General features: G+C 38.6%; 11 protein-coding genes across 15 annotated transcripts; 10 read left to right on the forward strand and 1 right to left on the reverse strand.

Annotated features, from left to right (window-relative positions):
• Positions 1 to 2906: 2906 nt before the first annotated feature.
• LOC103706497 (protein TPR3-like) lies at positions 2907 to 21866 on the forward strand. Of its 3 annotated transcripts, XM_039128189.1 has the most exons (26): positions 2907 to 3282; positions 3401 to 3580; positions 3657 to 3770; positions 3930 to 4088; positions 4206 to 4228; positions 4319 to 4383; positions 4501 to 4624; positions 5377 to 5492; positions 5717 to 5894; positions 6002 to 6111; positions 6192 to 6261; positions 6410 to 6483; positions 6641 to 6736; positions 6806 to 6901; positions 7054 to 7181; positions 7307 to 7541; positions 7631 to 7792; positions 7885 to 7995; positions 8180 to 8326; positions 18028 to 18138; positions 18223 to 18402; positions 18498 to 18626; positions 18732 to 18827; positions 20541 to 20729; positions 20925 to 21082; positions 21169 to 21866. In XM_039128189.1, exons 1-26 carry the CDS (start codon positions 3203 to 3205, stop codon positions 21377 to 21379), a joined length of 3342 nt encoding a protein of 1113 aa, XP_038984117.1. In that variant the 5' UTR covers positions 2907 to 3202; the 3' UTR covers positions 21380 to 21866. The 3 variants fall into 3 exon arrangements, with proteins under 3 accessions (XP_038984117.1, XP_038984115.1, XP_038984116.1); XM_039128187.1 differs by having other exon boundaries at positions 4206 to 4383; XM_039128188.1 differs by having other exon boundaries at positions 3203 to 3282; positions 4206 to 4383; positions 7897 to 7995.
• A 1530-nt stretch (positions 21867 to 23396) lies between these two features.
• Positions 23397 to 25600, forward strand: LOC103706499. Of its 2 annotated transcripts, none has more exons than XM_026804442.2 (3): positions 23397 to 23894; positions 23981 to 24117; positions 24234 to 25600. In XM_026804442.2, exons 1-3 carry the CDS (start codon positions 23857 to 23859, stop codon positions 25208 to 25210), a joined length of 1152 nt encoding a protein of 383 aa, XP_026660243.2. In that variant the 5' UTR covers positions 23397 to 23856; the 3' UTR covers positions 25211 to 25600. The 2 variants fall into 2 exon arrangements, with proteins under 2 accessions (XP_026660243.2, XP_008788839.2); XM_008790617.4 differs by having other exon boundaries at positions 23400 to 23894; positions 23978 to 24117.
• Positions 25601 to 25818: 218 nt separating this feature from the next.
• On the reverse strand, positions 25819 to 32065 carry LOC103706498 (eukaryotic translation initiation factor 4E-1-like). The gene is made up of 5 exons (XM_008790615.4): positions 31694 to 32065; positions 27486 to 27651; positions 27247 to 27372; positions 26234 to 26299; positions 25819 to 26130 (listed from the first exon to the last, which is right to left on the reverse strand). Exons 1-5 carry the CDS (start codon positions 31978 to 31980, stop codon positions 26080 to 26082), a joined length of 696 nt encoding a protein of 231 aa, XP_008788837.2. The 5' UTR covers positions 31981 to 32065; the 3' UTR covers positions 25819 to 26079.
• A 3953-nt stretch (positions 32066 to 36018) lies between these two features.
• On the forward strand, positions 36019 to 45995 carry LOC103706500 (probable E3 ubiquitin-protein ligase HIP1). 2 transcript variants are annotated; one of them, XM_008790618.3, is made up of 6 exons: positions 36019 to 36404; positions 40086 to 41988; positions 43701 to 43751; positions 45005 to 45103; positions 45184 to 45327; positions 45614 to 45995. In XM_008790618.3, exons 2-6 carry the CDS (start codon positions 40198 to 40200, stop codon positions 45743 to 45745), a joined length of 2217 nt encoding a protein of 738 aa, XP_008788840.2. In that variant the 5' UTR covers positions 36019 to 36404; positions 40086 to 40197; the 3' UTR covers positions 45746 to 45995. The 2 variants fall into 2 exon arrangements, with proteins under 2 accessions (XP_008788840.2, XP_008788841.2); XM_008790619.4 differs by having other exon boundaries at positions 36070 to 36404; positions 40075 to 41988.
• Positions 45996 to 48373: 2378 nt separating this feature from the next.
• On the forward strand, positions 48374 to 49252 carry LOC103706501 (40S ribosomal protein S16-like). Its single transcript, XM_008790620.4, has one exon. The coding sequence runs from the start codon at positions 48521 to 48523 to the stop codon at positions 48947 to 48949; it is 429 nt and encodes a 142-aa protein (XP_008788842.1). The 5' UTR covers positions 48374 to 48520; the 3' UTR covers positions 48950 to 49252.
• Positions 49253 to 54148: 4896 nt separating this feature from the next.
• LOC103706502 (PI-PLC X domain-containing protein At5g67130) lies at positions 54149 to 60772 on the forward strand. Its single transcript, XM_008790621.4, has 8 exons — positions 54149 to 54352; positions 54492 to 54614; positions 54705 to 54842; positions 54941 to 55039; positions 55163 to 55466; positions 59848 to 60071; positions 60155 to 60241; positions 60438 to 60772. The coding sequence occupies exons 1-8, from the start codon at positions 54266 to 54268 to the stop codon at positions 60615 to 60617; spliced, it is 1242 nt and encodes a 413-aa protein (XP_008788843.1). The 5' UTR covers positions 54149 to 54265; the 3' UTR covers positions 60618 to 60772.
• A 6859-nt stretch (positions 60773 to 67631) lies between these two features.
• LOC103706504 (ethylene-responsive transcription factor ERF011) lies at positions 67632 to 68671 on the forward strand. The gene has a single exon (XM_008790622.4). The coding sequence runs from the start codon at positions 67729 to 67731 to the stop codon at positions 68179 to 68181; it is 453 nt and encodes a 150-aa protein (XP_008788844.2). The 5' UTR covers positions 67632 to 67728; the 3' UTR covers positions 68182 to 68671.
• A 4041-nt stretch (positions 68672 to 72712) lies between these two features.
• On the forward strand, positions 72713 to 87061 carry LOC103699759 (CBS domain-containing protein CBSX1, chloroplastic-like). Its single transcript, XM_039128190.1, has 8 exons — positions 72713 to 73142; positions 75369 to 75456; positions 75536 to 75600; positions 81811 to 81859; positions 83425 to 83477; positions 86335 to 86450; positions 86536 to 86593; positions 86668 to 87061. Exons 1-8 carry the CDS (start codon positions 72942 to 72944, stop codon positions 86746 to 86748), a joined length of 711 nt encoding a protein of 236 aa, XP_038984118.1. The 5' UTR covers positions 72713 to 72941; the 3' UTR covers positions 86749 to 87061.
• A 14916-nt stretch (positions 87062 to 101977) lies between these two features.
• Positions 101978 to 105801, forward strand: LOC103706506 (floral homeotic protein APETALA 2-like). The gene is made up of 10 exons (XM_008790623.4): positions 101978 to 102946; positions 103086 to 103111; positions 103269 to 103299; positions 103428 to 103515; positions 103625 to 103770; positions 103941 to 103985; positions 104067 to 104158; positions 104260 to 104411; positions 104501 to 104689; positions 104772 to 105801. Exons 1-10 carry the CDS (start codon positions 102393 to 102395, stop codon positions 105012 to 105014), a joined length of 1566 nt encoding a protein of 521 aa, XP_008788845.2. The 5' UTR covers positions 101978 to 102392; the 3' UTR covers positions 105015 to 105801.
• Positions 105802 to 111543: 5742 nt separating this feature from the next.
• LOC103706507 (polyadenylate-binding protein 2-like) lies at positions 111544 to 121723 on the forward strand. The gene is made up of 9 exons (XM_008790624.4): positions 111544 to 112151; positions 114750 to 114868; positions 115010 to 115666; positions 115762 to 115839; positions 115935 to 116024; positions 118835 to 118972; positions 120583 to 120765; positions 120917 to 121123; positions 121248 to 121723. Exons 1-9 carry the CDS (start codon positions 111875 to 111877, stop codon positions 121494 to 121496), a joined length of 1998 nt encoding a protein of 665 aa, XP_008788846.1. The 5' UTR covers positions 111544 to 111874; the 3' UTR covers positions 121497 to 121723.
• Positions 121724 to 124885: 3162 nt separating this feature from the next.
• Positions 124886 to 135385, forward strand: LOC103706508 (probable E3 ubiquitin ligase SUD1). Its single transcript, XM_039128191.1, has 9 exons — positions 124886 to 125266; positions 127232 to 127927; positions 129883 to 130661; positions 130760 to 130972; positions 131097 to 131471; positions 133388 to 133545; positions 133660 to 133823; positions 133936 to 134082; positions 134340 to 135385. The coding sequence occupies exons 1-9, from the start codon at positions 124979 to 124981 to the stop codon at positions 134862 to 134864; spliced, it is 3345 nt and encodes a 1114-aa protein (XP_038984119.1). The 5' UTR covers positions 124886 to 124978; the 3' UTR covers positions 134865 to 135385.
• The last annotated feature ends 6759 nt before the right edge of the window (positions 135386 to 142144 follow it).

Below are 142144 nucleotides of genomic sequence, written 5' to 3' on the forward strand. Positions count from 1 at the left end.
AATGTTAATACATCCATATCTATATTCTTTCACCAAATACGAATATGAATGTTAAATGGATACTGATACAAGTTTGATATTAGTTATATCCATATTTTCTCTATCTAGAATATGGATATAAGTCGGATATCATTCGGATATAAATTGGATGTTGAGTAGAATTTAATAATGAAAACTAAATAAATAACATAATCATAAAAGATTGAAACAAAATCTACTACTAAATATTGCAAAAGTGATGCAACAATGATCCAAAATATAGTTATTAAACTTGCATAAAGACTAATCATTGATACAACTAAATTTATATTAAAATATCTCAAAAATTAAAAATTAATTAAACAAATATAATATTATAAAGTATTAAAGATTTTCTATATCAAAAGCTTTTATTACTTCTTAATGTAGCATCAATAAAAAGGATCATGAATCATTTATTTTTAAAGAATTCCTAAGAAAAATTATATATGAATATAGGAATATGTTGAAATTATTGATATTTTAAATATTTTAGATAAAAAGAATTTGAAAAATACTATAAAAATTAAAATAAAATTATTCATTTTTATCAAAAGTAAGAGGATTGATTTTTTTATATAAAAATAATTATTAAATATAGAATACGACAACATATTTGAAATGATCATATTTTATAATGTGAATAAGTATAATAAACCATAATACAATAAAAGTGAATGCTGCCATGGTGGCTGAGTAGTGGGCAATGACCTAAAAGATCATAGTTTCAATTCTTTATATAGATCTGCATGAAAGCTTTAACCTGATAGGTCATGAAGTTGACTTAAGTCTTTTCATAATCATTTTGTATGCCAATTATTTAATTCATGAATATGAGAGGAGTTCAATTTCTGACCATGGATGGCAAAAGCTAAGACATGAGTTTAGGGTAAATAGGGAAACATGAGGGTTTATAAGAATATTAATCCTGAATTGCTCCAACTTTACAATAATGCAGAATTTCTCTAGACATTCCCTAATGTTAGTAACAATGTTGCCCTCACTTTATTTGATAAGACAAAGGGAGTTGAAGTCTACACTAGTTTGACTATCTATTAGCTTGTGTGAATAATATTAAAGAAAAATATATAGGAAATAAGCTCTATTAAGCAGAGGTTGTAGATAATTTTGCAAGCCCATATGTCAGTCATGGATATTCCACCTCACATAGAAACAAAACCTCAATCAAAAGCCTTGAATGCAGGGCATGATTTCCCCAAACAATTGATACCCCTTGTTACCATTATTAATTGCTATGCCCAAAATTAATAGCCATTATTTGTCTAGATTGGCTTCACCGTTGCAAAATTAATTGCCATTACAACAAAAACAAACACAATTAAATACACTTTTTATCTGATTAAACTAATCAACGAATAAAAACATATCCAGCCAAAATATTGTATAATGACGTCATAACAAAACAGTAGCCTGGAGGAATAGCTGCAAAAGCGAAAAATTAGGGTCCCCAAGCTAGGAATCCAAAGGTTCCTAATCCAATGTGGTGTCCGATAGATAGTCCAAACCTAGGAAATCACCAATGGCCTCATGCCACGTCAAATAGGTGCCGTGTTTGTAACGGATTCGGGCCGCAAAGTGAACGTTGCTAAATCTAGACGTGGAACAAAAACCTCCGTTCCACATCGGCCCGCTGCCGGGGGACTAAGGGCTCTTCTCGGGTCTTTTCCGCGGGTCCCACCACGCTCCATAGAACCTAATCCAATCCGTACACCATCTCGTTTCGCGCAGCTGTCCGGTACAAGCACCACGAGAAGGAAACATCAAAAAAAACCAACCCGTGAAACCGCGTCGCTCGTACGTTGCCGATCCATGCCTCTCTGCGGGACCCAGGTCCTCCTTCGACTTCTCTCCCGCACTCCCCCCCTCTCTTTTTTTGATTAAAAAAAAACATCAGAGCTTCATGCTGCTGATCGTGTGGATGGCACGAAACACCGTATGAGAAAAGAAAATTTTCTGGGAACCACGGTTGGGACGCGTAGCAGCAGTATTTTTTTTTTTTTTTTTTACATCAAGGGACTCACGTACAATGAGTATGAGGTGGTGCCTAAAAAAATTGAAAATTACCAAAAAAACTGTAAGAGAGATCGGACAGGTCTGCATACTCTTTTTTTTTTTTTTGTTTTTCCCCGACAGGCCCTCAAATCCCCATTGAGATCGGCTGACGTCGGCCCTACGACGGCTTCCGTCCCACGAGTCTAGGTGCAAAGAACAGCGATAAATATACGTTGTTTTCTAAAGATACGCTATTATCAACTTCGGATCTCCTAAAAATAAGTTTTAGGTAACGGACGCGCCGGATCCACCGCGTTACTCGCATAGGGGGGGTGTACCTGTCCAAATTCGCGTTTTCCTTCCAATTTCTCACCACGAGATGAGGAGAAATTAATTAGATCCCTGAAAGAGAGAGAGCAAACGGAAGGCTTTTATTCTAAGTCGTCGGTCACCTCCCCGCGACTTCCTTTGGTTGGACAGAATCCCGAGACCTCCTTCCGACAATCCCAAGCGCACCATCACCAGAACCCACCGACCGACACCCAGCGTTTCGTGCTCTATAGTCGTACATGTGGGACCCGCGGCAGTAGGATTTTTTTTCTTTTTTGGCTGTTTGAGGTGTCATGGTGCTGACTCGTCCGGAGAAGGGTGCCGGTGCGGGGGCCATCCTTTTTTGGGTCCTCACGAGAATTACTCCATGCCCCGAAACATCCCGAATCCTTCAACCCTACGCCAACCTTTTGATACGGCAATGTGCTTTTCAAGATAAATAAGCCCGAAAGTGATAAGCAAGGGAACATATCAAGAAATCAGCGGTCCATATCAAGGCTTCTACTTAAGAGCAGCCCCCACCCAACCCTCGCCTTCCCCCCCATCTCACCCCCCGTTAACCTTTTTTCTGCCCTTCATCTCTCTTTTCGTCCTCGTCTTTGTTTGTTAGCCTCCAATCCATCTCAACACCCCCTGCCCCCCAAAACAACCCCCTTCGGTCCGCTCCTCGACGGAGACTTTTCGCCCCATCGATCCGTGGAGATCGAGGAATCCGCCCCCGTCCCGATCCGATTCGTGGCCACCGGAGGCGGTCCTGGGCACACGATCTGCCTCCCATCGCCGCCGAGGGCTCCCCGACGACCCCGCAGCGCTGCCGTGAACGGAGGCGCCGCCGGACGCCATGTCGTCTCTCAGCCGTGAGCTCGTCTTCCTCATCCTCCAGTTCTTGGATGAGGAGAAGTTCAAGGATACCGTCTCCAAGTATGGAATCCAAGAATCCTCCTTCCCTTTTTCTTTACCCTTCTTCTTTCGGTTTCATTCCCTTTTTTTTTTTTTTTCCCCTTTTTGTTGATCGGTTTTCTTGTTTGGATTGCGAAAGATTGGAGCAGGAGTCGGGTGTTTTTTTTAATACAAGGCACTTTGAGGAGGCGGTGCTTGCCGGGGACTGGGATGAGGTGGAGAGGTACTTGTCGGGGTTTACAAAGTTGGATGACAACCGGTACTCGATGAAGATCTTCTTTGAGATCCGAAAGCAGAAGTATCTTGAAGCCCTTGACAAGTAACCCTCTTTTCCATCGTTATTTCTGTTGCAATGGTTTTCCTTTTTATGTACTATTTTTTTTTTGTGTTTCTAGGCATGATAAGGGCAAGGCAGTAGAAATCCTGGTCAAGGATCTTAAGGTATTCTCAACATTCAATGAAGACCTTTATAAAGAAATTACCCTACTCCTTACCTTGGAGAACTTCAGGTATTGTGACTGAATCCAAGTATTGGGCATACCGATCTTTAAGTTATAGACAACATCTTAATTTTTTTCTTTTTGATATTGAGTGAGAATTTAACTATTGGAGGTACCCAATCTTGATGCCATGAGCTATATCATAATTTGTATTTTTGTTAATTTAAGGGAGAACGATCAGCTATCTAAATATGGAGATACCAAGTCGGCCAGGGCAGTGATGCTGACAGAGCTCAAGAAGCTGATTGAGGCGAATCCCCTATTCCGTGACAAGCTGCAGTTTCCTACCCTCAAGACGTCAAGACTTCGCACTCTCATCAATCAAAGGCATGATTTTTTGTCTGGGGAAAAAGAAAGAATCTTTAGTTTTATGTGTTTTCCTTGTTTTTGGTATCTCCTGGGATTTCTGATGGTCTCTCTGGTGATATTGTGTTGTTTTGGCAGTTTAAACTGGCAACATCAGCTCTGTAAGAACCCAAGGCCTAACCCTGATATTAAGACCCTTTTCTTTGACCATTCTTGTTCCCAACCAAATGGTGCTCGTGTGCCTTCTCCAGCCCCCCCACTCACGAATGTAATGCCAAAACCAGGAGCATTTCCCCAACTGGGGCCACCACATGCGGTAAGTGGTAAAAGCTGACGTAGCCATTCAAAAACCGTATGCGTGCATTCTTGTTTCAAGTTGAATGCACTGACTTAGCCATTCAAAAACTTGATGTAATTGTTCATTTTTATTCAGCCATTTCAGCCAGCTGCAGCAGCTATGCCAACATCTCTCACAGGTTGGATGGGTAATGCTGCCCAAATGCCCCACCCTGCGGTCTCTGGTGCCCCACTCGGTGGCCTAGCAACTCCTAGTGCAGGTTCTTGTTTAGTACCCTTTTTTTTCGCTTTTTAAGAAGATCTACTCCAGTAGTTCATCTTTGTAGGCCTGTCATGGTCAAATGCTCAAAATACCACGCGTCTTTTGGTATGCAGGCATTGGGTCAACTCGTATAAATCATATTAAACTACTATTCTCTCTGTGCTTTAAGATGATCAGATCCCTTACTTTTGTATTGTGTTAATTGTTTTATGCAAGATACGCCATACGGGCCCAAACCGGGCGGTACGGAGTGTACTGTAACATATCGGTTCAGTACCAGTATCCGGTACAGATGGCGTACCGAGTATGCCAAAAAAATATTGTACCGTACCGACACTATGTTAGTGTGGCACCGGTACGTGGTCCGGTATCGAGACAACGAACTATGGTTGTATGCATCTACGATGGTTACAATGATAAATAACGACAATGTTTTCTATCTGTCTCTTAAATGCAATTCTTAGTATCACTATGATGCCCATTTGCACTTATCAAATTGTATTCAATTTGCCAAGTTGGCCATGTGTTGTTGATCTGATGGTTTTAGTTAGCAGTTTGGCGCTGTCATTTGGTGTTGTTTTACCCTCTATCTTGTATATGTTTGTAGATCAGTTTTTCTGAAGTGTCAGGCCCATATGTTATTGGTCTGTTTTATTTAAGTGATGCATGCATACACTTGCATACCACTTTCTTTTTGCCATATTATCGAGTATATGTATTAATTTTTTTTTAAAAAAATCATGTTGGTAGCTGCTCTCTTGAAGCGTCCTATGACTCCCCCAAACAGCAATCCTACCATGGATTATCACACAGCAGATTCAGAACATGTGATAAAGAGACCACGTCCTATGGGAATCTCCGAGGAGGTATTGCCACCCCCCCCCCGAATTTGTTTTGACTTTGATTCCCTTTTCCATGAAATGTTTCTGATTGTGAGAATGCTGGCCTCTTGCGGTGTCTTTGGCATATATGATTGATAAATTTATTCTTTCTTTTCTGTGTTATAAATTAGCAAAATTTTTAGATACATTGTCAGTTTTTGCACTTCTTCAGGACACATGAAATGTTTCTATTGCATTTACCTTTGCAGGTTGGCATGCCTACTGCTCTAAATCAGGGTACTCTGGCATTGCCTGTTGGATACTCTGGCATTGCACGGGGCCAGCATTCTTTTGATGAGTTGCCCAGGAATGTTGCAATGACTCTAAATCAGGGTTCTGCTGTCACGAGCATGGATTTCCATCCTGTTCAATTAACTATCCTTTTAGGTTAGAAAACTAGTGTCCATATTATCTTTCCTTTTTTCACTAAGGAAGGTTTTCTTCAGGGTTTGGATAGGTTCAGCTTTGAGTTGACTGTGAACTTTTGTTTCCAGTCGGAACAACTACTGGTGATATCTCACTGTGGGATGTAGCTTCTAGAGAGAGGATTTCTCATAAAAGTTTCAAAGTGTGGGATCTTCAAGCACGTTCAGCATCCCTTCAGGTACTCTAGTTTACCAATAGATTGTGAGTGTACTCATTAAATCTCCATCTTGGTTCTTACTTTTGTTTAATTATAAGCAGACAGCTCTTGCCAAGGATCCTACTATATCTGTTAAGCGTGTGATTTGGAATTTTGATGGTACTCAATTTGGTATGTTCAAAAAGAAAACTGGTCTTTCCCTATAGATTAAAGTCCAGTAATATGTATAAAGAGTAGCATGGGTAAAGCAAGGACAAAGATCTTTATTAACTATTTCAGGCATTTATGAAATTTGGATTGTCACCCTTTGCACTTGCAGGTGTTGCATACTCCAAACATCTTGTGCACTTGTTTACATACAATGGCCGTGATGACATATCAAACCCCTTAGAGGTGATTTTATGAGCTAACGTGTTTCTTGATACACTACTAAGTTTTACTGTCTATTATATTGGTGAATTTTTAAGCATATATGCCATTACAGTTTCTTCCTATGCCTCTCTGAGAATTGCAGAAAGGATTTCTTTTTAAGACTTTCATGACTTTTCAGATTGAAGCACATGTTGGCGGCGTTAATGATGTTGCCTTCTCTCAACCTAACAGACAAGTATCCATTGTGACCTGTGGAGATGACAAGACCATCAAGGTTACTCCGATCTTGTTTACAAGTTAGCTAGTTCTGATGCTTTTATTATTAATGATTATCTAATTTCAGGTTTGGGAGGCTGGTACTGGTGTGCTTCAGTACACTTTTGAAGGTCACGAAGCCCCTGTGTACTCCATATGTCCACATTTTAAGGAAAATATTCAGGTAACATGCTTTTCAGAATTTATATACTTAATTTAATATCTTATGATGGCAACCTAAAGGCCCCGAGCTAATAATTCCTTATTCACCTAAATACTTGCGTTGAAACTCCTTTCAGGGCTTTTATATTAATTCTTACATTTCTGCTTTTTCAGTTCATCTTTTCAACTTCTATTGATGGGAAGATTAAAGCATGGCTGTATGATAATGCGGGCTCAAGAGTTGATTATACAGCACCTGGTCAGTGGTGCACTACTATGGCTTATAGTGCCGATGGAACAAGGTCAATATGACGATCATTTTTCCCTTTTTTCTGCTTGCTTGATATTTTTAACCAGAACATGTCCATTTCTAATAAAAGTTCTAACAGTTTTTTTCCATCTAATGATGCTTCATGGACACATTTAGGCTGTTTTCTTGTGGGACTGGCAAGGATGGAACTTCCTATATTGTTGAATGGAATGAGTCTGAAGGGACCATAAAACGGATGTATGATGGTTTACGCAAACAAACTATGGGTGTGGTACAATTTGATACAATAAAAAATCGGTTCTTAGCTGCTGGAGATGAGCATATGATCAAGTTTTGGGACATGGACAATACAAACCTCCTGACAACCACTGATGCGGATGGTGGCTTAGCGGTAACTAGTCTAATGGCAATCCTTGTTCTTTGTCCTTAATCATGTTGGTGAGAGGTTGCGATTCACTGAATGCAACCTTATATTTCCAGGCATTACCACGTATCCGATTTAACAAGGGTGGGGCTTTGCTGGCTGTCTCAATGAATAACAACTGTATTAAAATATTAGCAAATGCCGATGGTCAGCTGCTGCTTTCCCTTGAAAATCGTTCATATGTTGCTGCCCGATCAGCTTCCGAGTCCATTACGAAGGTAGCTCGCTCTCATATTTATGTTTTAAGTTTGCATGGTCTGTCCTTGTTTAATTTGACAACCAATATGTGGTTATGAATTCTAATCATCAGACTGTGGTGCAAGCACCGGGGATTAGCCCATTGGCAACTGTCAGTGCATTGGCTGGACCTAGTGCTTCAGTTGCTGATAGAGGTGCTCCAGTGGCAACCATTGTTTCATTGGTAATATAAAATCTGTAGTTTGTAGTATGTGCCTCAAGTGTTAATAGATGCCTTTTTTCTTTAAATAAATTTAGTTTTTGACTATTTGTTCCCATATGTCTCAGAAAATGAGGATTATCTTAAGCATGGTATGCTTGGCTCAGTGGTAACTTACTATAACTTGTTGCTTACAAATTTATAACAGAATGGAGATAATCGGGGTCTGGGAGAAGTGAAGCCCAGGATGATTGATGAATCAATTGAGAAATCTAAGATTTGGAAGTTGACTGAAATCAACGAACCATCTCAGTGCCGTTCTCTGAGGCTTCCAGATAGTCTGATAGCAGCTAAGGTAAGAATGTTAAACCAGTGCAAACACTACATAGAATTTGGGAATGAAGCTATCTCTACTGATTTAGCACTGCAATAAGCATATGTTATATATCACCCTTTAGGATAACTTTAGGATGATGTTGCATTTCCATTTTTCACATGTTAATCCTTCTGGCATAATGGTATTTAGTACATATAGTCTTTGGTTTGTTGATTTCTATCCATTTTAGTCAGTTTATTTTGTTCTTACATCAAATCTGTTGAATAGAAATCTTGGAAGTGGTCATATTCAGCATTTCTTTGTTTGATTATATGCTATTGTGCTTTGTTTCCTTCCATTATATTTTATTTGGCAAAAGTAGTTCTGTCTCCTGGTCAGTGGAGTATATTCTGTTAGTGTTGCACCATGGCAAATGTACTTCAGTACATCTCTTAGACTCAAACTGGGACTCTTTCCCACATTCTAGATTTGTTAATCCTTTTGAGAGCAAAGATACTTAGATATAGAATTGTATGAGTACTGTTGCATGCTCAACAAATCAAGTGTTTTGAGATTCAAAGAGTGTCAGACACAACCGGAACTGTTTTGGAATTTGCATAGTTCTATCATTACATGATGCAAGTGCAAATTCATATTCTTGCTGTGAAATACATATATATATATATCTTAATTAAATGCCTAGGCCCATTCTTCCAAATGCTGGCGTGAAAATTACAACACCCAAAATTCAAATATTTGAGCTTGGATCCATGTTCTTGAACATGCATCCAAGCATTGCATCATGATTTCGTAAGACATCTCCCCTAGATTTAGTGATTTTTGAGAGATTTAGGCCCGATTTTGAGGAAAAAATAAAAAAGGGACCAAGTTTCTTACCTTAATGGATTGTTTTTGAAGCTTAAATCTGTGGATTTATGGTGGAAGAGCTTGAGATCCCAAGTTTCCGACCTTCCTCTTCATCTCCCCACATTTTCTGCCAACAGAACCATTGAATGGGGAGAAAAAAGAGAAGACAAAGGGGTCCCAAGCAGTTCCCCTGCATTTCGGCATTGAACTGGTACGTTCGGGGCGCAAAGCAACAGTAGTTCAGCTCAAATCACTCGATCTGCCAGCAGTTCGAACTGTTGCTCCCAATCTGCCCTTGAACCTGCCCTGTGTGAGCCGATCCACCTTGGATCAGTTTGAAGTTTGAACCACACAGTTCATACCGAACCAGGTGATTTTTTAATCTTGTTTGTAACTCAACTCCTGAGTACTTCCACTCTTTTTAAAAATTGCAAAAACTATGTTTATTCTACTCAAAATGCTTTTGTAAAGCTAGTTTTATTTGTTATCAGTAGGCGTTTAATTGTGTTTTCTACTTTATTCCCTTGTCAATGGAAACATATTCTGGTAGTAACTTTTTTGTTTATATATATGTATTAGAATATGTATAACCAATATGTTGCGAACAATCGATAAGACTTGAAATATCATTAAAAAATAATTGGGAAGAGTAATTCACATTGATGAGCAATGCTCGCACTATGCAAGTTTCAGCACCTTTGTTTAAGTAAAAAGGACAATTAACATTAGTTCTCAAGCATACATAAATGATCCAAAATGAAAAGGAAAAGACAAATAATGTAGTATTCATGATCAGCTTTGGTCAATTTTGGTCAAAACTGGCTGGGAACAATTGAAATTGGATCAAAACTGATTTGTCTTGGCTGAAAAAAAAAGAGAAAGTGGCCAAAGCTTGGTTTAGTTTCATCTTTATCCTGCTCAAAACCAATCCATCTCGATTGGAACTTGAAATCTCGAGGTGCAGGATGGTTAGTCAGTTGTCACTGTTCTAAATTGCCATATGCCGGGTTGTTTGTGCAATAAGAAGGTAAATACCGCCCTGGCAACCTGAAGTTTTACGTAGTGCTTTAGAAGTATTGTCTTCTAAAAACGCTTTTTGTTTGCTTTGAGATGCTGACCTTGTGATATGGTGGAGCTATATGAGAGCATCTCTAAATGCCAGCAATATCTACCATCTTCAGATTGTTGAATAATGGAAGTAATCAAACATAATTTGAGGAAATTACTATCAGCCCTTTTTGGATTGAGGCTAACAAGTTAGGTTTCATTGCCTTGTTGGCCTACAATACAATGTGAGCAATTTACTAGGGAAGTCTTGTCAGTGGAGACCACCACTGTCTATAACATCATTGAGTGTGATTAGATGTTGGACTTATGGTCTTTATTAGCGGATACTGCCTCTAGGAAGCTCCTTTAGAATCATTGTAGATACAATGAGAGGCAAACTTGTGAAAAGTAGTGAAGTTGATCCAAGAAGGAGATCTTATAACAGTGCATTTAGGATGTGAAAATTTTATGTTGGGGCACACATAAATTGGAGTTTATGTAGTGAATGCTTCTAGAGAGGGCGATGTCAATATTTTACTTACCTAACTATAGCTACAACCATTCAGTCTTTTCTCAACTATTTGGAGTTGGCTTATGGATTCTTATTCTCTAAGTATCCTATTTAGGGCCACATGTGATGTACAACCTAACATTCACGTAAATCAAATTCTGATCTATTTCATAGTTTTTGACATAATTTTTGCAATTGTTTATCAACCTAGCATCAACCCTCCACCTTTCTCATCCAAGCTTGGGACCGGCCATGGTAGTGTTCAATACCAATACTTTATTTGAGGGAGAATAAAACTGATGCTGATATGTGTGAAACTAAAGTTAGGTAGCCTTTCATGTGGAAGCTATTTTTTGGAGAAAAGAAACATTGATTTGCATATATAATTTGAAGAAGACGGTTCCTTGAGGGAGATGGATCTCTTCCAAAGTTAAGGAAGTTTATGTGAAAGAAAAAAAGAGAATGAAAGGAATTGCAGTAGGAGGCTACTAGACTTGAAAATGTTGCTAGGAATTATCTGGGGAAAATTTTTAAATGGATATAATATATATGGTGGTTGTACTAGATATAGCGATGCCAAATTTTCATTCTTCCTTTGTTGTTATCTCGACCTAAATAAAAATGTGGGTTGTTTTGATTGAAATGAATACATACAGTCTTCCACTCTTCCTCCATACATTTGATTGGGGATTCTTGAGTAATATGAGGATTTTAGTAATTTACTTAACTTCATGATGGGGGAGGAAGAATGACTGCATCAACATATTATAGATTGTCCAAGGCAACTGTAACCGAACATAGTAGGGGTTCTAAAAGAAAGGTATAATCTATCTGACAATTTTAGTTGAGAGTTAAGCACAAATTCTTCAGCGTGGGGGATCATTGGTTAAACAAGGAAGGGAGCACGGAATTGATGTATAACCATACTGGCAAAGTGGCTGTGATGAAGTTTTTGCATGTGTAACATGTTTGGGATGTTTTTAACCTGAGATTTGCCTGAAATGTTTACTGGTCTGAGTTCGAGATGTGTTGTGAGACCAATTAGTAAGCCACATGTTATTCCTTGATTATACAAGATTCTAATTGCATGATACAATCAAATGAGAGAAGGATCTGATTAATCAGGGTATTGATTTCCAGGTTTCCAAATAATAGAATGATTTGACAAAATACTCTTAACATCATGCGCAGAAACGATGGTTTTGAGTCCATTTTGTATGATTCATTCGATTGGAGGCTATTTTCTTTCCTTTCCATTGAATGGTTATCCTTGATTTTTGGTAATATGTTTCTGCTAATCCCATTACCAAAGAAGTTAGTCCCTTTTGTTAAATATATTACAGTAATCTTAATAAAAGCAGAGAGCGTGACCTTTCATTATTTCAAACATTCAGATTGAACCATTTTCCTCCCTTCAAAACCTATCCTTCACCGAACATAGGTGTAAAAATTTGACTCCCTAATTTAGCAAGTTCCCAAAGAAAGAGTTTGTCATAGCTTAGCAAATGTGAGTTCATCTGTCGTTAGTATATTAAAAGGAGTGCACATGTTTTTTTCCCTTCGGTATTGTCTAATAGTAGAACTCTTAAATGAAGTATTTCAAATGCTTTAATGAGTTTTGATCTGTGTGCCTTCTTAAACAAGATATTGTGCTTCACATTCTTATGAAATCAGAGTAATCTATCATTATATCCATAAACAGTGCAATTTGTATCCATGCTGCTTGGACATGGAAATGAGAATTGAATTCAGACATATATCTTAGATGTAGGTACACATGGTGCAAAACAAAAATTTTAATTAAATTTTATGTGATTGACAAGTGCTTTGTTGTTAGTGCTAAGTAATTATAATTGATTAACTATTATCACCATGATAATGCCACTCCTAATTTCATATCTTGAAAAAAGTGTGCTGCTAGTAATTTGGTTTTGCATCATAGAGGTTAGAATATTCACCAGTAGCATGAATTTCAAGATTGTTTGATTGTTATTTTTATTTAAATTCAACAGTATTACCATCAGTGATGATTTACAAGGAACTTGCATGTTAGGTAAAATATTGTCTTCTAGGTTAGTTTTGTGTATATACTACTATTATGAAAAAAATACATGTATCTTGTCTAACTTAAGGGGAAAAAGGTGCAACTTTTCACAAATTTTTTACTGCCTCCATTTTTAAACAAGCTTCGATAAGAAAGTAGGCTACTTGTATTGAACCATCTTTATAAAAGAGGAACAAGAGGTGAAAAGGAGCAAAGTCTCGTTTCACCATTGTAGGTTGAAAGTTGAACAAGATTAGTGTTTCTAGTGCCTTGGGAGAAGGCATCAAGGACATGAGTTTGGTGGCCAGGGATGTGGATGGATCGGACCTATGTTGAACCTCTATGGATTCAAAGAAATCCAAGTCTTCTGCGAGTGTAGGCTAACTTTTTCTTTGTCCAAAATCCGATTTTGAGTCAAAATAAACTCTAGCTAGGAACTTTGATTAGGAGGAAAGTCATGAAAATGGGGGGCAATTTGATAGGAAAATAGGGAAGAGGGGCATGGAGGATCTACCAAACTTCTAATAGATATAGAGTGGAAAGTGCAAGGTTCGCCGAACCAATACTGATGGTCGTATCAACCGGCTACTGGTTCGGTCTAGTATTGATATGTAGTTATGTACCATACTAACTTGAGGCATACCGAACTGGAGGGAGTGAGAGGGAGAGGGGGAAAGGGAGGAGGAGAGAAAGAGAGAGGATGGGATGGATGGTGTACCTCCAATGTCATTGTCGTCTTGGCAATTCCATGGTCTTCATTGGCGTGGTGGTGGCACGATAGCAATGACGGAACCCTAACCCCAGTGAGAGGTTGCGACTTGCGAGAGGCAAGGATAATTGGGAGAGAGGGAAGAGGGGAGAGGAGGATCAAGAGATAGAGGAGAGAGGGGAGAGGGGCAAGGAGGATTGAGAGAGAGGGGAGAGGCAAGGAAGATCGAGAGAGAGGGAAGAGAAGGATTGGGAGGAGCCGTGACTCGCGACTCAAATTATAAATAACCAAACCGTTTGGTTTGGTCTGAAATTGGACGGAACCAAACAATTTTGCCTAGTTTAGGTCGGTTCTTAGCTAGAACTGAATCGAATAGCCACCATCTTGGTTCTTCGCTAGTTTGGTTCGGTATGCCCCAAATCGCCCAATTCAAGATGGTTCGGCTATACTTGTGGAAGAGGCTTGACAAATCTAGCTTTGCCACCTCAACCAAAGGAATATCATTACAAGAAGAGTTGAAGAGGGACCACATTGTGATAGATGAAGTCTAATTAACTATGATAAGGCAATGAGAGGACCTTGAGATCTATAAAACTTGAGCTTATGATGGGAAAAGAGAGAGGAGAGTAGTGCGAAAGAAATGGAGAGGATGAGATAACAAAGAGGAAAGCGCACCAATATGACGAAAAAGGGAAAGGAGTGACTTATGGGGTTTTAAGTTTTGAGATGATTTTTAATCATGCCTCAAGTATAGAACAGGTTAAGTTGTGCTTGTATTATTAGAATTTGGTATCTTGTGGGGGTTAATTGGATGTTGCTGGCAATCCATATCAACTTTTTGTTAGATTGGGCTTTGCAAACTGGGGTTGGATCCCTAGTCCATTAACAAATGTTGCACTTACCCATGATATATTTTGAAAATGTTGTACAATAGGCCATGGTAGAAGGCATAGTCATGAGAAAACAATTGTGCTTAATTTTAAAGGTATTACCTTTTTGTCTCTATGATATTACATTGTAGACCATGACCATGATTGGCTGCTTGCTTTTGAGGAATAGACCTGAAACTTCATTTAGATGTTACTATATTACCACCCTACTTCGTGATACCAAACCGTACCATTCAGTACTAGGCAACCATACCAATATGATGTGAGGGTTGAACCCACCTTTACTGGGTGGAACCAATCGATTTCACTTGGTTTCGTGTGATACCAACTTGTACTGCCCAATTTTGGATTGTGCCATGGCTGAGCATGAGAAAAGGTTCTCCCGACCTTGTATCATTCATGGGGCTGTATTATACCATATTGAGTGTACCATACCATATCGCTAAGGTGCTGGTATGATACTCGGTTCTAGTATAGCAAACCTAGTTGCCTACTGATCTAATCCATAATTTTAGGAGGAACATGATCTCCAAGTTCGTGTACTTGGCCATGTTATTAAAATCTATTTGACTTTCCAAGCAAAAATAATGAAAATATCACACTTGGAGCATTTCGTGGATTTCCTACAATCTAAAAATTTGTTTCTTTTGCCTTGTTTTCCCTCCAAGAGATTTTGACTTTCTCACACTTGAGACTCGACATACAAATTCTAAGGATTTTTAAGTTGCCAATTAATAGAGTGTCCCCTATTTATTTAATTGTTTATGAACCTGCACTCTTTCTTTTGATTTCAGAACATTTTTTTCAACTAGCTTGACAAAATTTTGATGAAGATGGATTGAGATGTTGAGTACTGTCAAGAAGAAATTAGCTTGCAACTCTTGAGAAATTACAAGTGCAAAACATCATTCCAAATTGTTACTCCCCTACTAGGGTATAACTTTTTGGTGCGTACCTGTACTCGATGTCAATAAGATCAGGATTGACTCTTATTTTAAATTATAAAAGGTTTCGAATTGGATTGAACCATGAATCACAAGTTTTTTTTTCCACTATTTTTGGGAAAGTCCATATAAGAATATGATTTTGTTTAAAAATGAGTTAATTGTACAGTAGGTGAATGAATAATCTAAGACATGGAGTATACTTTCGACTATCATAAGGCTATATATAGTATGTCCAATGAACAAACATCATATCTAGTATACTAGAAAAAAAAAGAAAGAATTATATCTTGACTGACTGCAAGAATATTATGATTTTCCTTATGCTTTAACTTTATGAGTTCCAAAAGTATTGCATCTTTTGTTTTCGAAATTGGAAGCGGTATCTAAATTGCTAATTTTATGTTATCAAGCCTTATTATTTGAAAAGTAAATAACTGTAAAAGCCATCAACTTGTATAAATCATAGAAATGGATTTCTTATTTGCTTTAGTATAGATGACATGAACTTGTATTTTATGATCTTAAGGGGTCTATGATCCATAATATAGATCTGGATCTTACAGTCCTCTTTTATTCTGATCCAACGATGAGATCCATATTATTTAGGGCCATTTTGGTTCTGGCTTGTAAGCCCCGGATCATGGATAACTAGAAGGAAAGTTGTGAGTTTATATTGTTTGATTTAGGAATAGATTAACAAATTGCATGTAGTCATCACTGCGGCCTCACACAAGATTTGAAATGAATAGGCCATGTCTTTCCTATATTTTTTTTTTCACAAAACAACAAAATTTAACCATAAGTTCATGTCTAAATATGAACTTTCTTGTGTGTGCATCTATAGATAGTCATACATATGCACATACACACATTTGGTTATATAATTAATCTCATGTTATCTTTAGAGTGATCTTCCTAGATTCCCTTGGACTTCGGAGCAATATAGAGAAAAATAGCAAGAAAGCTGAGCTCATATAGGAAATTAAACTCATCTTTTTGTAATGAAATTAAGAGAGCATAGAATTCAATATCCATGATTGACCCTTTAAATTTGGCTAAACATGTCGTTTACCTGACTTTGGCTGTATGGTCCAGAAAGTTAGGCCTATGTCTGCTCTGAAGCTTGACCAGGCCATAATTGATGGCTGACTTAAGCCAAGTAATTCATATCAACCACATGGTGAGAATAAGGTAATATAACAAAAATTTCGGGACTAGAAAGCCACAATAGAAAATTTTTTGTTAATAGCACCTGACCTAGCTGCCAAACTAATGAATCAAGTGTGCCAGCTAGTACAACTCACTTTATGTTAAACAGAGCTGGTTTGGGTTTTAATTTACCTATAAGCAATGGTTGGCTAACATTTAAAATTTATAGCCTTTTTGCTTTTACATGCTCAACAAGACAAAAGATTGGAAAAAATATTAAAGAGGAAAGATGTGTAAAAGAGGAGAATAGCTGTACAACAACACTAAAAGGGCAGCTAAGCTAATTATTTTAGAAAGGATGTGGTTTGGTTCTTATATAGTTTTTATATATTCCTTGTCATATTGAATTCAATTCTCGTGTCATAAAGTTGATAGTTTGAAGAATTAAGATATCATCATTGGGCTTTTAGTGATGAATGAGATCTTAGTAAACAATTAAAATATGCAAGGATATAAATTGAAAAGCTGCAAAGATGAGATCTCAAAGTAAGATATGTGGTTGAACAGGTAGGGTCATAAGTATGTTTTTTACATTACACAGAGCTTTTAGTGGCTGCATAACTTGATATTATGGGTTGGCTTTGTTAAGACAATAGCATGATCGGGATATGAGGCATTATAACAGGAGAAGGATGTGGTAGAAACCAAGGTCGAAGGAACCGGTACCGGGCACCGTACCGGTTTTCCAGCCGGACGACTCGGTACAGGCCGTGCCGGGCCCATACCGAGAGAGGGACCGTGGGAGAGACAAAAAGATAAAAGAGAGATTGAGCAGGGAGGGAGGGCCAGGGGAGGGTGGCAGACACAGGCGGAGTGCTGGCAGAGGTCGGAGGAACTCCGCCGGCGTCCCGCCTCCCCCCCCTGCGCTAGCTCTCTCTTTCCTTCTCCTTCTCCGGCTCCGGCTCCGGCTCTAGCAACGGGTTCCATTTCCGTTGTCGGAACTGTACCAGTGAGCTACCGGTACGATTCAGGATGGTCGGAACCGTCTAGTTCGAGACGGTTCCGCCGACCCTGGCAGAAACATAACAAAGTAGATAAGAGAATTTGAAGCTACTTGTTATTATGGAAAAGTTAGCCCTTTTTGTCACCACTTTAATATGTTCTCAGGTTGAATGGTTTATGCTTTTTGAGTTTGGTTTCTCAGATGCGGATAAGAGTGCTGAGAGAAAAAAGTACAACTACCTCATCTAGAGCACTCTAAAATGGCCAAGATTGCTATTTGGGAGTAAGAAATCCTTATAGGAGATGCAAAAACTCATCGGTGAATGTACACTACATGTACAACATGATTGTGGTTTATATTCAGGTCAGAAACACCAGATATAACACATCAAAAGTTGTTACTCTTGAAAAGTTATATATTTTGAAGAGGACATGTCAAATAATTTCATTTTGTTTACACAAGTTTCCTTTCAAGGTTTGAAGTTATTATTTTTTTCATGGAGAATAAATAATTCATGTCCTCAGATGCAGGTTCCTACTTAGGGTTCTCACTTATTCTAATGGTCCCATGTAGGTGCCAAGATTGATTTATACGAATTCAGGACTTGCTATATTGGCACTGGCATCTAATGCTGTTCACAAGTTATGGAAATGGCCCAAGACTGATAGAAATACTTCTGGAAAGGTATTGGATTTTAAGCTGCTGTTACTTTTTTTCATAATGTCCTTTTTTGAAACCTTAATGCATCTTGATGCTTGGATTTTCCAGGCAACTGCAACCGTACCACCACAGCTGTGGCAACCTTCGAGCAGCATACTAATGACTAATGAGATTAGTGATGCAAACACAGAAGAAGCTGTTCATTGCTTTGCACTGTCAAAGAATGATTCATATGTTATGTCTGCATCAGGTGGAAAAATTTCCCTTTTTAATATGATGACATTTAAGGTAAGTTGCATCATGCTGATGTCTTCATGTTGCACTTTTGTTCTTACTTGATCTACTTGGTGGTGCTTATAAAGCACATATTTCACATATTGCAGACTATGACAACTTTCATGCCCCCTCCTCCAGCAGCCACTTTTCTTGCTTTTCATCCGCAAGACAATAACATTATTGCCATAGGCATGGAAGATTCCACAATCCAAATCTACAACGTCCGCATTGATGAGGTTGCTCTCATTTTTCTGAGTTGAAAATGTACTTGCTAATGATGATAATTAGATTATATTGTTATTATCGCTCTTGTTATTTTTTTTTAAAACAATGTTTTACAGGTAAAAAGCAAGCTTAGAGGGCACCAGAAGAGAATTACTGGCCTTGCCTTTTCTAACATGCTAAATATACTTGTCTCATCAGGAGCAGATTCTCAGGTATGTTAGACAATGAAAGGATTCTCTCTTCCAGCTTAATTTAAAAGAACGCATGCACGTTGTGGGCCACATCCAATAGTAAAGATATTTCAATCGCAATGGATACCTTTCTAGCTAGGAAGCACTAATACTTAAAATTACATCTGTGTCCATATTGGATACACTTTAGATACTTTCTCCATACTTCCAAAATGAAGGGGAGGGTCAATTTTGTAGTCTATGATATTAGTTTTAAAATATGAAGTATGGATTATGGTCTATGGCTTTGAATGGTGACTAAAAGTTAATGTTACGTTATAAAATATGGGTTTTTTTAATTTTAATAGCCTTATGTATTTTATAAATGCTTTTTTTACATACATACTTACGTATTTGTATGTATGTATGTTTGTATGCATGTAATATATGGAATATATTGATATATGTATGTATCTATGTACATATAGAGTTGGACTAAACACTTTCCATTAACTTCTTGAAAGAAGAGTTAATGATTTTAAAACCAATGATAGGATATCCAAATTCAAGATTTAAACTATTGTTGTGATTTACACTACAAAAAATGCCTAGATATTTTAGGTGTCTCTATTCTCTAACTTATGTATCAAGTCATACAAAAATGGACAAGTGTTAATTAGGCTCATAAATTTAAAATTCACTTTATGCATCGTGTTCTACATTGCTTGGAATATGCTAGATTTAAATTCACTAGATTTTGATGATTGACAATAGTAAAATATAGTACCATGATATTAAAACTATCCATTCAGACACCACCTTGATAATTAGGTTAGAGACCACCAAAATATGTCAATTTTGGTTTCTAGGCTTTTTTTTTGTAGTGTACATCATGCTCAACAATTTGGATTTTGAATTCAAATAGCCCATCATTGATTTTAATTATTAACTCTTTTTTCAAGGAGTTAACATAAAGTGTGTGGTAAATAATGTCTACTTATATACTAATATATATAGAGAGAGTCAGGTTGCAATGCACTTGAGTGCATTTGGCCATAAATACTTTCCAATAGAAAACTATGGTGAATCTCTCAAAATGCAAATTGACACCGTTGATTGTGATAAATAGTGCATAAAATACCTAGAGACAAATGCATTTTTGATATCTTTTACCTATGCATCGAATAGTTGAAAATGAACACTTTTAATGGTATCATGCCATGTTTTTATTTGATCTATACGCTAGGACTCAAATCAGCTGAAATTTGATTTGTATATGTATTAAAGTATTTAGATCAAGATCAATATTTTGGATTAGCAAATTATATATTTTATGATATACTAGCTCACTAGCTATATTGCTATCATTCATTTTTGTACTCACTTGATGCATAGGCAAGATATCTTCAAAATAAATGATTGTCTCCAAGCCTTTTATTCACCATAGATCATCATCAAAGGTGTTGATTTTCATTTTTAGAGGTTCATCATTGATTTCCATTAGGAAGTATTTGGGCCAAATGCATTCGAATGCATTCCAGCCTAACTCACACACACACGTGCGCGCACATGAGTGCGCGGGCGTTGTCATATCCTAGCTATATCATATCCTACTTTTTTCATGATTTTCTATATCGGCGTTTATCCGTATTGTGTCATATCTGTATCTTGTATCCTTGTTTGTGCTTCATAACCTTCTAGCCTTAGTTATGTGAAAAGCAAGTAATTCTGTGAGTTCTTCTGATTTTTTTCCAGCTGTGCATATGGGGAACGGATGGATGGGAGAAACATGCTAGTAAATTTTTACAAATACCTACTGGACGAGTGTCAGGTCCTCTTGCAGAAACAAAAGTTCAGTTTCACCATGATCAGCTCCAACTATTGGTTATCCATGAGACACAGCTGGCAATATATGATGCAGCAAAATTGGAATGCCTTAAACAGGTGAATGCTGAGCATTCTTGTTTGTGTGAATGTGCACTTCCTTTCACATGTATGCATTGCATCACATGTGCAGCAGTTTTTATGTTCCATATATGCATAAGAATTGCCTTGTTGAGATATGATCCTGTCAATGCCTTGCATATGTTGATTGGCTGGTTGCAAAGCTTCTTTCTTATTCTACTACTACCATGACAGTGGGTACCCCGAGATGGAATAATTACGCATGCAACATATTCATGCGATAGCCAGATGATATATGCAAGTTTCATGGATGGAAGCGTGAGTGTCCTTACAGCAGCCCTTCAATTGAGGTGTCGGATTAGCCCCACAGCCTATTTGAATGCCCAGTCCAGGTATCTTAGTGCTTACTGAAGAGTCGTTGAGTGGATGTATACTTTTTGCCCAGTTTCTCTAAACTATTCAATTGTGTTGGTTTCAGCGCAAGTGTATATCCACTTGTCATTGCTGCCCATCCTTCTGACCCCAGTCAGTTTGCACTGGGACTGACTGATGGGAGCGTCCAAGTGCTAGAGCCTCTAGAAATGGAAGGAAAATGGGGAACTGCACCGCCACCAGAAAATTGTGCTGGATTAAGTGTTAGCTCCAGCCAAGCTATTGGAAACTCTGCTCCCGATCAAGCATCAAGGTGATGATAAATGCCAAGAGCATTAGCTGACTGACAGGTTTTCTTTTCTTGCTGTTGCTCTTAAACATCCAGTGTTGCAGTTACATCAACTTGTCAGACACATAAATCACCTGAAGACAGACTGCAGTTGACACAAAATTGTTGCCCAGTTGCTCAAGACATTCTCCCCTGAGAGAAATGACTGACATGCACAAAGGTTAAACAGAAGCGTAGAATAGAGATGGGAAAGAGGGAAACCGGAGTGGTCTGGGTTTGGCTACTTCGTTTTTCGTCTAGCATCCCTCCCTGAGTCAAGTGTCAGATATGGGTAGAAATAAGTTTATTTAGAAATGAAATTTTTTGGCTGATGGAAGTTTCACTTTTACATTGTATGGACATGTATATTTGTTCAAAAATTTCAGTCATGTGTGTGCATGTTACTGACCCTTCATTTCCCCTTAGTTTCCCCGGATTTCTGTATGATATGATGCAAATTTTAGCAAAAGCTCTTTTTGAAACAGGATACCATCTTGGCTAGAAAATGGCAAATTCCTTGATTAGTTTAAAAATCACACTATCCGCAGCTTATCTTATCCAGCATTTCTTTACCCCTTCCCACCTGAGATCACTTGGCAGCTTAATTTTCGTTTGTCTAGGGCACCAAGGATGAACCAAACTGTGTCATCTTGTAATTTTTTCGTCAGTAGTTTGGGTATCAGTTGGGTGCTAATATAATTTTGGGAGGATGATAGATGACACCTGTACTTCATTTTTTTTGTCTTTTTCTCCTGTTCTGCTTGGAATCCATTAATACCTGAGAGCTGATTCGAATATCAGCTGTCTTCTCTCAACCGAGTACGGCCAGCAGTATAAGAAACTCTTATTTGTCCCTTCATTCAGGCAATCTTCATGAATCCTTGCCAGAGCATGCCTTCTGGTCCTAAATCTACTTAGTAAAGCTTATTTGCTTCCTTCTCAACAATAATTAGTAAAGCTGAAGATTGGTGATATAAGAGGTGTTTTATCTGCTTCTGGACTTGATAAGTGTGGTGGTACAAGATGTGTCTTATGTGCATTTGAACGTGTCAGGTGTAACAGTCCTCACAATGCCGTAGGTCCATACCGGTTTGAGCGGAACAGAGATGTCCTTTAATCATCTAATACGAGCATCCCGATCCAATGGCCACCTCTTACATGCCCTTGGAACAAAATAGGAGGCACTTGGAGAGAAATATGGGATTAGCAGTGAAGTGAGGTTAACAGGTAATATTGTTGGTTCTCAAAGCAACCAGACATGAATCAGCTACTTACATGCTCTTGTGTATGTAAAACAACTGCACATCAGTGGGATGAACAAGCGTTTGCATCATGTTGATCATGAACTTATGCTGTCACACACAACACGAGCTGGATACCGGTCAGAGTAGCAGCATTTCACGATAACGTTAACTTGGCTTTAATATTTTTTCGTAAGTCGATCCTGTTGCTAAGTTTTCAAATCTGAACCATCCCAAATACTCTCTTGGGTTCTAATGAGTGCAAAAAAATAATTCATCTTCTTCTGTGTCGACTGCTTCAAGATCTGTACATATGGATGTAAGAAGTTTGGAGAATTTTGAGATCTGTGCGAGGCATGATTAAGTTGAAAAAAAAAATTCATCATTCTTCTGCAAAAGATACAACCTGAGCCCTTTCCTTCCATGCATCGTATTTGTGGCCTCTTAATAAATAAATAAATAAATCTTGACAAAAGAGGTGAAAACTGAGCTAGAGGCTGTTAAGGAGACCAGTTGCCTTCCAAATTAACTTTAATTCAGAAGTCTGTTATAACAGAGGTAGCATAACAAAAAAGGCATCAGTCCCGACAACTCGAGCAGCCTATCAATGGTATTATAAAGTCTGAATCTACTCTTATTACAGAGAACCGGCGAATCCATGTTTTAGATCACCTGGTAGGAACAGAATTCAGATGTACGACACGGAACCATATATCCACTGACCTATGCTTCTTTCGATATTGTTAAATGGAAAATTACAAGAGCAAACCCAAACACAGACCACTTACCCCCCATATTCTGTTAAATCAATGAGAGATCATGTTTTTGTTTTCTTTTCTATAGAGCGAGCGCTTGTCAACAATCGCAAGATCATTGCATCAGTCTTTATGGGATATGGGGGGAAAGAGATGATGAGGTGTGGTTCCATGATAGTAAATTGTTATTCGCTTTAGTTTTGAGTTAGATCTAAGTGTCGAGTTGACTTACGTTTTCGGTTTAAGTAATTAATCCTTGGAATTCATAGACTGAAGTGCAATCTTGCAAGATTCAAGCGTATTTTTGCAAATCCAGGCTTGAGAGGCACAATTGCCTATTTCTCGTTGGGTTTTGGTAGTCTTGGTGAACTCAACTAAACTGGATAAAAGCTCTCTTTCTCATCTCTCTCTCTCCAGTCCCCCCCGCCCCCCCTCTCCTTCTCTCTCCACTGCTCCATTGGCGGTTCAATATGCCAAGAAAGAAGTCGGTCAAGCCGCTGCTGCTCGTGTGAGTCTCTCTCTCTCTCACTCACTCACTCACTCACTCATCTCTCTATTCTTTTCCTCTCAACATTTCTTGAACCTTTTCAGCAGAGGAGACCGCCATCGCGAGGAAGACGAGGAACCCCATCATGGAGGTTGCGACGATGACGACGACGACGACGCCAAGCCACCCCCCTCCGATGCCATCACTTGCCTCAGCCTCCTCAAGCACGATTTCTCCAAGCCCGGTACGCTCCCCCCCCCCCCCCCCCCCCCGGTCTATTTCCTTCTTTCTTGGGCCTCTTGGACAGTCAAATGATGATAGCGTTGTTCTTGTTCTTGAACGCGACGCAAAACGCCGCAGTGGAGAAGCTGTCGGAGGCGTACGGGAAGTGGCGGGAGGAGAGGCGGACGAGCGCGTGGCGGATGGAGCGCCAGCTCCGGGCGCGGTGGGCCCTCGACCAACTAATCGACTCGGAGCTCGCCCGCTTCGACGCCCACTTCAACCGGTTCATGCTCCCCGCCCGTCCCCGCGACGTCGGCCGCCTCCTCCTGCCCCCGTGGAAACTCCCCTTGGAGAACGCCGCCCTCTCCTGGCTCGGAGACTGGCGCCCCTCCGCCATCCTCTCCCTCATCCCCGTCCTCGCCGCCAACTCCGCCCTCCTCCCCCTCTCCCCCCGCGCCCTCCGCACCCTCGCCGAGGCCGCCCGCCGCATCCGCGTCCACGAGGCCGTCCTCGAAGAGGAGGCCGCCGAGTACCAGATCACCTGCGTCCTCGATCTCCCCTTCGGCCGCCGCGGCGGAACGGGCGGCGGGCGGTGCGCCGGCGGCAGCTGCTGCGGTGGCGGCGGCGGAGGTGAGGAAGATGGAAAGGGTAGTGGGGCGGGCGCAGCGGCTGAGGTATCGGGCGCTGGAGGTGGCCGTGAAGGGGGTGCTCGACCGGACCCAGGCGGCGGAGTTCTTGGTGGCCTTCGCCGGGATCCAGGAGTTGGTCCACCGCCAAGCCGCCCGGTGGAGGGCCCGGACCGGTCCGGTCTCCATCACCCTCCACGCCTTAAATGCCGCCCGCTGAGCCGCCTCTCCGGGCTCCGGACCGGGTCCGGCTTCGCTTTTTCTACTGGTTCTTTCGCTCTTTTCTTTCCTCTCTTCTTCCAGATCCTAGTCTCCTTTGTAGCACAGCGTTCTTGTGTAAGGCGAAGAAAACGTACGTCAAGGAATCCTTCTTTAAATGGATACTACGATCTTGGAGGTGGTTGGTCCATGGATCGATACTCGTCCTTCTTTTTTTTTTCTTGGTACATAGAAGAAGAAAAGACAGTACTCGTCCATTTGCAGCCTTAATTCTCTAGTCCGCGCACTTTGCTTCAATTCTTGAGCATTTAACGCATGCATTCCTCTTTTCTAGTGGTTGCTCTTATTTAAATTGTATTTTGGAGCACGCAGTAGTTTTTAATATTATGAGCATTGGTTTTAGAAGAAATCATTGCGTGCGCACAGCCACACTGATGCGCGTTGGTTCCATTCATTGCACGTCCGTCTCAGTGATCAGCAATTCATGGCATGCACCAGATGCCATGCATGCAGTGAAACGCAATAATTTTTTTTGTGTTATAGGGTTATGCCAGAGCTGGGTCAGGATGCCAGTGAAATTTGTGAAGAACTGGAAATGCTGGGTGAGAAATGTTGGCTCGATAACAAAAGTTGGCTCTTGCCATTAAAAAAAAAAAAAAATCAAAGTGCTTCAATGGATAGATAATGAGAACATATCACCGAGATGTTGTTGTGACCGATGCAAGTGCTGGTGGATGTGGAAATGCCGGGTGGAAGAATGTCCATGCTGCAGATTTCAACTATTTTCCTGCTACTTGCATTTTGACAAGTAGGCAGACAACCGAGGGGTTTGACAATGCAAATAGAACCAAAGTGCCGCAGGCTTCACAACAAACATATATCAAGAGGAAAATCAACACCACAAAGGGAGCATTAAGTCAACATTACTATAAGTCAGCATTCAAAGATATTAGCAGCTAGGCTGACAGCGCAAGAAGCTATACAGGGATCAAGAAGGAACAAGACCATCACCGAAGAAATAAATCATCAGTATCCACTGAAAATGTCATCAGCACTATTTGATGTCATCGCCTCATGCTTCTAGTTAGATGCTAGAAAAAGCAAATCATAGGTTCATTCTACTTGTTAAAACAGGAAGATCATATTTGATATCGACTCTTGGCAAATCTGTCGTGCTTCTTTGCATCATCCTGTAATCAAAATGAACATTGTGATGTGAGATGAATATGCAGTAAAACATCTCTCCAGCAAGCACATAGTTCATGTATTTTAATGGTTAAAAACAGAACTTACATGCAGTATAAAACCAATGGTCTCATTGTAATCCAGGATCTCCTTCCATTGTTTCCCAATGCTCAACTGTAAAACATTTTTTTTTTTAAAAAAAAAAAATATATATATATATATATATAACCTTCAGAGATATGCCTTGATCAGTGAGAATTTGAAACATAGCAAGCCATGTTTAATCATGATTGGATGGTGCATGGCATGAGTTGGAGACAAGTGGCTCTTGATGCTGATATGATCAGCTTCTCAATCAGGTCAGCTTCCAGTTGCACGCAGCACAAACATTGTAGACAAATCAATGTAATCAAGGTTTGACTCTGACCAACTAGAAACAAAAGATGAAAAGAACACTAACAGGAGTCATACTTCAGTTCACCTCAAACTACAAGACTTGGGTTATAATCCCCACTCCCCGGCTTAGCAAGCAGAGGTTCTCGGTTAAAGCTTGGATGGTGCACCCCCAATATTGGAACCTACATAGTTATAGTGTGGGTGGTTTGCCCCCATTCTCTCAAAATACCAAGACTTGTCCCATTTTATGAGGGGATCAGCTCATTGAATTAAGGTATGACACATGAAGGTCCAAGTGAATCCCAAATGGCTTTATACCACATATCAATCCTCAGCTGGTCTCAAATTCTTGGCCAAGGCAAGTTTTGAAGAAAAGACAACATCCAATAAAATCAATTAGGCCAGTCAGCAGGTGGAAAATTCCATCTTATTGGTTCAATCCACGCAGGCAGGATATGTTTATCACATATATTATTTCCTATGACTTTGTAGATGATAGATCTGCACATCTTTAAGCCTGTTAGTTACATGAACGATTTAGGAAGTCAAAGACAGTACATAGATGTCTCATAGATATGAAACCAAATGCTTAATGCTCTCAATCAATAACACTATCACATAAAAAAGGCACAGCAATACATATATGATAACCTCATACTGGAATTTAGCATCTACGATTAATTGTCCTGTAGTCAGATAGCCTAAATACATGCTTCAGTATTTACCTGAGCAGCTTCATTCAAACCATTTTTTGTCCATATGGAAATCTTCTCTTGTTTTGCTCGTACATTGACGACTGCCCCACATATTTCTTCACCATGATCAAACTGCTCGCCGAGCATAGCCAACAACTGACAGAAACAAAAAATAAAAAAAGTGTGAAAAATTCATCAGCAAACTACATCTGCATTTTGTACTGCAATATACAACTAAACAAAAAAGAGATGTGAGAACAACAGCATACTGTGTATAACCACCACGTATCAACCTTCCCCCTAGAGCAGCTTATGGTCCATTTTCCCCCATTTGCACACACTGGGTCCTCCCATTTTGGCTCTATTTTGTATTTGAAACAAGAGAAGTCCGCTCCAACAGCCAATTTGCTTGGGCGATGTATATTATTGTAAAGACTGGGACAAAAAGGTTTTACAAACAGATCTCTTAATAGGTAGACAGCAAGGACTGCTTATTTAGCATAAAAGAGTAATAAAGTGAGAAGCAAACTGAAAAAATAGACATAAAAATGTATAAGTCATTTAAAATAAGCATACAAAAACAAGCCAAGCGAAGAGACATCAATAAATTATATTATTCAAAGAAAAAGATAAAGCATCATAATTATATTAAAATGATAGAAAAATAAATTTCAAATGGTTGATAATAACAAGACGATGCACTTAATAGATGATAGAGATGGCATGGACCTGTTAGAAAATGACTACGCTGTTGGCATAATCTCTGACCACTGCTACTACAATTTTCTTAAAATACTTTGAAATACTCATTCATAGATACTCATAGATTGCAGAGGATATGCAAGAACCTCATGGAGAACCATGCCTTCAGTTGTAAACAAGGGAAGCAGAGTAGACCATGAGCAAGAGCAGAAGTTTTGTATAAAAGGAACATGAGCAGTAATCCTTTTCTTTCAACGGTATGGTTTGTCCCAAGGAACAACAGGTGATACGCTCTAGTAAAAAGGATGAAATCATAACCAAAGGGACCAGCTAAGATGCTCCAATCTATTCCACCAATAAGTGATAATAAAGAGAGTGAGATTCCATGGATTCTCTAAAACCATAATCCTGAACATGGAAACTGAATGACCACTGAAAGAAAACTGCAGCAGGATACTTCCACTGACCACAATCACAATTCTGGTTGTCAAGGAAAAAGGTCAGCACAAAATATCAGGTTTCGTAGGAAACAGAGTTGCAATGAATTTTCAGATCAGAATGGTGATATGGATGATTATTTTGCATAGTATGGTACGGATAATGCTAGTATTGTTTTACCTGAACAGATCTTAAAAGAAAAGCACATAAATGGTCTGGAGGTATTAAAATTCACAGAAATATTCTAATATGTAAATGAGTAATTGCTGCAAGCAAACAAGAAAACAAGCAACCAAACCTGCAAAGTAGAATACATAATGATAATTTATGAATGGCAGCTTCTACTTTATTAAAAGCATGACTTTCATTCTGACACACATGGCAAGATGAGTTTACAAGAAACACCTCAAGATGCAAATCATGCATTTCAAAAAGCCACGAAAATTGAAAAACATGTGCCATTGTGCTCTACAAGATCAGTTAGAGTTAAAGTAGAATGATCGATGATGAATTCCTAACTTCTTTGTTTTCTCCAAAATGAATTCTAGAAGTTTAAGTATCATACATAGTCCCTAACCCAAGGAATTACATGTTAAAACAGAGAACCAATAAATCCTGGGTTTAAAGCCTCGTATTTCAGGTAAGAGCATCCATAGGAAGAAAGCAATCCAAAGACACTCTCTCCATGGTATAGTTTTAATTATGTGGATTGGGAAGTCATGGATAGATCACCCATGTTTGGTCAATAAGCAGTGGCAATCGCCTTATAAAGACTCGCTTTCGCTGCAGCTCCGGTAGGTTCCCTTAACCACACCAACTGCTTTTGAAATGACTTTGCCATTCATTATTAATTGAATCCGAAGGTCACTCTACAACCTTCACATGGCCTTCAGAACTTCAAAGGGTATCTATTGCTACCAAATCATGTCATTCGGGCTCAAGGATGGATGGAATGGCGCTGTAGGAACCGGTAGGATTCGAACCAACAAATAGAACGGTTTCCATCTTAGGGCCCTAGTCATGGACTGAGATGATGGATCACCGTTTGGAGAGATAAGATCATATCGAGTGATTGGACTAAAGTTCAATTTGATGTGATTAATGCTGATACATCCTATCGGGCTTTACTAGGTAGACCATGGCTGCACGAACACTTTGTGGTGCCCTCTACTCTCCACCACATGTATATAGAGAAAACCAATAGAAACCCCTCTTGCTCATCCGCAAATACATTTGCAGTCAAAAAAGAGAGAAAATAATTATATCCACCTAGGAACACCACATCCCACTATACCAGTTCCATGCAATTGGTCACATGGTCACTATATTGATTTACAAACATCGTCAAAAATCCCTTTTCTAATGGTAATTGATATTGTACATGGTGATGCGTAAATATAGTTGCATATTTAAAATGTTATTTATATGATAAATTACTCAAAATAATGTGATACACATGCTAAACCATCATTGCATGCATCTAGGATCATTTCTCATGTTTGATTTCTTGGAAATATATATATATATATATATTTGTTATTGGTTCAAGGATATTACAAACTAGTAGAAAGCGGTTTAAATCTGTCTAATATAAATAAATAAATAAGTTTGCCTAAGCTTACTGAAGCAAATCTTTTGATAGGCTAGATATAAGTTTGGTTTCATTAGTGTAATAACCTAAATTTTTGGGATCGTGGGCTAGCCCAGAGGGGCCAGGCCCGAACCCGACCCGTTCTCGACACGTGAGCGGATCGGAGAAGAAGACCCCAACTGGGAGTCTTTTTCCTGCCCGATTCCGACGAAAACAGCAACTCACCGAGGGCAATTCGAGTTCGATTCGAACTCGAGGATCTTGCCTGTTAACTCTCCTCCTTTGATTTTCTCCATCCCAATCATCAAGAATCGCCGCAATTCAAGCTCTTCTTCTCTGAGCCTCCTCGATTCGTCGTCGGAAAGGGCCACCGGAACCTCGTTCCTTTTTTTCTCGGGCTTCTAGCCGTTGTTCTTGGCCTTTTGGAGCTGGCGAACCATCGGAAAATCGCCGAAACAAGTCCCATTTCGGTTTCATCGCCCTATTTTGCCGCCGTCGGCCGCCAGTCAGCCGCCATGGCCGCCGTCAAGTGGGGGCCAGGCCACCATGGCCGCCACCCCCTTGGTCTTGCAAGGGGGAAGGGAGGAGGGTCAAGAGAGAGGGTTTCTCTCTCTTTCTTCTCACTCTTTCTCTCTCTCCGCTCTATTTTCTCTCTCTATTTCCCTCTCTGGAGGATAGAAGATATACGAAAAAGACTAGAAAGATTATACTTTGAACCTTTCTATGTATATTAAGTACATCTAGTCTAGCATATGGGGAAGATAAGTCGGAGTGAAATGAAATGGTTAGAAGGAAACGGCAAAAAGAGAAGAGTAGCTGCTCCGTGCAAGATCCTTCCGGATCGAGACCATGGTTTTTTCTAGTTGATCCGAGTAGATGGTAATAGGGACTCGAGGGATTGGGTGATGGACCCCTAGTGGACGTCGGTGACGGTCTAGGTTATTAGTCCATTATTTGACTTTCTTTTGATAATCGAGTTTGATTCTGTAGAGGAAGAGTCATCTGTGCAAGAAGATTCTAATCGGGGTACTCTGCACCCTAGCTTATTGATCATTGTATTAGTCAGTCTTCAATAAAGGTTAGAATCTCTATACTTGAATCACCATATATATATACTCCAGGGACTAGGTGATGGATCTATGGTGGATGTTGATAGGCGGTCTAGATTACTATGACTTTATTTTGATAATCGAATTTGATTCTGTTAAGGAAGAGTCATCTGCACAAGAAAATTCTGATCGGGGTACTTTACACCCTAGCTCGTAGACTTTGAAATGGGTTAGTGATCATTGTGTTAGTCAGTTTAAGACTCTGATCTATAGAGTGTGCAGCCGTATTGCAATTCGGACCTGAGTGTTAGATCCAGGGCGTAACATTTAGACTCGAGCTCGGATATCATAAACATTCAGATTGCAATCAAACAATAAAATGGTTTATGTTTCTCAATGACATTCTTCAAAACAAAAAAGAAAAATCCAGACCAACCCAATAGAGCAGCCCTAACAAAAAACCTAGCAGACAGTTACGATGCTAACGATCATAATCCTCGGCAACCATGTGTCATGACCCAACATCAAAGCTTAGAAACTCTTTCCTACCTACAAGTACAACATAAACAAAACTATAAATCCATTAAATATTTAAAAACTATAAACCTTCTCAGTGTATGACCTAGATCTGTCATGATAAATACGGCATGGAAAAGAACAGAAGAACATTCGTTAGAAAGAGAGAGCGTTTCCCTACCCCCAGAAGTCTTCAACAGTGGAGAAGGTGTGGACCGGGCGGATGGAGCTTCCCCAAGCGGCCTGCTTGGATTTGGCGGAGGGGTTGTCGAACCAGAAGGTCCACGAGTGCTCCAGAGGATGGCTCTGCCGCAACCGCCGCGGCCCCTCCTCCACCTCCGAGGTGTTCGGATCCGCCACGATCTCTCCTTCCTCCACCTCCTCCGTCGCCTCCGCCTCCGCCGCCGCCGCCGGAGGCCCCTTGCCCATTCCACCGCCCTCTGTGGTCTTCTCCTCCTCCTCCATCATCGCCTCGCCGCCCTCCAGTCAATCCCTGGAGCTCCGGTTTTCAAATTCGAACCCCATCCTCCGGGCTCGTGGGGAGGGTTGTTATTGAACCCGGCCGGCCGGGCCTAATTCGTCCACATGTCGCCCCTGACCCGGTCCAATCGTCGCACGAGCATCCTTAAAATAAACGGCCGATGTAACGATTCTGGAGTCGTTAGTTAGCCAGCACTCGGCCATAAGTTAGTCATTGTAACGGCAGTAACGATCATTCCTCAACAAATTCTTTGCTCTTCTGATTAAAATCATATCTCTCGGATTTGAATCTCGGAAAAAGAAATCAACGAATATGATCGAGTAAGATATAGATTTGTCCATGATTATAATGGTAAGTAAATGTTTCAACCGATTCCATGTACCACAGTAACCTTAAAGTGCTTCAAATCTTTCATGGATCTTCCATAAGCATCATGTATAATCTAAAAGCACTTGTTTGGTTCAAAAAAAAAAAGAGAAAAGTATGGTTAATAAAAAAAACCTCACATTTCGTTGGAGTTTTTTTAAAAAAAATAGAAAAGTAAATTTTTTTATGAAAATAAGATCCACACATTTGTAATATATATATATATATATATATATATATATATAGAATATATAAAAAAATTCAATTTCCACCGGCTAAGCAAATTTTTATTTCTAAAAATATCCTAAAGTTTTTAGACATAATGGAATAAGATCTTTTTCTTTGTTAAGAACTTAACCAATATTTTATACAACTTCCTCACAAAGGTAGGTACTAAACTAAATATAAGCTATTTTGGAATGATTTATTTTTATATGGTTAATCAAATATATAAAAAATACTTTTTCAAACATTATATATCCATGTATCAATTTTTTAAAGAATATTTCAGTGAAAAGAAATCTTTTTAATCCTAAAAACAAATCTGATGCTAATAAGGAAATTTTCTGCAATTTTGCAATAGTTCGCGTGTATATTTAATTCTTACTAAAAGATAACTGCATATATTTACTAAATTAACATTTTAATTAAATAATCAATGATTTAAGGGTTTGTTTGGAGCATGGACAAATTCCATTTGTGGCTGCCAGCGTGTTAGGAGCGAAAGGGGGGGCATCCAACAGATCGTGGTAACCTTTGATGATTCAGTACCAGAAATATTAGGACGCCAGAAACTACCTTTGGGAATGAATCTACTGTAGCTATCTGTCTCTCAGGAATTCTATGATCTAACTTTTTTTTTTTTTTTGTGTATCGGCGTCTCACTACATACAGCCGTGAGTACACTCGAAATAGTCACCGTACAAAATACGCTCTAGTGCCGATGGCACATGCTCTAATGCTCCCCATATGACGGCTCCAGAAGGAAGCGATCCAATCCATCGCATTATTTGCCTCCTGAAATATAAGCATGACACCGAAGGAATCAGACTCCTCCAGAAGATAGCTAATATCACTGACTAGAGGGTGCAAATATGCCCTGTTCTAGATTCAGTCGATCATTATAGCTGAATCATCCTCAAGAAAGATCCGTCGCACATCTAGGTGCACTCTGGCATGGACAAGATCCTCCCATGCCGCACGCAGCTCCGCCACTAGGACTGACTCATAAAGAATATGCCGACCTCTGGCGGCAATCAGTCTGAAATTCTGGTTTCTAATCACAAAACCCACGCCACATCTGCTATCACCCGCTAAGATACTACCATCGAAATTCGTCTTGAGAAAACCAAAGGGTGAAGGCTCCAAGGACCCAACATCTCTTTGATCTCATCATTTTGTCCCTCTACCCAACAGCTTTTCTCTTGCCATTCAGCCAATGGTGAAGGTTATACACCCATAACGTGTTCATGCTTCCAAACAAGCCCAACTGGTTGGGTTATCACTATGTAAGAAAAAGTCCAAATATGAAGGCACATAAGTAACCATTGATGGACTGAGCCTGTGACATGAGGAGGAAAGGAGGCGGCAGGGCAAAACGGTGATACCCACCTTTGCAGTTACCCTAGTTAGATTTTGAGCTCTGTTGACTCACTGATCTAATAGCTCAAATCACCTTAAAAATCCAATTAAGTAAATATAAGTATGATATATTAAGAATAACATTTTTATATATTCTCGCTCGCCTGAACCTGACCCAATTTACTGGTAGGTTAGGATTAGCTAACCGTTCTCGATCCACAAAACCAATGAGTCGGGTTAGATGGGTCAAGTTTAGATTGGGTCAAGTCAAAAATTGCACCGTCAGTGCGGGTGAGCACAAATATGCTCCAAGGAGACGGTATAAGATAAAAATTCCATTGATGACATGCTTCAAAAATTAATCAGTCGTACCTAATGCTAAATTCTGAAGTGGAATACTTGCTTACTTTTCTTCCTACAAATAGTCAAGAGAAAAAGTTCTTTCAAATTAACAATGTTGTTTATTAAGAAGAAAACGTAGTAGCTAATTTATCAACATGATAGGCAATGTTTCCCATGGCCCATTGATGCACAGTCCAAACTCCAAACTAGGAGGGGATTTAGGTTGGGGTTGGGCTAGTGTAAGTGATGAAACACATGGTGGGAGACTAATTAAAGGGAACGAATACATTGCAAAATAAAACTCGATAGAACTAAATAGATTTGCAACATAAATATAGCACAAGTGATAAGCTATAAACAATATAACCTTACGTATCTTATTAAATTAATTGTAATCTTAGCTATAGCTGTACCATATTAATAATAAAATGGTAATACAATGCATGCAAGTATATGATATTGATGATAACCAATTAGAGTGTGACCTAACTTTCACATCCTCATCCTATGGGAGAAGGTCTTTGGTTTGAATTTTGCTATTTCAAACATCTGGTTGTTTAAAAGCATTTGTGGTGCAATTCCAAGGCACATGAAGGGTGGCCACACAAATATGGATGCAAGGAAGATTGAGCATCAAGACTATATTAAAAGATGGGTTTACTGAGTTGGGGGTTGAGAAGATGGCTTGTTGAGACCGATCTCCCCATTGTTTGGCGTAGACCAAGGGCGTGGTGGCTTACTGCGTTCTTTATCATTCCAATAAGACCTGTCTCTGAAGATTTTTTTTTTTTTCTAAGTCCTAAATAGATTAGGACCAGGAACTGGCTAATTGAAATCCCCAGAGGCTGGAGGAGCTAAAGAAAAACAAATACCATGAAACTTAAATTTTCTTATTTAAAAAAGCAATAGAAGTATAGCCTCCTTTTTGAAATAGGAAAGCATAAAGAGTACAGTAACATAAAGTTTCAAGGAAATATAAAACAAATAAAATATTAAAAAACACACAGATGGCTCCAAGCAAATCTAAATAGATTTGGTAGATAGTCTAAATCTTTGATTATTTTCTAGTCGAACTTGTGGTTTATAAATGTAGATACAGTTGATAGCTCAATTTTCACATACTTGGTCACAATAACCCAACACACTCTTATTCCCACTCATATTTTACTGATATTGCAAAAGTCATACAAAAGAGATTTTTTTTTTTTTAAATACAAGGTTTCTAGAAAGAAAGATAAGGTGATTATTAAGTATTAGGAATATTTTGGGGTTTAGATTTTATTTTTTTATTTCAAAACTAGTTGAAGGTCATGAAACATGAATCTTCAGAGAAATTTGTTTAAAAAGAACATTGACTATTTTCAGGCAATTAGATAACTATTTTAATCTCCAAATTTTAATTTTCCACGTATATGATTGCAATATAGAAGAAAAATGATTCTATGCAAGTTTTTTACCAACTCCAAATTTCAACTATCAAAGTTAGTGGTTTACATTGACCTGCTAACTTATTTAACATATTTGTTAAAGTTTAAAATAGAATTTACATGAGATATATTGCAATTTTGTCAGCTAGCTAGCTGGTTAAGGCGCACTAATTAAACTTAAATATGAAAAATAGTACTAACTAAAAAAAAATAAAAAAATCACATGAATTAGATTATAAAAAAACTTTTTAAAATGATAAAATATTGAATTTGGGAGTACAAAGCAAAGATGATGTGTGAGAGGTGAGACTGCATTTATGGCTAGTGACTCCGTTATGATGCATATACCCATCATTACTTTTCTTGTCTATATATTTTTAACTCTAGAAATCAGCAGGAGCACCAAAGCATTCCAAGGGGGAAAAAATTTCCCCAAATTCCTCCATCACTGCCCTTGTTTCTCTTTCTCCCCTCTTTCTATTCCAAACGCCCTCCTCCCTTCTCCTATTTCCCCACCCACCCCTTCTCCTCTTTCCTTTCTCCTAACCAAGGCCCGGAGTTTTCCTTGTTCTATCCTAATAGAGAAGCCAAGGGGAGACCGGGAAGTTATTTATATATCATCTACAGGGAGAGGGACAAAGGGATCTTCTTTCTCTTCGATCTTTCCGATTTCTCGATCGTTATACGGTTCTGTGGTAAGCTCTGATGAATCCGATCATCTGAAATCTAATTTCTTGCGTTTTTATTGATTTTTTTTTGTTGATCGATTTTTTTTTGAGGGAAAAATTCGATCTTTATGTGCTTTAGAAGCTCGCTGCATGATGGTTGTTTCCGGTTGCTAAATTTTCACCTTTTTCGCATCAAATTTCAAGAATCTGGGTCTCAATGTTGGTTGGTGTCTGGAGATCAGATCGTGGTTTCTCTTTTTTCTTACTTTTTTTATTCTATTTTGTGCTATTTATTTATTCATTTAGTTGGTGTTGTCTGGGGCCGTGCTTGCTTTGGCATCTTGGTTACTGTGGGCTTGAAAACATGGAACTGTAGCCACCAGAGGAGGCGTTCACATGATTTGCAACGCTCTTCTTCCCCAAAAGTTTCCGTCTTTTGTCTCTTTTCGTTGGTTTTTCTTGTTTGTATCTTGTGGCTAGGTTTTAAAGGACTTTCCTTTTTCTCATCTAGGGACAAAAGGTACTCCTTTCTACTATTTCCGATTGCTCTTCTGTTTTTGATTTTGAGTCTATGGCTGTAGCACTATTTTGATTGTTGAATTGCCTGTCTAGAATCGAGAGACATGATTTTTAATCACCATTTGTTAGTCTCACCTTTACCACACGCTTAGCAATTGAAGTGGCCCAAAGGTGTGGATGCTAGGATTGATAAATAGAGTAACCAAGTCCATGTAGAACTGCTATAATGCTAACCCAAACAGTTTAAAGGATTGATATACAATCACAAATTGGTCTTTGATCAGATTTTTGTAGATTCCAGACTGTTGTATAGCAAAGGGAAAAGAAGATCTCGACAGCACTTGTGAAGAAAATGATTGAAAGGACATAGAAAGAAACACATCACGTATGCCCCAGGAAATAAAATGAGCTTATGAATATCATGACATGTTGCAGTAGACATTTGGATATCTTATGATATGCTTGAGTATTGTTATAACATGTTAATGGAAACAATTATAATTATTGATTTTCACAATAGAATGACAATTATCGCCAGTTTTTGAACAACATAGGTTCATTTAAATAAATTCTTTATAATGCAGTGGACAAGGCTATTGTTACTAGCAAAAGGAACCTCTAGTTTCAGATAGGCCATGCACAAGTAGAACATCTGATGTTAGATAGATATTCATGAAATAACAATAGAATTAGATGAAGATTAAAAAATATGTTTTTCTAAGTGAAAAATTTTATCATTGTAACTATATTTTGAAAGGCTTGCATCTCAGAAAGTTGATGTCTTGTTGAATTTTGCATAACTAGATTTAAACATGTTGCCATAATGTCCTGGAAATATGTAGCGCACTTCTTCATTTATTCTTACTGAAAACTTTTGTAAAATGTCGTAAATCTACTTGTGGAATGCTTATGCTGTCCGTATGAGCATGTTTATCAACTTAATATCTCAATGAAGTCACATCGTGCGCAACAACAGTAGGCAACTGCAAATCGAGTGTGTGCGTAATGGCATGTTGCCCATATACCCATATATGTATATATGTATGTATATGTATATATAAAAGTAAGTTTAGTATTAAGCTGCAAGTCTTTTATTCGGGAACCAGTAATTTGATAGGAAGTGTTAAAGAATTGCTATATGTTTGTATAAGTTATCATTAGGTCTCCATTAGTTTGTATGCATATGTGGTGTCAATCGTGTATCTGAGTACTATATATGAACCATGCCATACAATTTGAACGAAATATGGGCAGTATAACATAGAGGTGGCAACTTATGACCCGATCCGTCAACCTAACCCATAAACCTCCTATTTTAAACAGTAGGTTTAGGTCATAAACGGGTCAACCCATCTAGATCTGTTTATTAAGTGGGTCGGGTTTAGGTTTATACCTTTGACCAGTTTAAACCCATTCTGACCTATTTAATAATTGAGTCGAATCATAATCCGACCCATTTGACCAACTAAATTCTATCATGTTTAACCCGACCCCCTTAACCTGTTTAACCTTTAATCCATTTAATCTGTTAAAAACCTACTTAACATGTTTAACCCGTTTAACCCGATTTGATCTGTTTAATAAATGGGTTATACGGATCAAGTCAGATTACCTATTTAATAAACAAGTCTGGTTCAGATCTAAAGTTTTGACTTATTTAATAAACATGTCAGGTTCGAGTTGACGAATTTTTTACCCGACATGCATTCAACCCGATCCAAGCTGACCCGGTTACCGCCCCTAGTATAACATGATTGCTTTAAAATTTGGTTATAGTGAGAGAGGTGTTCTGGACATAGTACAACCTATGGATAGTCTTTGATTCACCTTATTAACTCATAGTAGGATTGATACCTCAATCTTTTTTAGCATCTATTCAATGATGCGAATAATGGAGGAAGTTACCTCCTTCTGACCTAATTAATTAGCCATGTCTGGAACTATGAGGAGGAAGAAAAGTTTTATATAGTGCCCATATTACCATTAACCTTTTGTTCTCTTAATAAAACTTGTAGAGTGTGTCCTTATATCTTATGAAGCATGCTCTTGTAATATTAGCCGCATGATAGCCTGCACTTCTAGTGTACAAAAAAATAACCTCTAATTGTCCTAGAGGAAGTTCTATTATGATTCTGTATATTCATGTGAATCATACAAACAATGCAACTTTATAGTAAATCAAATCATAGACATAAACTTAAAAATGATAGAATCACCTTTCGTGACAAGAGACATAATGTTTGTGACAAATTTACAATTTCATCACAAATCATCGAGTCAAATATTGTAATATGCCAGCCTGTTTATATTGACACTAAAGACAAAGATGTTTGGAATTTCCAAACAAGCAGTCTTCATTATTCATTGATGTTGATTGATGGCTGATTGTTTTTTCCATTGATATTTGCTGGATTCATTTTATGATCTGATAGATAACTCACTATGTTAAGAGCACATAGTCTTAAGCTAGAATATCTAGCTATTAACCCTCAAATCATGCTTTAGAGGTCAGTAAAGGTATCTTAAAATTTCTAAGTAGCAGGTAGATGATGCTACTTCTTTCATAATTAACCAAATTATTCGTATGGCTGCCAAGTTTTATGAACCACTTGCACTAGATAGCATCGTCAAAGGAGAATTAGAAAAGAAAATCTGGCATAGATTTGGAGCTTTTACCTTTTGAAAATAGAGCAAAGTATGCTGGTTATTTCCCCTTTACATTAGGTCTAGTAGATCTCTAATGTGCATATTGGATAGTGATGATGGAGAAAACAGGGCTTGAAGTTTAAGTTTCCTTTTGCTGTGAAAACAATAATATTGTTGGCACCATTTCATACAAAATAGTTCTAAATCTCCAAGGAAATACCCTTCCTCTGTGTTTCTTTATTTTTGGGTTCTTTTTTGGTAGGAGTCTGTATAAAATGGAAACCTATATTTTAAACAATTAATAAGGAAAACAGAACATCCATTTAAATTAAGGATTTTGTAAATTGCTAGATTTTAAATTTATATGTTGTGTTTCTTTCTACAAAGTGTATATTTTGCAAGTTTCTGTTTATACTTTCAGTTATTATGAGAGGGCCCATGATCATTTAGTACTATATTACATGTGTCTGTAATTTTTTTAAATAAAGAGTTAGCTGTCAGAAAATCTACTTTTTTTTTTATCAAATTTTAGTTCTTGTGCAGGTTGCTCTTGTTCAACCCATCGAGCTGAATTATTGCATACAACTAACTGTTTGTATTGAAGTACATTTTAATACTTATTTCGAAGTTCTCAGGAGGTGACCAAACTGACCCTATGCAAGGGCAAAGGAGTACTGTAGGGTCCTTCACTGAGACGTTTGAATTTGACCAGGGGTCCAATTCAAGCAACTTAGGCAGAGATCAGCAAATATACTGGAATAATTTGCTTGTTAATCCGGTAGAGACCCAGAACTTACCGGAACATCTACTATCATCTGGTGATATGAATACATCATATGAAAATATGTCCAGTCAAGAAAGTGCTAGCTTAGGTACTTGGAGTAGAGGTGAACCTAGCTCTAACGAGGACATACTAAACCAGGGCAGCCACGATGAAACAAAAATCGAACAGGGATGGGCATCTTCTCTCACAGGTAATAGGGGAGGTGGACCAAGGATAGAAGGAAGTTGGTCTGAAGCAACCAACTTGCTTTCTTTGGAAAATACGAATATAAATCTTAACAGCCATCAGGTGGACAATGGTCAGTCATTTTCACAAATTTCCAGTTCTAATGGATTTTCTCAAAATTCCGACTACAATGCAGCGCATGTTGGTATAAGCAGCCAGAACCTAGATCCTGGGCTATATCCTCATCCTTACAGTTCAGGCTTCTTGCAGCATCAACATGTCTTTCCATCAGTTGGTTCTTCAGATAATTTTGGAAGTTCTTCCAGGGGTGTTGAATTTTTCTCAAATGATAGTGGAGGTAGACAAGGAGGTACATTGGATGGTCGACACTTGTCACGCAAGAGAAAGAGCATAGAAGGAGTTTCTGGGCAGTCTTCAACCAGTGGAAGTTCAAGTTGCTTTCACCAAAGCGAGAATAGTTTGTTGGGCTCGGTTTCTGCTCATCATGGTGATACTACTGGTTTAAATATATCTATCTCATCTAGTCATCTAGGAGGTGCAATTCCTCCTGAAGAACAACTGAACCCAAGGACGGACATCACTACAAGAGCAGTGGCTTATGATCACCATCCTTTTAATAGTTCAGAAGGAAATACAGGAAGCTTTCAGAGAAATACTCGAATGAGAATAGACTCTACACATCAGATTGATTTGTCTCCACCTGAGCTATGGCCCCAAGGGAATACTATCAGGCGTTCTAATCATTGGTCAGTCCATCAACCTTCTTCTTCGTCTAACCCTTTAAATCAGCGAATGGAATCTAGGCTAGGAGTTGCAGGTGCAAGTTCACACAGTCAGCCTCAGGGACCAATCTTTCCTGATTTGTCTTCAAATGTGCACTCTTTCCCATGGAATGGGACTGCCAATCCAAGGATTGGTAGTTCTTCAAGTTCTCAAGTCATTGTAGGTGAGCGATCAGCTGTCGAAGAGTCGAGCACAAGGAGTGTGCCAAGGAACGTTATTTCAGAGCACTCAATGATTGTTCCTGCATCTAATGCCAGACATTTGGTGCAAGATCCGGCAAGTTGGAGTTTGACAAATGGAAGCACAAGCATACCTGGAAATGCAGTTCCTACATCACAATCTGGCTCAGGTGCAGGAATTCATCAATCATCAGGACCAAATTGGATGTCTCATCAAAATTCTCCAAGCCAACGTCACCGGATGTTATCAGAAATTGTCCGTAGATCCCTATTTCCTTCAGGCGGCACTGAATCTAGAGATCGGAGAATCAATCTGCATCCACGCCATGGCCATTCTTCTACCTCACAAGCGATTGGAGGCCGCCAATCTGGAGCTGGTTTCCGCGGCCATCAACAACCATACTTGAGGTCAGCAGTTACAATGGACCGCCAGAGTGATAGTGTTCCAGGCATTCCCCTGTCTGCACGGACTCTGGCAGCTGCAAGAGAGAGAAGAAGCAGGATGATATCAGAGGTATGCTTTTGATACATTCATCTTCATGTCAGTCTTTACTGATGTTTTTTGTTTAATATAGCTATAATCTTGCAAAAAATAATGCTTTTCTTGGTATAATATGAATGTTTATGGACATTTAATGGTGAGCCAGGGAAAGCTGATCCGCTAATAATTATATTTACTTACAGAGTGATAAGGACTGTTTTTACAATAAAAGTATGTTGTTTATATATTTGTTACTTGTAGTGAGGGTTTGTGTTCATGAATTTATCTGTAAGTACATCATAATAGATATGCTATTGCATGTTTACTGTGAGTACCAACCAGGATAATAAGTTCAGTAAAGTTTCAAACAAACTTCTTTCTAAAAGGACTGAAGTATTTAAGCTTTGGCAGAAATAGCCTGGTTGATTTGGACAAAAACGAGTCTAGTTACTCTTGTATATGCATAATGGATTTCTAACGTAATTATTGGATTGACAAACATGGATTTGCAAACACTTTCTGATGCAACTTTGGACCATGTTGAAGCATCCGATGTCTAGAGGATCTTTTAGGTAAAATGGATTGATACAAAGGATGTTTGCATGGCAAAGCAATCTTATGTATGAATAGTTGACAGGCTCCCTTTTGTAGCATTATAGAGTTCATCATTTATTTTCTGCTGTACTATGCAGTACTAGATGGAAAAAAGAAGTATATCATCAGAGTTATCACATGATTGTTAATCATTTATTTTCTGAAATACATAGTTCAGTTATTTATTTATTGGAATGGTGCCTGCCTGAGCTAGATGGATGATAAAAACATTTCACTCACAAGATAACCTGGAGTAGGCCTTATTGATAAAGCCAAATGACCATTAAGGATGAATAGTGGTTCTTGAACAGTCATTAGAATACCCTTGTAAGTTTAAGGTTTACATCAAATTGAAGATATGATACCAGAAGGTCAACTATATCAAAGTTGTGACTTGGAGAGTGGATTAAAATGGTATAATATCTAAATTAACAATTTGGCATTTAATTAGGTGTTCTATACTTGCATTTCCTTTTTCATCTTCTTTTTAGAAAAAGAAAAAAAATGTTAGGATCCTCATTCTAGAAGCTTCTCAACACGGAAGGAGCTGTATCCCTAAGTTATGCAGCCAAGGTTGCCTTATGAAGGAGAAACACCCTGGGACCATTTGCTAGAGTTCTGTGGTTAGTATTGAGCTTTCAAGTTTTAATTCTTTTTTAATCATGCTCATAGATATTTCCTGCTGTTACAACAGCTTCATGTTTGTCAATATTCATTTCCAGTTAGTGTCAAGCTTTCATGTTTAATGCTTGTTATTATTCATGCTCGTAGATTTTTTGATTATCCCCACCCTGCTACAAAATCTTCATGATTGTCAATATGGGCTTCCGAAGCAGCTGTTGAAATTTTTAGCATTCTGTCCTCTATCAAGCTCAAGTTGTTGATGGTTTTCTTTTTCTAAGATTCTGTTATTTTCATATGCATTTCTTCATCAGAAATATGGAAGCATACCATTGCTGTGAATCATAGGAAGGTCACTTTACCATCTTAGTTCTGCATACTAATAAATCAGATTTTGTATTTTGTGTCATTTACATTTTCTGGATACTTCTTAAATTACCTAGCTTGCTTTTGTTAAGAAAAACATTTACCCTGAAGTTATCTTTCTTTTAATTTTCATAATGCTCATTAGATTTTTCTTTCTGTGACAGATTCGTAATGCGCTGGATCTCATCCGACAGGGAGAAAATTTACGATTTGAGGTCAGTGTTTATTATATTGTTGTTATCTGCATTACTATGTGCACAACTAATATATGCAGTGGTTTAGTGACTGTATAGCTTTGCGTATGTTGTATGTGCCACCAAGGGATGAGGAAATGTGGAGCAAAGCCATAACCTGTGAGCATTACTTTTTGTTCCGCAGCTTGGCTTTTGTGCAAGGAGCCAGCTTGCTTGATGATCTGACCAAATTTCGCTAGTCTGACCACTAGTTGGTGTTTGTGGCTAATGGTCATGGCCCTGGCAGTCTATCAGTTTAAATCATAATTCGAGGTCCTTTGTCCTTTGCATTTACTTCAACTCCAACTACAATTTAATGTAATATAAAGTGGTTGTACATGGCCCCTTTCCCATTGAAGCCCCTTCAAAGCTAATGTGAGATTGGAACCAACTGATCCCCACCCTCCTCATGTGTTTGTCTCAGCTGTCAAATGTCTACACTACTGCCTCCCTCGATGTTATTCGCCCTCTGATGTCGATTTTGCACACAAACACCGACACACACAGTGGGGTTTGAAATGAACTCGTTTTTTTTTTGTTGGCGGAGGGTGGGGTTCTTTCTACCCTCTCTGTTTTGCTTTTTCCAGCTAGACCTTGTTCTGCTAGATATTTTGTGTTATATGTTGATAATTGAGGACCATGTATGTGCATTTCCTTATTTCATATTAGTAGCTTGTTTTTGAGGTTCATCATGACGCCCTCTATGTACTGTTGTACAATGTCTATTCATTGGCCCATCTTATTGTGAAGGTCCATGATAATCAGACCTTGACCTGAACTTTAACCAATGTGCTTTGTCTAATGATCAAGTTATGATCCATCAAAGTTTAAGATGGTTTTATTGCTGGTCCCCAACCTGATGCCAACCCTTTAAATTGATGCCAAATTCCTGCCGTGGTATCTTTTGAAAAAAAAATGAGCGGCCTGCCTTGGAACCTTAATGGATAGTTGGTGGTAGAAAGACCTATGAACTTAACTTCTTGGCTCCTCATTTTAAGCTCATAAAAGCGGCCCCCAAATGAAGAGAGAAGAAAAGCCTATTCTAGACCAGCAATAATCTATAAAATTTGATCAGTGAAGCGCTTTTCTGATTGTTTCTAAAACATTCTTTTTAATTTTGATCGTTGAAGCACTTTTCTGACTGATTCCAAAAGCTTTTTTTTAATTAAAAAAAAGAAAAAAGAGAGAATCTTCTATGCCATGTAATTTGACCTGGGGTGGTGGTATTTGTGCAGGATCTTTTTATGTTTGACCATTCTGTATTCTTTGGAGGTGGTGATTTGCATGACAGGCACAGGGACATGCGGCTGGATGTGGATAATATGTCTTATGAGGTAAGTAGATAATCCCTTCTTGGTTATCTATCTTCATTGCAATTGAAGGTCCTCATAATGCAACCGTCATTTTTCTCCAGGAATTATTGGCATTGGAAGAACGGATAGGAGATGTAAGCACCGGACTTAGTGAGGAAATGATTTTAAAGTGCCTGAAGCAGCAAAAATGTACATTCGCTATGTCAGATTCACCTGGGGAAGCCGAGCCATGCTGCATTTGCCAGGTTTCTATTTCTTATTTCAGTTTTCTCTTTTACTCGATCTTGGACAAGTGCGATGCATGCAAGGATTTCTCACCTAGCAAGCACGACAACAATAGTGGTCGCAGTTTTTTCTTTTCTTTTCCCCCATGATTTAGAATTGCCTGCTATTCATCTCCATTTTCCTCGTACTCACACTAGATTCATGTGGGAGTATTGAATGTCCGACCGACATCTCACGGGGAGTTCTCATTGCATGTTAGCATAGATAATCAGCATCCATGATAGATTGTCCTATTCTTTCTTGCAGGAAGAATACAGCAAAGGGGAGGATCTGGGGACTCTGGATTGTGGGCATGACTTCCACACTGCCTGCATCAAACAATGGCTGATGATGAAGAACTCGTGTCCCATATGCAAAACAACGGCTCTTGCAACCTGAAACAGAAGGGCGGCATGCACCCCACCCATTTCAAATTAGAGAATAGGGTGATTTTCAAGCAAAATGAGTGATTTTATTTACTCTGTTTCACTAAAATCAATACAGTGGTGGATATCATATTCTCTGTGCTTTTTGCCCTCGGCAATTTTTACTATACCTTGAAATTGGTAATTCCTTGAAGTTGAACATTTCATGTGCCCTATCTGGAGATTGTTAGGTTTTATGAATATGCTTGGTTCTCGTGGCAATATATACTGGAATTCAGGTTGGTGGGTGATATGATGGAATCGACAGTTCCTCTCGGAACCATGTAATGCATCCTTCCAGTTGCGAGACTGCTTCTTTGGGTAACACCAAGGATATTTGAAATGCCTAGTGAATCTTTTTATTAAAAAAATGGCATGCCAAGCTTCTTTGTCTGGTAATGACTTATGATGAATGAACGTTCCAATCTATGGTATTGAAATCTATTTGATCTTTTGAAGTGATCTGCTTAATTTTGTACTGCATCAAAACTTTTTCTTACCCATAAAAGTATTGACCCCTCATTAAAATACAAATATTTGTGTATTCAGATTTCAGAGCCTGTTTTGTTGGGCATATAAATAAGCTATATGTTTCCCACTTAAGAAATAACAAGTTTTTTTTTTTTTCTCCCAGAAACTTTAAAAAAAAAACAATCTCAGTCCCATTTAATTAAACGGTCTAGAAACAATCAGTCTTATTCTTGCCCATAAAAAAAAAAGTTTTTTTTAACAAAGACAACCGGTCTTATTCTTACCCAAAAAAAAACAGCCTGTTTTATTTAATTAAAAATCCGAACCTCCCATTAAAATTATGGTTGGCAATGCTTAATCCATGAATTAACTCATGAATTAAAAATCTATTTTATAAAATGATCAGTTTCAGATTTGAGTTTTTTTTTTTTTTTTTTTTTGGTATCTCGGCGACTCACACATGACGAGTGTAAAAATGGCCAACAAAATCAGAAAACAAAATGCTACGCAAAGGCGTAGGCACAGCCTCGTGGTCTATCCAAAAAAAAGTCTCCCGAGTGATGAGCCGTGAAGGAAGCAACCCAATCTGCCGCACCGTTCGCTTCCCGATATACGTGCGAGGCTTGGTAGGAGACAACCTTCCCTAAAGCTCTGCGGATATCGTAGAGCAGCGGCCGGTCCTCAACTGAGCACCCCCCTTCTCGAATCCACCCGATCACCGTGGTCGAGTCCCCCTCGAGAAGGATGCGACCCGCACCTAGTACTCGCCTCGCATAGGAAACACCCTCCCAGGCCGCCCGAAGCTCCGCGGTCACCACTGATAAGTCAAAAATCCTCCGTCCACCTGCCGTCATAAGTCTGGCATCATGATCCCTAATAATAAATCCTATACCTCCGCAGCTCCCGTCCGCTGATACGCTACCATCGAAGTTCACCTTGAAAAAGCCAGGGGGTGGGGGCACCCAGGATACTAGTATCATCCTAGACGCTGCAAGAGTAGAATGAGGGCCCCAGATGTCCCTGACCAACCCAGTAGGTGAAGCCTCAATAATGTCGGTGATCTCCGCCGCATGCCGTAGAGCTCGGTCCGCCACCATCCTCGGATGGCGGCTCTCGCCGTCGAAAACCCATGTATTCCTCTCCAGTCACCAGTGATAGGCCAGGTAGGCATCACGAGTCCCCCTCTCCTATCGTACAGACCCCCGGATGGAGGCCTCCAAATGTCGTAGGAACTCTCAGTGGACACCCACATCTGCCTCTGGTCAAGCTGAGCTGAAGCATGTCTCCATAAATAGATAAGGTTTGGTATGATAGATTTTTAATCTATCTTAAATTTGATTCGACCGAATTGCTACTACTACTTAAAATGCAAATATTCGTGTCCTTTGCTGTTGAGCATGTAAATAAGCTATAAGTTTCCCATTTAAGAAATAACGAGCTTTTTGTTTTTTTTTGGCAGAAACTATGAAATGGACGATAGTTTCGAATTCACAATATTAACATGAGGATTTTATATCACAATATTTATGAAGGTCATATGTAAAAGGCCTTAAGTTTAACAATTGATACGTTTTGATGCCTCAAACACAGAAAATTTTTAAGACTAGATCTGTTCATAGGTCAGACAACACACTCAAGTTTGAAAACTTTAAGGCTCGGGTGAAAGTGTTCGTAGGCCGGACTGAATCTAGAAAATAGACCTGTTCAATAAAAGAGTTAGGCTCGAGGTGGATCACAATTTTTTTTAACCCAATTCCAATTATTTTTATTTTTTAGTATTATTTGTTTATATTTGATGTAGGCTTAATTGACAATTGTGTCAAGGTTAATGGGATAATAGACATTGCTGGTAATACTTTTTAGTGCTTTTTAAAATATTTTAAGTATTTTTAAAAATTAAGAAATGGGTATGAAGCTTTGCCCGGCTCGAAGCCTGAGTAAGGGCGGACCTTGGGCCTGAAAGGTAGGCCGAACGGCGGGGACAGATCGGCTCGGGCCAAGTACATTGTTCTGTAGGCCAAGCCCGGCCCGGCCCATAAATTAGCGGTTGTTAAGAAACTTTATACATAAGACCCTGTACTTTTTCAAATTTTATATTAAAGTCGTAAATAAATAATAGAACCTGGACACTTGTGGCTCGCTCTCCTAAAACCCTAGTGTTCGTTTATAAAGGTTTCTGGTCTCCTTCTTCCCTCTACGTTTCTGCGGCTCCTAGGGTTAGGGTTTCTTCTCGCTACCCCTCTATCCCCTTGTTCTGATCTCCGGGGAGCCCCCAGCCATGGCGACGGACTCGGTGCAGTGCTTTGGCCGCAAGAAAACGGCGGTGGCGGTGACTTACTGCAAGCGGGGACGCGGACTGATCAAGGTGAACGGGAGCCCCATCGAGCTGGTGAAGCCGGAGATCCTCCGCTACAAGGCCTTCGAGCCCATCCTTCTCCTTGGCCGCCACCGCTTCGCCGGCGTGGACATGCGCATCCGCGTCCGCGGCGGTGGGAAGACCTCCCAGATCTACGCCATCCGCCAGAGCATTGCCAAAGCCCTCGTCGCCTTCTACCAGAAGTACGTCGACGAGCAGTCCAAGAAGGAGATCAAGGACATCCTCGTCAGGTACGACCGCACCCTCCTCGTCGCCGATCCCCGCCGCTGCGAGCCAAAGAAGTTCGGTGGTCGTGGTGCTCGCGCTCGCTTCCAGAAGTCCTACCGTTAGGTCGGCCCCCGCCGGTCCTCTCGGGGTCCTCCTTCGACTCTTGGAACAGTTATGGGGTTTGGAATTCGATTGGAAAGTTTATATCTTGTTTTTGTTTGAGATGGATCGTTAGCGTTTATTTTGGTGTTATGCTATGGATTTTTAGGGTTTTGAATTTAACTCTTCAGAAAGCTTGCTTAGACCTGATTACATAATGCCATGCGGTGCAATTTTTAATTGTGTTTATTTTTAAGTGTTATTTCTATGCAATGGCATTTGGAAGATTGCATATTAGGAATTTGAATGATTTGGATTATGATGATATACAGAAAAGAATTGCTTTTTCGGGGAGTCAAGTCATTTGGTGATGTGTTATGCATATGATGGCTATAGATTGCTGCATAAGTGGTTATAGTGCTTTGTTATTATTTATTTGTTTATTTATTTATGGGTTCACTTTTCAAATGAGTTAGTAAATTTTTAGTTGAACTGGCAAGTTGATCATCTTTGTTATGTTATAGCAATTGGAAGTTTTCATGCTTTTAATTATGATGCCTGCTGAAGAGAATTATGATTTATGGATCTATATGAATTGGGGTAGGAGATGCTCTGCTTTCTGGAGGCATTGTTACAATAGTTGCATTGGCTCTTACGGATCAGGTTGGATATATGATCTTTTTCGTCATTATCTGTAAATTAACAGTTTTTACTTTAACCAACTATTTTTTTTATCAGCATATCTCCACTTTTCATAATGGAAAAAGATTGTGGAGGTGATTGATTTATGACATTTAAAATTATGCATTGTGGCTAGATTGCAATTTGAAGTTTAAACTTTAAACATTTGATTCCTCATGGGAAGAAAATTAAAAGTCAAGCTTTTGGCTTTCTGTAATGATTTTCGTGGTGGTTCTGCGTGGGGACAGGGTATGATGCTTAAATCATAGTTGAGTATATGGAGACTCTTAGCTGACTAAATTTTTTTACTGTGAGTGATTTTTTAATATGTATTTGCTTTTAGAATTGCTGAAAGAATAAATTCACATAAGACTTTATACTAAAATGGAGTATGCCAAGAGTAGAGGTGGTAACTTGGTGAATTTCAGGAAAAACAAGTCTTTGAAGAGTAAGTTGAGCGCATGGAAGAAAATGTGTTATGATGGAACAGTGATTCCTAGTGTTACAAGTAACAGTTATGATGAGATGAGTTCCACTTTTTTATATGTTAGAGATCATGATATATGAACTAGCTATTGATATTTGTAATGGGCACTAGGATTTACTGCCTATGAATAATGCACTGTTTTTTGATGAGATGGGTGTAAAATTGAATTCTATATTGACATTATTATTGAAAGCTTCTTGGGTCACATTTTATTCTAATATTCCACGAAAAGCAAACTGTTCCAAATAGTATGATGTAGTTTTGAAAGTTTTTCCGCCTAGTCATACTGTACCACATAATACATAGGTAAGTTTATTTTATCTAATTAATTAGTGAAGAATGAACTCTAGGTTGCCCGGCCCAGGAGGATCCATGTTATAGTGTCCTGTTATTGGGAATTGAAGGGAGGTTATCATGGGTTGAAAGTAACGGCATCCATACTTTTTGTGTATTGATGAGGGCTTAAGAAGATGAGATATGAATATTATAATGATGAGAATGTTAAGTGTGAATCTATGATAGCATTTGAGGTACATGATTTGTAATGAATATATCAGGTAAAGTGTATACCTTGCATCACTTGATGATATTATGGGGAGGCAAACTAACTGAAGTGATCTGGGTTTGTGCAGCTAAGATCTAACAAGGCCCTTGTAGATGTCTAGGGCTACCTGAAAGTGAGTTATGAATAAAAATTTGATTGCCTTAGCAAAGGAGGTAGTCTGATTAGAACAATAGTTGCATAAAAAAAGTGAAAAGAAAAATGTTGATCCTAGATAGTATTTGCAAGGTTTATATGTTATGTTCGATACTATAGTTCTATTTCTTTAAGAAAGTTGGCCAGCCCATCTCATGTGGTTAATTTTGATACCTGAAATTGTAATGTTTTTCTTGGAACCATCAATGTGTTGTTCTTGCACGAGAATAGATCTCTTGAAATGTTGTTACATATTCTGATGAAATTGTATAGAATTTACTTATTTTTTGCAAAGCTCAAGTGTTACTGTATTTTGTGGCTATGCTTTTGTCTGTTAAGAAGGCTTTTACTCCTTTCATTTCCATTTTTTTTTGCTTCTGTGTCTGTGTACTTTGTTTCATTAATAATGGTCATATGTAGGAAGCTGTTTAATGGTTTGTTTTGTAGGCCTACCATGTAATATTAACTTGTGTTTTGGGAACTACACCGATTGCTAAGTTGGTCTACTACATGAATGTTGTGGAGACAACTATATAAAACTTTATTTGAAAAATTCAAAAAAAAAAATGGACGCAACCTTAGTGACAGTGCAAGTAATGTGAGCAACCATAAGTTTGAAAGACTATTGGAGGAGTTTTGAGAGGTCATAAGCTGCAAGTTTTCAAAGTCAGTGTTTGAAGATTGATGGCTTAGAATTGACAGTTATGGAAGGCTGGCGATTGAGATTGAGATTTTGGGTTAATAATATAAAATTGAAGTTCTTTCTTTGATGGTTCATGATTAGGTATTTAGCCTCAATGACATTATACTATTTATTTACAAGGGGTTCAAATCTTGTTGTGGGGAAATTATGTAAATTATCGTTTGTTTTCACAACAATGAGATGGCTTATTCTCACCTTCCAATGCCATGCCAAAGAAGGCAATTGGATTTAAACTGGTTAGCTTACCTAACAGGATGTATATGATAGTAAACCACATTTTTATGCATTCCAGCTCAGAATGATATAACGATTGGGTAATTTCTCTCCAGGCCAGCATGCCATCATTGAGATATAGGTCCGTTTCTGACGGTTTGTTTGTGGCTCTAGTACTTTGAGGCTAGCTATAGAGAACAAACTTTCTATTTCCTAGTTTTTTTGTAATTTACAGTCTTTGAAAAGCTAATGTGGTTGCTGATTTGGACTATCTTACATTTGTTAACTAAAAGATGGGAATTGATGGTGTGTGGATGGTTGGATATTTCATTGTATTTATTGTGTTTCATTTTCCATACTTGTGAACTGCTCAGGATCACATTGATGATGTTCTTCCAACTTAAATTAAGGATATGCTTCCAAATTGTCAGCTATATCGGATTCTGCTTTAGGGCCTTAGATTATAGATAGTTCGATTGATTTCTGGGGAAGGGTTTTGTTTTTGTGGCTTACTTTTGATATGTCTATTCTATTGTTTTGACGGGCATAATTCATGCGGCTTGGCAATTGAACTCACTTTTGGGCTGTTTTGGATGCGTTTATTTGTGTTCTAAGGTCTAGGCAAGTTTGTGATGGCAGGAAACTACATGTTCCCTCAATTGCCGAGAGAATTATGAGGATAATTGTAGGTATGGTATCTTGGTGTCAATGACTTGAGATTCTACCGGATGTTAGTAGTTTCTCCCATTAATTGCAAGGCTTATTTGCTTGCACCCTGCAAACCTTTATGCCATTTATTTATTTATTTTTTATATGGGATCCTTGTGGGAATGTCATGCCAATCACAGTTGTGTTGGTTTGTTGGGAGATATTTCAAGGGCTGCATTGGGTGTGATGGAGGTTGAGCTTATAGGGCCGGACCCTGGTTAAAGGGTTCGTATCATTAGAGAGAGAAAAGGCAGGACAAGAACGACTCTAGTTGAAATCTCTGGAGACTTGAGCCTTCTTAAATTGCAAAGGACCCAACCTTCTATCAGTGGAATTCATGTTCATGAAGGCTTGAAGGAAGTACAAACGAACAGGAGCTAGGAAATCTAATCAAAGGAAGATAGCAATGGCCAAATGGAATCTAACAATTAACTGAACGGTTTTATCATTGTTTTGTTCTTTCTGAAAAAGAAAATGTCTGGTAGAGTCTGATGGAGTCATCGTAAGTAGACACGATCCGGTACAACGATGCATCAGTCAACCGTTTTTGGTGGAGACTGCATCAGTCAGAAACTGTGAGGTACGTTCCTTCGCCTGGTCCCCAAGTACTTGATCTGACAGCCGTTCATGTTTTTTTTTTGTCACAAGTTAAGCCGTGATTATTATTCTATCTGCAACTTCTGGAGTAATGGAAAGATTGTAGGCCTCCGTTGCTTTTTTCATGTGCATGGACCAGTCGACGACATAATCCTATGCTAAATATGGACTTGGACACAAAGAACATTGGTTGATTCTGTAAAGGAAAGGTTTGATGGTTGCAAGGCTTGATTTGGAGATTTTGTGTTCGGTTTTATTAGCGAGTTAGCTGCTCTCTTGACTTGACGAGGAAACTAGCATCAAAAATCAAATGTTTCGCACGCTGCTGCCCTGGAACCATGGTCCACGGGTGGATGGTGAGCAATAACTCCAGATTTGATTTACCGTTCCCTTCGGACTCCCGGTTTTTTTGGCCCCGCGCTTTTCTGTCCCTCGCCGACATTGTTGCACGAGGGAAGACTCCTGGGTGGTGGGCGAATATAACTCCAGATTTAAGTTATTAAAAGTTCTACAATTATTCATGTTTTGCTCCCTTAGCCAAACTCCATGAAATCAAACGGATAAAGCCCTTCTTGGTATTATTATATAGCATTGTTGATGGCTTTCATATCCATGAATCGCAAAATGCTAAGGTTGCTGAAAACTGAATACCACCAGGCCACGTTCCAAAGGCTGTCAGCTTTTGGTTAGGGAACTTGCGCGGAGTGCCGCGTGTGTTCGCACTTTGGTACGGAATGCTATGTCACACGGCTGTCCCTTGGGGTGAGGTGAAGGTATCCGAACGTATAATAACTGTTCAAATTTATTTTTTTATTTAAATATATTTATATATAAATTAGAAATTTAAATAACCAGCCAATATTTATTATTCACATTCATTTTCGTAAAAAAAAAATATAAATATAGATAGACAATATTCCATTTGCAATTTTATTTAATTTTATATAGCACATATTTTTTTAAAAAAAACTAAATAATCATATCAATATATTATTAATTTAATTTATTATCTATTTAATAATATTTTCAATTTTATTTATATTTATATTATTTATATTTATTTAAAATAAATATAAATATAAATATGTTAGTATCCGATTTAATTTAGGCCTAGTTATACCGTAAGGCGGTAACCGGTCGGTGTCACCGACTCCTTGGTATCCACTGATAAAAAAAGAAATAAATAAAGCGGCAACTAGAGAAGAGTACTGCTTCCAAGAAAAGCAGTGGCAGCAGGAGAGAGGAAGCGTGGCGATGGAACCCAAACCTCTCTTCCTGCTGCTTTGTATCGCACTACTCTTCCCTTCTTCCACCGCTTCCTGCTCCCCTCGCAGCTGCAAGGTTCCCCGTTCTTTCTCCCTCCCTTCCTCTCTCTCTCTCTTTCTTTATTGGATCTGAAAGACTTCTTCCTCTCCCTTTCCCTCTCATTTTTGATCTGATTTTCCTCTTATTTTTGATGTCTATCTATAAAATACCATAGCTGCTGGACTCGTGTTCGACGGCGGATGACTGCGCTCCGGGCCTCTACTGCGGCACCTGCCCGGCCTCCGGCAAGACCCGGCCCTCCTGCACCCGAGGCAGGGCCACCGTTCCCACCTCCATTGTACCCCTCCCCCAACTCTCTTCTTTCTTGCTTGAATAATATATTGATTCTTTGAAGTAGCGAGTGATGTGGGAGTGGTTTTATTTTCAGGTGAAGGGGCTGCCCTTCAACAAGTACACATGGTTGGTGACTCACAACTCCTTCTCCATCGTCAATGAGACCTCGTACACCGGCGTCCAGCGCATCACCTTCTACAACCAGGAGGACACCGTCACCAACCAATTGAGAGTATTCCCCTTGATTCGTGCCTCCTGGTTCCTGAATTTTCCTTCTTTTTTTTTTTTTGTGCATTTTTTGGCGTTACGTTGACTGATAAATCATTCTAGAATGGCGTCCGGGGTTTGATGCTGGACATGTATGATTTTAAGGACGATATCTGGCTTTGCCACTCGCTGCAGGGCCGGTGCTACGACTTCACTGCTTTTGTAAGTCAAATTCCCTATCTTTTCTCTTCTTAAATGCTCAATTATCTGAGATCAGGGTAAGGAAGGAACTTGCATATAAATAAGCTTTGGTCTGAGTTGTTTGATTACTTGGTGTGATGTTAGGAACCAGCGATTAACACACTGAGGGAGGTGGAGGCATTCCTGACTGAGAACCCATCGGAGATCGTGACTATCATCATTGAAGATTATGTGCATGCTCCTAAGGGGTTGACGAAGCTGTTTATGAATGCTGGCTTGGTCAAGTATTGGTATCCGGTCTCGGAGATGCCGACAAATGGCAGGGAGTGGCCGAGTGTGACGGATATGGCGGTGAAAAATCACCGGCTGCTGGTCTTTACTTCTGATGCTTCGAAGGAGGCCGATGAAGGGATTGCTTACCAGTGGAGGTATATGTTGGAGAATGAACGTAAGTTCTCAGAAAACTTGCTAATGAAATGTTGACAATTATCCGTTCTCTTTGTCAAATGTCGGTTCTTTACACAATTAGTCACAATCAGTAAGTGATTTGCAAGCAACTGCAGAATACCCAATGATGAACTCTTGATGAGTCGATGCTATGTTCTAGATATGACTGCTGTGTTTTCCTGCACATCAATCAATCACATATCAGGATTAACATATTAGACTTGAGTACGTTATAAGAGTGGGGAAGATTTAGATATTGTAAGGCAATTACACTAACAAGATTTGTTATAGAATAAATCTTTGTACTGCCAAAACAAGGTAGAGAGAACATTAGTGATAAGTGCGGAATGATAAGACAGCTAATATAGGATCAAGTTGTCAACACTCTCTTGACCAAAAATGCAGACCATCAAACTGATAATAGTTTCCCTAATTGCTTGCTTGACCTCTTCTCCCCATTGTTTTATAGAATGACACACATTCTTTATGTTAATCCTATCAACAGCTAGAGCTTTAGGCTTTTGCTGACCCTTGCAAACTAAAACATGTGTTGTTTGGGAAACCTAACTTTAGTATTCAACTTTTTAAGGTTCATCCAATTTCATATCCTTCAATGCCAGCTTATATTCAACAGCCAGTACCTTTCATTGATGAAGTCTTTGAATGTATTTGTAAGTTCTTTGTCCATCCTTTAATCATATATGTGATAGCAACATATCTCCATCTCTAGCACACCCTCCAGTTCTAGTAAGCCCTTGTTTTTATTATCAACCCTCTAGTCTCCATTTTCCTTTCCACTTCTGCTTCCATCTATTAGATCTCTTCCAATTGTCTGGGTTTGCACTTGCCCATGTTCTCTAAGATGTTGATTGGCATATTAAGCTCTTTTTTCCAATGTTTCATTCTCATAGCTAATCTAACTGGATTCCCTCTCCTTCGACCTCCACCCTTAAAATTTTAGTTTAAATATGACTGCAAATGGGTCTTGTCAGCTGGAAATCTGCCCCATGTCTGTACCCGACCTCACCCAGTTGAACAGTTGGATACGTTTATATCCACATCTAGACCTTTTTCCCCCTCAGGCAAGGCGTTACATAACCTAACTTGTGCCTGCATTAAAATTTAATATGGATAGATTATATTTCAAACCTAACCCAACCAGACAACTCACCCGGTTGAAACCAGCTTGCCAATGTATGGAGATTATACAGATACACAAACTCAAGATTTGTAAACTGCAATTCAGTTTTGGCATGAGCTTTGTAATGCATCATGATTTTAAACTACTTCTCAACAGATGGCAAAGTTGTAAGCACTGCTGGTCTTTTATCCCCCATATCATCTCCAGCAAAACCAAATCACAGAACCACTTTAGTAGGATTAGTTATGCTTTTATTTACTGTAGATAATCATTTCAACGCTCTATAATTTGAAATGATTTTTGTGGGGATAATGCCTGAATTTATTGTTTTCATTCAGTAAATGTATTTTCTCATTGACTTATTATGAGAAAACTTTTGCATGCTCCAAATTATGATTCAGGTCGAAGGCTATAAAAGTTATCAGTTATTTGCACAAACAGAATCGTACTAATCTTTTACATAGAAATTATGATCAAAAATCAAGAAACATAGCCATGCTTGCTAAATCCAAGATGAGCTCATATTTTGGTCTATGAATCAAGCGGTAGCCCTAAGAAAGTATAAATTTTTTTTTAAAAAAAAAACCACTCATGAAAAAATGTTATACATATTAAGGAAAATGCATGCGTCCATTTTGAAGTTTTATTAGCATGAATTTAAAGTTTCTTGATTTCTATAAATTCTTCTTCTTTTCTCGTATATCTCATATCCTCTTTTTTTTTTATTTGGTAAGATTGAGGAGAGAATATGAAAGAGCATGCCCCTATAATGTAAAGCCCTAATAAAACCCCACTAACCGGTATCAACAATCCACTTCGGTTGGCCGCTTTCAGATTGTACGTGTTGGCTCTTCCAGGATGAGGCAATTTGTTGCGGCTGTGGCTACTATCAGTACAAATTGATGTTTGTTGTCTCTCTGAATACACATTATTTCAATATCTCTTTCTTCCTTTTGTCTGATTGAATTGGCCTGTAGCTTTTGGATCCATGTTCCTTATACTTCGCCCGGCAAAAAGATCCATAGAGACCAGCCTATTTTGTGTTCACACTGTATGTAATAACGGCTTTGTGGTAATTGTGCGCAGTTTTCTTGTTCTTCACAACTTCTCTTGCGGAGCTTTATCTGCCCATTAAGTCAGTAGATTCTTCCATCTTGCTTAAGATGCATTTTCATTGCTAAGCCAATATCCAATATTCACTTCTACCAGAAATAGAACATCTCCTCTATCCTCCATGCAGTCTCTTGTATTCTATGTATTCTTAATTCTATGCATTTAGGTCTAGGTGGTCCACTATGAAGACTGGAGCAAATCAAATGCTTGTGGAAGGATGAAAAATTTTAAGATGAAGTGTGCGTATAAGCAATATTTGGAAGAGCACTCACTGACAGAGGATGCCTCCCAAGTTAACTGCAAAGTATAGAGGAACTCAAGTTGTTGGGATAAGGCTTGACGATGATGGTTAGACTTGATTTGAGTCTGTGCTCGTGAGCAACCTTCTCTATATTCCCTTTTTTGCGAAAGTGTATCTTGATTTTTTTTCCCCATCAGGAACTACATCTGTTAAATAAACTCTAGTTAGTTAATGATGTTGGTATCCTCCTTTAACATTTAACTTAATTTTTACTGACCTATCCATTTTCATTTTTTCAAAAAGATGATTTATATCTATTGCTGTCTCTAATTTTCAGTTATTGGCCTTCTCAACATTTGTAAGCTGTTTGCCGTTACTATTCTCCTTGGTTGATATAATCATTCTGCACCAGGTTACTGCCTGGGCAGGTCCCTATTTTCTAATTCTAGAAGAATTTTGTTCTAAGTCTAAACAGACCTCTAAATCCTGTCTAGTCTCACCATGATCAGGCTCTATTCTGGTGTTTCCACATGATGCTAGATCATGAGCAGGAGAAGAAAGAATCTTCATCTATGGATAGTTGGTTGTTTGAGCCATCTTCATCTTGTTATAAATAAAATATCAGCAATACTAATCTTAAAAATATTTTGCAGTAATCTGATGAAACTTTAGATCTAATTCCAAGTAGTCTATAAATTGTGCTATTGATGTCTGATTTTTGGGAGATATGATAGACTGATTGTAGAAGGTAAATGTAATGTGTTGGGGATAAATGGCCAAATTCAAAACTATGTAGCAGTATCTTTACATGGTTAGTTAGATATAGTGGTTACAATAGACCACTTCAAACATTAGTTATGCTGGTTGCAGTTCATGTTCAGCTAAATTCTAGGCTTGGCCAAGCTCAAATTGAAATGAAACGAGCTGAGCTTAATAATGGCTGGTACACTTGCAATTAATTTTATATACATTTTAAATATTTAATCTATATTTAAAATATTGATATAATATATATTGCTTATAGTGTGTATATACGTAATATTTTCCTCAAAAAAAAGTAACAACTGTAATGAACCATTGAAATCAATCCAATGACTAAAATCAATAGGCTGGGTTATTGAACAATTTGATGGCTTCATTATGTATTGTAATTCATGGTTTGATGGGTTTCACTGGTAGAGACGGTAGCATTTTGATGGTATAACTAATCATATGGGATTTTTTATTTAGACAAGGCATGGAATTTCGACTTCGAACAAAGCATGAATTGGGCTTGGTTCAAGGTTATCTAGGCATTTTAGACAGGCTTCTGATCTGATTAGCTCAAAATTGGGCTTGGTTAAGCGCTTGATTAAACAGGAAATGAGTCAAGTTTGGTCCTAAATTTCAGGTTTGAAATTAAATTTTGGCCAGGTTTGATCAGAGTCAGGCTCAATCAAGCTTTGCTCAATTACACCCCTAAGCATCACTAGCCATACTACCATAACGGATGGTAGTGTCAATTTGGGAATTACTTGATTGAGAGTTGGTGCCTTTCATCGTGTTGCAAAAATAAATTTGATGACCGTTGGAGATTATAAATTAGAATCTGCTTTTCTACATGATTACTAAGATAAAATTAAGATGCTATGGTTTTAGGTAAACTTGGTTCATTTGATGGATTTACAAGTGATGTGGAATTCAATAAGCATGATATTGGCATTTCTTCTGGATTTCAAATTAATATTTGGTATTTTTTTTGTAAGCAGTACTCTGTGTCATTGTGTAAGAGATTAGTTCTCATTCTTCTCACACTTTGCATTCCTTCTTCCTGAAGATTTCTCCAAACATTTTCATTTAACAACAACTTATAGTCTGGCCTCTTACATAACAATACAATCTTGGCAGCTGGAGATCCAGGAATTGTACCAGCCTCCTGTCCAAATAGAAAGGAATCACAACCTCTGAATTCAAGATATGCATCTCTATTTCTGCAAAATTACTTCCCTACGATCCCTGTTGAAAATGAAGCTTGCAAGGAACACTCACTTGGACTTGCTGAAATGGTTGATGCTTGTTATAAAGCAGCTGGAAATTTGATGCCTAACTTCGTTGCTGTGAACTTCTACATGGTATGACTAAATTGCCACTTCAAGAAAGGAAACTTATTTAGAGTGAAAAGGTGAAATTTCCTAACCAAAGCATGTGTTTGCAGAGAAGTGATGGTCGAGGTGTTTTTGACATACAAGATAGAATGAATGGGATAAATCTATGTGGTTGTAGCACAGTTACTGCCTGCCAGGTTTGTTTCAATGATTCCTGGTATCTCTAGAGCCCAGAACTTGCTCAGCCTTCAGCTCTATGAGCAATTGCACCTCCCTACTGCTGGTTTATGGTGCCATTTCTTTATGATCAAAATAATATAATCTCTGTATCCAATATTTGTCTTAAATGACCTTGATTAGCATCTCTCAAGATCCATTTATGCAATTTTGCAGGCCGGGGCACCAAGTGGATCCTGTAAGAACACTGGAGCATCTAATCGAACTCCCACAATTAATGGAGGCACCTTTTCTGGGTATGTACAGCTGTCAGGATCTACACTGAGGTTCCACTTTTATGATCTCTTGGTGATAAATTTGCTTTGTGCTTTTCTGATGATAGTGTTCTCATTGTAGCTGATCATTCACATTATATTGTTGCATCATTTGTTAGTGAGCATTTGCCTTTTGATGGGCTCCCATTTTCATCATTTTGTTCTTCTTCAAAGTATTATTGCATTTCTGACGTGGCTATCAAAGATTTGGAGGACAAGGAAGTCAGTAGGCTAATATTTTGGCGAATTTTGTTTGAGAGCCTGGCATATTATTTTTTCAATCATACGAAAGTAATAGCCATCGTGCTTCTTCAACCAGTCATCAAGGGTAGTATTGCCTGTAGTTACTGGTGAGCAGGTAACTTGGGGAACCAGAATAGCTCAAATACTTGTCCAGATATAGACAAGGTCTGATTATATGGTTATCGGCACTAAGGCAAAAGTAAAATGCAAACTTCACTTCATCTACTCGCAAAACCTTGCCAAATAAGCATTATTATTTTCATATGAAGAATGGATGATGCTGGATTGACCAGTTGCTGGTCAAGTTATGTTTATGAAACCTTTAGTCGTCTTCTTTAAGTTTTAGTGAGGAAAACACTTAACGATTGATTGATTTTCTTGTCATTCAATTGCCTTGTAAATATTCTTGCCCATGGTGAAATTGATATCTGAAACATGGAACATTGTGGCAAGTGCCACACATTATGATGGTAGAACCCCTTGAATACATACTTGGCTTATGAAGCATCAAGCAGATTGGATATTTAATAGTTTTAATAATCATCATGGACAATGGTTATGAGTCAGATGTTGGTTGGTTTACTTAAGGGATTTTATTAGTCTAATAACCAAATGCAGCATGCCAATATTTGGTTGAGATAACCTGTTTCTTCTGGCTTATTCTGCGACTTTTCTCAGTGGGTAGAATAGGCATTTAGAAAGTGATAGCCCAATTTTTTTTCCATCTCACCTGATTAACCTGGAATTAAATCCCTCTATTCTGACTGCCAAAAGGAGTTGTTTGATTGAATGACTCCAGGTTAAAGCCGGTTAGGGCAAGTCCAGGACCAAGAGGCTTCTCTGCTACTGTTCATCGGTACTTGATCATGACTTAAAATATACCACATCAATCAGTTAAATAGCCCCTGATATACTATAACTAGAAAGATTTGACCAGATGATAGGCTTAACTAGTTGTAATATGTAATAATCTTACTCCAAATTGCTAAAGCTATGCGGGCCAATCATTTTGGATCTGAGCCAACTCTGTGAGATACTGGAAAATGAGAGAGAGAGAGAGAGAGAGAGAGAGAGAGAGAGAGAGAGAGAGCAGGGAGAGCGGTCCTAGAGATGTGGAGATAGCTTGTCCTTTGTGTTGGCTATCCGAGTTCAGTTGAGAAGCCCTATTTTTGTTCTTTGCTTCTGGTGTCTTCTCCACAAAAATGAATCTCAAATCTGTTCTGTCCCTATTTTTTAGTTCATCAATGACCTTCTCATTGAGTTGTTTTTTTTTTCCTCGCAAGGCATATGGATGGGTATCTTTACCCCTACCCTTCCATATATGTACTAGGTATGGAGGGAAAAACCAATATAGTTTGGTTTTAAAAAACACAGGATAGAAGCAATCCATTTTCTCATATGCTCTTTGTGAGGATCCATGTGGGCGTGTGTTTAGTCCCACATCGGTTATTCGCTGAATAGATCTTAGGTACTTATACAGAATCAAGAAATCCAGATAATAACTTCCGGCTAGACATTTTGGGTGAGATCCTGGGTTGTTATAAATGGTATCAGAGCGGATCCGGCCCATAACCTATGTGGACTAGGGAATACTGCAGCATGGATCTATTGGGGCTGACCACGGGCCAATCGTGGTGTTTGTGATTAGATTTGAATAGATATGAACTCTTAGCCTGACGAGGACGTCAGGGCTTGAACGAGGGGAGTATGTGAGGACCCGTGCGGGCATGTGTTTAGTCCCACATCGATTATTCGCTAGGTAGATCTTGGGTACTTATACATGATTAAAGAACCCAAATAATAACTTCCGGCTAGCCATGTTGGATGAGGTTTTAGGTTGTTAGACTCTCCATACTGGTTTCTTTTATTATCTATACTTGCGAGCATACTGTTTGTTCGCTTTAGATATTCATATTTCGGATGGATGTTCTTTTACTTATATTGGCTCGTGAACACTAATAAAGAGTGAATCCTGAAGCCACTTCTTTGTATTCCCTCGGAAGTGCAACAGCCGGACAAGACACGTAAATTGACCTTTCTCACAGGTAGCCCTTATCCCTTATGGTGCTGATGTGTCCTGGCCAAATCGGACCGAGTATTTTTAGGCCTACATCTGGATTGCTTGTCTCGTTCAGCTTGACAAAGATTAGAAGGCGGCTTTAAAACCATTCTCTCCTTGAAATGGATTGCGTTTATTTCCCGTAAGCTGAACAAATGTTCGTCATTCCATTGGCCATTTCTAGATGAGGCTTGCGAAGCTCTCCTCTATACGTGGACTCCTCTATTAGCTTACAGCAGCATCCTATTCTGTAGTCATCGTCTTGTCTTTCTGTTTAGATTTCTGTCAACTTTAGATTTCGTTCAGAAGCTACCTGTGTAAAACAAGGAAGCTAAAGTGGGCAAGTTCATGCATAACATAGACAACGAATGGGTTGACTTGGAAGGAAATAAATGGGCCTTACGTGGACCGTATTAAGTCTTACTTTTTTTTATCTAGAGAAATGATTGATTGAATCAAAACCCAATTTATCGTCTCACAAAACACGTGCAATAACAGAATCTAATGAACCATGTAACTTCTATTGGCCAAAGATTACTATTATTTTGTTCATTCGAAAATGTCTCATACTTTGATTGCATATATTTTTAAAAACTTCATAATTTTTCTTATGAAATTTTCGTTTGAGCAAAACTAGTTTTGTTCATTTGATGAATGTCTCATACTTTTGTTGCATATATTTCAAAAACTTCATAATTTTTTCTTGTGAAACTTTTATTTGAAGAAAACTAGTCTTGTGAAACTTTTAAAAACTTCATAATTTTTCTTATGAAATTTTCGTTTGAGCAAAACTAGTTTTGTTCGTTTGATGAATGTCTCATACTTTTGTTGCATATATTTCAAAAACTTCATAATTTTTTCTTGTGAAACTTTTATTTGAAGAAAACAAGTCTTGTGAAACTTTTAAACACTTCATAATTTTTCTTATGAAATTTTCGTTCTAGCAAAACTAGTTTTGTTCGTTTGATGAATGTCTCATACTTTTGTTGCATATATTTCAAAAACTTCATAATTTTTTCTTGTGAAACTTTTATTTGAAGAAAACTAGTGTTGCGCACTTTCACTGCACGCAATAGAAAGCATAGGCAACCACAAACCTGTTATTAGATCAAGTACTACTTTGTGAGCTGCATCTCTTGGTTAATTCCTTCTTTTTGATACACTTTTTAGTGATATTTCTCCCACCCAAGGAGAGAACAAAGGCTTTTATTCAAACTACTGAAAAATAGTCATTTGGGAGTCGACCAAGGTTGCATTATCCTATATATTATAAAAGTATAAATAATTTCTGTCAATCAAGGCTTTTGCTTTCTACTGTAGTTAGCTCAACGTGCGGTAAGAGTAAAGATAAAGGAGCCGGCGTGCGGTCGCCTGAGAACATAAAGGCGCACCGGGTAAAGATTCATGAGGCCCTGATCTTTCTTTCCATCAGAGCACGACACGGTGGGCACAAATACGACAAGGGAGCGGCGCTCAGCCGCGTGGACCCAGGCATGCGCCCACCGACCAAACCTGGCTCAAAAGCGCACCACCCCACCCAAGTCAAAAGGTAGCCGGAAGCGAAAGAGCATGCATTGCCACCACCGCCGTGGTCACCTCCCTGGGCCCCAAACTTCCGCATCGCGGTCGGGTTCCAAGAACTTAGTCCCTCTCGTCGCTTTCCCCGACCAAACTTCCAGTCGCCAGCTCCGTTTTCGCGAGCAGAGCCCTGCCCCTTGGCTCGAATGAGATCTCATTAGCCCACCAAGCTATTTCTCTTGTTTTGTCCTCATTGCTGAGGCTGGCAAGGCAGATCCTGTGCGCATGGCCACACACACACACACACACACAGATCCCAAGTGTCATTGTAGGTATTTTCGATTTCACCAAAGTGGTCCAAATTCGAAACGTGCAAGCGTTGATTAAATGTGGGGTCCAGATACCTCCGCCTGATTTGTCCGGTGGAGTCGCCATCATGGAACAACTCATGAGTGGGGAGGGTATGAGTAAACCGCATCAAACATTCTCCAGTGGGAAGGGGGCTCAGTGGGGGTTGCTATGCGGATGAGGTTTTTCTGTTCCTTCTCTTTTCTTTTTCAAAGAAAAAAAAAATAAAAAAAATAAAAAGCTCTAAATCTGTTTTTGGATTTGAATCTATTCAAATATGAATAAAAATTTGAGCAGACTAATATTCTCCATATTTATATATATCAAAGAGAAATAGATATGAATATGAGTAATTCAATTTATAACTCTATTTAATTTTATAAAAAATTTATTAATTTTTAATATATATATATACTATTAATTTGATTTATCATCAATTTAGTAATATTTTTGATTCTGTAGCCATAAAATTTAACTATCTAATTTATATTTATATTTTTAATATTCAATTTGTATTCATATCATCTCGAAATATATTTAAATATAAATTTTTGTATTTAATTTATATTTGTATTTATCTGATAAAATAGATATAGATTAATATATTGATATCCTATCCGCTTTTGCTGGCTCGGTCCGATGTCCAAAAGATGGCCATCTGTCTCCACTGCATGCGGTGTCTGAAATTTATGAAAGGCCGCAAGAAATGGATAATTACGATAATAAAAAATGGGTAGTAATAATCAGCACCGTCCAAACAAAAGCATTTTAATTCCGTTTCTTCCACCGCGCTGCTTCCTGGCAGCTCCGTATGACACCACCAACCTCTTCGGTCCGACGACCTTCCATCACTCCCTCCCAGCCGTCAGATCTCCGGTTTACCGACTCTACGACTTCGATCTGGCCGTCCGTATGCCGTCACCGCTGCGCCGAACGCGCTGCCGTAACCCAAACGGAAACGTCCACGTCGGGAGCCGTCACGTGACGTCGGGCCGCCACGTCGAGACAACGGGAGGCCGCAAGAGCGCATCCCTCGCTTTTGTCGGCGAGGGTCCTCGTGGCGGCCGCTCCAACCGACACCTGCCATCCCGAGTTCCACGTTTTCGTTCTCCTTATCTTCTCTCAGCCTCCCTCCCCTTATGCTTCTATGACGGCCGTTATAACGGCTCCCGTTGCTAATTTACATGGATGGATGGTAGACTTGCAAATGGTCGCTATCATCTGACCATGCTTCCATCATAACGGTCCTAATATGATGAAAATAATGGATACTCTTTGACATCTTCAAATCAATAGTCATTTAAAATGCTATTTATTAGTTCAAATAACTAACGAGCTAAAGGGCAATTCTTTATTTGATGAAACAATAGTTTGAGCACATAGTTATCATTGTAATAGCTAATAGTAATATTGTTTTAATACCAATATGTTAATTTTGATATATTGAAACAAATAATCAATTGTTGTTGTTATCATTATGAAAAATAATGATTTGTTTAAGCACTTCTACTGAAACGAAGGAATGCATGCACCATTTAGAGGTTTGGCATGTTGCAAATATTGCTCCGACAAATTTCTTACCTCCATTGTTGAGGCGATCCACGTTAGAGAGAAAGAATTTGTGTATGAGAATGGAGGAAGAATCAGAGAGATAAAATGGCATTCTAATTATAATTTTGTGATTACTTTTTATAGTGGAACTTCGGATTTATTTGTAGCTAAGGATACAAAATTCAAAAATATTGCACTCTAATAGTCTAAAGTTGTGTGGTAATCATCTAAGATTCCGCTGTAACCATACAAGATCCAGCTGTGACCGTTTAAAATCACATTGTAACAGTTTAGGATTGTGCGACAGAATGTGCTAACCTTATAAGTAATGAGAGAAATGCATCTCTAGCCATTGTTCGAGGTAAAAGAGCCTTAGTTGGCTGGGGATAGATGCCACGCTGCAAGAATGTCTGCTCATGCTACGAGGTTTTTATGATAGGTGATACATCTCAAAGGTTTTTTGATGCTCGTCCTACTTCTCAACTTCATCGAGTTAGACTTAGTTTGGCCATACACAATATCAATCTTGAGTTGGACCAATCTGATTACACTACATCACCATGCTTATTTATTGCTGTATCGTCTGCCTTCAATTTCTCCGATCAAGTTGAGACCAGCAACTCGGCTCGAGGAACTAGTTTGCTTAAGTGTTTTCAGATCAATATCTTGATGATCTGCAAGACAATGATTCCTATGTTATACGTTGCTGTCATTTTGTATAACTCGTTAAGATTATAATTTATAATGAAATAAATGCTTATATTTAGATATTCACTCTAAGAGGCTACTCCATTCCTCATAAATTTTTTTAAGATAGATAATAATAAAATATAATTTTATATAAAACAAAATTTTAGAAAAAAAAGAAAATTTATACTCATAAAGTTCACTTTTTGAGTCTCATGACATTAATTTTAACATAATTTAGAAAAACAATTAAAAACTAATTTTACAAAATTCAATCATTTTGAACCAACATTCAAACAACTCATTGGACCGTAGCATAGTATTTTGTTTTAATTAATTGTTTCTTCGAATAAAATAAAATAAAAATATTTAAAATTTAAAATAAATATTATTTATATGGAATATTTTTTAATCCATAAGTTGTTAATGTAGAAATTTTAAACTAGTACATAAAGTCCACGTTAGCGGCTTGTATTATTCTAATGCGGAGTAACCCCCTAGCGGACGTCATCATATCACAAGAAGACAAAGCGAGAAATAACATTATCATCAAGGCGGCAGCTACGACAAAGATAACGGCGTCATTGGAAGCTTGTCCTCTCCTTTCTCTCTCGTCCTCTCTCGGCAACCGCCCGCATAAACTATCCCGCATGATCGAACCACACGTGCTTCCCCTCCCCGATTATAAGTAACCCCAACCGCAACCGCACATGGAAAACAATTATAACAAAATATAAAAGGGGAAAAGAGAGAGGCCAATTCTCGCCTCTCGGTTCCATCGATCGAGATGGAGGAGGAGTCGCCGTCGCCGCCGCCAGCGAGGAAGGATGGCAAGGAGCGGCTCTACCGCGGGGTCCGGATGCGAAAGTGGGGCAAGTGGGTCGCCGAGATCCGCGAGCCCAACAAGCGCTCCCGGATTTGGTTGGGCTCCTACTCCTCCCCCGTCGCCGCCGCCAAGGCCTACGACACCGCCGTCTTCTACCTCCGCGGCCGCTCCGCCCGCCTCAACTTCCCCGACGACCTCGCCGTCGACGCCGACGCCGACGCAGCCATGTCCGCCGCCCTCATCCGGAAGAAGGCCACCGAGGTCGGCGCCCGGGTCGACGCCCTCCACGCCACCGCCCCCGCCTCCCTGGCCGCCGGAGCCCGCACTCCCGGCCCCGACCATCGCCGCCGGCAGGCTTATAAGAGGCCGGACCTCAATCAGAAGCCCAGCCCCGAGAGCTCCGACGAGGACTGAGAACTCTTTGGCTAGTCGGATTCCGTTCCTCCTCCAAGGCTCATGACGATGAGTTTATGTAAATTAAGAGTTTTGTTAATTTATATCTTTTTGTTTGTCTAAAACTTTAGATCAGAGTTTTGTTTATCTTTAGGTTTTTTAGATGGGGGTTGAAGACTCGATCACTCGAGGTTGGATGGAGAAGGGAAGTAGTATGGATTGGGTATCAGTTGCGGTGTTGATGATGGGGTGTGGAGGTGAGGGGAATTCTATCTGTATGTGTAGATTAGATAGGATATCAACAAGAACAAATCAAACGAGGTTATGATGTTCTTCTTGCTATCTGGTACCTTTAGGATGAAGGGATGATGCTAAAATAATCTCTTTTGATCATCAAATGCTTTCTTTGCTTTTCAATATCTTTTATGTGTAAGATATTGTATGCGAGGTGATAAGGATGAGCTCCAGATGTGTTTGAATCTATAGAAACTTGAATAACAAGTTTTTCGCAGTATGGGTATTTGTTGGATCTGAAGAGAATCCATTCTATTAGCGTAGTAGATATGATGTCTAAAGTTCAACCCTATTTGGTACGAACCATGGATTGAAGGAAGGTTGGATAGAGGAGGGAGAGGATAGATGGAGTAGGATGGATGAATATTTTATCCATCCTCCTATGCTTTGGTAAAACATAGAAAAATAGGTAGAAATGGTTCCCTCTTTTAATTGGTACAGGATATTTTATCCATCATCTCATGTGTTTGGTAAAACATTAAAAAAATAGGTGAGAATGGTTCCCTTCCTTTATTTATTATAAAAAAAATATAAACAAAAGATGATATCTATATTATATTTTTACTAAATTATTTTTTTATAAATAAATATTAAAATTTTTTTTTATGAATACCCTCCTAAATATCAGATTTTGCATGAATATCCTTCCAAAATTGATATTTGCATGTATACCCTCGTCAAATACTTATTTTGCTATTTTATCTTTTTTTATTTTTATTTTTGCATATATATCCATGTTATCTTCCAAAAAAATTAACGGTTTTAAATTAAAATGATTAAAATATTCTTAATGAGTAGACATATAGCGATCCCATTAGCAGCAGACAGAAATAATAGTGTAATTTTAAAATTTTATTTTATTTTTTATTAATATAAATATGATTTTTCTTAACACCGTTAGAACAACTGTTATCCTAGGGATATTTGTACAATAACAAATTTTTTACGAAGGTATATATGTAAATATCAAAATAAAAATATTCATGTAAAATCCGATATTTAGAAGGATATCCATGCAAAAAAAACCAAAATATTATTAATGAGATGGGGCATGAATCTGATTAAAAAAATAATCAAAAAATTAATAAAAAAGTAATTTTATTAATATAGAAATCTATTTTTTATATGCTGCATCCTCTCAATCTGGGAGGATACAAATGGGTGCGTGCATGGGCAGTTCTTTCTTTTCATTCATCTTTGCTAAATTTTTTGGAATCAAACTAGAGATAGAGGCCATCCATTATTTCAATACCGTCCATCTTCACTCTCATGACCCCAACCAAACAAAGGATAAAGACTAAACAACTATAATTAATTGCTTGGAAAGTTTAATTTTTAACAGAAGCACATGATTTTAATCTAGTTTACTTGTGGTGTAAAAAGCGCAAGAATGTATTCAAATATATTAGATAATTATGTTTTACGTGCGTTTTAAGGTGCGACGGATTAAGATCCAAGGCTTGTCTTAATCTTCTTTTGCAAAACACAGGTGGACCATGAGGGTGGAAACATGCTTATTTTAATATGGGAATTTCATAATAGAGTTGCTCCCATTTGGTGATTTACCAAATGATGGTGGTGTCATGACATGCCTCAGCACTCTCAAAATTTTGATAGCAGCAGTGACATTAGTAGTCGATGTTTTCCAAGTTGTTGTAGTTCAACTACTATGCTATGCACTCGGATTCCTCTTTCATTTAAGAAGTTTGGTGACTTAGCAGGTATGACTCCTCGCTCATGATGTATACTTTGAAGACGCAAGGGACTATTGGGATGTGCATGTCAATCCAAACATTAACTCATATGCACTTAAGCATGCAAAACTTTTCAACATTAGCCTTTTGCCATCAGGATTTCTAATGTCAAGTTTAGTCCAACCAAGAATTGCATTCCCTCTTTAATACAAGAAAACGTTGTATTGGCTGGCACATGATAGTGAAAACACGACAAGGTGCGACACAGGTCGGCCTCCCTCACGGTTTTGCCCTTTAAAAGGCGTCTCCTAAGGGAAGGATAATCGAGCCCTCCATTTAAGACACAGACATTTCTGCTATTCAGTCGATGTGGGACTAAGTCCGAGATGCTTTATTCCCACAACATCAGCCCCCCTCCCCGGCGGGAAGGTCTGAGCCAATGTCAAGAGCCCCTACCTAGCACGCTAATGATGAGATCGGAGTTTTTCCGACCTCAGACCTTAGCCCCCACCGAACTGGAACAGAAAAAGGAGACTGCGTCGCCACAGGAGGTATTGTCCACTTTGGGGTAGGGTACGGCACAGGTCAGCCTCCCTCACAGTTTTGCCCTTTAAAAGGCGCCTCTTGAGAGAAGGATAATCGAGCTCTCCATTTAAGGCACAAACCTTTTCGCTATTCAGTCGATGTGGGACTAAGTCCAAGACTCTTTATTAGCACAATCTATATATATATACACACACACACACACACACACACACATACATACGTACATATGATTTTTTTTTTTTGCTAAAATCAGGAGTATCATACCAAATGTGTACGAATACAGCCAAGAGAATCAAAATGCAAAACATCGTGGAGAGCATTAGGCAACTCCGCCTTACCCATCCATAGGTGTCCCTTGAGTGGTTGGCAACAAAAGAAGCCACCCAATCGGCCGCCCCATTGGCCTCTCGGTAGATGTGCTTCACTTGAATGGCCAGCCCGTCTCGAACCATGACACGGATATCTCTCAGTAATGGGTGGTAATCGTCGATCCCTTCGGAGGTCCGTAGAATCCACCCAATGATCGTCGCAGAGTCGTCCTCCAAAAGGACTATCCTCGCCTGCAGGGTATACCGCACGTAGCACAGGCCAGACCAAGCCGCACTCAACTCCACAGCGGGCACCGAAGTAACAAACAATTGGTAGCCTCCAGATGCAATCTACATATGATCTTTTCAGCGTGCCTTCTGAGCACTCACCCAAAAGAAATTGAGGGTTCTTACCATGCAACGTGGATGACATTAACCAAATTAATCCACCTAACTTGGATTGACCTATCACTTCAAATGGCAATCCTAGTATTACTAGAAAGGGTTATGGATTGATGTCATGCTACTCTAACATGCAATGAGTTGCATCAGGGGACACAATGAAAATAGTAACAATTACAACGTAGAGCTAGCTATGTAGCAAGCTCAGCTCATGTCACTCGTAAATAAGGGCGTACTAGAACTTGCTAAGGATATCCTATACCTGTTTAGGATCTTTTTTTTCTTCCTTTCTTCTGTGTGTGTGTGTGTGTGTGTGTGAGAGAGAGAGAGAGAGAGAGAGAGAGAGAGAGAGACCAGCACTATAATACATTACCTAGTCTCAGTTCTTAAAATGCAAGAACCAAGATTCAAGCACAGAACCTTTTGATTGCTATGTGAAGGGTATGGCCATTGGGACAAACCATGATTCATGGTTAAGGTCTAATTAAAATCCGAGATGAAATCTACACCGAAAAATGAGTTAAATATGGAGACTTCAGCCAAAGCTCATCACAAATCTGAGTGTGGATGCGTGCAGTGTGAAAGAAAGAACGAGAGAGACTCTTGATCAAACACCTTTCAAAACAATAAAACAAAAGGCCGTGAATAATGTGATTCTACTTTTGCTTTGAAAGAAGGATCTCTCTCTCTTTCTTTCTTTCTTTTTGTTTTTGATAGGTTGGATTGATTATACATTTCTAGTAAGAATAGATCTAATAAAGTCAGAAAATAAAAAATGATTAAGAGGAGGAGGAATGGTTTCCTAGTTGTCCCATGAAAAACTATCTAGTATTGAGCAATAAAGGAGGCAACCCAGTCAAAAAAATTCTGTTTGCCTCTCTATACACATAAAATGATGTACAATCCTTCGTCAGCCTGAAGATGTTCTGCAACAGCGGATGTCCACAAATTGCCTTGCAGTAGCCCTAGATCCACCTGGTTACCTTAGTAGAGTCCTCTTCGAGGTGAATGCAATGCGCTCCTGGAAGAGCCTTGGATTGGTTCTCCTTTTAGAAGGAGGGGGTAAGATAAAAGAAACAACAAAGGGAATCATATTAGTCACTTAAAAGAAAGGGAGAAATATACAACTCTCTCTTGTAAGTTGCAACTAATGTACCGACAGCCCATGTCCATAACAGTTGGGCCCAGCCCAAGCCTAGAGATATTGCCTGAGGTGCCTTGGGCGAGCCCGGACCATTTAACGCACCGAAGCAGCGCATCTGACTTTCTTGTTTTAAAAAGAAACCAAACTCCCAGATAGGAAGGTCAGACTTCTTCGTCTAAATATCTCTGGCCTTTCCCCAATCACAGTGCCGTACTTTCTCTCCTCTCCCCACTAATTAAGGGCTGAAAAATCCAATCCCCAGTCCGTCCTCCTTGGCGTGCCCTCTCCCTATCCTACCTTGAACCGAGAGAGCGTCATAAAAAGAGGGGGAGAGAAAACGAGAGAGGTCGGGAAGGGAAGATAGAGAGAGAGACGGAGAAGGAAAATAAAATAATGGACTCTCTCCTTCTCACGGACGCTCTTCTCCCCTCTTCCTTCTTGGGTTCAGTCCCCTCCCTTCCCCTCCACCGCGGACGAATTGTTCCGGCCCCTCGCCCCGCCGTCTCACGGCGAACCCTCAGATTAGGTTTCGCGGCTTCCGGCAGGCCGTCCGCCTCTGCCAGGAACGGAGCCTTGATGACCAATTCCATGTCGGTGAGTGGCCTCTGTTCCCTTTGATGCGACGTCTGATCCCTTTCATCTATCTCAGATTTCGATTTATGCCGTAATGATAAACTTTTGTTTTTCTTTTTGATTTTATCTTTCCGGAATATTGGTTGTTAAACTTTGGAGTGATGCCTTTTGGACCGCCTTTCTTGAAAACTATCTTTAGTGGTTAATGTAACTTTATGGGAATGTGTTCTTTAGTATGATCTTGTGGTTTGGATGACAGCACTATATATCGAGTAGGTAACTATCCATCATAGCTTTCTGTGATTAGCCTTTTTAGAGCAGCGTATCATTCATAAAGTTTTGTTAATCTTTAACGACGAGCTAGAAACGTAAGTTTAACCTTTTAAATTAACACAGTACTTGGCCCGGGGAGCCGTCCTTTTACCCTAACATAATTTAGGGTCATGTAGTTAGGTAATCTGTGTACAGCTATTACACCTCAAGGAGCACGTCTTGGTGAACAATATTCTAAACAACAACATACTGGTAATATGAGCATAGTTTGGCCAAGGATGTTGAAATAATTGAGATTGTCAATGAGTTGATAGAGGTATGTGGTATTAGGTGCATCGTTAACCTCTAAATCCACGGATGATGCACAGGGGATCTATCAAGTGAGCCTATGATATTAGATTGGTGGAATTCTAGTTTGTAGAAAGGCCGCAAGTATGTATGTGAAGGGACTGCAAGTAAATATATAGGCTTAGAGAATCGTAATGACCAACATCATCATCCTAACTCTGTTCATCAATTATTATATTATCTTTGTAAAGAAGGCATAACTGTGAATAATGGTGGGGATGTACCTGGCTTTATCATACTTTGCAGGAAATTAAATGATAATGTTGCTTGCTTCATTGATTTAACTTCTTAAGATGGGGACAAGGTGAGGAGGGCAAAGGTCGCATATGCTGAAGGGAAACATTTATATAACATGATTATATGGGTTTGCTAGCAAACCACCGTGCAGTTGGTAATAGAATGGTTACTGCCTCGAGAAAGTGACCAAAGGTAAGGTTTCAGCATGATATGCACCTTACTCCTTGATTAAACTTTACACTGGTAATGCTGGGATGCTCAGTCTAGCTTAATGAGTGATTCTTGATCATACATACATAATTACATGGTATGAGAACCTTGCTGGTCGGGGAAGAGATCATAGTCAAGGAAGGCACTATTGCCAATAGCTAAATGCAGTGATGCGAGGAGGGTGGGGGGGAGGGGTGGGGGTTTGCATTTACTAAGGGATAGAATAAAAGGCGCTTAAAGAAATTTGTTCCATTTAGATATTCATGTTCAGTGCACAGGTGGATCATAGGATCAATATTGATTCTTTTCCCTAAGAAGATACATAGCCAAACAGCTTCATTTCAAAGGATGCTATTTATTTCTAATTTGTTTGTGAGCGTTGTATATAAATAGGATTCTATATGAATCACAAAATCATCCATCATTGGCAACTGAATGAAGACTGTAGCATCTGGTTACTGTTCTATATCTCTACATATCTGATTATGAATCTTTGATGGGACTCAGATTGGAACCTAGTGCAGAAAATTTGCTGAGAGACTTTTTTTTTTGGGACCAAAGCTGACTATTTTCTTTATCATTTTCCTTCATGATTTTATCATAGTTGCAACAAGGGGAAATGAATGCGAGAAACAAGCAGGAAATGGTGCTCCAAAAAAAAAAAGTCCAATGCAGAAAACAGGAAACAATAACTCAGTATATATATATATATATATATGATAAGAAAACAAAGAAATCAAGGGACAACCATTGAGAAACTAGTCATTTCGGAGCCCTATTTTATTAATTTTCACACATTTTATCTCTTTCATAAAATAGAAAGTTAAATCTACATGGCAGAGAGGTAGTGTTGTCATCATGTCTTTCAAAAGAGGACAAATGCCAATCCAATACATAACTCACAAAAAAAAAAAAAAAACAAAGATATTGTGATCTTCTTATGGCTCACTTTTTCAATGGCACTAAACAAAATGTTGTAGCAGGGAGCTTTGGTGAAGTGGTAAGTAATGTTTTTCTTCAAAGAACCTTTCCCAACTTGGTTTTCTGAGAAACTCCCGTTACATTGGGAAACCTGTTTCTTGGCATCTGTGGATTTTAGTAAATGGCCTTCATTTTTCAAGTTGAATCTATGCATAACATGGGGTGTTGTTTTGATATTCTTGGTTTGTTGGTTTATAGCAAAGCGATGGCGTTTATACAGTTGGGGATTTTATGACTAAAAAGGAAGATCTACATGTTGTAAAGCCCACAACTTCGGTTGATGAAGGTACTGAATTATATGTTACTTTGCATATTTGTAATTTTGATTAGTTTCTTACAGTGCACATTCATCATGATGTCAACAGCACTCGAGATGCTAGTGGAGCATAGGATCACAGGCTTTCCTGTGATTGATGATGACTGGACATTGGTGTGTACTTTTTTTCTTTTGTTTCTTTCTACGGAGTTTTTTTTTCTTGGCTGCTTAAACATAAATCTTTGTAACTTTTTCTGTTGTGAGCGATCTTGTATTGGAACTTTGTCATTATTTAACGGTTTTATTTTCTATATACTTTGTAATTAACATGTTTATTATGGTTATAAATACTATAGTTATACAGGCATAAGAACTTTTTGTGTGATTTTTTAAATCACTCTCTCTATCTCTCTCACCTGCAGTATTCAATGAACTATATCATGAATATGAGAAACTAAGAATTTGGTGATATCAATGAACTATATTATTAGAATATACAGAACTAAACTGTTTCCTTGTTTCTTTTTATGTTAAGCTTGAGGAGAAATAAGGTAACCAGGTTGTAATTAATGGAACTAGTTCTTGTCACATGCATAGCATGTGGAGGTAAGTTTTCCCCTTGAATATTGATGGGAGGTTGGTGCACTGCCAAGGCCTTTTTTTTTTTTTTATTGAGGGGGTGAGGTGGTATTCATGGGGATGAATAAAGACTGATGGGAGTGGCACCTAATTATCTTCCCCTTTTGTTTATAATTCTCTTATTGATCATATCGTGGCTTTTGTTTTCATAATACTAATCCTCCGCTTTTTTTTTGTGGGATTCTCAACCAAAGCACTAGCCCCAAAATATAGAGTGATTCCCGTTCTCCCTGAACATTTGTTCATGAGACACTTGAGATGGTTGAACGTCCAATGGATGGATGTTTGAGTTTTAATTATTTAGAGTCTTAGGTGGTATAAGGAATAACCTTACAAATCATGATGACTAAAAGTTCAAACTCATGAATAATATTTCTGTCTTCTGCAGTAATTGGATTAATAGGGTATTTATTGAAAGCGAATCAATAATAGAAGAGAATAAAGAAAAAGGAAAATAATTCATGAATGAACGTGTGCCGCGTGCATGTGCGTTCACATTGGTGTATATGGTTGTCTATGTGTTTGTTTGTTTGTGTGAGAAAAAGAGAGAGGAGAGAGAGAGGGGGTGATAGAGAGAGTGCTGTAAATGTCTATGTGGTCTCTGCATGCACTTTGTTTCATTTTCTTTCAATAACTTTGGATGGCTAGTTGTGGTAGCTGGATGGCCATTTTTTCCATTTGATCATGGCCATGCACTATTAGTTTGTTAGAGGAAATTATGGTTCTAAAACTAAGAAGGCAGAGGCCGCTAACAACTGCGTTAAAATAATAAGTTTGTTAACTTGGAGTACTAAATAAACTTATTGTCATGGTCAAATTGCATTCAGCTCAGTTTTTCACTTCCCTTCAAGCTAGTTTATAGATACCAAAGTATCAAGTTTTTAAAGTCAACTTTAACAATTGCCTTCAACAACATTATCAAAAAGTCAGTTCAAGCATGTAAGCAGCCACATAAATGACTATGCGCTGCCTCACCATATAAGCAGTCTCACTTAAATGTTTAGCAGCTTTTAATTTGCTTAGACTTTTGAACATCCCTGTGAAGATGTAAACAATTGTTTAATCTCCTTGACCAATTGAATGGTTATTTGGCATTTGGTTTGAAAAGTTTGCATCTGAAATGTTTGTCATACATGTTTATTGATGTAATGATTGTTCTAACTGATGTTCACAAAAATTATAACATGTTCTTTTCTATCCAGTGTTGAACTGTTTGAGGTATTCCACATCCTAGAACTACTTTCATCTAAGCATACATTACAGTAGTACGCTAAGACGATAAACATGATCCTTTGCTATAGCTGCACCCGACCTTTACATTTATTCTGACAATATGCAAGATGTTCTGGCAAGCCTATTAACCAGGGTTCTTTTCCTTCCCTCACACTCTTAACACTCCATTAGTTTCTTTCCTTATGATCCTTGTCTCTTTTCTTTGGGTTCTTTTTCCCCCTATTCCACCATCATAATATAAACTACCTTCTTCATACTACTACTATTACCATCACCACCAAGACTCTTTTAGTATGTTTTACCTGCCAATATTTTATATCCCTCGTTCTTTTCATGGAATTGATAATAACATTAGGCTTAAATTGAATGACAAATAAATTTGACTGAGTAAGTGAACTTAATAGCTATTGATTTTAACTATTGCTTTTTTCTAAATGGTTTTATCTCAAGATTTTGATGTTATTTTTTAACCACTTAGGCATTAAATAATCCATTCAAACACAAAACTGTTTAAAAGTTTTAGGGGTTGGAGAGTGTTTAACCATTTTGATAATTTGTTCTTCAAGATTCCTCTCTCTCTCAAAAAAAAAAGATCTTCAAGTTGAAGCCCTTGTAAACAATGTTTGCCACTTGGTCTTTTTTGATAAATTTGCTGTGACAACATTTTTTGACTTTTATTTTTCATGTTGATTTCAATACTCTTCATTTGCTCATGAAAAATATGATTTTTAAGTAATATGGGTTGCTTTCTGTAGTATGATTAAATAAGTTATTGATATATCTAATACATAAAAAGGGTGATTTCAGTGCAAGTAGTCAGCACTTATATAAACCGTAGTGTGATATATCAATTCACTAATTCAGGGCTAGAATTTATGATAAAATTTTGTTTTCTACTTTTTAATGGGGTTGAAACTCCTCCCACAAATGCACACTAACTGGTTGTTGGCCATCTACATACTGGTGAGCAACCCAATCAGCATCAGTAGACCCTTTAAGTTTAAATTGCTGTGTGTACTCTAGAGGATACCCCATCATAGGAAACCTTCCAGATTTCAAAAGATCTGAAACACATAAGATTGCTATCTACTCTATAAGATTAGATTTGCTATGATTTCATGTCATTTGACGAGCTATTTTCACACCATATGTAATATATAAACATGCTTTTCTCCCAAAAAAATGTGAGCACGTGTAGATCATTTTCCACCAACTTACAAAATCTGATCATTTCTAATTTGTTTGAGATCATATCATGTAGATTCCTTGCCATAGATCTCCATGTAGAGGAGTTTTTCAGTTCGAATTAATATAAAGGCTAACAAAGATGTGCTGCTAATAATGCCGTGGCTCTAGAAATATACAACTTAATTATCAAAGAAAAGCTTTCAATGTTGTCTACAGATGCTCGTATCTTTTTGACGCTTGTTGAGCCTTTAATCTTTTTTTATGATGCTCTGATTTTTTTTGACTATATCAGTCCATCAGCAACCAACAGTTTGTGTTCCTTGAGGAAGAAATAACCAAAATTTATTTGTCATTGTAAAAAGATCTTAAGATGCTTCTTTGCTTTCTTCTCCCTTTTCTATTTTCATCTCTTTCCTGTGTAATTTTAAGGGTTTTTTTAATGGCTAATTAGATCTGCCATTCTTGCTGATTTCTCTTTGAGATTCATGAGTAATGGAAACTAATGGAAACTTGTCATTATATATGTTTTTGGTTGGGCAACTTGTGTAGATAACACTGTCTCACTGTTTTATGTGATCCTCCATTTAAACTTGGTATCAGCCGCTGTAAGCAATGAGGTCATGTGGTCCTTAATATTTATGGATATTTAGAGGGTTAAGATATCTTGATGCCATCATGATTGGTGAGACCAATAACTTGCCTCCTCTGCAATAATAAATAACTAAAAATATTTGGACCTTTTGAGGTTTCTGTCCTATTTCTTGACTCTAGTGGAGCAGTGGAGCATATTAACTATCCTCAGTTATCCTTCTTCAAGACAACTTATGAATGTTGATGTACTATTTCAAGCTATACTCTGTCTACTGGAGAAGTATAAAATCTAGTGGTTGCCCAATTGCTCAGTATGGCACTTCTCTAATTAGTTGTTCTGAACTTTGATGCTAGAATCATGGCATGAATTTCAAATCATAAAAGCTTCTACCTCTATGAATATTTGGGCAAAATCATTATATCGACCATCAACATCATATTAGTTATATATGTGTTTTCAATCATAGTTCCTCCATTAGACTCCATAGCCATGTCTTGAATTTGGCTTGGCTAATCTATCAATGGCATTCTTATTCTAATACCGATCTTGGTTCATGCCAGCAAATTATTCCATGGCTTGGACCACTGTGGAGGTTCTTTGGATATATTTTTTTCCAATTTTTTGCATCAGATTCATTATTCTCATCTCGTCATATTGCAAATTAGATAGTCAATAATAGTTTTTAGTTTTTCTAGAGCAAATGAAGCATATCAAGATTGATTACCTATTGAATCTACTTCTATCAACATAATCTTTCACTTTACTAAGTGGCTCATTGACTTTTAGGAAGAGTCATAGTCAATTTGTTTCAAGTGCTTCTTGGTCAAAGCCCCAATCTATGATTAACCTTTGAGTCGTAGGGAAGAAGAACGAGGCATTAGAGCTTATTATAAGTGTTTAACTATATATGCCCCTCCTAAACACCGCTACCCGCCACCAACAACCCCCACACCCACGAACAAAATAAAGCTAACAAAGAGATTTAATTCCTTGTTAGAAACTCATATTAACTTCATAGCTCATAGGTTGAAGGAGGTTGAACCTTTATTCTCGATGGGCTCTTTGATGTGTAAAGATTTTCTCGGCTTGCAAGATCTGTGGGGGATCTTTGATGAGGGTTTTGAAGATCACATTTGGAGTATGTCGGTTGCTTTTGGAGGGTTTTTCCTCTGAGTTTGTAACAGATTAGCATGTGTACATTGGTACATGTTGTATGAATATCTCAGCATAGTTTGGGAGGACTATTTGTAGTCTGTAGGTCATTATATCCATACTAGGTTGATTTGGACAAGTAACAAGGGTTGATGCTGATGTATGATGATTGATAAAATTTGATAGATAAAAAGGTAAATTACTAAATTCTGATTGTTTGCTTCTTTCAAGGAAGGCCATGTATAGAAAAAGCATGTGATTGAGGGGTTTCCTTGCATCTTGGATGCATTTTAGAGATTCATCTATTTGGTGAATGGCCTACCACTTGTTGGCAACCTATGTCCTGTTCCATTATGTCTTCCCTAATCTTATTATTGCTTTAATTAAAGGCCATATTTACTTGTTACACATATACAGACACAAACACACACACACACACACACACAGCAAAAATAGAATTATCGGGAATTTTTTTGATGGCACAATTGGTTAGATCAATTGAGTTTTTTTTTTCTTTTTTAACTGAACTTCATGAGAATATTGGCAATATATTTAGGTTGGTTCCATTCTTGTTGATGCTAACAATATAATAATGAGCATCTAAATTCTTATTGATTTCCTTGATTGAGGTGATTTTTCAATAAAGGTATCATAACATGAGAGTTTCTTATTGCAATTATTAGATAATAATAATAATAATAATAATAGAAGATACCGACTGACCAAGCTGGTAAAGTCTCTGATGGGAAAGGCTCTTATAAGGGTTGCTTATTGCAATTTATCATAATAATAATAACTATCTGACCAAGCTGATAAAGTTTCTATGGTTGGTGACTAGGAGACCTGGGTTCAAATCCCGCCTTCCTTAAGGTTTAGGGTTTAGGGGTATTTGATAGTCCATTTTGTAGGGTCCTCTTGTCATAAAAGTGGTTTATTAATAGATCTTGTACAACTAAATTAAAGTTGAATCTGTTGTTTCTCTTACTTGCAAAAGTGCCACACGAAACTCTATTTATTTGCCATTCTATGCTTTAAGATATTTTCGCATGTGGTATGGCAGGTTGTAAATACCGGTGGATAGTCCGGCATCCCACCATCCAAGTGTTGGGTTAGGGCACCATCCCAAGTGTCGAGATGGGACTAGTCAGAAAATGGACTAGGATGGCATGGGACATTAACCATCCTAAGCGTTGATACACGGGCCATCCTTTTCCATGGAAAACTTGGACGATCCTATCCCACGATATTTAAAACCTTGTGAGTAATTACCTTAATACATACTCACAAAACCTTGGCCCATGTAGAAGATCATTTTAATGATTTGCCTAAAATTTTGGAATGAGAATACCACGATGACAGCTATAGTGTTTCGGAGTTAAGTGTTATCTAGTCATTACCTTCTAACATAATGAAATATGTCTAGTAAACTCTTTCTTTGGAGTATCAAATTTTGTAATTCATCTGTTTTGATTATTCAACTTATCTTGGCTTTCCTTCAGTGTGCTGTCACATTAATTTCCAATTATTTGTACATTTTGAATGATTACTTACAAAATAGTAGTCCTTTTTCCTCCTTGCAGGTTGGTGTAGTTTCAGATTATGATTTGTTAGCACTGGACTCCATATCAGGTTTCGATCAAAACTTTTCAAATTAATGTGTATCTTTTGTTGGTCGGCAGCATTTATCTCTTTCACAATAAAGTACGCCAGTCTGCTTAATACCGGATGTCGTTAAACGCAATATCTCATTTTTCTGACTACTAAGTTGGTGAATGAAATCCTCGTTGAAGTCTCTATCAGGAGCATGGCTCTTCATTGATTATTCTCTTTTAATTCATTTCATCTACAGTTCACAGCAAAGATGCTAATTGTGTTGGAAATTTGATCTTCCTTAATGTTAGTTTCTGCATCACATTTTCTGTTCTTATCTCATTGTATCCTGCATAAACAATGAGTGACTGCATTATCGATGGTTGAATCTCTATATACTTTTCCATCAACTGTCACATTTAGAAGTCTGGCAAGATCTTCTATTGATGATTGTCAAAATTAGCGTCTAAGCATCTAGAGAGGTCGAGCTGCCTAGGCAATTGCCATTTAGGCAATTTTATACAGAAATTATATATACTCCATATAAAAATGATACTTTCTTTATTTAGTAGTTTTGGTTGTTTGTGACCTACAGACGCTATGTGGGAATGGAATTAACATCATTTCTTACTTTCCTGGACCAAAAAACCCTAACCTCACCTCACTCGATCCATCTCTCTCCTCTCTCGTTCAATGTGAGCTAGGGCAATGAGCTGCCCTATACTCCACTAGCTGCTACCATCCTATGCGGCAGCATTCCGACAACCTGACCACTGTTCGCCCTTTAGGAGCCTGTTGGCTGCGGTCAAATCACCCAAAAAGGTAAGTTTTTGCTTTTTCTTCTGCCAATGTGCTTTGATTTCCTTCTGCTTCTTGCTTCTTCACTTCTTCCTATTTTTTCCCCTCCTTTTTATATCCCTTTCTTATTTTGCCTTTGTTTCTTTGTTTCTTCTCCTCCAGTCCTCTTGTTCCTCTTCTCCTTACCTTTTATTCCTCTTCTCATATTATTTTCCTTTTTTTGTCATTATTTTGACAGACTTCAGAGGAATAGACCTAATGCAACTATGCAAAATATTTTAGACTATGAAACCAAGTTAACAACATCCAATTAATTTGTCCATCCTTATCTGGATGAATATTTTCTTGTAATTCAAGAGATCCAGGGATCAAAGAGCTCCAAAGAATGTTACTTTGAGCATTCTTTTGGAGAAATCAACAAGTGGGTCTGCCAACATTGACAAGTCTATGAAGGAGGATTAAGTGGTGTTATCAGTATAGTGAAGAGCTTGGGAGTAATGTCTGAAAGATATTCCACCCATGTAAGGTGGAGAATGGAATGCAAGCCATGTGCCTTAACCAGAAAATGAATAAAATAATAAGAGGCTTCACAATTTTTAGGAGCAAAGTGTTCAACAATTTTTTAACAAACCTAGAAAGTTGCGTAAGTAAACTGACAGCATAACAAGATTCTTTTCTGTTTATGTCAAGGTATCGTTCCAACTCTTTTAAGATGGAAATGTCAGTGCTCTTATTTATGCATGAAAACAAGACCTAAACTTTTGACTCATTTTAGTAATATTTGTCTTGTTTGTTCTTGTGCTTAGGGAGTGGACGGAACGATACAAGCATGTTTCCTGAGGTTGACAGTACATGGAAAGTATGTGAAAATTATTCTATTCGTGTTGTATATTTGTTATTTAGTGTTGATCAATGCACCCTGTGCTATTAATTAGCCTTCTATATTTCCTATGACATGTATGATTTTGATGCAGCAACGGAATAAGGAAAAGAAAAATATGTGGTTCATGAGAAAAATTAACTTGCTTTAGCAATAGGCTTTACCAATGTCTAGTAAGTCTTTGATAACTTATAATGTTTGTATGTCATATCATGTTTGCTTATATGGTGGACTAGAGAGGTGGTTAGTGATATTCAATTTTTAAGGGGTAGAAATCCTTGGTGTCCTCTTATGGGCATTGAGTGTATCTTAGACATGAGACAAGACATAATGATGGAATTAATATTTGACAGCTAGTGAAATTGTCCAATCTTTAGGTCTTTAACCCATTCATTGGCGTCACATGGTGTATACTTTATTATTGTTTATCAAGTTCTCTTTTTTTGGCTTACAATATGTTTGTAACTTAATGTTGAATTTAATCAAAATACTATTGCTTTGATTAGACCAGAAAGTTGTTTCACTGTAAATGTTGCATGAAGTGGGAGCATGATGAGGAGCCTAAGCTATGAATTGTGATTTTAGATATACCTAGGTAGTCAATCCAAAGTTATATTTATATGAAGTATTGGAACTAATTACTGTGCGTGTGGTGCAAGTTGTTGTAACTAGCTGATTCCACTGGTGAAGTGCTTCTCTTCAGGATGTACTTGCAGAGCATCATCAACACTTTCCGGTTGAGGCTATTCCCTCCACTTTCTTTTTGCAGTGAGAAAACTAACAGCTGTTGGCTAGAAAAAAGTGTAAACCCTTAGATGGAGAGGACAATGTGTCCTTGCTAGTGGACTAGTTGATTTCACTGATGAGGTACTTCTGTTTGCAACATATTTGTAGAGCATGTCCAGCACTTCTGCAACAACTCTTTAGCCCCACGTCCTCTATCCCTACTCTAGGTCTCAAAATATGTACTTCCGGTGTCCTCTTCCAAACCCATATCTTAAGCTGCGATAAAAACCCGAAGGACCTCACCTCTTGTGCTTCCAAAGAAGCCCAGAATATCATGCAAGAGATTTAGATTCAGAGGAAAAGGTAAAGCCCCACCCTGCCTATTTTATTTTAGAAAACAAAGTAAAGTGGACACAATGTTGGACATAGCGGTCCTATAACCCAATAAAGACTGAGACAGAAAGGAAAATGGTGCTTCATGCATCTAAATGAGACAATTATAATACATTTTGTGATGATAAATGACCAATACCGTTTATGAGTTGGATGATTTATATTTCCCAGAGGATTTCATGAAATCAAAGGTTGAATTTGGCATGCAAAAAATCATTTCGAGGTTGGGTAAACTTTAGTAATTTTTTCATTAAACGGTTGGAGTTGTCGATCGTATGGGACATGTCATCAAAGAACAAGAGCTCATCTATTAAGATCATTATGATTGAGATATGGATAATTTTTTAATAGAACTAGGGCCTTTCAAGAGGGAATTGATATAGAAGCATATCTGGAAATAGTAGTGCACCCAGTGAATATACTTTGAGAGTCATGAGAGAAACCGGCAAATAAGTTTTGAGTTTCAATATAGACTTTGTGAGAAGAGGGTTTGCAAAAAATGAAATTGATACAATTTGAAAGTTCCCCTTCTACCCTGGTTTTTATTGAACTATTTTTTATAGTAGTGGAAATTTTAAAAAATTCCTTGAATGCATGAGCTGTCTGTTGTAGATGGTACTTTGTCATCTGAAGCAAGCTGAGAAGGTGGAACATTCAGTGAAGAGCAGCAGAATGAATAATGGGAATCACTCAGCTATAGGTCACACTGAACCATACATGAGAGATAGGTAGCTTAATAAATTGTTCTCTAAAGCTTCTGTAATTTCATAGCTACTATTTTCTTAAAATTTGAAATCAATATTTGATCTCATAGAACATTTTCCAATTCAAAAAATGAATAAATGAAAAAAATGACACAAATTACTTATTCGTACATTTGATATGGCCCCATAGGTTAGTTATGGCTGGAAGTCCAAACCTGACTTTGCTTTCAGATTGGTTTCAGGCACAACTGAAACATTTTGATTTTAGTTTGGGAGCTCAGGCCGAAACTTGAAATGTTGGAATTGGAGAAATGATCCATCAGAGTTTCAGATCATTCTACAGGGGTCTTTCAACATGATGTCAAGTGTGAACCTCTGGCTTGGCTCTAGGTTTCTGGCCATTTCATCTTAGAAAAGAGAGTGGCTTGCGTTGTAACCCATTGGCAGTTGTTGAAAAGGGAACCCTACCTTCTTGGTTACACGGTTCAGGGTTCATGCAACTGGGGATCAACCTTCCAAGATTGGCCTAGATATCAAATTTGGACGGTTAGTTATGAACACAAGGTTGATATGGGAATTGCATTGATCTCTAAAGCACAAAGTATATTAGAATAGAACATATTCCCTGTAATAAAAAAGAGAGAAAAATAAAGCACTCACTCCTGGGTGCTGCTATCATATCAAGAGATCCAACTTGAGTGGGATTCACATTAGATTGCATAGCCTTTTGGAACATCTCACCAAGTTGCAGCTCAGCTACTTCTGCCATGCAGGATTACCGTATCACTGATGTTATATGGTTATGCTTATTTCAGAATGATTTAATTTTGTTACGGTATCAGGTAAGATTGATTGGTGGAGTGAGATGGTTCATTGGCTTATAATTTGCATTACTTTTCTCCTTGTGCACATCCCTTAATTTTTATGCATAGTTTTTTGCTGAATAATTATCTGGTAATTTGTTCTACAATGTGCCCCCGATTCCTGATATTTATATGTTTAATTTGCTGCAGACATTCAATGAGATCCAGAAACTGTTAAGTAAAACTAATGGTAAAGTCATTGGTGATGTGATGACACCTGCTCCCCTCGTGGTTCGTGAAACAACAAACCTTGAAGATGCCGCAAGGTTATAGATACCTGACGATGGTTTTAGTAATTAAATTGTTAGACAAAACTAAAACCTGAACTGGATTCATGTTCTCTGCTTGCAGGTTATTACTTGAAACAAAGTACCGCAGGCTTCCTATTGTTGACAATGCTGGTAAATTGGTACGTGACTTGAATCTAATATCCAGTTTGCACATTTTGTTATACTTTTTTCTGATATGTTTTCTGCATTAAAGGTTGGCATTATTACAAGGGGAAACGTCGTGAGAGCAGCACTCCAAATAAAACATGCTAGTGAAAGGAACCCTCAGCTATAAGATGGAAACGAGCTCTAGGCAGTCACTGTCAGAAAGTTTGAGCTACTGCTCTATTCATCCCAATGCATTCTAATATTTTGGGAAATTCATTGCAAGCAGGCAATACAGAGGAATCACACTATTCTTGCATCTTAATTTATAGCGTGACTTGGTTTTCTAGTGTAGATGACTTACTACATATTCGTTTCTTTTTTCTGGAAGACACCAGAGTTCCGAAATGAGGTACTCAGACTTCTTTGCAATAAGCTATCAGACGGTGGTACATTGTTTTCAAAGTCATGAATGAGAAGCAATTTTCAGTTATGCGATTTTCTGTGCTAAATTCTTCATGTCATTTCTTATCATCTGATTTTTCTTCCGTATTTAGCTGTATAGCTCATCTTGTTGGCTTTGCTTTTTGGATTAAGCAACCAAACTGTGCTGTCTCATGTCATCGTGCATGTTCATTGTTGGAAAAACAAATCCAATTTGTACTTTTGTAGAAAAAAACTGTGAAAAAAAAAAGTTTAGTATCATCATCTCAAGAGTGCTACAAGAAGTTGAAAAGGCATTTCCTAGGGAAGCTAGATTTCTCCTGGCTTTATTTTTTGAGGAGATTTTTTTTTTGCAAAATGGAACTAGTAATGTGAAAGATGATTGTTTTCCAGGAGATGAATATTTGCCCTTCCTCAACCAAAATAGTGGGTACATATTTGTAGATCTTTTGTCAGAGGAAGGAGCACCTCCGGCCTTTTTGAGCTACCGGACCGTAGCGGGCGGTCATCATCTGATTCTAGAAACATTACAGCTTAATCTCTAGTCTTGCTCCATGTTGAGCAAGCAACGCCTTTCTCCTCAGCACAAGCGACTGGACCCTCAGCCCTCCCTTGCGGGTTGGCTGGCAGGCCATCTTCAAGCCAGCAAGTGCACTCTATGGTCGTCATTGTGTGAACCTCAAAGAGAGTCTTAGAGGAGCCTCTCAATCTTGTCGGCACAGTCTTCGGAATTACTGTGCCGGACATGAGATAAACTGGCAGTGAGCTTAGCACAGCACATGAGATAAACTGGCAGTGAGCTTAGCACCGACCTGACCAGTGTTAACCTATCTATCATGGAAATGAGGCTATCCTCCAACCGATCCTGGATATGATGCACCAAGCTGAGGCACTCTGCCGCATTCGTCTCCCCGTGATTGGGACACCTAAATAGCTCCACGTCCCCTCTTGCTTTCTCATGCCTAGGAGCCTCCTGATCTCCTGCCGCACTCAAATCTCGATTTTCAGGTTGAAATAAATGATTGACTTGTGAATGTTCACCCTCTGTCCTGATGCTCCACAATAGTCCTCTTGGAACCTTCTGAGGACCAACGCATCTCTTGTCCTCGCCCTAGCCAGGAAAAAGCAATCATCTTCCGGTGTTGATGTGTTAAAGGACCTTTGGATGGATGCTCTTTCAGTGAGACTCTGGCCGATTATGGTTAATGTTGAGGCTGTGGGTGGGCTTCGTGTTTGCGACCTCCTCCGCCCGAAGGGAGCAGGGCAAGGTGGGATTCCGGTAGGATTGGCGACTTGTTTGGGGAGCACCTCGTGGAGAGATACAAGTGGTTGCCAGTTCCTTCGGCAGTCCCAGAGTTCGTGTGAGAGACATCTACCGCACCCTCGGAGTGAGCAGCACACGAGGCAGGATTATAGTTGGATCTGGAGGTTTGGTCTCCACCTGCAGTTGGCCTTGTTACTCTGAAAGGTGGTTTGGGGTCGGCTGCCGACGAAGTAAGTGCTATGTGGGCGGGGATTAGGCATTCAGCCTCAGTGCCCAGGGTGCCAGTTGGACGAGATAGTAGACTTTGCCTTGTTCTAGTATGTGCATGCCAAGAGGGTATGGGGGCTCGTTGATATCCCGTCAGATGTGCAGAGCCATTCGGGCCCTTCCCTGCAGGTACTTAGATGGGGGGCTACCGCCCCTCAGACTCGGCAGGTGGCTGTTGTGGCAATTTATGCGGCCTACCATATTTGGCTAGCAGGGAATGTCTGGACATTTGGAGAGAGTAGTCCTTCACCCAATCTTGTTGTGGAGCGGGCTCGGATTCAAGCGGCAGAGGTCACTCGCACCGGTCCATTGGATTGATCTTTGATAGCTTGGGGCACCTGGGATTCTACTTCTGCTGTTGTAGCACCTCGGATGGTGTTTTTCACCTTGGAGCCCCCATCTCGGAGTTTTCTCAAAATTAACTTCGATGGATACGTGTTTGAAGGTGATAGGAGAGATAGTGCGGGCTTCGTCATCAGGGACTCAAATTGTAGGGTGATTGCTGCTGACAGGTGTTAGATCTTTGACCCTCTGTTCTAGAGACGGAGAGTGGCGTGGGCTGGCTTGGGATATGCATGGTGTGTGCTACGGGCCAGAGCGATCCTGTTAGAGGTCGACTCGGCTGGATCCAGGGGTAACAATAGTAGTGGGTTGATTCTTGCACAACAATAGTAGCTTAATGGTGGGTCCTTGGATCTTGCTCCCAAGGAACGCATCGGAGCCATGGGAATTTAAGTAATTACCTCTGTATGGAAAGCACTATAAAAGAATTGGCTACTTATTTTTTTGACTTTGAGAACGGTAAAGGTTATTTTCTGACGTCTTATAGTTAATGTCTCTTCAAGTTTAATTGGAAGGATGGGGGCGCTAATCTTTAAATTTCCGTGGTGGTGTAATAATTTGCTGGCCCGTTTTTTGCCAAGAAATCTCAGTTACAAAAATGCCAATGTTATTAACAAAAGAATGACCGTTATACATGACTGGTGGCGCCGAACTTGGTATTCATCTATTTTTCCTTTCCTCTATAATAAATTGAAGATAATACATATGACTGGACTTGTATGTCTTAGCAACCAATGTGATTTGTAGTTTTTTTTTTTCTCTCCTTTTCCTTTAGTTCCTTTTTCAGTATAATGCATTTTTTTTTCCATGTGACACACTTTAGTCTTATATTGATGGGTGCACATCAACATTTTTATATCAATTTACAAAAATATAGTCTGAAATAATAAATATACTTGGCACATATTGTTCAATATAATCGAGTAATCGACACATATTATTCAATGTTCTTTAAAAAAAAATTAAACATTGATCACAAACGTGATATGATTGCAGTGTGATGACCTTTTCTATGTGGTCCAACGGTGACTAACTTCTCGCCTCTACAACTTTTATTGGTTGTCACTTATTGCTTCCTACATATCTTGCAGTTTTCATATAACCCTATATATGATCGTCTGTTTCATCTTTCCTTTATCATATGTTTCTGGCATTGATAAAAGTTAATGAAGATTCTTTTCCTTGTCTTTGCCGTTGGCAAACAGGTATGTCCAACTTGGGACTTTTAGGCCTCACATTGTAACCCAATGAACATCATCCTAGAAGTCTTCTCTCTTCCCCAACAAGACCTTGGTTCCATTGGAGATATATATTATTTTTTCATCCGACCCTCTTTTGGTTTAAGACCTTTTTTTTTTTGTTATTGGTACAACGGTAGTTCACACCCGATGAATATGGATAAAAATAAAAAAACAGAAAAAAGAAGATAACATAGAGGGTGAGGCACATGATTAATTTTCAGAGAAGATATTATTCATGCAATGCGATCCTAAATTTGATTTTTGACTCATCTGTTCACATCCACATTTATAGATGCACACATGCATAATTGTGTACTGATGCCATGACACGCTTGTGGTGGGAATGAAGTAGCATCAAACCACCTAAGAACTAATGTCATGGGGAATGCTTGGTTTGTCGCATGCCAAAACCATCTGTCTCAAAATTAGTAGAACACGCAAGGTTTGGGTGTCCCCACCTACAACTACTTATATCATTACACCACAAGAAACGAAATCTTTCTCCTCCCCCGCCATACAACTTGGTTGGTAGGAATTAGGTTTGATGACCTCATGAGTGCAAACATCCCCATCAAAGACCAAAGCCCATTGGGGTGGGGGTCCGACCCAATATGTACGGGCTCATAATGGCAAAGCCCAACAGTTGGATGAATGCGATGTAAGCCCTATTGTGGGCCACCACCTTCTTTCCTCAAAAGGCAAACAAAATTTGTACTGCTGCTCGCTGGACATTACGAGACAGAGACTGTGGATTATGGAATCATGAAGCGATTGAGGTGATGTAAATAATCCCATGGCTATATTTGGAGAGGCGGTAGTTTTTTTACTTTGGATGCCGCCTGGTATACTGATAGGAGTCTCGTCCAGGCCAGTAAATAGAGGGAAGGGGAAGTCTAGGATTCCAGCTACTCCCAGAGGGAAAAGGGCATGGCATGGGAGAGGGCACGGGCGTCTGCGAATTGGTCACGTCACCGAAGGAAAAAAACGTTCTTGACCTTGTGGTCACATCCATTCCAGGATTTGGCTCTTTGCCGCCGGATACAGAGTCCTTTTCTCCTCGCTGAAGCGAACAAAGCTGGGGCCTTTTTCCAGTGCGGGCAAGCGCAATAGATCGTAGGAGAACATGGTTTATTGATGTCATGCTTACGTTATTCATCACTTTGGGATACCCCTTTGCCCTATTATCTTGATGGATATGCACAGATAAAATCCAAAATCTTCAATAATTATTGATAAATTTATATTGATCAATAGTTTAAATAATTTTTATTTTTAAATAGATTTTTTTAACTAGAAAATGGTGAAATTCATATTTGAATGTCTCCTGCCATCTCGAATTATTATATCGGTTGTGGTTTCGGTATCTCGGTTCTAAAATAGAGCTGAAGATATTGGAAAAGAATATAGTTTTTTTTTAGATTTTTTTACTTATTGTATAGATCGAGGAAACCAATATCTTTTGGTTCATCTTGGTCTTTCTCGCTCACTAAGTTGATCAGGAGCTAAAAGCCTTGGTTATCCTATCTTCTTCTTTTTTTTCTTCCTTATGTTTCGTTGTAATATGTGTATGGCTTACTGCTTGTGATTGTCATCTTGGTGTGTTATCCTCATGGAATTCAGAGGTTTGGACCATGATATTGAGAGGATCATGAATGGGCAGCGATGTAATTTTGGGCAGCATGCTATACTACTATGAGAATCTATATCGGTATATGTTTAGTTTCACATTGGTTATTCGCCGAGCAGATTTTGAGTACTTATACAGAACTAAGAAACTCAAAAAAATACCTTCCGACTAGTCTTTTTGGATGAAACCTTGAGTTGCGAGAACTATCTTCTCGTGAATGGGCGCGACGTGGATTAGTAGCCACTTCAATACATGATGAGCATCTCATGCAAATTTGGCCGTCAACTCTCACATTTTCCAATTAAACATACTCAACATATGTCATATATCGATGAAGTAAATGCACGGTATTAACTAGAATGCGATTAGCAAATTAGCAATATGATAGCACTAATAAGATCATATAATAAACCACTCACAAAGGAAATTGTGTAGTGGATATCACCTAATACCGTGGCATTGATCAACTACCCAATAGCTGTCCCATTAGCATAGTTTAAGCGATTGGCAGCCTCAACCCACAACAGAAGTTCAGTCTATCCGCATACTCTTAAGATTATTGATGGACCATTCAAAGCATAAGAAATGCAAGGCACATGGCTTAAATTTCATGATATACGGAGTTTGTTTTTCCTTTTCTTTCTTTTTATTTTTTTCCAATCCATGTTAAAATATTTGAGGAAGAAGAGAAAAATAAGATAAAAAAAGAGAAAAATTGTATTTCTGTCCATAAGTTACAATGTACAGAAGCAGCATTTATATAAACTAGGAGGTTGACGAAGTTTACTAAGGCCGACTAAGTTTGGCACAATCAATCACAAATCAATCAAAGTAAAGTTTAGTAAGACCGACTAATTTTGGCACAATCAATTACAAATCAATCAAGGTGAAGTTTAGTAATATCGACTAAGTTTAGCACAATCAATTACAAAATAATCAAGGTGAAGTTTAGTAAGACCGATTAAGTTTAGCACAATCAATCAATCAATAAATTTTAACACACTAAAGAAAACATAAACTAGGTTATTCCCCGATAAATGCATCAAATGCTATTTATGTTGGACAAGATCCGGCAGCTCCAATGGAATGTTGTTGGTCCGCATGGTGAAAATTGGGACGGGTGAATGTGGGGATTTCACCTCGCTTGCTAGAGTTCTCCTGCATCCGGTACTTCTTGAAACTTGGAAGTTTCCCATCTTTATAGGTTCTTATTTATACGGTGAGCTATAAGGGCACATCAAAGGAACTTAAAAGTACGGGTTTGTCTTTCATGATATATCCGCAAAGGGGTAAAGCCTCACTACATTTCGAGATTTATCGAGTCATTCTGTCTAATTTTTGAATATTTTGTTTCCGACTTCTATAAATGTATGTATATTTGTATTTGTATCTAATTTACCAAAAAAAAAAAAAAACAGGGAGAGTTTGAATCAAATTTCTATACAGCGGACACCATTCTACTCACCTTTATTTCCCATGTTTGTAACGAATTGCTCTAGTTTCATGAAGTTGTTACTAAACATATGCAATGCATGTGATTGAATCAAGAAAACAGAATTATGTCTTTCTTGTGGAGAAAAATTATTTTTAAAATCAAATGTTGGTTTTCAGTGGGATGTCTGACCGTTGGAATCCATTCGATAATATGGTAGATCGTTGATCTTCCCATTTTTAGCTTAGGTATTAGTGACTAAATATGTTTTTTTCTAAAAAAATATCCTACCAAATATGTAATAATTTAGTACCTAATTCAAAAAAACTAGCTGAAAGTTATTATTTGAGTTTTTTGATCCTACATAAGTACCCAAGATCTGTCAAATAATTCTTTTTTCCTTTAAAAAACTACACCCTTTCACTCTTCTGAGGACCAACAAGACCAGTGTTCAGTGTTGATAGGAAGCTATCGAACATGGGACTACCCTCAACATATCTATTTTGAGAAATATGGTTTCTAATTGAATTGAGGTGCTCAACTATTTAAAATTACTACAGCTATTAATAATAAATTTTAAACATGCCCTACGATAAACTTGCTACAAGAACATGTTCCAATCAAAAATAGGGTTACAATTACCTTTCGAACGCTAAGCCGGTGAAAATCCCTCGTAAGATGTATTGCTAGAGAGGGCTATATCTTGTGTCTAATTTCCTATTGGTCCAGATCAAAGTTAGCACTAGCTAGCTATTAATGGTTTTATATCTTAATAAAAATGTGTTTGAATTCTCTGGAAAGAAAAATGCTTGAAAACCAAGGAACCATGTCCACCTTGCAGCAAACATGCAGTAATTATTAAATATACTGGCTGGTAGACAAGCTATAGATAGATCTGAACTGGCTTGATGAACAAGGTACTTCTATTTCCCTAAATCAACACCACCAGCCAAATATAAGAATACACTTCCATCAGTGAAGATTGAGTAAATTGGAATAAAAATACCTTATAGGGAATGGTCCAGCTAAAAGTTATGAGGATATTATCCGCCATTTATTTTCTTGCAAAACACCATCTTATCTCCATTGGCTTACGAGCCTTTCTTCACCTCAGGTGACCACAAAAGTTCCAACTTTTTTTGCTTGCTCTTGGAAAAGCTAACCATTGAACGTTGTCCATGGCTTTTCTTTTCCTTTTTTCATGCGAAGCTTCAGAGCTGAGGACCCTTCTTTATGTGGCAGGGGTTCAGATTCCATAAATTATGGGAAAAGCAACATCGTTGGTTACAGATACGTTTCTTCCTTCCTTATGTCTTTTTCGTTTAACAGAATAAAATGTAGTATGGAATGGCTTTCTTTGTGAACTTCTTTTAGATTAAACAGGTATAATTAATTCAGATTAACACAGAATGTAGCTTGCTTGGCTAAGGAACCAAGTAAAGAGAGCAGAGATGCGCTTGTTGTCCAGTTTCCCAACCCCACGCAAGGAGCCGGTCCGATCGCATTAAACGTATCCTCCAAAAGATATCTGAAGAAATCTTTCAGATGGAAATGGTTGGAGATTTAGGACAGGAACAGGGGAGGCACCGATGTCGGGCTGCGATGCCGCGTTAGGTCGAAGCATTTAATAGCACTTAAGATCTATCATCGTACATAATGCTTGAAAAAATAAAATTTTTATATTTAATTGATCATTAAAAAATAATATTTCAGAGTTATTTATGTTTGACATAAGATTTTTTTTTTTCAAAAATTATATAGCATATTTTGAATAAAGAGAAAAATTTTATTTCATTCTACCTTAAAATTTAAGAATATTTTTCTCACTCTCATCAAATGTGGACCGCCTATACCAAAAAAAATAAAATTATTTTGAAAAAAATTATTCTAATTTTCAGCCCCATATAATTTTTTTATAAAATATAAAAAGTTTATTTTTATAAAAAACTATTTTTAATTTTAACCTTTTTTTTTGCTGTTGATTTTTTTAGCACATTTTATGTTGCTTTTTTTAAAAAATAAGTAGGAAACATTGCTTTTCGAGAAAGGTCAAGGGAGCAACTTCCGGAAGCGGACAAAGGAGGACAGCAGAGCATGCTTGTCACTTTTGGAAACCAACAGTAAACGGATTATCTGCTTAGGCCATGGTAATGCTCGTACCCTATGTGGAAAAAAAGAATATCTTGTCATGGATGCTGTGAAGAAGATACAGGTGGATTTGGTAGATCTAGATGTGACTCGGGAAACCATATAGTATCCAATCTATATTCTATTCAAAAATAGGTCAAAGCTAATACTCGGTTCTTCAGCCTAATCAAATGCTAACCAGACTAAATTTTGTTCACAATGTTAGGTCCCAGTGGATGTGATGTTGATCCGACTCATACAGATATATATGGAGTCCCACATCGATTATTCGTCGAAAAAATTTTAAATTTTTTTTTTCCTTGATACAACAGTTGATTTTTAAATATTTATATAAAACTAAAAAATTTAAAAAAAAAATTTTGACTACACTTTTTGAATGACGTTATGGATTATTACAATTTGTAACTGAGCGAACTTGACTTATAGTTTATGTAAATTATGAGACACTACAACACGGATTCATAAAAGCCGATTGTGGTGTCTATAATTAAAATTTGCTATTTTTTAAAAAAATCTTATTCTATGATTAATTCTATTGAAATAAAAAATAATTTGTTGATAACTAAATTTGTGAACTTAGTAGGGCCATACTAGAATTATACGGACTCCACCCCAATCACGCATACAAAAGGTGTGAGGAAGGGATCGGACTGGCCGGATCCTTACAATGCTTCTCTTGGACCCAGCAACCACCTTCCCTCTTGTCCCCAACATCGTACCAATAAATAAAGGAGTCGGACGTGATTCGAGCATCGTTGCAGACTATGTATATCTTCTAGGATTCCCTGTGCGGATTCCTGTCATGTAGGAAAAGGACCATAATGTTACATTTTCTACGTTCAAAAAATCGTATACGTAATTATTAGTGCCGTATATTGGTTGCAAACAATAGGAATAATTTCACATCACTACGCCTCTGCCTCCCCAAATGACACCTTTGGCCCACAGCTTAGATGCCGTCACCAATGAGATCGCCTCATTAATGGACTACTATTTTTTATTCCCCAAGTAATATAAATAACTTATTTGTGTGAGTTATGTGTATACATGGAATGCATGTGGTTACCTAAATTATAAGGTATATTTGATCGGTCTCGAAGTTCGTCGTACCGATAGTGGATTCCATATCGATGCCACGTAATTATAGTATCGGCATGATAAACGGTATGCCTAGCATATTGAGTGTCGGTATGCTATCGGTGCTAAATCGGTATGGTATGGTACGGTACAGTATATCATTTTTTTTTTGAGAAGATAAGTGAACAATATCACCTCAATCACATGCACGAGATGTATAAAAAACTACTTTAGCTAGCATCATATGCCGACATAATTATCCAATGCGCATCAATTAATCAACCATTGACAGAAACTTTGGAGGAGAAGCGAGCCAATGGGGCATCAGAATATTTATCGAAATTGGTAGGTGCGTTCAACTCCAACTACTTCCATCAGAAAAATCTCAGGGTTATGCGATTCTCTCCCCTCTCTTTCCATGTTTAGGTGAAGCCCGTCATGTGATGCCAAGATGCCTTATGGCATCCTGATAATAGTGGGACCAATAAGTTTAGAGCTTGAAAGCAATGGCTTATACTACAGAAGAGTAACAAGGGTATCTTACTTTTTGCAGCATCATTCCAAGTTTGTTCTTATCTGCATGAATGGCTGTTCTGATTACTGAAATGCCTCTTTTCATGTCACCCCAAAATATAGTTGGAAAAAATAAGGAGATGGAATGAGAAAAGCAGCATATAGGAAATAAAATATGAATTAAAAAAAGGTAACTTAAAAGAAAAATAAATGAAAACAGAAGGGGAACTATTTTCTCTCTTGCCACTTGATGCTCCACCGTCGTTATCCACCAGTGTCCACATTTTCCACCACTATCCCCTCAACACCTCCTTTTAATCTCCATCACCAACCAAATTATTATTAATAATCTCCATCATCAAAGTTCTTCATCATCGTCCACTATTGCTAATGATCTTCATCACCGTCCACCACTACCGATGATCTCCACCTCTATCTACTACTATTGACGGTGCCCACCACTCATCATCACTTTCTACTTTTCAACTAATTTTTGATATTTTATTTCATATGTATATATTTTTTTAATCCCATTTCCTTCCTATTATATGATAACATGGCAAGGGATATTTCAGTCCAGAAAAACTAAAATAACTTTTTCTGTAAGTACATGGTTTGTTCATGCCAAAACCAGAAGCCCTATGGTTCTTTATTTTATTTTATTTTATTTTTAAGCCGAATACGTTATCCAATCCTTGAATAAATACAGCAGAACTTTTTAACATGCGGTCCCATGTGGAACTACTGCACGTAACGACAAGGAGTTGTGGACTGGGCTTTTAATTTCCGGTCCCTCCCCTATCCGTCACCATACCCGGCACGCATACTGCTGCTGCTTTTCTTTTTTTTTTTTTTTTAAACGGCAGTTCATATAACTCTAACTTGAGTACATCCAGCCATATCAAAAGAAAGTAAAGAGAACAACGGAATGGGACTATCAGCTGCTGATGTCCAAAGAAACTCTCCGGAATGCCTGGCGACGTAGGAGGCGACCCAGTCAGTAGCTCTGTTCGCCTCCCGGTACACATGTGTAGCATGAGAGTCACCCATCTCCTGAACCAGTCTCCTAGTCTCACGGATGAGTGGATGACCGTCACCGAACCTATCCACCCCCTGGATCCAATCGATCACCACCGAAGAGTCTCCCTCGAGATGCACGCATGCTTTTCGGGCAATCGAGAATTTCAAAAAATATATGCTTGGTGGACCGAGAGTTTAAAAGTTGACAAATAGTGATTTTTTTTTGTTAGAGTCCGATCCACATAAGAACAGCTAATCAAGTTTCCTTATAAAATATTTAAGGGGCAGATGGGAGTTACACGGTTAGAATTCCATAATATAATTTATCTATATGATTAGCCATATAGGGTGCAATCCAATTAGCCGCACTGTTTTATTTCTTGACAGATATACGCCACATTAAAAGAATGGAGGAAAGCAAATATTCGCTAATAGTCCTATACCAAAGGATGCGATTGGAAGTTCAGAAATTTAGAGGCCAATAACTATCTAACAACTATCATAGAATCGCTCTCCAAAATAATTAATGGCCCTCTCAAGATCTCAAGAACATATGTCAAATCTTTCCATGTTGGCAGCAGTTCTACTATCAAAAACTTGGTATCAAAGATCCTAAATCTCTCTGTAGATATAAGAAAACTCGTGGTATAACAAAACTTGAACCACCATTAGCATTTCTATTTTGGACACTGCCATTGAAATTAATCATGACTAAACAAGGCGGCAGTGGCTCCCAGTAGAAATGAATCACATGAGGGAGGACAGAATCAGCTGAAGAGGAGCCAGAAGTTTCCTCTGCTGTTAAAGTTTCATTCGGAGCAATAGCTTGAATAAACTCCTAAGCCTGCACATAAGCTTTCATGACAATAAGTGTAGGATCCATAGCTATTTTTGCAACACGCCAAATAGGGGTGGCAATCAGGTCGGGTCAAGTCATATGAGGGTCGGCTCAGATACGAGTCGATCAAAAAATTTCAAACCTGAAACCTGTCATATGTAATAAATAGGTAACTTGATCCGACCTGAAACCTGAAACCTGCCATATAAGAGTCGGCTCAGATATCCCCCGCCTGGTTTGCCCGGTGGAGTCGCCATCTAATCCGCCAGTACCGAGGTGGCGTTGGGGTATACTCACACATAGGTAATGAACCAAGTGGAGGTAACCCACAGGTCGGAAATGGTACGCGGAAACTTGCGGCCTGCATCGAATATTCTCTGGTGGAAGGAGAGCCATTGGGGATTGCTACGCAGGTGAGGTTTCCTCTCCCTCCTCTTATTTTTTGTCAAAAAAAATAACATTAATTAATACATATACATATGTATCCATGTGATATGTCCATCTAAGTTTGTAGGCTAATGATGCACAAAGAATGGCATGCAAAGTTGTAGACAATAGGAATTGTTAGTAAAATGTTGGAAAATTCAAGGGTGAATCTTGGTGTCCATGTTTAGCAAGGGATGGTGGACAGGGATTGGCGCCCTTCGTTCCGCCTCCATTATTGGAAAGGTCTGGGCAACGGTGGAACGAGATGGGGGTGTGGAGACCACCGGTAAGCCAGTGCTGGCTGACACCCATCCATCTCTCTTGCTTTCTTTCTTTCTTGGTTGGCATCGAAATAATGCAAGGTGCAGCATCTCGGCAGTCGGCGGTGATTGGCGGAAAAGGGGAAACGTTGCCTCTCTCGTACAATTGGATTGAACTTTTCTGGAAACACGTTCACTTTTTATACTGTTACTCCCGGATAAAAGTCCATAGGTACCTTCCTATTTTGCCACATCTTCACCGGCACGAGTCTTCAATGAGAAAATCCAAAAAATCGAAGTGAAATTCTTCCTACTACCAAATGCTATTAATTAGGTGACCTAAAATAATAATAATAAAAATAAAGGCCATCTGCATATTTTCTCTCTTCTTCCTCAAAAGGCTTTTCTTCTCATTAGTTTTGTTCTCTCCTGCGAACCTTCTTCCTTCTAAAGTACCTAATACACACCCCAGAGTGAACAAGCCTCATCAATTGATTGCCTAAAAACTGTAAATCAATTTACTTGGAGATATATATTAGATTACTATATATCTATTTTGCTAGATAGATATCACGAAATCATCGAGTATGTACTAGTGAATACTATATTCTAAAAACTATATTTCGATATATCCAAAAATATGTATTAAAATATTAGATGACTATTTTATCGTAAACATATCACTTGACCATGTACTGTGTACTAGTGAACATCATATTTTGAAAATTATATGTCGATTTATCTGTAAGTGTGTATTAAGTCACTGTATTAAAAAAAGCTTACAACATGCATTAAGAAGTCGACATGTGTGTATCACTTGGTCATATACTATGTGTTGGTAAATACAATGTTTTAAAATTATGTATCAATCTACTTAAAGGTATATATTAAATTGTTCGATGATTGTTTTGCTAGATATGTATCATCTTGCTATGTAATATGTACCAATGAATATCATATTCTGGAACTATACATCAATTTATTCGAAGATGGGTATTGAGACAGATGTCTTTAAAATATTTGTTTACTCATATGATTTTTTTTTGCTCGTCATACCTCCCTTCCATTTTCTGATGGGTTTGGTGGCAAGATGCCCTCTACGGCTTCACTTTAGTGCCCCCACTATCACCTTTTAATCATATTTACCGGCCCTCTCTCTTCCCCCGTGCAGGCCAAACAAACACCTAACCGAAACCACCCATTATTTTTAAGTAAATCGCTCACTTAACTAGTGCAGCAAGTGACGAGGTCTCATTCCGGTGGAAAGCCCACCTGAAAGTTATGTGCCAACTGGGAGATTATTAAACATCCCACGATAAACATGGGACTTCAGAAATGATTACAAAAAACAGAGCACTTTGATTCCTAAGCCAGCCATAGATAGCTCGGTCAGCTATGGATGGTTCTTAGTCCATATAAATTATTCAGCATATTTGTATTTATATGTGCGCCTATTTTGATGATTGGCATATATTTTCCATTTAAGATGTTGGACCACAGAACTTAATGATTGTTCTGGCATGATGAAAACAGTTCAATGCTGTCGACTGAGGGCGAGAACTTTGCGTGATAGAGAAATATTCTTTGATTTATTCAAACTTTATTTATACAAGTTGAAATTGCCTCACCTCCTATCTCGGCACAAAGAAGCTAAGTCTCTTCTCGTTTTTTCATATTTTATTTTTTAATTTCAAAAAAATAAAATCATAGATACCAAATCAATTTTAAAAAATCACTTTTATTATTTTTGAGAAATAAAAAATTCTAAATTTATGTATTTTAAATATCAAAAAATTATTTTTCACTACAATCATTGTTGCCTCCTCCACCACTACACTGGTTGCTTCTGCCTTTTTTATTTTGGCACTTCTATCTTCACCACATCGCACCAGCATCATCAGTATTGCCGTCATTGTCGTATTGCTGGCACCCTAATTACCAACGTCGTCGTTGCTGCTACATATTCAGCACCTCGCCACCATCTCCACCATATGGACCTCTGTCATTACCGCCACCTCCATAGCATCATCATCTCTATCATCATCATCATCAAATTTATATTGTTAAAAATAATTTACTGCACTAAATTTATTTATATTAATTTGAAAGATAAAAATTGACTTTTGTTTGGTGGTGAGGGGCCGGATGTCTGGGTTCGCAGGTCTCCTAATAAAAAAAAATTTAGACCGTGCTAATTTTGGTTCTTCAGGGTTATCTATGCGGTTTGATGCTAGATTGGCATTGCTCTTCCTCAGCATTAGGTGCTAAAAATGCTCATATGCTAATCGAACCTAAATGACTAGATCGTAGTACATGCACTAGTCTTCGTGCAAAGTTTATAAATGTCAAATTGAAGTGTTTGGGAGAGTAACAGTATACTAATCAAAAGGACAGGGAGAAGAAAGTAATACTGATGAGTGGTTAAGCTCCTTTGGTGAGAGGGGACACACGGATCATGCTTTTCGATTTGGTTAACGTGGGAAGTAAGGAAGGGATGGTTCCTTCGTTTTCCCATTTCCACGGGCATAAAATGTGGGTTGGGGGCTGTCAAAGGGACAGGGAAGTGAGTGGAACAGCAGCCATCTCCATTACTCGTTGGTTCCCAACAAAAAAGAAGAGGTCGTAAATAAAAGAAAGCAGGAGAAGAAAGAGAAGTTTGGGGAGAGAGAGAGAGAGACAGGGGACATATATGGCCACCTAAAGGAGATCATCAAGGTTGCCTCCCAGTTTGGGAAAGCTGCTGCCTTTGGGCATTAATCCTCTCCTCTGCTGCTTTTTGGCTCAGTCCCCTGTCCTAGGTATTGGATTTGAGGAGAAGGGAGGCGGAGAAGAAGATAACTTGGGGTGGGGAGGAGAAAGAAAGAGGGTTCTTTTTGGAGGGAGTTAAGGAGATAAAGGTGGGATTTTTACGCAGTACCAAAACTCCAGCCTCTCGATGGCAGGGGATGGTGGGGAGAAAGCAGGACTAGGAGGCGAGGAAGCCAGGATGTGGGATCTCAACGACGCCGCCCCGGAAAAAGAGGACGGTCGCTCCGCCTCCGCATCCGCCGCCGCGGACGGCGGAGAGGAGGCGGCGCCAGGAACTGCCTCCGCCACCACCGTGGCAGACAACGAGAACGACGACTCCAGCTCTTCCGCCATCGCCATCGAGGCCTCCGACGAGGGGGAGGCCGACGGCGGTGGCGATGGGAAGCTCTTCGGGTTCTCCATCTCCGGCCAGCCCTCCGCCGTCGTCACCCACCAGTTCTTCCCCCTCGGCGCCCCGGAGGATACGGGTGGCCGGGCCGGCGGGGCCGCGATGGAGCCGCCGCCCCGGGCTCACTGGGTTGGAGTCCGGTTCTGCCAGTCGCCGGAGCCGGCGGCGGTGGGGAAGGCCATGGAGGCGCCGCAGCCCGTGAAGAAGAATCGGCGAGGGCCCCGGTCGAGAAGCTCCCAGTACCGGGGGGTCACTTTCTACCGGAGGACCGGGCGATGGGAATCTCATATATGGTTAGCTTTCTCCTCCCTCGGTCTCAAAAGCTGAAAAAAGATGGGATTTTTGGAATTGGATTCCACAGTTTGGGCTTCTTCTTCTTTTCTTCTCCTCTTTAAGCATTAGATGAACCTATTCTCCCCCATTTATGTGCAGGGACTGTGGAAAGCAAGTTTATTTAGGTATGTATGATCTGTTTGATGTGAAGAATATATATGAATTAATTGGAAAATTTTTCTTCATTCTTGATGATTATGGTAGTGTCTATGAATGTATCTTTCTTTTCTTTACTTTTCTTTTTTGTAATTGCTGATGTTTTGTATGGAATTGACTGTATAGGTGGGTTCGACACTGCACATGCTGCTGCTAGGTGAGCTGATCGACATTCTCTTCACATGATTTGGTTAATTCAATAATCTTTTGCAACTAGTTCTTCAGACTCAAAACCAATCAAGACCCAGCCACCCTTAGCTCTGAATTATAGATATTTTGATGCAGGGCATATGATCGGGCAGCGATCAAGTTTCGCGGGGAGGATGCAGATATAAACTTCAGTCTGGATGATTACGAGGAGGATCTGAAACAGGTAAAGGGAGTGTGAGTGATATGGCTAAATGTGACATTATCGGACCTGTAGTAAGGTATATACGCATGAATTGGAATCTAAGAAAAGGGTTATGGATGCTGGTTGACAGATGAGCAATCTCACCAAGGAGGAATTTGTCCATGTACTTCGACGCCAGAGCACTGGATTTCCTAGAGGAAGCTCTAAATTTAGGGGTGTGACCTTGCACAAGTGTGGGAGATGGGAGGCTAGAATGGGCCACTTTTTGGGGAAAAAGTATACCACGGCTACTTCTTCAATGGCTATTTACCAACTTCATTTTTTCTTCTTGAAGAACTTCCTTGTCGAGTTCATCTCTGTCTCTTGTTGAACAACTGATGGTAATTGTTGTTGGTGAATACCTAATGGTTCCTCTGGTTTAATGTATATGATCTTTGTTCTGACAGATACGTGTACCTGGGCCTCTTCAACACTGAAGTGGAAGCTGCCAGGTATACTAGATTCTCTTTATTCTTACAAAGAGAGACTACGAATGAAATATTTCTGAATAAGTGCCAATCCGGAGTTTGCAGGGCTTATGATAAGGCTGCAATCAAGTGTCATGGGAAGGATGCAGTTACCAACTTTGATCCTAGCATCTACAAGAGTGAGCTTGATGTCCCCGGTAAGTTTCTCGTTAGCTTTTCGTTGTTTTATTTTATTTGCACTTGTTTATCTGGTTGATTATGCCTCAATTCTATTCAAAGTGTTAAACATTGTTTGCAGCTAGCCACACTGAGCACAATCTTGACCTATGTTTGGGGAGCTCAGGCTTCAAAAGGAATCTTGAACCAGTGGATGATGAAGGCTCCAATGGAATGGATCAGCGAATTCCAATGGCCTTTGACCCAGAATGGAACCATAGCAGTAGGCTGAAGGTATCAATAATCCACCTCTTTGCTGCATCGCCTTAGTGAAAACTTGATGAAATAACTTTAAAAATAATTCATTTTTGTTTCCCTATTAGTTTGATGACAAATTTAAGCTGCCTGAAGACAAAGAAAGCAGAATCAATTATGCCTATAGCAATGCCTACATCCAATCTCCAGTTCCTTTCAAGGCCAATGAGATTTTCAAGCACCCACAGCTTCAGAGGAACAGTGGCATGTACCCTATGTTCCTACCGCAGCAGTTTGATTCGTATGGTTTTCGTCAAGTGGGTAGCTCATTGAATAGAGTCTGTCATATTGCTTGATACTCTGTAATCTAATCTTAACACTGCTTGGTTTGCGATACAGCATCCAGGCAGCAGCGATGGATCACGGGTTGGAGGAGGAAGCCTTTCATTAGCAATTGGCAGTGAGCAGCAACAGAAGAATTCAGATTGGGGAGAGCATCGAAACAATTGGCTGTCAGCTACCACCCTGCCTTCCCAAAAGTTCGTTATGACCACTGATGCAGCATCATCGGGATTCCCACCGCAGATAACAAAACTGCCCCCTCATTTGGCAGCGGAAGAATGGTTCCCAGTCTCTCATTAGACCTAGCCGAAACACTGTCAACATGCAGTGATGGTATCTGTTACTCCCTTGCTGACCGGCCAAGAACTCGATCATTTTTTCTCGTTTCAGCTTTCATATATTGGCAGACGGCTTTCTGGAGGGTGGCTTTCCATTTTTTCTGACCTTCCGTTGACATTATGACTCCTGATTAATTTGTTTGGTCTTATGATTTTCCATCTCTCCCTTGGAATTTATGTACTGCTAGGGTAAGGTCAAAAAGAATTGGGCAATGAAAATTGGGGGGGGGGGGGGAAGAAATATTGGTACTGTTACCACTTTAAGGCTGGAGCTGAAGTAATAGCAAACTATGTTTAGTTAGTGCAACAAAGAAGGTTGTCACTGAAATAGTGGAAAACTTCTAACTGTGATGAAAAAGAACAGTGTCTATTTTAAAGGGAGAATACAATCAGAGATAATGCGACTGCATGATAGGTTCTTTTGAACCAGAGAAGGGCTATTATGGTGAGAGGGACTTCACAACCCTATACCAGGCCAAGGTGGGAGATGGGAGCTTCGGCCTTTCTCATTCTTTTTATCCTTTTTTTTCCACTATAATTTGGGTTGCCTGTCAGTGTCATCTAACTCGTTTGAGGTTAGGAAAATTTCAAACAGCAGCCAGTATGATGGTTCCAAACGTCTCCTTTGTGCTGCAGGCAGGCATAATGGACTGATGGCACCATTAATCTGTGTTATGACTGTCATGTAAGTGTTGTATCATGGGTTACTTAATGCAGTCATTGCTTAAAGAAATCCGATATTACTTCTATGTTTCTTTTTCTTTCTTAAAAATTATGCTTAACTTCGCAATATGTGTGTGTGTGTGTGTGTTGGGGGGGTGTTATGTTGCTGTTATAAGCTTTGAATGAATCAGAGCAAGGGCTTTGACATTATTTTGGTTTGACTGCAGCAAGTCTATCAAATTTACGATACCTAGAACTCCCTTACATATTCTGCAGTTGGCGAGATAAGTAGTCATTTATTGATGATTGGTCATAAGGACATTGTTTTTATCTTGCTCGGAGATAATGATATCTATCATGTATGGATACATTGATAGCTAATTAAGTAGAACCAGTTGGGTCTGTTGTTCTGTCGGTACTTCTGCTAGAATTGTATTGGTTTTATGAATAAAAGTTTGTTCAGAAATCATGTTCTAACTTCTTATGATTTGTTAATTTGAATATTACAGAGATCATGGTCAGACTTTTTTTTTGAGAGAGAGAGAGATCACGTCCACTTTTTTAACTATCAATTCCGCACTTACCATTCACTAATGTTATCTTTTGTATGAGCCCTATCTCAGTGGATATGTGTTGATAAATAGTCATTTTCTTTTTTGTTTTTAATTGTGCATCTTCATATACCCATATATCAAGTTATTAGCAACTAACATTTACTTGGAGACCAAGACTTTTAATATTTTAGACGTAATATTAAGGGCCTTTGAATCACTAAATATTAAAATTAACATGTTTGAAACTGAAAAAAGTTGTTATTCTTACTTCCATACCGGCCAGCATTTGAGTATCTTAGTTGTTGCCCCTGGGAATCGGTCTATCCTAGACGACGAGCTAGTAAAGCGTTGGTGCTAGAGGACTTGCTGATTGGCTGCTAAGTTGCAATTCAATGCGGGCATCAATTGTTGGGATCGTGATTCGTGACTGCGCTTCAACCTAAAACAACAAAAACGAAGAAGTCTTTTTGCCGGAGTGTGCTCAGTGGAGGATCCTCTAATGCCTAAGTCAAGACGATACTCAAGGATCAGAGAGAGATTTGTAGCAGTCTGGAAGGTCCTCTGAAGAGTTGGTTGTATAGGCAAGGAAGAAAGTCTAACGCCATATAATTCGGGCATGCGGATCGGCCAGAATTCGACGCATGATTTCAGAGACTATTTGGAATCTTGGTTGTGGTGTGTGAAGAGCTTTCGAAATTTGAATTTGTCTGTGCACTTTCGAGTATGCCAAATGGTTGGCCCTAATAGGTGGTGTGTTGGCTTTGTGGTGAGTTTTGGTTGGTTAGCCTCTCGTAAGAGCTGTGATCAATTTGGATGTACATCACTTGTCTCTTACTTTGGTAACCGAGTTTTCATCTGCCATGATATCAACAAATGTCCATTTAAAAAATTCCTCCAAGTTGCAGGACAAAGGGATCGCCGACCGAGGTTGCCAAGGCCTTGGGGTCCAAGTGCTCCTTTTCTCTGCCTCAGTACGTGGTTTGAGTAGAAAAGTGGCTGTGGATCTCAAAATGGCCGGCAGCAAGGAGCTGCGGCTTTTCCGCCTAGTTTACTTCTTAGTTGACGTTATTCCAATCACATTGCTGTCCTTGGCTCGAAGCGGTCCCGGACTCTGATTAGAAGAAGAGGGAGATGCTTTCTTTTAACTCCTGCACTAAACTGTTGTAGCTCTCTTTCATAATAGGCATAATGTCTTGCAAATAGTATGTGGTCACTCAAACTTGGATAGTGTTTGGATGCATGTAAGTGGGCGTTAGGTGTGCAATAAGTGACATTTTTCTGTTGCTTGATTGGGTTAAAATGAGTGAGGCCCATGTTGCTAGGTCCCCACGGCCACGAAATGTGAGGGAGCAAAGGGAGGATACTGAGGATTGGGTTGCTATTCATGAGCAAATTATGAAGCCTGTATGGAAAGCTTACAAATAATTTTCATTCTGATGCTATGTAAAAACTTAATTTACCACACTATTTTCATGACATTTCATGCACGTTATATCCTTGCACTGCTTTGTTTTAATGTCCTATTGCATGCTACTACTTGGTACCATTTCTATATTTTCATGTGTGCATGTGTGTCATATTGTTAGATGGAAGCTGAGCTGATAGAGAGTAACAGACATCCTATTAACGTTCCCAATGGGGAATCGAAACAAGGTAATGAGTTGATGCTTCATCTCGTTCATAGTTGAGCAAGCGAAGCTAGAACTCAATATTGACAAGGGTTTCAAGAACCTTGCCATCACTGTTGCAGTGAAAGCCGTTAATGATTTTCTTCACTCATTTCCTATGAATATGTAATTACTAGATTAAATTATAAAAACCCCCTCTCGAGATTAGAGATTAATTACAATTACATCCGATAATTTGCAAAACCTATGATTACTCTTCTGAAGTTTATTTTTATCCAACACCCTAATCTATAACTTAATAAAACATTAACCAAATACCACATCAGAGAAAATTTTAAAATGACCAAAATAAACTTAAGTGACATCTTTTACCTCATCCAACGACAATTTCGTCTATTCACATAAGGTAAACAATAGATTTACAAACAGTCGATGTAAGTGTAATAAGCATAAATCTCAAGAAGATTTTTATAATTTACTCTAATTACTACTATTATTTTAATGATATATTATTATATTTTTTCCATATGAGCCAAACTCCAAAATGACAATTATTTATGGTAATGATGAAGCCATTGATGCTTTCTCCAAGCCCTTGTCTACAAAGATAGAGGGACCTCTATCTACGTAGATGGAGAGGACCTAGGAATGTTGTTCCCATGTCTCCGATGGCATTTGATCTCAATTGCCTGGTGGGCGGAGAGGGGGCCCACCCTCTAATGTAGCCTTCGCTCTCATTTTTGGGGTTGTGGGTGGAGAATGGGGTCAGGTTGGGTTGGCTACGGAGGACCAGAGAAGGTGGCTCTCCATGTGACTGCGTTCAGACCGAAAGCAGTGCCTCCGTCTCAAGCCAAGGCTGCAGGACCACTTGAGAGTACAAGCACCAGCAAATAGGGATCTATCACCCTTTCCTACGCGCCACCATTGAACTCCTTATTTATAGTTTTGAACTTTCTTATAGAAGGCTTTGAGGTTTAGGGAATGAAAGGGCATTTGTTTATGATCCATGGACATGTTTTGCATCAAGTTGGAAGGAAATAGCTATGGATTCGAGGGATACCAATGAGTTACTGGGTTACTCTATGCTAATACTGCAACGGGAGGGGTCTTTCTTTTCCCTAGAGGTAGTATTTTTTGCTTCCAACTTCTCCCCTCCTCCCTCTTCAAGGGCATATTTATTTTTCAGTAAAATAAGAGGCCTAAACTTGATAAAGTTAGAAATACTTGCCTTCAATTGTTTGGTTTCTTGTAATTGAGTTTAGTCTAAGTTTGTACTTATATGGAATCACTAATCAATTAGGGTGTTTCTGATCCAAGATGTGTGCAGATAAACTGAATGTTGCTTTAATGCTCTCCCACTCACATTAATCTTAAGCATGAATCATTTAGGCACTATTTAAGCGATGATTATTAATTGCGATTAAATGATAATCTTAAGGCCTCAAACTTGTTCTTCATGTAGTTCTGCAAAATAAATCTAGTTATGTCCACAATTTTGATACTTAGGTGGAAGCAATATAACGAGCATACCCTAAATAGAACCTCGGTCTAGCTAGGAAAATATCAAATGGCAAAGGAATTTAGGCACGGAGGCTTGTTTGGGGGCATAATTATCCTGGGTTTTAGATATAACCTACAAAAGAGGACTCATTTAACAAAAAGGGAGAAGTTGTGAGGACCGAGGGGGTTAGTTTCATCATTAATCCCAAATCTTGTAGCTTACAAAAATTTCTGAAGTCTAATACTTTAGTTATCTTGACAAGTAACCAATATTATGATGATCCAAGATTAGCTTACCTAGATAATATCGATGTTCAAGTGTTGTTAGAATTTCCGAGTACACCTTAGCATTTCCCTCAATTTCAATTGTTCAATAAAAGAAGACACAAAAAGAGACTGCAAAAAATATAAGATTAAAGAATGTTGGCTAATACATAAATGTTGTGCTGGTTGATATCTTGGTTTATATACTCTAAGCTACATCAATTGAGATAAAGAAAAAGTTAATAGTTTTCATTATATTGTAAAATTGAGTAGTCAATATCTGTAAAATCTGAGACCTTTAGCCAACGTAAGAATCATAGTGTAATTCAGCTCTCCGATAATTTTCAGTATCCTTGAGGTTTTACTGCCCGTTGAAAGCCTTTCCAGATGATTTTCTAATTCTAAAATGTAAAAGAAAAAGATATTTGGGGTCAATTGGCTGCTCCCATCCTTCTCCTTCCAACACCTATAAATTCGAGCTCAAACTAAGCTGCTTTTTATCTTGGATGTACATGAAATATTTTGCACCAGAAAAAGCCCTGAAATTTTGTGACCAAAGAGCGGCCCGAAGAGCCCATGGGCTCTCTCAACCGACTGCCATTTTCGCGAGAGCCGCAGTTGCTCTTTTTCATTTTTTCGGTAGAAGAGGAGTCCACATAGACTCACACTGAGAGGAGCACACCTGCTTAGCCAGAAAATTCTCCTTGGCCATTGATCCAATCGACGACAGTCATGGAATCACCATAAACTATAATCCTATCATTCTGTATAAGATTTACCACCGTCTCCATACCAGCAGAGACTGCCATAACTTCAGCTTCTGGAACAAAGGAGGTATAAACTAGAATTGATGCTGCAAGTAGCACTTTACCTTCATGATCACGAATCAAAAGCCCTGCACCAGCTCTGTTTGAGCTAACCGACCCATCAAAGTTAATTTTACTGCTGAAAGTAGCACTTTATCTCTAACTTCTCCCTTCCAACACCTAATTCAAGCTTAAATCTTAATGGCGTGGACAGGATATCTCAGAACGCATATGTTTTAAGGGCTCGTTTGGTTCACGGAAAAAGAAGAGGGGAAAGTGTGGTCAACAGGAAAGTAATAAGATGCTTCTTGTTTGGTTGGAGTTTTCAAAGGAGAGAGATGAGAAAGTTGTATTCCCATGAAAATATGATTCCCACATTTCATGGAAAAGTCTTTCCCGTGAGAAACATGGAAAAGTTACTTTTTCATGACGCGGGAATCACTCCATTTTTATTTTTTCCCAAAAAAATCCTTCAGCATTAAAGAAGCATTAAAGAGGCATTAAAGACCTAATTTTTATTCAGGGTATAATAGAAATTATACATGACTTTCTCAAGAAAGTGGATGATCAACCAAACATAAACACTTTGTAAATCTGTCACTTTTCCATGGTCAACCAAATATGCCAAAAGTATTTTTTTAGGCATCTCTTTCTAGAAATTTGAGGAAAAATACTTTCCGCGAACCAAACTAGCCCTAAAAGTTTTGTGATCGATGAGCCCATGGGGCTCGCAACCGACTCCTTATTCGAGGGAGCCGTGGTCTGGTCCAAGAGAGGAAGTAATCAGATCCCATGGACATATTTCCTTCTCCCAGTTTGACTAGGATTAGCCCATCCATGCCATTTGGCCGAGCCGAGCCATCTCGCGGCTCCGTTCCCCGCTTGGTCACGACTAGGCCCCGTCCCTCTACGAACCGCAGGTGCAGCGCCCCACCCTTTTGGGACCTGGGAGACGCGCACTCTGTCGGCTTGCGAGCGAACCGACTCAGCCCGAGCGGCGCCATCCGGCCCGGCCACCGGGCTAGGGTTTGTCACACCCCGGCCCCAACCCTGCTATAAATTCCTGGAACCGCCCCCCAAGACCCGGCGCGGTGCGGTTCGGGCTGCCCTCCCAAACCCTCCTCCCTCTTGTCTCTAGATAGAATTCTTCACGCCCTTCCGATCTCCGATCCTATCCAGATCCCTTGAGAAAAATACCAAAAATATCGGGAAAAAACCTTAAAAAAAAGGAGAAATCGCTATTCCCTTTTCTCTCCGATCTATATATCTATCCTTTTGAATCCCTAGGAGGAAGGAAGGTTTGCTTTTGTTGTTGTTCTTGTTTTTGTTGTTTTTGATCTCCTAGGGCTTGTGCCAGAGGAGTGCGGATTAAAGGGGAAAAAGAGGTTTTGTTTTTGGATCCGAGAGATGGCGCAGGTACAGGTTCAGCCGCAGGCGCCGGCGTCCGGACCGGCGGGGACGGGGCCGGCGGGCGGCGGCGGAGGCGGCGGCGGCGGAGGTGGGGGGAACCAGTTTCCGTCCACCTCTCTGTATGTAGGGGACCTGGAGCTGAGCGTGACGGACTCGCAGCTGTTCGATGTGTTCCACCAGGTCGGGCAGGTGGTGTCGGTTCGTGTTTGCCGGGATGTCAACACCCGCCGCTCCCTTGGTTATGCATACGTGAACTACATCAATCCGGTTGATGGTGAGTTTAGGCTTTTAGTCGATGTTTTTCTTCGTTTAATTGGACGGTAGCCTCTGTTTTTAGCGATTATGTTGCATTGCTTACTATCGATTCTCTGTTGGTATTTCGTCCAACCTTGGGATTTTAGGAATTGGAAATAAATGGTAAATTAGTTGATGTCTTGTGATGGGGCACCTAGTATTTGAGAGCTGTGTTGCATGCTATTTTAGGTCCCAATCGTTTTGTGCTGTTTATATCTTAATACGATTTAACAAGAATCCACTGGCCACATGTGGCCCAGGCAAGTACCTATTGTTCGGAAGAACTGTTGGATGGATTAGAATTATGTAGGTCTTCGTGGTGGTAATAAGCGCTCTGACCACTTTTCCAGCAATGTTCACTGAATTATATGATGCTTTACTGCAATACTTTTAATTCAACTTAACTAATTGGACATCCTTTTGTCTTAGTGTTTGGACTTGTGTTGATAATATTGGTTATGTAGCTGTGCTTTATATTGACCTTTATTAGCACATTATTAGATATCTGTGCAAGGGCTATAATTATTTGATGATCATGAGCTCGAACTAGTTTCAGAAGCTTTTTCATAACGATGACTTTATATTTCACTTACTTTAAAGAGGTAAGACGGGAATATCTGAGCTCATTTTAATTGCTGGACTCGAAATGTCCACTTTGCACTTTATGGATTTTCCTTTCCGGTATCACATAATGCAAGAATTAGATAACTTGTTATAAATTAAGGTCTGCTATCATGTAGTTTTTAAATATCTGCAAGTTGTTAAAATTATTATGATTTCTCATGATGTTGGTAAAATAGAAATATTGTGGCCTGGTTTGGATGTGATCCCAGTAGGTGAATAGGTGCATTTTGGCCAGGTTTTAGCAGGTGCATGTAACAGCTATTTTCATGGAGATAAGGTATTTTCTGTATTGGAATATTACTGAATAAGTTATTCTTGCTATCTTTTTCATAAAACTAAAAGTTTAGAATTCAAAGAAATTTAAATTAATAGTATTTACCTTGAAGAAGCACGACAAAAAAAAAATCAGAGAGTTAGTTCCCATATCATGACACTTTGTTTTGCATCATCGATAGTGTTCCATTCTATTGTTTCATCTCTAGCATTTGAGAATGTTCACGTTCCTGTTGTACTAAAAGGTTTCGTTGATTATTACTATTAAGTGTCGACTATAATGGCCACTTGAGTGAAAGCTTCTTAAAAGGACACATGGCATGCTTAGCCACCATTAACTCAAGACAGCCTCTTCAGATTGTTGAAAAGATGCAATTGTTCTTACCATATTGTTTTGTCCCCCATGTAAAAGAGTTAATGTACTTCAGTGTATTTTTATGTTTGGTTGAGATTTCAGTTAATGTTTAAATTTATGATCTTTTAAGTCAAAGTTGGTTTCTGAATAAGCTTGAAATTCATATAATATACTATTGTTGGTAGTTTGGATGTTGAGACATTTGAAATTTGTTGATATTGGAGTTCAATTTATATATGTTCTTTTGAAAAAAGAACGGGTAGACCTTGTTTATAATAAAAATTGTGTTTAATTTGAAGGTTCCCATTTGTAAACTGGAAAGTGGAACATGGTTATCCAAAGAGGAAGTTAAATATAACAATTGTGGCAGGATGTTGTCCTGATATGTGATTGCTCAGGGCGATTAATTTTGTATAACCATATTGGTACTTACTGTTATTTTTATTAGAGTGTTGGAGATCCATCCTAAAATAGCTTTCTAGTTTTTTTAAGGAGTTTTTCTTAGTGTAACCCTCAAAATAAAAACAAAAACTGCTTGCATATTTACCCTTCTTGTATAATTCGTACTTATTGCCCCTTGAATTGTCTGAATTTCATTATATACCTTTTCTGCCATTGCTCGTTCACTATCATCATTCTATCCTTACTTTGTCTGGATTGAAAGTTTGCTTGTTCATTGACAATTGCTGTTACTTATATATGTTTTTTTGAAAATATTGAGGGGCATGCCTATTTGAATTTTTTTTCCTTATGTACTAATGCATGCTTTTACTTTTTGAGAGATAAATAACTGAGGATGTTGTAAAGAGTATGTATGCAAGAAATTGTTGAAGGTGTAGATGCTAAAGTTTTGTTGGAGGTTGTCATCTGACCAGAATGGCGTATATGTAGGTTTTTGGCTTAGTATTATAGGCTTTGTGTTAGATATTGAACTGTAATTGGTGAAATTTGGTTGTGCTAGACTTAACATTTTTATAATTCCATTGGATTTGGTTTGCATTTTGTATTCCTGTTTCTATCAAATGCTAAAATTCAATTCCGGGTGAATCTGTCAGTTGTTCAAGTGTTTTTTTTTTTGAAATGTAAAATTGGATTGCTTGCTGATTGATGTGTTCTTTCTTTCATTCTTTTAATTTACTTTTTTGGGGGGGAGGGCGTGGGTTGAATCTGAAATTTTTTGAATGTTCTTAAAGGCTTGGGAAATGTTAATTTGAGTTGCATGTAAAATTTATGAGAAAATTCATATCCCTCTTACCTTTTTCTTGACCTTTTTTTTGTTGGGGTTGTGGTCTTCCTGATTCTCATTTTTGTAAATTTTATCAACAGCGGCAAGGGCATTAGAGATGCTGAACTTTACCCCACTAAATGGGAAGCCTATTCGGATAATGTATTCAAATCGTGACCCTAGCATGCGTAAAAGTGGGGCAGGGAATATATTTATTAAGGTATCATACCTTTTACATCTATTTTGTTTATCATTTTGGCACTCTTCTGACTGTTTGTTCGAGTTATTCATCTGATTTTTTTGCATGATTTAACCTATATACATGTGTTATGGCATTATTGTATTTACGCTCTTTTTGCAGAATCTGGACAAGTCAATAGACAACAAAGCACTATATGATACATTTTCTGCATTCGGAAACATTCTTTCTTGCAAGATTGCCACAGATCCATCTGGTCAGTCAAAAGGCTATGGATTTGTTCAGTTCGATCAAGAGGAAGCAGCACATAATGCCATAGAGAAGCTAAATGGCATGCTTTTGAATGATAAGAAAGTCTTTGTTGGACCTTTTCTTCGTAAACATGAGAGGGAGCATGCTGCAAACAACACAAGATTTAATAATGTGTTTGTAAAAAATCTCTCAGAATCTACAACAGAAGATAATTTACTAGAAATTTTTGGAGAATATGGAAAAATTACAAGTGCTGTTATAATGAGGGAGGGTGATGGTAAGTCAAAGTGCTTTGGATTTGTTAATTTTGAGGATCCAGAGCATGCTGCTAAGGCTGTTAAGGAACTTAATGGGAAGAAATTTGATGGTAAAGAATGGTATGTTGGAAAAGCACAGAAAAAATCGGAAAGGGAGATGGAACTAAAAGGAAGATTTGAACAGAGGATGCAGGAGGCAGCTGACAAAAATCAAGGGGCTAACTTATACTTGAAGAACTTAGATGATAGCATTGGGGATGACAAACTGAGAGAATTGTTTTCCGAGTTCGGCACAATTACTTCTTGTAAGGTATGTTTAAGTTGGTTGTCACTAATTATATGTTATTGTCTTGGCCGATTAATCTTGTGGTTGAAGTTGGCATAAACATTTGGAATTTTGTATAGGTTATGCGTGATCCCAATGGTGCAAGTAGAGGATCTGGATTTGTTGCTTTCCAGTCTCCTGATGATGCATCTAAAGCTGTAAGTTAAGCTCTGTTACTTGCGAGTTCTATGAATAACCAGTTTGATAGCTGAATTTTCCATTTTGTTTATATCATGGTCTTTCATTCCTGTAGCTGGTGGAGATGAATGGCAAGATGATTGGCAGCAAACCTCTCTATGTTGCACTTGCACAGCGTAAGGAAGACAGAAGAGCAAGGCTGCAGGTAATTTCTCTAAGAGCAGTTCTTTCAAGACGCATATAAGGTACACTAGGTGAAGGAAGAGGTGATACTAATGCTCATGCTGATTCCATTCATTATATCATTAAAATATTCTTGCTGTTATTATCACATTTCTTGATTGAGTTATATTTTCTTTGGATATCAGTGGTTTTAGTTATCTGTTTTGTCATTTAAAAGGCATAATGGTTTCTCACTCATGTATTGTTTGATTTAAAATTTTCTAATTTTTTAAGGGCTTGATTTCTAATGTCATTCTTGGAATTACTAATAGTTGCAAAAAGTAATTGTATTAAATTCACCAGAGAGTTTCTTTTGCTGTATTTTTATTTTTGGGCTAAGGGTTAGAGGCATCATTCCTTTCTTTTTTTTAAGCATGAACCATGTACGTTTACATTGCCTATTTAGTCTTCTCCTTAATGCTTTCTAGTGGTGTCGTTACTATGTGTTCTCAAATTGGATACCAGAATTTTGTCATGTGAAAATAGTTGAACTGATTATGATACAACTTCTTATGCAAATGTTTATGAATGTTTTACAAGAAACAGTTTGTTGATATTTCAACTGTACTTGATTAATCCCTTTTACTACTCTTTCCTAATAGACAGTCTTTATCTTCTTTCTGTGCAGTTCGTTTTTCTGTGCGAATTGCAAAACCTATTTTGTCTTGTTTCACCTATGACACACAACCCATGTTGCTTTCCATACTTAGGCCTCACATTCTCCAGTGTCTGAATCAGCTATGCGCATGACTATTTTCTTGATTGGTGCAACTATTGCGCTCCCTAAAATGAACTTGCTGCAATCTATATTCCTGGTTTTATGGCACACAAGAAGAACATTCTCATCATTGCAACATGCATTTTGTGTGTATTAGGTTTTTTTTAAAACTGTTTAATATTCTGATGTACAATTTTTTTAACCTTTTCACCGTGTACTATTCTAGAGATACTCTGTAACTGTTTATTTCATCCATCTTGTTATAATTCAATATCTCTACCATTTTCTGTTGTTCTGTTCTTTATTAGTCCAACCAAGATAGCATAAATTACAATGGTTATTATTTTGCATTTTTTTAAAACTTGATTCAATTTGATTTGCATTCTGTTACAATTCTGTTTCATTATATTTTGTATATTAAAAAGCATTTGAGCCTTTATATTTTTATTTGGCTTATTGGTTAATACAATGTCATCTGCACTCAGTGCTTCATCGCCTCTGTATCAGTAGTAATGTTATCTGACCAGTTTGTTGAGGTAATGCCTGAAATTAACCCTTTGTGTTGGCCACCTAGTGTGCAAGTATCACTTGTTTCGCTGTAGCTACCTTTGAATCCTAAAATTGTTCTTTCTTTCAAAAAAAAAAAAAATCCTAAAACTGTTCCATTGACATCATTCATGATTGTAGCATACTCTTTTGTTGCACCCTACTCATTTGATTCACTTTTTCTCCTTGATGCTTAGCTATAAGTTTTATCATAGAGTATACATCCTTTCTTTGTGAATAATGATCATATGATTTTTTCCTCAATATTACTCATCTTGTAACTGAAACAGGATAGATTGGCTTATATAGTTGACTTTCCTACTTGAAATCCATGAAAGTAATAGTTGATGTAAAAATTTGTGGTTCTGCATGCAATACAAAAAAAAAATAAAAGAACAAGTTGTTTTAATAGTGTAGCTTCTCTAGGATTTACATGTGAAAACTATTTTCTCATCAGGTAATCAGGACCCCTAATTTACTCCAGTTCTTAGTACATCCACACTGGAGATCCATGTATTTTAAACTTGATATACTTCATAACAAAAAGACACTAGAATGATTTGGAATCTACTCTAAAAAAAGTAATTGCACACTGATATCCTCAGAATACTTTATATCAAAAGTTGTCATTATATCTGCAAGTTGAGCAGCATCATGACTTTTCCAGGGAACTTGCTCGGGCACTTGCATCTACAAGTGTTGCTTCAATACATTCTTCAATTATAAGCTTCTTTTGGTCATCATATGGACTGAATTTCACCAAACTCAAGTTTTTTTTTTAAATTATTGTTGTGCAACTTTATGCATCATTTCTTTTATTAATATGTTGACATATTTTCCTATACAATATATACGATCGAAAAGTTTAAAATTGTTGATTAGTATTATTATGCACACATATGTACATATGTCAAGTAATTTTAGGCATTTGTGCTTTAAGGGTTTGAAAACTTGGTTTCAGTTTTGGCTGGACCAAATGCACTTTTCCTTTTAGCAATTTTGGCCTTCACTTCTTGCCTACTTTCTTGAGAGTAGGATCTATGGCACATCCATCTTATGATTTCTTGATGATATATCTTGATTACATTAACAGCAATTGAATTGTCGTGTCTTTTTTGGGATATCTCCTTTGTGGCCCTTTGAAATTTGGGTACTTGTAGAGTAAAAGGTTATGCCATCACTTCTTCAGGTTTGTATTTCATGTCAAGTTGGGAAAGATCCCATGACCAGTGCTGTTTTTTAAGGCCTGGTTCCTACCTGACCTATTGGAATAAATTGTTTCCAGTTATCATGAGTAGTATGCTGCATTAGATGTTCAATTTAGTCTCAGCAAGACATCAGCTTCTAGCTAGGTCATATTTATCAGCAACCAGATTTAATAAATATTCCATTTTTTCCAATCAATATTATGTTGTCTGACATTATATACGAATGGATATATGCATTTTATAACACCTTTTGTTATCACTGCTCGTATAATTTACATCATCTTTATGATCTCTTTTGCTGATAGTCTGTTCATTTGTCAGGCCCAATTTTCTCAAATGCGTCCAGTGGCAATCCCACCTTCAGTTGCGCCTCGTGTGCCAATGTATCCTCCTGGTGCTCCTGGTATGGGACAACAGCTATTTTATGGTCAACCACCTCCCACCCTTATACCTCCTCAGGTAACTTTGTTATATATATAAATATATCATAACGACAACAACAATAATAATTAATTGAATGTATTGGTTTCAAGCTATCCTAGCGCCATGTGCTTTGGCTTGTAAAAGCCGCGCCAAGGGTTCGAAATTGATATGCCCCTTCAATAATTGGTTGCCTGTATTGCCATTACTGATGCTACAGCCTATAGCACCCGGACTCACTATGACCACTGACACCCCATTGTCACCACCACCAAGAACATTGCTGTGCCATCATAACGTCCGCAACTGCTACTGCGACTAGTACCAATCAACATGATTTTCAGTTTTGTATTTCTAAAGAACAAATTATTTGAGACCACCAGACATGATTATTTTTTTTGAATAACTGCAAGCAAAATAAAGTCACAGTCTGTTTTGTTCTTAAAAGTAGGGAGACTTGCAATTTGCCAAACAGAGCCCTAAGGTGTCAGATTTTGTCCAACATTGGTTATTAGAGTGGTTGAAGCTTTATACAAGAGTTTGAATTTCATAATGGACTGTGCATCCTTTTAATTATTAACCTTGTGTTTGGGTGGGGTCATGAGGGAGGATGGACGGAGTTGGAAGGATGGATGGCCTCCATCCACCATTTGGTTCAAAAATTTTTAGGAGGGATTGCTCATCCATCTTGGCCCACCAATTTGCATCCTTTCAAATTAGGAGGATGCAAGAAAGGATGGAGCATATAAGAGTAGTAGGTTTCTGAGTTGATAAAATTACCCCTTATTAATTTTTTGATGAAAGCCAACGCTTCTTCTATTTTTCTATTTATATTCACTATTTTTTAGTTAGCTATTTATATAAAATTAATTAACTACTTAAATTAAATTATAACTTAATTAATTATTTATATAAGTAATATATAAATTAATTAATTCATATATAATTAATTTATAAAATTAAATTAAACTAAAATTAAATATTTAATATTTTTTATATAATTATAGATTATAAATATATAAGTTTATATATTGTCCTACTTTAGTATAAAAAAGTGTTATAAATTGATAATAATAATACTATTTGGTTAAGGGTAGTTTAGTAAAAATATCATACAAATATCATCTATTCTTCCTTTAGTTCCTTCTATACCAAACAAAGGAGGAAATTATTTCCATCCATCCATATTTCACCAAACACATGGAAGGATGGATGGAAGACCCATCCATCCTTTCTCTTCCATCCATTTTTCCTCCCTCTTCTATCCATCCTTCCTCCGGTCCATCTGTCGTACCAAACAGAGTGTACACATCACTGGTGTATTGAATGAAAATCATGAGAATTGCTATTTAATTTTCAAAATGATTCAAAGTGCTACAGACCATGTCTACTTAGCTAACTCATCATAATTCTAATCAATATATATTTTTCTTTTGTTTGTTTATATGTTCATTATTTTTGTTGTAATTTGGAATTATTTTGTTTTCCTACTCTAAACTATTTTTGAGGCTTTGTTGCATGTTCTTTCTTAGTTGACTTGTGTCTCGATTTGACAAACATTTGTTGGATCTTAGTGAGCATAAATTATTTCCTAAAGGAGTTGATTTTTTTTAATTGACCATCAATCACAATTCTTACTCTCTTCACAGCCTGGATTTGGCTTCCAACAGCCACTTGTTCCTGGGATGAGGCCTGGAGTGGCTCCTATGCCAAATTTTTATATGCCATTCGTTCAACAGGGTCAGCAGGCCCAACGCCCAGGTGGTAGACGTGCTGGTGGGGGTCCTGTGCAACAAACACAGCAGCACCCTATGCCACTGATTCAGCAACAGGTGGGTGACTACCTCATCATATTCAACATGTTTTTATCCGCTACCACTTCATCTTAAGCATGTTTTTAGCTCTTCTCATCACCATCGATGTATTTTGTTATTAAGCAACAGCTAATGCAGTGCATCTGTAATGATAATTTAAATGTTGTAGATGCTTCCTCGGGGGGGACGTGCCTACCGCTACCCTCCTGGGCGCAACATGCCAGAAGTTCCGATGCCTGGTGCTGCTGGAGGAATGCTTTCTGCCCCATATGACATGGGGGTTATGCCCATGAGAGATGCTGGCATGTCACAGCCTATTCCAATTGGAGCATTGGCTTCAGCTCTTGCAAATGCTAGTCCTGAGCAGCAGCGGACGGTAATATTTGTATCTTATAGTCCATCAGCATGAGTTTGCACGAGCTCAGATTTCTTTACTATTCATGCATCCATTTTCTGGCTTTGTCGAAGCATTGTCAGTAATCTGATTGTGTTCCGTTTAGATGCTTGGTGAGAGTCTATATCCACTTGTGGATCAGCTGGAGCATGACCACGCAGCCAAAGTGACGGGCATGCTTCTGGAGATGGACCAGCCTGAAGTGTTGCATCTGCTCGAGTCCCCAGAGGCCTTGAAAGCCAAAGTTGCTGAGGCAATGGAAGTTCTGAGAAATGTTGCTCAGCAGCAGCAGCAGGCCAGCACCCCAGCTGATCAGTTGGCTGCTCTATCGTTGAATGATGGCATTATTAGTTGAGTTGATCATTTAGTCCTTCAGATTGTTAGGAGATTGTGCTTGAACAATTTGGATTGGTTTGAGCAGCAGATGGCTTTGTGGTGTGGTATTTTTTGATTTTAAATTTTCGAGCGGGCTTTCTAGTAGGCTTGACTTTTTATGTTTGCGCACAATATGTTGTTTCAGAGTTCATAAGATTTGTGACTTTCATGTTTGTTAGCGTGTTCCCAAGTTTTCTTTTGCATTCATTTCTTTCCTCCATCCACCCTATGATATATCTTGGTAGTGGCTGAGTTCCATTTCATCTCCTTTCTGGTGAGGTAGTTTAATGGTACATTTGGAGTTACCTTGACTCTTTGCATGTCGTTCTGGTCGTAAGTTGATTGACTTTACACTTTATAAGAAGCTCCATCACGGTTACCGTGTGTGATGCGGTGAGGGTTTGTCCACGCTTGCACTATGGAAACCAGAAGGATTCTTCAACAAGATGAAGTCCACATTTCTGTGGCCATGGGGCCACGAAGAAGAGAGCAAAAGAGTAGTACTGTAAACAAGGTGGATGTGGATTGTTATTGTTCCATGACATGATCCCAATCCATTCTTCATAAAAAAAATCGGTTTTGGATTTGAACTTGGAATTTATTATTGTTTTTGTTGTTGGATTGTCTCAGTTTGGGAGATTTCAAATGACTCTTTTGTGAATTTTCAAAGTCGCTCTTTTCTTGAATTTTGTTCTTCATGATGAATCTGATGTTCGACTTAAGAGCATATCCTAGAATTGTTCAAGCTATAACTTCTGTAGCTGCAAGTTTGTAACACGACAGAGAAAATACAGGCGGGTGAGATGGCACACAACTATCCCGCAGCTCCTGCCCGTCTCGTCGTCCTGTTTTATCTATTTTACCATGGAACTGAGAAAAGTATGGCGCTCTCGTGGCATTTGAAAGGAAAGGAAAAGAAGAGCCAAAAGAATAAAATTTGAAATGTCAAAAAAGTCTTTAATTATTCTTGAATTCGCTGCGGCCTGGTAATTCCTTAAATTATTGAGGACCAATCAATTCAAAATTATTCATAAACTATAAGAGGTATTGTTATTTATTAATTATTCACAACGAATTCAAGTTTTTCCGTTACGTTATTGTTTGTGTGTTTGTTATTATTTATCATTCTAGGTTTGCTATTATTCGTTATTCTTACTTTTCATGTATCTATTTCAATGGAATCAAGTGTGCAAATGCTTTAGACAACTTTTTTGTTTTTTTTTAATAAGAAAAAACAGGACTTCTTTTGAATTTTTGGTGAGGGTACTGGATTTTTTGCTAGAGGTTTGAAGCTTTGGTTTGAATTATCCTCAAACCCCTAATTTGCGACCTATGCTCATAGAAATGCCTTAAGCACAACTTATATGTATAATATATTGGAAAACTCTATCTTATTAAGTAATCTTTTATTCAAAACTAAAAATAATATTTTAAAAAATATAAATAATTGGTTTCCACTTGTTTAGGTTACATTTTGACATCTGACTTTCTTTTCCATTTTTTAAGAAAATAAAATATTAGCTTATTCTTTTAGATTTGTAAAGGCAATAAACATTCTTTGTACAATCAGCTATTTTAATTTTATAAATATAAAATTTTAAAAAAAAAATCAACTTGCAATAGTGGCGGCGGCTCTTTATTTGTGCTGGCGAGTCTAATGGTGGTAGAATGACAGCTATATTGCAGTGGTGGTAGTGATGATAGAAATGACAAAAGTGAAGCTTAGGGCTCGTTTGGTTCGCAGGAAAACGAGGGGGAAAAGTGTGGTCAACGGGAAAGTAATGAAATGCCTCTTGTTTGGTTGGAGTTTTCAAAGGAAAGAGATGGGAAAGTTGTATTCCCATGGGAATATGATTCCCACATTTCATGGGAAAGTCTTTCCCATGAGAAACATGGGAAAGTTACTTTCCCATGAGGTGGGAATCACTCTTTTTTTATTTTTTCCCAAAAAGACCCTTCAGCATTAAAGAAGCATTAAAGAGGCATTAAAGATCTAATTTTTATTAAGGGCATAATAGAAATTATACATAACTTTCCTAGGAAAGTGGATGGTCAACCAAACATAAGCACTTTGGAAATTAGTCACTTTCCCATGGTTAACCAAACATGTCAAAAGTACTTTCCTAGATATCCTCTTCCTAGGAATCTGATTCCCAGGAATCATATTCCTAGGAGGGAAAATACTTCCCGCGAACCAAACGAGAATGGTAGAGTCAAGCACAATAAAAATGGTAGTGGTACATAAAAGCGATAAAATCTTTTGTTTGAAAATTTTCAAAATTATTTAGCTTATGTAATAACTTTATATTTTTATTTCTCTACTAATCAATAAACTTCGACATGGAGATTATTGTGGAAGATAACAATTTTCCAAAACCTCAACTATCCCTGCTAAGAGCAATAAATCTTCACTTCCAAAAGTTTTAAAGATTTTATAAATATTTTTAAAAACAAAAAAGTTTCACCATATATATTGTCCAGCTTTTTTTTTTAGATTTTTTAAACGAAATCTAAGTATTAGCTTAGTGGTCATCTCCCTCGATTGCAAGTATCTAAAAATCTTAGATCTAGATTTAGACCGATCCACTTATTTCAAGCATGTTTGATTAGAAGGTTTTGGGCTCTGGAATAAGAATAAAAATGAGTAATTTATATTCTATCCGTTTGGTGTAGAGGAATCCTATTCCTATTTTGATTTTAGAAGAAAATGTTAAATATCTTAATTTTTAAAACCTAATATAGACATTTTTCTAGCATTTAAATATCATTTTAATTCTGATTTCGATTTCAATCACAAACTAAGATATTGGAAACATGGTAATTCCAATTTCTATTTCAATCCATTTTATTCCGTTTTTAATCACAAATCAAATGCACCCTTCAAATTTTGCATCTAACGTTTATAATTTTTATAATTATATAAAGGGCCGGATATAGGCATATAGATAGCCTATTCCCATTTCCCCTCTCCTGCACGAACATGCGAGATGACTTGACCCCATCCATCTATTAAGGCGGCTAATGTCTCCACCGGTCCACCAACCGTCCTCCAGAAAGGACAACCACGGAAGGCGGCACCCGACTAACCGACATTCAGAAAAGCTAGCTTAAACCCATGGTAAAGAAGTAAATAATTTTTTACCAAAAAAACAAAAGAAGTAAATGAATCAGAAGACCGAAATATCCCAGCCATTTGGGCGGCTGGTCTCTACCGGATCCATTGTTACGCGATAACCACCATCCAATCTCATCGCTCCCCGATCTCTCTCCGTTGATAACCAACCCCCTGTCCCCCTCTCCTTTCCCCTTTCTCTTTAACCCCGCGCCCTTGGCCGCGTTTTGGTATATATATGTATATCCTTCCCCGCTTTGACCCCCTCTCCTCGCCTCCATATTGGAAAGAAGGAACCAAGAAAGAGAGAGAGAGCGATCAGCGGAGGGCCCGCCCGCGCTTCGCGCCCGATGGAGGAGATCTCCGCCGAGCACCACCCCGTCATCCCTCCGCCCGCCGACGGGGCGGGCCCCTCCTCGTTGCCCCAGCAGGCGTCGCCGTCGCCGTCGGTGAGCCCCGCCGGTTCACGCTACGACGACGAGGAGGAGGACGAGGGCGACGTGTGCCGGATCTGCCGCAACCCTGGCGACGCCGAGAACCCTCTCCGCTACCCCTGCGCCTGCAGCGGCAGCATCAAATACGTCCACCAGGACTGCCTCCTCCAGTGGCTCAACCACAGCAACGCTCGCCAGTGCGAGGTACCCCCTCTTTTGTCGTCTCGATCGATCCCTCTGTCTGGTGTTAGGGTTTCCTTTGATCTTTTTAATCTGGTGGTGTAATTAGGGTTTGTGATTGCTTTTCTTTATCCTTCGTTGGATGTTGGGTTGATTTTTATAGCGCGCCTTTGAGGAATCGTGTTTGGAGGTCGTGATGTGGATCGTGTGAAATTCTTTAAGGTTTTTGCTGTTCTTGATCTGGAAATTTGGTCTGTTGAAAGGTCCTCTATACCGCGAATATTCTTGGGATAGTAATCTATTTGCATTATTGATCGTTCATCTTTGTAGCTAATTAATCTTCCACCTGTTCCATAGACCAATCCATATGTAGTTCGGATTCCCTTTTTTTAAATAAATAATTTCTTAAATTGTGTTGCAAAAAGACTCAACAGGGATACGTGCAAGTCAACTTGGCTTTGAAAAATTGGAGTGTAGGTCCTTTTTATGCATAGGGAATTTGACAGCCAAGCATAAATTTTTGCATGCTCTAAATGTACGAGTCCTTTTCATGTCAAACTAATAAAAACTTAATGATACTCGATGATGATGGATGTGATGTGTTGAATTTTTGATGAGACGACACACTTGTAAAACATACTTATAACGCTTTGTTTGCATTGTCACTTGTTATGCATGTGTTGTCTTCTCTCATCATGTTGATGTAGCATACTGTCTTTTAAGGTATGCTAGGATGACAGTTGATCATATCTAGCCTCTTGCAGTTCATGAATTGCTGAACCATATGCTGAGGTTTCCAATTGGAGCCCCACTGGTGATCTGCAGCATTCTTGAGGAATAACTTCCAATTAGGAAAATTTTGCTGCAAACTGAGATCAAACACATTTATTTGAGAGAAGACCATTATTTTAGTCAGTTCTGTCTCACAATACTAGAGATGATGTATATTCTTTTGGTAGATGTTACCTCGTAAACCAAAATCCAGGAGAAAACTCTATCATTCCAATCTAAAGAGATGATTTCTCATTTGAAAAAGAGTAACTAGTAGGATAATGTTTTATACCAGGCTGTACTTGCAAGGTTGATATTGATATATTTTTAAGCTCAAGTTGCTGATTTCTTAAACTAAGTGATAGTATTTATATAGACTAACAACATCAATCTTGTCAGACCTTGCATAGGATTCATTTGTCCTCTATTTTTTATTGTATATTTGGCTCTGCAAATGATTGCTCGCATTAGAGCTAGTTCAAATCATAGATTTGCCTCTTGACTAGCTTCTTATTCATGCACTTAAACATTTAAAAAGAAAGAGAATCTTCACTGAACGATCTTCTTTGCCACCTTAAATGACAAACTGCAGCTATCACAGCCTCTATTTTGTTTTGAGTGAAGCACTAACATTTTACATGTGCAATATGTGGAATGTGAGGATAAATGTACAAAACCATGAAACTGGTGATAGAGGAGGAAAAGAGAACAAAATCCAACAAGATAATGGAGGTAAAAATTTTCTGTGTTTTTAGACTCCAGGCCGAGCAACACATGAGAAGTGGAATCTTACAGGAAGATATTTTGGCATGATGAATCGTCATTCATGACAGAGTTATGGATGCTTATGTCATGGCTCTGTTGTGAAGTTGCGCACTCTTGATGAGCTCCACTTTCGACTTTGTAAAAATACCACGTATTGAACCAAACTTAGGGATGGAGTCGAATCCCATGAGTTCCAATTATAATAGTAGAAGATATAATGTGTCAGCCAACATGTTCCCTGTAGTACTTGCACATGTATCAACCTCTTTGATGCTGTTATATAGATTTGTCATTTGTCTTGCCTTTTGAAGATTTCATGTGCTATTTCAGGGTGCATAAATTCTTTTTCGTGGTTTGCATGGTCGCTCTCTCACTCTGCTTATGCTTCAACATGTTTAATGTGCCTATTAGTTAGTTATGACCTCTTCTTAATGCATTTGGTATGCTATGCAGGTGTGCAAACACACATTTTCTTTCTCCCCTGTTTATGCTGAGAATGCTCCTGCAAGACTTCCCTTCCAGGAGTTTGTGGTTGGGATGGCAATGAAAGCATGTCATGTCCTCCAATTTTTCCTCCGGCTTGCTTTTGTTCTTTCTGTTTGGCTCCTTATAATACCTTTTATTACTTTCTGGATATGGCGCTTGACATTTGTGAAGAGTCTTGGTGAAGCTCAAAGGCTGTTTCTGAGTCACATATCTGCACCTTTGATTCTAACTGATTGCTTACATGGGTTCCTACTTTCTGCTAGCATCGTGTTTATATTTCTTGGGGCAACCTCATTAAGGGATTATTTTAGACACCTACGTGAACTTGGAGGACATGATGCTGAGAGGGATGATGAAGGTCATGAAAGGCATGGTGCTCGTGCTGTGAGAAGACTTCCTGGCCCTGCTAACAGGATCCATGCTGGTGATGGGAATGCTGAAGATGCAGGTGGGGCCCAAGGAATCGCTGGGGCAGGTCAAATTATAAGAAGAAATGCAGAAAATGTTGCTGCACGTTTGGAAATGCAAGCTGCTCGTCTTGAAGCACATGTTGAACAGATGTTTGATGGACTGGATGATGCAGATGGTGCAGAAGATGTACCGTTTGATGAGCTTGTTGGCATGCAAGGGCCTGTATTCCATTTGGTTGAAAATGCTATAACCGTAAGTGCATTGATGTTTTTATGCTTCTGATCTGTGTTACATGTTTAGCTTTTCTTTATTGAAGGAGACTAATCGATGTTATTGTTCTTTCCTTCCATCATTAGTTGGCTGTTTATATTTTAGTTTGTTTCTGAAGACGATTCTGTTCTCTACGAAAAAATGGCTTTTGTTTGTTGTGTTGGTCGTTTATGCTCAAAGCCATTACTTGTTACAGGGATCGGTTCATGGTGATGCAACATGGGACTAGTTGGTCGTGCAGTTTCACATCTATCTTATGACATAAAGAGGATGTTAGTTTATGATTATCTTATATCTAATTAGTATGGTTTTATGCTTAGTGTTACATATGTGGGGGAGCATCTAGCTAACTTGTTTGAACAAGGACAATTAGGAATTAGTTAAATTCATGATAGTGTATTTTGCGATCAAGTGGTTGCCTTTATGGATGAGCAACTTGTTGTGCACACATTCTAGGTGCCCATAATTTCTATATATCATTGAAGTTTCTTAAAAACTAAAATTAATATTTCGATCATTTGTTTAGTTATTTACTTCAGTTGTTGCAATGGCTATGGCTCTAAATTTGGGTGGAAGTAGTCATTTTGTGAACAACTCTACTATGTTACGTAGATTGTTGTTGATGCCTCTGCTTACACCTTTGCAAGTTGTTTACCATATCAGTGTTTGAATTCTTTTCATCAGTCCTGCATTTGGCATCACTATGAGCTCTTAGGAGTCCTTTTTCATAGCTTTTAGTTGCGTTCACTTTAGTTTTTCTATCTTTCTTTTTTTCCCTCAAACCTGACTTTTTAAAACAAATATGACTGCTCCTCTAATGAGGGTCTGCTCACTTCCTTGTTTCACATGCCTATACCATCTTTATACCATCTTAATTGGTTCTCTACCACTTTCTACTTAATTACTTCAAATCCAAAGCTTCCTGCAGTGCATCATTTTTTACCTATTACACATTGGCATGCCATCTTTACCTCACCTATATTCATGGTTAGCCAAGGAATATTGCCCAAAGTTTGAGGCATGCAGTATTATGGGTTGAATTGCTGTTTTATTCTTCCTGCAGTCGGAGGCACTTCTCTGATTTTGTGTATCTTCATCCTTCACCTTTTTGTTCAATGGACCTTTCAACTGAATCTGATCACGGGCTAGGCCTTAGGCCTACACTCTATTCATTTTTAATCGTGCTACGGGCCAGGCCTATTTAAAATTTGACCATTTATGTGTCCAAGCCCGGCCCATGATCAGCTCTGCTTTCAACAATTTCTTTGCAAGAAAATTGGCCCTGTTTTTTCTTTCATAGCTTATTTTTATTATTTTTTATTTTTCAATTCGAGTTCAGGCTTGGTTTATGCTTGTACAAGTCAGTTTGGCAGATCTGAGCTGAATGTACTGTTTGCCCTAGTTATATGCGAATTGATTGCTTTTCAAAATTATAGGCCTACATTTTTAAAATTATAGTCTCTTTCTAACTTCATGATCAACTTTATTAATGATGATAATGATGAAAAAAAATTCCTATTGCATTTAGTCTCGTACTAGAATTCATGGTTATGCAATTTCAAGTGCCTGATTTTAGACCTCTAATTTGTTGTTGTCTAATTTCTGTGTATGATCCTGGTATTGTTTGCCGCTAGAAGAATCTAGATGCACAACAATGAGGAAAAAAAATTCCCTTCTGCCATAGCATTTTATGTGCAGATTCTTTATTATTTGTACTGATTCATTCTGATCTTTGACTTTGTATTCTTCTCAAATTAACACTGTAGTGGTTCATGAAACTTCCCACTTTGCACTTACCTAATTGCCTACAGGTGTTTGATCATTATTACCTGTGCCTTGTGAAATGTCTAGCTTGTATTTTTAAGCTAATGCTTTATCATATTACTTTGTGTTAATTTACTAGTAGATTATTCTGAATAATGGTCTTTTTTTGCCAGGTATTGGCAAGCAATGCAATATTCCTGGGTGTTGTAGTTTTTGTACCCTTTTCATTAGGAAGGATAGTACTCTACTATCTGTCATGGTTCTTTTCATCTGCATCTAGTCCAATGTTAGCAAAAGTCATGCCTCTTACAGAATCAGCCCTTTCATTGGCTAACACTACCTTCAAGAATGCACTTACTGCTGTAAAGAACTTGTCGGCTGAAAGCGATAATGAGGGTGTTCTTGGTCACATGGTGGAGGCAGTTGCAGGATCATTGAAATTGAATGCAACTGTATTAGATGAAGTCTCTAATAGTCTTAGAACACATGTTGCATCAGATCTATTTAAAGGAACATTTCTTGGCTATTCACGCCTTTCAGATGTCACTACACTTGCAGTTGGGTATATGTTCATATTTTCTATGGTATTCTTCTATCTTGGTCTCCTCACTTTGATTCGATACACTAGGGGCGAGCGTTTGATTATGGGGAGGTTTTATGGGATGGCTACAATAGCAGAGGCAATCCCATCTCTTTTCAGACAGTTTGTGGGAGCAATGAGGCATCTGATGACTATGGTTAAGGTCGCTTTTCTTCTGGTGATTGAACTTGGAGTCTTTCCGTTGATGTGTGGGTGGTGGCTTGATGTATGTACTTTAAGGATGCTGGGTGCAACAATTTCTCAAAGGGTCAAGTTCTTTTCTATGTCCCCATTATCAAGTTGTTCAATGCATTGGCTTGTTGGAATTGTTTACATGCTCCAAATAAGCATTTTTGTCAGCCTTCTTCGAGGGTATGATTTAGTTTTTGATGCTCTGTCTTTCATTTTCTCCCCCCCAACCCATCACCCAATCCAGAAAAAAAATTCTTATCAGTATTCTTCTTTTGATAGGTATTGCGAAATGGAGTTCTATATTTTCTACGGGACCCAGCAGATCCAAATTATAATCCATTTCGTGATCTAATTGATGACCCTGTGCATAAACATGCCCGACGAGTTTTGCTGTCTGTTGCTGTTTATGGAAGCTTGATTGTGATGCTAGTCTTTTTACCTGTCAAACTTGCTATGCGATTAGCACCTTCCATGTTTCCATTGGACATCACGTGAGTTGTTAATTTATTTATTCAATAGAGTGGGAACTTTCTTTTGCTTGTTTCTTTTTTGATTTGTATTTTGTACTATAAATCCTTTTTTTGTAATCTGTTAGCATTCTTTTTACACGTGTAGTGTTTTTGACCCTTTTACGGAGATACCTGCGGATGTGCTTCTGTTCCAAATCTGCATTCCATTTGCGATTGAGCATTTCAAGCCACGAGCGACGATTAAATCCCTTTTGCGTCATTGGTTTATGGCAGTCGGCTGGGCTCTTGGCTTAACTGATTTCTTACTACCCAGACCTGTGGAAAATTCTGGGCAGGAAATTGGGAATGCAGAACTAGCAAGACGAGACAGGATGCATGATGCAAATCAAGGTGGAGCTGGCCAGCCTGACCTGCCTTTGGTGCCATTAATTGCTGTTGATGATCATAACAGGAGAGGTCATCCTATTGGAAATGCTGATGTTGCTGAAGATTCTGATGTAGATGATCAGGCAGATTCTGAGTAAGCACTTTTAGACAGTTTGAAATACATATGTTTACACACACATGAAGACATGATAAATATATGCACTCTTGCATCACTCACATTCAATGAGTAGACACTTGTAGTAGGGGGTCCATGTATAGAAAACAAGAACATTAAGCTAGAGTGGAAACTAATACACCTAAGTTGTATCAGGTGTTAAATAATATAATATAATAAAATAATACACCTACCTGTATATTCAATGATCATTAAGTGAAAGGTTTTTATACAATAAAACAAAAGGTTTGTTTAGATCTATGGCTGTGAACTGCCAAAAAACAACTTGAATTTTGGTCTATAGTCTACATGCATTTTCAAATATTCAGAGCTTGATGAGTGGTGGATCATATGAAGTTGATTAGCTCATCATGTGTGAGGTGCAGGGAACAAATGAACAATTAAAATCCTTATGCCTTGGAAACATTAAAAACTACCCTTGTGTGTTTACATGTGTATGTGCATCTAAATTAGAAGATTCTTATTTTGGAGGGATATTGAAGCATCAGGTTGTGGGTATGAGAGGATGATTGAAAAGAAATATCAAAGGGTACAACACTTTTGGTAGAGTTTAACCTACAAAATATGGAACCCCTGTTATATACATCAAATACTCATCCAAAGGAAGAGACAACTGGACAGCAAACAAAAATATGTATGATACCATACTCATTTATGATTAGACATTGATGGACTTTTTTTCCCTTTTAAGGAGACATAATAAGCATATACGTGACAGAATTTCCTGTATCACTAGTAATATGTTTTCTCTTCATCATTTTTTAGGGTGTGTGCAGAAAATACCCTCATCTTAGTCAAAATTCAACAAGGTGTTTCTTGCATAAGCCATTCTGTCTCCGTTTTCTCATTCTAAGAGATAGTGTGTGTGTGTGTGCGCGCACACACTGCGCACACACACACATCAACTTTCCAATTGTCCCGTGGAGGATGCCTTTTTGTCATCATATGAGGCTTTGCCACGTAATATGCTTCACCAGATTTATATAATTATGGATGATGACTGTTTTTCATAACAAAATCGAGTTTTTGGCATCCTTCCCCCTTGCTTGGGAGTGGTTTCCAACCTGAGGAGAGAATAATAAGTGTTATATTGTTCATAAATTGCTCCAAGGATGCGCTTAACCACCAGAAGAATGATCTGGAACATGCTACAAGATCCTACTTGTTGTCTGCTTGGGTCCTTGTTTTTTGAACTTTAGCAGAGGATAGCACATGAAATTTTTGTTAGGAATGGAAACTGCATTCCTACAGAACTTTTTGAGATTTTTATTAACATGTTTATTTTGACATGTGTTATTATTGATTTTCTTGGAGTTGCTGCAATTTCTATGGCATTGAGCTTTTTTATGGGGCATCTGGAAATTCCCATTTAGATTATTTGAATTGTTTAAAGATCTTATCGAGCTTTGCAGTTGGAAAGCTGCGTAGGCATTTTTTTTCTCTGGTAGTTGAGGGGGGACCCTGGAAAGTTATATATGTTGTAGACGTCCTAGAGGATACTATCGATATTGTTTTAAAGAGTAGTGATAGTTTCTTTTCATGTTCATGAAACCAGAAGTGTTGAATTGACCAGTTATATGAGGAACTTAATTATGAAAGAGACTTGTTGTGACCAATTTCAACAATTAAAGCACAATTAAACTGGGTTAAATCAGAATTATGTTTTGGTTGAAGTAGATAATTGAATGCAAGATACTGGGAGAAGTTGACTATTATTTTTGCCTACTGGAGGTGTTTTATCTCCTGGTTCTTGTGTCTATCTTCTGTAGGTTTTTGCATCTTTTATTGGTTTATTACTTCAGTTGTCTTGGGGAAAACACTAATTTTAGAGCATTATCTTCTGATATGACAATTGTTTATTCAATGCTCGGCAGGTATGGTTTTGTACTCCGTATTGTGTTATTGCTGGTGTTAGCATGGATGACTCTTCTGCTCTTTAATTCAGCAATGATTGTTGTACCTATTTCACTTGGGCGCACACTGTTTAATGCCATCCCTCGCCTCCCAATTACTCATGGTATCAAGTGCAATGGTAATAAGAAAATACCAAAGCAATACTTTATCATTGGTCAACCTATCAATACCTTTTTGATCATGGGGAATCAACATGTTCATTACTTGACATGTTCATTACTTATTTTGTCAGATTTATTTGCATTCAGTATTGGGTGTTACATCATCTGGGCTGTCGTAGCTGGAGCCAGATATTCAATTGAATACATTAAAACCCGGAGAGCACACGTTCTGGTATCACAGATTTTGAAGTGGTGTGCAATTGTTCTCAAGAGTTCTGCCCTTCTGTCTATATGGGTAAGTAATTTCTGTATGCTGGGTGTGGCCTTCTCTTTAGAACTGTTTCAAATTTTCTTCTCTTTTCTTTCCTTTTTTTTCCTTTCAATTATCCATATGTCATTGTTTTCAGATTTTTGTTATCCCTGTGCTGATTGGTCTCCTTTTTGAGCTTCTGGTGATTGTGCCGATGAGGGTGCCTGTGGATGAAAGCCCAGTTTTCCTCCTATACCAGGATTGGGCTCTGGGGCTGATATTTCTTAAGATATGGACTAGACTGGTACTACTACTACTATCTCTTTTATCTATTTATTGAGTTTGCTCAATGTACCAGCAGCTTCAAGTTTTATAGATTTATCATATTCTGGACCTTTTTTTTCTTTTCTTTTTTTTTTTAAATTTTTTTGGTGGGGGTGAGGGGTTTAAAGTCACAATTGATATTTGAACAATTTTATTTTCACCATAAATCAATTGGGCAGAGAGTTGGTGTTCCTCCAGCATTTTTAGCATATTTGAGTGTGCTCTGTGTTGTTGTAGGTTATGTTGGATCATATGGCACCATTGGTGGATGAAAGATGGCGCAGAAAGTTTGAGAGGGTGCGAGACGATGGGTTCTCCCGGCTGAGAGGGCTTTGGGTCCTGCGTGAGATTGTGATCCCAATTGTGTCAAAGCTGCTGACTGCACTCTGTGTGCCTTATGTGTTTGCAAAGGGCATCTTCCCTCTCTTTGGCTACCCATTAATGGTTAACTCTGCTGTGTACCGGTTTGCATGGCTGGGCTGCCTCCTTGTCAGTGTGATGTGCTTCTGCGCCAGGCGGTTCCATGTTTGGTTCACTAACCTCCACAATGCCATAAGGGATGACCGCTATCTGATAGGCCGAAGGTTGCATAACTTTGGGGAGGAAAAGGTGGAGAACAGCGAGTCAGAGATCATCAGTCCGCGTAACCAAGACATGAACCCAGCTGATGCTGGTGTGATGCAGCGTGAACAAGAAGCAGATGGGCTTAGGCAGAGACATCCTAATCAGCATCCTAACCACCAACAGAGGCTGGCCATATAGCTGGAAGATTACCCAGAGAATTTTGCTGCTGCTGCTGCTGCTATTTGAATTTGTTATTGCACTTAAGATACAATGCCACGATGGAGGGGAAGACGCCGGATGTTCCCTGTTTGAGAATTCCTGGAATTGTGAAGTGAACCGCATTAGGGATTTCCTCCTTGTGGGTAGATTGAAGTGCTGTCTGTAATTGTGAATAGGGTGCTGCACCACCAAAGCATTCGTGGACTTTTGTGGTGTAATGAGAGGCTTGGTGGAACTGAGTTCTCACCACGCGAGCGTAAATGGTTTTAGTAGGGAAGGATTCCGGTGTGTGCTGTTAAAAACACTTCATATGAGCTATGTGAAGGAGTTCAGCTCTGTAAATGTAACGCCATAATATTTCTAAGATGGTGAATGCAGCGCGTCCCAAATCGGTCAAGGAGCTGTTGGCGATGCACGACAGTTGCATGCCAGGTTACATGTAGTGAGTCTTTGATAATCATATATAAATTTTATGGAGAAAATTAGATGATGTTATAGTATGGAAAACGCTCCCAAGTTTATTTTCTCGAGCAGATGTTGACGGTTGTGGGCTTCACGGCACTTGTGCGTGCAAGGTTAGCAGCATGTGGCTGATGGTATGCTGGTTTGATGACTCCCTCGGTCATTGGCGTGACATGCAAGCGTGCGGTATATATTGAGGACATGATTCTAAATCCACATAGCCTGGGATTTAACTCTAAGAGATGTGGTGTGATGCAGCGTAAATGACAATAAGAGGGTTGGTAATTAAGGGTAAGATACCTTCTAGTGGCATTTCACAAGTGAGAAGACGATAAGGGCGATCACGGTCAAAAAAAAAAAAAAAAGGAAAATGTTGCCCAGAGATGGTCACCCAAGAGGGGGGTGAATTGGGTGTTTTAAAAACTTTTGACTAATTAAAAATAAAACACACGAATATATGCACTAAAGTAAAGAAGGAGGAATGAGAAAGGTCAATCGCAAACACAAGGTTTTATAGTGGTTCGGAGCTTCCACTGCTCCTACATCCACTTCCCAAATCACCTTTGGGAATTTCCACTATAATCTACGATTACAGTACGGTAGTTTTGCGAGTTCACTACCCAACTCGTTGTTTTACACCGGGCTCACAACAAACCCTAAAACCCCCAATTTCACTTAGGCTTGGGACGCCTTTTCCTTGTTCCAAGTCCCTTGACTGGAACAAGCACCACAATGAAAGAGTTTACAAAAGAAAGGAAAAGCTCTAAAAAGCAAATATTGCAATTATGAACAATAGAACCCGGAAGAATCCTTTTGCCGTTGGAAGCGTGGGAGATATTGATTCTTCCGATGTGGAGCGCGTAGGATTGAGTGTGAGCTTTTAATCCCAAGCACACGAGAGTGATTGAGCTTGAAATCACTTGGGAAGCTTGAAAACACTTGATTTCTTCACTTGAATGCACTCACTCCCTTGAACTTTTCTTTCTTACTTCTCTCTTGAATGATCTAGCTTTGGGTTGGTGAAGAGTTGTTGAGAAGCACTTAAGAGGTCCCTTTTATAGCCCAAAAAAGCAAATATAGCCGTTAGAGACAAAGTAAAAAGGATTTGAAATTCAAACCAAACCTGAAAAGCTGTCAGTCGCGTCCCAGGCGCTCCGGGGACGTCTCCGCTTCAACGAGAGACGTCTCGGCTACAAGATTTTACTTTTTCCGTTGTCTGGGGTCGACTCGGCACTTCCAGGGGACGTCTCGGCTTATTTGCACTTTTTGAATGGGGACGACTCCGCTGATCTGGGGACGACTCCACTTCTTTATCTCCGAAGAACATGTCCTCTGGTATTTCCTGAGAGAGTCGACTCCGCTCCTTCAGGGGACGTCTCGGGTTGTCTGCACTTTATGCATGGGGACGACTCCGCTGTCTCAGGGTCGACTCCGCTTCCTTATCACCCAAAAAACCATTCTCTGGAAAACCCTGAGAGAGCCGTCTCCGCTATCTTGGAGACGACTCGGGAAGTCTCCTTTTTACTTGCGGGGACGACTCCGCGTACAGTGGGGACATCTCGCGCATATCTCTTGAAAATTGCCTTTCTGCCGCTACTGAGAGAGTCGACTCCGCTACTGAGAGAGTCGACTCCGCTAGCGCAGGGACGACTCGGCAGGTGCCGGGGACGTCTCCAAGTGTCCCAGTTCTTCCTGTTTGTGCCAGAGACGTCTCTGAAACTATCCGGAGACGTCTCGGCTGTCCCTGATCTGTTTTCTTTAACTCAAAATATTCTTCAATAAATTCATAAAAATTATGGGAACTTGCCTAGACATTTCTTAACAATATTCTCAATTAATCACATGAATTCCTCAATTAAATTGTTAAGATAAATGGAATTATACTCTAGTGTTTTGTATTCATCAAAATCCATTAGGGGGTCAACAATCTCCCCCTTTTTGATGATGACAAAACACTGAGTATATGCAAAAATTTGAAGTTTAAACATATACACAGTATTTGATCAGATGTACAAGTATAATGTTTTGATTAGAGCTAGATACAGTGTGCATAATTGCATGGAATTGAACTTTATAGCTCTTAAGCAATTTTAGCATATCAACTGAATTCGAATCAAGTTAAAATGAAATATTGATGCTGAATTTGAATCAAGTCAATATTCTTCAATTTTATCTTTTCTAAATCAACTTTGGAGTATGATTATAAATTTTGCATTCCATATTCAATATCCATATTGGTTCTTTCTATATATCTACTCCCCCTTTCAATTATATCTCAATATCCATATTGGTTCTTTCTATATATCTACTCCCCCTTCTACTCCCCCTTTCAATATCTCCACATTCAATATCTACTCCCCCTTTTTGTCATCAACAATGAAGGGGACAAATTATCATTAGGTGCTTAAAAGTCAATTCATAGTATAATATAATTAACCACTCAAGGATATTCAAGTTATCTTTATTAAAGAGTTCAGCATTCATTTTACTCCCCCTTTGATATTCAGGTTGTGCTCCCCCTGTTTCATATGCTTTGATAAGTTGTGCCAAATTTGAATACATAATGTATGTTATGAGATTCTTATGACACATCAAGAGGCACATTCATATTTACATATACAGAGTTGGAAATGTACACAGGGTTGCAAAAGAAATTGTATGTCATTCATATGTCATTGTAAATCTTCGAAGTCAGTACATAGTCAAAAGAAGAAATCATTACAAGTATTGATTTCTAATACAAAAAGTGTTTCAAAACAGCCTAGGATTTACAAAAAGAAGAGCCTGCAAAATGTCCCTCATCGGCGACGTTGCTCATGGGCCCTACCAGCTGTATTTTGTTCATAAACCTTACAAGCTGCATCTATGAATGCATTGATGGAATCCATGAGGGTCTTAAATTGATCTCCCTGTGACTTGTGGAAACCTGCCACAAGTGCCTCAAACTCTATAGTTGCCATTTCAATTCTTCCTCTGAGTTGGGCAACCAAGGTGCCCACGTTGCCATCTGGTTTTGTCAGCTCTTTGAGACTCTTGGAAATGCTCCTCAAGCTGTCCTTGAGCTCTATTGATCTGATGGTTTGGGCGGCACCCACACCCATTATTTCTTGTGTTGTAGCTTCAATTTGACTTCTAATATCCTTCATCTCTTGTAGAAGCCCTTCATGTGAAGCTCTGATGGGGGCCAACTCTGTGGAGATCATGGATCTCATCTCCTCCCTCATCTGCTGGCAAATGGCAGATGCTAAGGTGCGCATCTGATCCTCTGACAGAAAGGAGGGCCTACTAACTGGAGGAGGTGGTGGCATGGATGTGGAAGGTCCAGCTGAGCTGGAGGGAATATCAGGGATATCCATGTGGCTAGGTGGAGGAGAGTGATGGTCAGACTCATGATGTGGGTTCTCGGGCTCTAGGATTTGGGCTTTTCTCTTTGGTACCTTCACCCACGATCCATCTATCTTATGAAATTCCATTCTTCTCATTGTGCCCTCATTGTAATAGTCGGTGTTTCTCAAGGGCTTTGCAGGTTCATTTGTTGGAATAGGAACCTTGAAGTGTTTAAAGATTAAGGTAAAGATCATGCCATAGGGTATACTAAACCTAGAATACCTATGACATAGGGCAATGTAATTTAGCATGAGTCTAGGGAGGTTTAGAGGGATCCCTAGTAGGATATGGTGCATTATAACTAAATCTCGCTCCGAAACAAAATCGAAGCGACCGGTTTTGGGAAATAGGACCCGGTTGACAATACTTAAAAGAAGTCTCATCTCTGCATTTAGGTCCTGGGAATTGACAACATCAAGAGGGCCGCAGTCCTCTCTTCCTAAAAGTAGATTTAGGGCTGATTCCCTTTGGGGATGTGAGGTTGGAGCCTCACCGTCCTTAGGAATTTGTAAGACAGTGGATAGGACATCTTCATTGACTTCTACTAATGTCCCTCGGACATATGCAGTGTACCCTATGTCCCCTAAGGCCATATTGCTAAAAAGTTCTCTAACTAGGCCGGGGTAGGTCGAGGTATTGAGGGTACAAAAGTGCTCCCACCCTTGGGCTCGGAGTCTCTCTCCAATAGAGAACCCCTCATGATCTAAAAATGAGAAATCTATGTACCTTCCGGTCGTGACTGTGCGATTTGCACAGGAAATAGTCGTGGTTGGCGGAGCAACCGGAGGAGACGGCGCGGAGGGTTCTTCCCGCCGTTCCTCACCGTCGGCCGCTGCCCTAGGTCGCCTTCCACGGGTCGTCCTAGCCTTCTTTGGTGCCATGGATGCTAGGGTTTGTGATGGAGAGCAAACGGAGGCTAGGGTTTGAGGTGGAGAGCAAATGGAGGCTAGGGTTTTTCGTTTTGGTCGGGAATGAAGGAGAAAGCTCGAGTCGGCTCGAGCGATTTCGACCTATTTAAAAAGCCCTCCTTCGGTCCCCGAGACGTCTCCGCGACTAAGGCGAGACGTCTCCCCTGGGGGGACGTCTCTGCGATTTGCCAGAGACGCCTCCGGCACTGAAAAATTTCAGACTAAATTCTATCTTCTCCCAATTTTTGTTTAATCACCCTAATCAACATGATCTCTTTTGATAAACTTAGAGTGAATTTGTTTGTGATCCTCCCCCTTAATGATACATCCTATAATAATTTGATAATAATTTTTGAATTATTAATATTGAAATGAGGAATGTTTGACCAAATTTCGAATACCTATGAAATAGGCTCTGAAAATATCTCCATTAAGAGTCCAAGGGAGGGTAACCATCCTCCGGAAAGTCAAACAGTTCGTCATTTAGCTTACATGAATTCATGTTTTCACTTATGTTTACCTTGAGGTTAATTACTAGTTTGCACAGCAAAACAATGCAATACAAGTTCAATTCATTTGCTAGGATCATACAAGCTCAAAGCATTCCTTAAGAAGTTGAATCTTTCTTTACAAAGGGGCTTTGTAAAGATATCAGCCAATTGATTTTCAGTACATACATATTCAATCATCACATCATTTTTCAGCACATGATCCCTAATAAAGTGATGCCTAATCTCTATATGCTTTGACTTAGAGTTTTGGACAGGATTTTTTGTTAAATTAATTGCACTTGTATTATCACATTTAATTGGTATATTATCCATTTTGATACCGAAATCTTCAAGTTGTTGCTTAATCCAAAGAACTTGGGCACAACAGCTTCCAGCTGCAATGTACTCAGCCTCAGCTGTGGACAAGGCAACTGAATTTTGTTTCTTGCTAAACCAAGAAACCAAATTGGCACCCAAGAATTGACATGTGCCACTTGTGCTTTTTCTGTCGAGTTTGCACCCAGCAAAATCAGCATCGGAATAAGCAATTAAATTTATGTCAGATTGTTTAGAATACCATAAGCCTACATTAGATGTCCCTACTAGATATCTAAAAATTCTCTTAACAGCTTGCAAGTGTGATTCCTTATGACATGCTTGGTATCTAGCACACATACAAACACTGAATAATATATCTGGTCTACTAGCAGTAAGGTAAAGTAGAGAGCCTATCATACCTCTGTACAATTTGCAGTCTATACTTTTACCTTTTTCATCTTTGTCAAGCTTGCAACTTGAGCCCATGGGTGTGCTGATTTCCTTTGCATCCTTCATCTTGAATTTTTTCAACATTTCCTTGATGTATTTGGACTGACTGATGAAGATGCCCTCCTCTGATTGTTTTATTTGTAGCCCAAGGAAGAAGTTGAGCTCACCCATCATGCTCATTTCAAATTCTCCCTGCATAAGCTTGGCAAACTCTTGACAAAGACTATCATTAGTAGCACCAAAAATTATATCATCCACATAGATTTGTACAAGCAATAAGTCATTTCCTTTTCTTTTAATAAAGAGGGTTTTGTCTACATTTCCTCTCTTAAATTTGTTCTCAATTAGGAAATTGCTTAATCTTTCATACCATGCCCTAGGAGCTTGCTTAAGTCCATACAATGCTTTATGTAATTTATACACATAATCTGGATGTAAGTGATTTTCAAAACCTGGAGGTTGTCCTACATAAACTTCCTCCATTATATAGCCATTTAAGAATGCACTTTTTACATCCATTTGATAGAGTTTAAAATCCATGAAGCATGCATATGCTAAAAGCAGTCTAATAGCCTCTAACCTAGCAACAGGAGCAAAAGTTTCATCAAAATCTATTCCTTCCTCCTGATTATATCCTTTGGCCACTAGCCTAGCTTTGTTTCTTATTACTATTCCATCTTCATCTAGTTTATTTCTATACACCCACTTGGTGCCTATAATTGAAACATTAGGAGGTCTTTTCATTAGAGTCCAAACTTCATTTCTTTCGAATTGGTTTAATTCCTCTTGCATAGCATTCATCCAATTATCATCTTTTTCAGCTTCCTCTAGTGATTTAGGCTCTATTTGCGAAACGAAGGCAAGATAATTACTAGTGTTTCTTAAAGAGGATCTAGTTCTTATACCTTGTGAAGGATCACCAAGGATTAGATCCTTTGGATGACCATGTGCATACCTCCATTCTTTAGGAAGATCTTGATTTCTTGATGGAGGTTGATCTTCTTCATCTCGCTGATTTGTATCTTCTTTGATCTCATCCTCATGTTGTTTGTCTTGAGTGGAGAGTTCCTTCATTTGGTCTTCAAGTATACCTACATCACCATCTTCTTCTTTTCTAGAAGAATCTCCATTAGTTTCATCAATAACAACATGAATGGATTCTTCAACAACGAGAGTTCTCTTGTTGAAGACCCTGTATGCTCTACTAGATGAGGAGTAACCTAAGAAGATCCCCTCATCTGAT

Source organism: Phoenix dactylifera, chromosome 7, assembly GCF_009389715.1.
Source record: "Phoenix dactylifera cultivar Barhee BC4 chromosome 7, palm_55x_up_171113_PBpolish2nd_filt_p, whole genome shotgun sequence".
In the NCBI taxonomy this organism is placed as follows: domain Eukaryota; kingdom Viridiplantae; phylum Streptophyta; class Magnoliopsida; order Arecales; family Arecaceae; genus Phoenix; species Phoenix dactylifera.

What these genes read in the sequence shown, in the direction of transcription:
- LOC103706499 (XM_008790617.4), top strand. Translation starts at nt 23,857, where the DNA reads ATGCCAAGAAAGAAGTCGGTCAAGCCGCTGCTGCTCGT. An exon ending in GTCAAGCCGCTGCTGCTCGT is followed by an intron (nt 23,895 to 23,977) that starts GTGAGTCTCTCT and finishes GAACCTTTTCAG; the next exon opens with CAGAGGAGACCGCCATCGCG. An exon ending in GCACGATTTCTCCAAGCCCG is followed by an intron (nt 24,118 to 24,233) that starts GTACGCTCCCCC and finishes AAAACGCCGCAG; the next exon opens with TGGAGAAGCTGTCGGAGGCG.
- LOC103706508 (XM_039128191.1), top strand. Translation starts at nt 124,979, where the DNA reads ATGGAGGAGATCTCCGCCGAGCACCACCCCGTCATCCCTCCGCCCGCC. An exon ending in GATGATCAGGCAGATTCTGA is followed by an intron (nt 131,472 to 133,387) that starts GTAAGCACTTTT and finishes AATGCTCGGCAG; the next exon opens with GTATGGTTTTGTACTCCGTA. An exon ending in TTAAGATATGGACTAGACTG is followed by an intron (nt 134,083 to 134,339) that starts GTACTACTACTA and finishes GTGTTGTTGTAG; the next exon opens with GTTATGTTGGATCATATGGC.
- LOC103706507 (XM_008790624.4), top strand. Translation starts at nt 111,875, where the DNA reads ATGGCGCAGGTACAGGTTCAGCCGCAGGCGCCGGCGTCCGGACCGGCG. An exon ending in CTACATCAATCCGGTTGATG is followed by an intron (nt 112,152 to 114,749) that starts GTGAGTTTAGGC and finishes TTTTATCAACAG; the next exon opens with CGGCAAGGGCATTAGAGATG. An exon ending in CTGATGATGCATCTAAAGCT is followed by an intron (nt 115,840 to 115,934) that starts GTAAGTTAAGCT and finishes TCATTCCTGTAG; the next exon opens with CTGGTGGAGATGAATGGCAA.
- LOC103699759 (XM_039128190.1), top strand. Translation starts at nt 72,942, where the DNA reads ATGGACTCTCTCCTTCTCACGGACGCTCTTCTCCCCTCTTCCTTCTTG. An exon ending in TTGATGATGACTGGACATTG is followed by an intron (nt 75,601 to 81,810) that starts GTGTGTACTTTT and finishes TCCTCCTTGCAG; the next exon opens with GTTGGTGTAGTTTCAGATTA. An exon ending in AGCACTGGACTCCATATCAG is followed by an intron (nt 81,860 to 83,424) that starts GTTTCGATCAAA and finishes TCTTGTGCTTAG; the next exon opens with GGAGTGGACGGAACGATACA.
- LOC103706500 (XM_008790618.3), top strand. Translation starts at nt 40,198, where the DNA reads ATGCAAGGGCAAAGGAGTACTGTAGGGTCCTTCACTGAGACGTTTGAA. An exon ending in GAAGCAGGATGATATCAGAG is followed by an intron (nt 41,989 to 43,700) that starts GTATGCTTTTGA and finishes TTTCTGTGACAG; the next exon opens with ATTCGTAATGCGCTGGATCT. An exon ending in TGGATAATATGTCTTATGAG is followed by an intron (nt 45,104 to 45,183) that starts GTAAGTAGATAA and finishes ATTTTTCTCCAG; the next exon opens with GAATTATTGGCATTGGAAGA.
- LOC103706498 (XM_008790615.4), bottom strand. Translation starts at nt 31,980, where the DNA reads ATGATGGAGGAGGAGGAGAAGACCACAGAGGGCGGTGGAATGGGCAAG. An exon ending in ATACGTGGTGGTTATACACA is followed by an intron (nt 27,373 to 27,485) that starts GTATGCTGTTGT and finishes TGTTTCTGTCAG; the next exon opens with TTGTTGGCTATGCTCGGCGA. An exon ending in CCATTGGTTTTATACTGCAT is followed by an intron (nt 26,131 to 26,233) that starts GTAAGTTCTGTT and finishes TTTTGATTACAG; the next exon opens with GATGATGCAAAGAAGCACGA.
- LOC103706497 (XM_039128187.1), top strand. Translation starts at nt 3,203, where the DNA reads ATGTCGTCTCTCAGCCGTGAGCTCGTCTTCCTCATCCTCCAGTTCTTG. An exon ending in TATCTTGAAGCCCTTGACAA is followed by an intron (nt 3,581 to 3,656) that starts GTAACCCTCTTT and finishes TTGTGTTTCTAG; the next exon opens with GCATGATAAGGGCAAGGCAG. An exon ending in TGGCAACCATTGTTTCATTG is followed by an intron (nt 7,996 to 8,179) that starts GTAATATAAAAT and finishes AATTTATAACAG; the next exon opens with AATGGAGATAATCGGGGTCT.
- LOC103706506 (XM_008790623.4), top strand. Translation starts at nt 102,393, where the DNA reads ATGGCAGGGGATGGTGGGGAGAAAGCAGGACTAGGAGGCGAGGAAGCC. An exon ending in ACGAGGAGGATCTGAAACAG is followed by an intron (nt 103,516 to 103,624) that starts GTAAAGGGAGTG and finishes GCTGGTTGACAG; the next exon opens with ATGAGCAATCTCACCAAGGA. An exon ending in GGCCACTTTTTGGGGAAAAA is followed by an intron (nt 103,771 to 103,940) that starts GTATACCACGGC and finishes TTGTTCTGACAG; the next exon opens with ATACGTGTACCTGGGCCTCT.
- LOC103706504 (XM_008790622.4), top strand. Translation starts at nt 67,729, where the DNA reads ATGGAGGAGGAGTCGCCGTCGCCGCCGCCAGCGAGGAAGGATGGCAAG.
- LOC103706502 (XM_008790621.4), top strand. Translation starts at nt 54,266, where the DNA reads ATGGAACCCAAACCTCTCTTCCTGCTGCTTTGTATCGCACTACTCTTC. An exon ending in CCACCGTTCCCACCTCCATT is followed by an intron (nt 54,615 to 54,704) that starts GTACCCCTCCCC and finishes TTTTATTTTCAG; the next exon opens with GTGAAGGGGCTGCCCTTCAA. An exon ending in CCGTCACCAACCAATTGAGA is followed by an intron (nt 54,843 to 54,940) that starts GTATTCCCCTTG and finishes AAATCATTCTAG; the next exon opens with AATGGCGTCCGGGGTTTGAT.
- LOC103706501 (XM_008790620.4), top strand. Translation starts at nt 48,521, where the DNA reads ATGGCGACGGACTCGGTGCAGTGCTTTGGCCGCAAGAAAACGGCGGTG.